Source organism: Numenius arquata, chromosome 5 (genome assembly GCF_964106895.1).
Source record: "Numenius arquata chromosome 5, bNumArq3.hap1.1, whole genome shotgun sequence".
Taxonomy (NCBI): Eukaryota; Metazoa; Chordata; class Aves; order Charadriiformes; family Scolopacidae; genus Numenius; species Numenius arquata.
The window spans coordinates 26192892-26337070 of NC_133580.1; the positions used below are offsets into that span (position 1 = coordinate 26192892).

Consider the following 144179-nt stretch of genomic DNA (forward strand, 5'->3'; position numbering starts at 1 on the left):
GATTCACCAAGGGGAAATCATGTCCGACTAACCTGATCGCCTTCTACGATGGCATGACTGGATGGATAGATGAGGGGAGGGCAGTGGATGTTGTCTACTTTGATTTCAGCAAGGCTTTTGACACAGTCTCCTACAGCATCCTCATAGGTGAGCTTAGGAAGTGTGGGTTAGATGAATGGACAGTGAGGTGGATTGAAAACTGGCTGAAAGACAGAGCTCAGAGGGTTGGGATTAGTGGCACAGAGTCTAGTTGGAGGCCCGTAACTAGTGGTGTTCCCCAGGGGTCAGTAGTGGGTCCAGTACTCTTCAACATATTCATCAATGACTTGGATGAAGGGATGGAATGTACCCTCAGTAAGTTTGCTGATGGAGAGGGGAGGGAACTGGGTGGGGTGGCTGACACACCAGAAGGCTGTGCTGCCATACAGCGAGACCTGGACAGGCTGGAGAGTTGGGCAGAGAGGAACCTGATGAACTTCAACAAGGGCAAGTGTAGGGTGCTGCACCTGGGGAGAAATAACCCCCTGCACCAGGACAGGTTGGGGACTGACCTGCTGGAGAGCACCTCTGAGGAGAAGACCTAGGAGTCTTGGTGGACAACAGGATGACCATGAGCCAGCAATGTGCCCTTGTGGCCAAGAAGGCCAACGGCATCCTGGGGTGCATCAGGAAGAGTGTGACCAGCAGGTCGAGAGAGGTCATCCTGCCCCTCTGCTCTGCCCTGGTGAGGCCCACCTGGAGCACTGGGACCAGTTCTGGGCTCCCCAGTTCAAGAAGGACAGGGAACTGCTGGAGAGGGTGCAGCAGAGGGCTGCAAAGATGATGAGGGGCCTGGAGCATCTCTCTTATGAGGAGAGGCTGAGGGACTTGGGGCTTTTTAGTCTGGAGATGAGAAGGCTGAGGGGGGATCTGATCAATGCTTATAAATACTTAAAGGGAGGGTGTCAAGAGGATGGGGCCGGTCTTTTTTCAGTGGTGCCCAGGGATAGGACAAGAGGAAATGGGCACAAACTTGAACATAAGAAGTTCCACCTAAACTTGAGGAGGAACTTCTTTCCTTTGAGGGTGGCAGAGCCCTGGAACAGGCTGCCCAGGGAGGTGGTGGAGTCTCCTTCTCTGGAGACATTCAAAAGCCACCTGGACATGTTCCTGTGCAACCTGCTCTGGGTGGACCTGCTTTGGCAGGGGGGTTGGACTAGATGATCTCCAGAGGTCCCTTCCAACCCCATATCATTCTGTGATTCTGTAATATTGTTGTTAGGTATGACTAAAGAGTACAGAAAAGAATTTTTCCAAAATAGATCTTTATTAGCAGTCTGGGTTAGAGAACTGGATGTTCACTGTGACTCAGCTTTTCCACTGAGAGGAATAAAAAATTCTAGGTGTTCACAGGTTACAAGTTAAAATTATGAAAAGCGATTTATTTACATTACCACAATGAAACTGAGTTCCAGTGGCTAACAGAATAAGTGTTGTGTTGCAAGTTAGACATTAGAAGAAGGATATGAACCCAATTTACTGGGCAAATTAACTTTATTAGAACACTGGAGCTGGCGCAAAGATAACAGCGACTTTGGGAGAGAAACTCCCTGCCTTGCTTGTGTACTCCGGTGTTTCTCTCATCATTAAAGTTCTCTAGGCAAGCTTTTTCACCAGCCTGAGGGAGCCAAAAGACATTGATAAATGTGCAACAGAAATAGAATGAAAACTGGACGTAATGCTCTAACTCTCCGTATCTTAATACTTGCTGAAGCAGTTCTGGTTCTTTTGCTCTCTGTAACTAAAATTGTGCTCCTGCATGACATGGGTGCCACTGATTTGCAAATGGAGCTAAACAGAGTTTTCAGGATTTGAATAACAAGCCCAGAGAATCCCTTAAAAAAATAATGTCCTGGAAAGCAAAGTAGCAGATAGAGGCTGACCAAATTGAAGGGGAGCTGAAGCCTTTCAGCAGTGCCCATCGGAGGCAGCTCAGGTATGGACTGAAATGCATTTGGTAGCGTCCCTTTGCTTTTCGATAATGAGCTCTACTGTGTGTTACCTCGTGGCCAAGGATTTCACAGCACTTGATAAAAATGAGGTAAATGGTGTCTGGATGCAGTCGAGCACGGAACAAGGGGATCTTAACACACTTGTTCGTTGAGAAAGTCTTCTGCTATTTCCAAAACTGTTCAGTGTGAGAAAGGGAGATGGACTTAAATGATGGACCCAAGGTCATGCTGCAAATTAGTAGCAAGATGGGAAGTACCTCACAAACACTCCTCTTTTGGGATCGTGTGGCTGATCTGCCTACCTGAAAATAAAAGAAAGCCAGACCTCTCTGCAGTGATCAATGTAAGCCAATTTGTATTGAACAATCTGCTATGAGATTCAATTAAAAAAAAAAAAAAAAGAAAAAGAAAAACCTTGTAAAGCTAGACTAAACTGTGTTAACAGGATAGCAGTTGTTCTTTGATGTGATGCTTTAGAGGAGCTGAGGCAGAACGTGCTGTTTCTGTGCAGTTTAATAAAAATAAGGCTGTGAAACATCCTCTGATGCAAAAATCCAAGACTTTTGTCAACATCTAACACTGAACCTTAAAATCACTAGACCTGAATGCATGCAAATGAGCTGTATTTGTTAATTTTAACAGCATCTGTGCCCATTTACACCATCTAAATATCTAGCCTAACATTCAATATAAGCAATTTTCTTGTCCCTTCCCAATTAGCTCCATTACAGAAAATCTAATTAAATCATATCTTTTAGCAGGAACTGAGAATTCAAGAGCTACATTTTTTCACTTAATTAAAAGCTCTTCGTCTTGAACTGTTAATTTTCTGAGAAAGATATCTGGTAGTTCTTCCTCTGATCCGCTTTGGTTACTGAATGAGATGGCTCATTTACTCTGAGTTAGCTCTTGAACTGTAGACTTGGGCTTCAACTCTTGTGAAGAGCTTAGAAGATGATGGGAATCATCGCTGCTTTTCTCCGCACCTCTGGATAAAATCTCTTCAGGTACAGCTTGTGTTTCTTTTGGGCCCAGAGAGACATCTGGATGACCATCAGGAAAGCGAAAATGCCAGCTACCAAGGAAAAAGAGAAGAAAAAAAAAAAAAGAAAAGCCTTGCAGTTGCTGATGTACCATAGCCTGAGGCTCAGCCTCCGCATCAGAATTCACACAAGTGATGGCCACATCTATCAGACACACCCTGCGTCACCTGTGACTTCACCATAAGTCACAAGGTCTCCATGGGCATCGTGCCGTCTCACCCATGGCCTCTCTCGACTGTTTTCCTGGTTTGTTTTTGGCCTGCAACACTTCTTTGTTTTTCACCTCTGGCTCCCAACCACACCAGGGAGCTGTGAGAGAACTCCCTGTCACACGGAGGGAGAGCTCAGCCCTGGAGTGAGGAGGCAGTAGGTGCAGGAACAGCTTTAGCTGCCTGGCAGCGAGGGTTCACAAAGCCTAACAACTAGAGATGCTCAGGCCCCTGCTGTGCTTGTCAGGAGCCACTAAGTGGTCTCATGGGTACCTCTCCCTTCGGGTGGAGCGGCACCGAATGGGGAATGCTTTTACAGGTACTTTTTGCAAATTCATTATCCACTTTTCCTGAAAATGAGCAGAAACATTCATTTGGCATCTGGGCAAGTTATATTTGGGACAGTTACAGCAAGGATGAGTGTGCTGCTGTGGTGTGCAGTGATTTGCTGTTCCCTGCCCTCGTAAACGCAGCCCTACAACATCCCCAAACCTTCAGGTCATTTCCATACCAAGCCTAAAGCACAAAAATGTTGTACCTTTTCAAACAAAATTAAAAGTTTATGTTTTGCAGGAGGAAGTTTAATCCACTTTTGAAAATCCTTTCTTCTTCATTTGTAAACCATGTGGGGCTACTTTTTGCAAGTAGTTTTTATGGGCTTCTATTTTGGAAAGGAAAAATAATTAAAAAGTGAACGTTTTGGAGAGCTCAGTCCCAGGGACCATATTTTTACGGGTATTTAGGTCTCTAAGGATGCAGGAAATTACTGAGCAGGAGGTGCAAATGGTACTGAGCAGGCTGCTGTTACAAGCTGGGTGCCTGATATAAGCAAAAGGGAAGATGCTATCAGGAATGTGTGTGGCTTTCCTCTTTTGAAATACTGAGTACATCTCTTTTCCTCTCCCTATTAGAAATATTATTCCAGGTTTACAGCGCAAAGAAATTCTCCTGCATCAAAAATGGTTTACTGTAAATGAAGAATACTGATTTCTTTTATATAAATTTCAAAGTCTAATTTCACCGTGGCAACAGGAGAAAGAAGAGTATTTCACAAGAAGCAGAGAGCTGGTTTTGATCAAAAGGAGGTTTGGCCGTAGTGCTTGTGCTCGCTGCAGCTTTCTGAGGATATCACTTTGAAGGTTTATACAGTCGTGTCACAAGGGGTATTTGAGGGCAATATTTCATATGCTGTACTTTTTTTGGTAAAATTTTAGATTTCCAGAATTCACTTCTGCAAACAACAATTTCATTCTATCTTCATTCTGTTTCAAACTTACCTGGCAGGGTTTGTGTCATCACCGTGAAACTAATCCAAGACCCAACCTATTGCAAAGACAAAGGCACAGTTAATTGTATACTTTATGTAAAGCAAAAAGGCGAGTTTTCAAAAGTGACCACTTCCCCAAAAGCTTCCCCTGGAAGAAGAGCATGATGCTTGTACTGGAAAAAAGGAGAGGAAAAATGAAAGGAATGCCCTAGTGTGCTGGGTGGGGATGAAGAGATGGATGGTAAATCCTTGGATCACCGGGGAGTCTGTAGTGGAGGGGAATACACACAAAAGTCACAATATTGATGTGAAGGAAGAGAAGGGTCTGGTGGAGGAACATTTGTGGAAGCAAGGAGGCTCTCGACATAGAGAACATAATGATTGATGTGCAGAGAGAGCTGCGGAGGGGTTGCGGATTTTCTGCAGCCAAAGGCTGAAATACAGGAACCACTCACCCAGTGCGTATAAGCGGAAGAAAGTCACGTACCTCGTACGTATAGTTGGGACAGGATACCAGGAAGAAGAGCCACGTGAAGGGGTTGTAGGTTGGACTTGGAAAACAGGCTTTGCTTCCTTTATGAAAATAAAAAAAAAAAAAAACCAAGCAAAAGAAGATAGGAGGAAGAGAAGGAAAAAAAAGAAAACCAAACACACAAAACCAGTTTCAATACAGGGAGGAGAACTGAGCCTTATCACAAGGTGCCAGTGTAACAGCCATCCCCTTGGCCAATGCTCCCAGAGTACGACTTGTTAAACAAGTTTCAGTGAAATCTTTTGAGACAGCAAAAGCTGTGTTTATCCTAGTGAGAATGCTACTTAGCGAGCCGCATATCAGATTTTGCAGGCAAGGTCTGGCGTGTCCAAAGGATGTAACCTTTGTTCAGAGGAAGAGAGAGACAAGTCGTTTAATGCGGACTAGCCAGCAGGCGAGGGCTGAGGGCACTCTTCTGGGATACGAAGGAGGTGGCTGTATCTTATTCAGCCTGACTCCAGAATGAGAACCTGTCCCCTCTCAGATCACAGAATCACAGAATCACATGGGGTTGGAAGGGACCTCTGGAGATCATCTAGTCCAACCCCCCTGCCAAAGCAGGTCCACCCAGAGCAGGTTGCACAGGAACATGTCCAGGTGGCTTTTGAATGTCTCCAGAGAAGGAGACTCCACCACCTCCCTGGGCAGCCTGTTCCAGGGCTCTGCCACCCTCACAGGAAAGAGGTTCCTCCTCATGTTTAGGTGGAACTTCTTATATTCAAGTTTGTGCCCATTTCCTCTTGTCCTATCCCTGGGCACCACTGAAAAAAGACCATCCCCATCCTCTTGACACCCTCCCTTTAAGTATTTATAAGCATTGATCAGATCCCCCCTCAGCCTTCTCATCTCCAGACTAAAAAGCCCCAAGTCCCTCAGCCTCTCCTCATAAGAGAGATGCTCCAGGCCCCTCATCATCTTTGCAGCCCTCTGCTGCACCCTCTCCAGCAGTTCCCTGTCCTTCTTGAACTGGGGAGCCCAGAACTGGTCCCAGTGCTCCAGATGGGGCCTCACCAGGGCAGAGCAGAGGGGGAGGATGACCTCCCTCCACCTGCTGGTCACACTCTTCCTGATGCACCCCAGGATGCCATTGGCCTTCTTGGCCACAAGGGCACATTGCTGGCTCATGGTCATCCTGTTGTCCACCAGGACTCCTAGGTCTTTCTCCTCAGAGGTGCTCTCCAGCAGGTCAGCCCCAACCTGTCCTGGTGCAGGGGGTTATTTCTCCCCAGGTGCAGCACCCTCATCCTTCATCCCAGGGTAGAACAGGAAAGCGACTCCAGAGCTAACAGCATGACTCCCTACAGCCACTGATAATGCTCACACAAAATACCACATATGCAGCACTTCATTTTGAAGTTCTAGCAACAATGCTATCTTTAATACTGGTAGGCACTGATGAATTATTTATCTCTTGCTGCTTTTGAACTGAATTAGGTCCCTTGCAACAAACAACATAAGCACCTGCCTAAGCGCAGCACATCAAAACCTTTCCGAAATACAAACTGACTTCAGTGTGTGAAGTTGATCCCACCGTGGTGAAGTATTTTCTTGAATAGGATGTTATCGTGCAAAATTATACTATTATTATCTGAAAATATATTTTACTTTCTACTATATATAGTATAACTTTTGTTCTCATGGTACAAAAGGCTCTGAAACCCCATGCTCAGAGTAGCCTTTTAAGAGCACACATATACATTGATGCCTGTGTAGGCATTCATGAGTCTGCTGTTGTGTATTTTTATATATGTGTGTGCGTATATCTTTTCATAAGGTGCATCTAAAAACTCTGCAATCTAGTTTAAAAGTTTTTGAAGCTTATTTAAAATGGAATCCCCTGTTGTCGGTCAACTGGATGCTTTAGAGAACTTCCATGCTAAATCCATAGTTAAATTGCAGTTGTGGAAAATTAAGATAAATTTGCTATAAGCTTTATAACAACAACAGTATTGCTAATATTTCCTTGTCATTCACATTTATTTTGAAGATGTTATGCTGATGGCATGGTACCTACCTCATCTTTCTTTATTCTGTGGATGTAGATACATAAATTACTGTATACTCGCAGAAGATGGATAGGTTAAGCACACTTCAGTCTTAAATAGACAAACAGGAAACAAAGACAGACCTGAATGATTTTGGTGAGCTAAAGCTACGTTGATGAAGTGATTTCCAGCTTCACACATCTGCAAGACATTAAAAATATATTGTCAGTTGTACGCCTAAAATGCTGCAGTAAACGCGTTGTGGTGCATAACCAGAATCCTCCCACTACAGCTTGGTCTCCACATCCATAAAATAGGTACTCTGAAGTGAGTCTCCCATGGGAAATGCATTCTGTCATCTTTGTACAAGTGTCTAGTGAGCAGTGCGGGCGCAGCCTGGAGTGAAAGCCCACGTTTCCACTCCCTGGAGCTCAGCGCAGGCAGGTCTTCAGCGTGTTTCCCATGCCCGATGCGCGCGGCACGCTTTGGTGGGGAGATCAGAGAGGCTTCCTGGGTTCTAAGGAATTTAGCAAGATACTTCTCTGAAGGGAACATTATCGTCAGGATTTGGATTTAATCCAGCCTTCAAAGAAGCAGGTGAAAAGTTGACCACTGGATTTATAAAGATGTCGTAAGTTAATTAGCCTACCCTCTTCCTACACCCACCTTCAGAGGTGCTCAGCATAACACCTTTGTTACGCCGGCTACGGAGCACAGAAATCAGTTCTCTAGCTAAGTCACGGAGCAAGGAAAAATTGGGTGACTAAACCAGGCAGCGGTTCTCTGCAGGGAAGACTGGTCGAATGGACACTAGATGGGAACTGATAACTGAAGGGAGCCAGTATTTCTGGTTCTACTACTCTTTGGCCGTGCCATTTCCAGCCCCAACTTGGTCTTCAATATTTAGATGATTTAAATCTTTGGAAGAGTTGTCTCCCCACTTGGTGATACAGCATGTAATACTTGTGGCTTTCAGTACTTCATCAGTTAATGAATCTGATTTTGTGTTTTTCATTTTTCCCCTGTCTTATGAAGAAAACCAAAATGCTTTATACATTTCCATCTTGGACTGAATTGAACTTTTTTATTCATTTCTGGGTTTGAAGACTGATTTCTCCTCTCAAGTTGAAAAAAATGCAGTGTTAAAAAGTTGTGTTTTCTTATATCATTTGTCATTCTAAATTTTGCAAGATTGGAAAAAATAAAAAAATGAAAATAAAAATGAAGAGCGCTAAAACCTAGAGATGTTAAAAGTGTAAAGTCACAAAATTAATACAGAAAAAAAGAAATATGGTTGTAATGTTTTAAGCCAATTCTGAAAGTCACCCATAAAAAACTTCAATTAAAACTAATTGAAAGGAATATGTAACTTCATTTTATATTGAAATGTGCTATTATCTGAAAGAACATTGTAGATATAGCATTGCTGAAGAATTTTCCCCTTTTTGGCAGAGATTTCTGTGGGGCTTGTTACGAAAGTTTAAATCAGTTCTATTAGCAAAGCTATTATTCTGCACGGATATGTAGTCATGGGTCAAATCCTGCAGTCCTTTTATGTTTTTTAATTACAACTAGTTGGCTGTCATCTATCATAAACACCAGATGCAAAACACTAAATAGCCAGAAAAGGAAATTCTGTTACAAAATAAAACATCAGAAGCTATAATTCTAGCAATAGAAGTAATTTTAATTTACAGACTTCCAATTATGAGCTAGGAACATGATCGTTTCTGATTGATTACTATTATTTTAAAGAAAAAATCTTTCCAAATTAAGTGTTTTTGTGAAAGACAATGCATATTGAAACGTGCGATGCCCACACTATTGTGCAACAAGAGGGATTCACACACTGTAGTTAACACCTACTAATTCTACAATCAATTCTAAGTAAAACAAGCAAAGGGCATTTCTGCAGGGATTTTTATTGGCTTTTACCTTTGACTCTGCAGCTGCATTCTGCTCTAATTAGCTTTTGCGTCCCTCTTTAGAAATGTGGCTGCTAATGCTCTATATCGAGAAATACTGCTAAATGTAAGCTAGTCCTTAGTCAGTGTCTCAGATACAAAATACGGGGCAGCGACGAACAGCAGAAAAAAAGGCTTAACATATTTATGATGATAAAATGTGGAAGTCTACATACTGTTTCTCCTTTTTGTATTCCATATGTACCCTAGGAGAAAAACAGCCCTGCAAAGCTTAGAGTAATTTCTCTAAATATGAGAATTTTTCAGAAGGGCCTGCTGGCACTCTTCAAATTACTCAGTACTGTTGTTTACAGCAGCTGCAGAGGTATACACTTTAATCAGGATATGTAAGAAAGACAAGCCTTAAAAGAGGGGAAAAAAGAAATCTTCCAAATATTTTATTCATGTGTTTTAGATACCTGTGAAAACAGCTTAAAATTATTTTGGGTGTTGCTGTTTTAAATTCATTGTCTGGGATACTGCCAGAACAAGGTCTGAAAGGGAAAGCTTTTGAGTTTCCATGGGTAGGAAGTTCTCAGAGAAGGGCTACAAGAATTCAGACCACAGACCAGGTGCTGACGCAGTTCTGAAGGGGATGGCCATATTTTATAGCAAATACCCCCAAAAGGACTCATCTCTTTGCTTGATGGCAGCATTTTCCATAAAAGCTATAGCATGGCTTGTTACATTGAGAAGAGGACAGACGTTTCATTAGAAAAGGAGGCTTTTTCAAGGCAGAGATTTTGACAAGGACTAGTTTTACTGGTAGCGCTGAATATCCAGGCAAGCGGTTTTGCTTGGTTTCAAGTAGCCCCTGAGCCTGGGAAGGGCGCACACAGCAGGGCTGGGGGCGCACTGCTGCCTACCGCTGCCACAGCCTCCTCTCTCTGCAGTACGGGATTACTGCCTTCAGCTGTAGAGCCTCATCCAGTGCATGAACTACTTCATCTGCACATTTTGCTTGGTCTTTGCTGTACCTTATTAGGGCAGAAGAACCTGAGATCTGCACGGCCAGCCTCAGAGATGAACACTGCCCAAAGCGTGGTCCTTAAGGGTCCTGATTTACAAAAGCGTTTAAATATTGCTAAGGAGTTGTTTGAATGCTTTTCTGGATAGCGTTTGCCTGCAGGAGCCTAGACACATTAATGTTCCCTCTTCCAGCAATGTGCCCTTGTCGCCAAGAGGGCCAATGGGATCCTGGGCTGCGTGGGGAAGAGTGTGGCCAGTAGGTCGAGGGAGGTCATTCCCCCCGCCTCTACTCTGCACTGGTGAGGCCACAACTGGAATATTGTGTCCAGTTCTGGGCTCCCCAGTTCAAGAGAGACAGGGAACTGCTGGAGAGAGTCCAGCGTAGGGCAACTAAGATGATTGAGGGATTGGAGCATCTCCCTTATGAGGAAAGGCTGAGAGAGCTGGGGCTCTTTAGCCTGGAGAAGAGAAGGCTGAGGGGAGACTTTATCTATGTTTAAAAGTACCTAAAGGGTGGGTTGAAGGATGATGGAGCCGGACTCTTTTCAGTGGTTTCCAGCAATAGGAAGAGGGGCAACGGGCACAAGCTGGAACATGGGAAGTTCCATTCAAATATGAGGAAGAACTTCTTTCTGGTGAGGGTGCCAGAGCCCTGGAACAGGCTGCCCAGGGAGGTGGTGGAGTCCCCTTCTCTGGAGATCTTCAAGACCCGCCTTGCTGCAGTTCTGAGTGATGTGCTCTGGGCAATCCTGCTTTAGCAGGGGAGTTGGACTAGGGGATCTCTAGAGGTCCCTTCCAACTCTGACAATTCCGTGATTCCTGTTATATTTCTGGAAACTAATCTGTATGTGATTTGTAAAGAGGCTGTCTTGTTTTAGCTACCGATCCGTGCTGGCTTGGGTAAGCCAACACTCAGCATTTCCAAGTGCAATGCCCACAGAGGACAGAAGAGTATACACGTTTCCATGTGAGAATTTCTTACTGAGCCTCTGTCTCACTATATGGTTATGTTCATTTAAGCATCAGCTTATGTACTCTCAGCCTGCCTTCATCACCTGCACTTTCCCTTGGCTTAACCCATTTTGGGCAGGGATTGGTTTTATTGTTTTTAATAGCTGTTGAGATTAAGTTATTCAGGGTACACAGTAGTATTGCAAAGTTTGCTTAGGATGTCATTCTTCAGTGTTTTAAAAATGGCAAGTTCTAATCTGTATAAATATTAGTGGTTTTACACAATTATGAGTAGTAATAATGCTGATGATGTTCTCGTGGCTCTCAGATACATCACTTCCCATTAAGGGCTGTATAGGTAAATAGTACCAGGAGGCTTCCTGGCCTAGAAACCTTAATAGATTATCACTAAATCCACTCAAAGGACACAGGACTTTGAGCATGGTCATATGCAAATACACAAATGCATACCATCATTACTGCGTTTTGTGAAATCATGAGTTACTCCTATTCCACAATCATTTATAAAACTTTATTTTCATACGTACCAGAAAAGCAAGGGCAGCAAAAGAAACTTGTCTGTGGCCAAACGCTAGAAAATAGAATGAAATTATAAATTGCATTTCACGGTATGCACATGGTTTGCTATGGGTGAAATTAATCTAGTGCTGAGGAGCAGAAATACTTCTTTCCTGACAGGCTCTGCAGAAAGAATGGATATTATCACGCAACAGAAAATGAAGACAATGCAAATAGTAACAGCATTCTAGAAATGCCAGTCTCTTCACCACTGATCTCAAGGTAGTTTTCACCTAAGTTTTTTTTAGTGTTTGTCAGCTTCATATATCCAAGTGCTTTGTCAAAGTAGCTGGCAGGGTTAAATTCCTTGGAAAGGCAAGGGGAGGGACAAAGTGAAGGTCAGTGGCCCCAGGCTGGGAATTACAGCCTTATCCATAGGTCCTTCTAACTGCATGAGCAGAGAACACAAGAAACGACCTATCTATTACTCTACAGCCACTACCTGCGTCACAGTCTCACCATGCAAGAAATATAGTCAGCCTTTGCAGTTTTTACCTGCCCTTTGCCTGCCCTCTCCTTTTTGCTGTTGTCCCCAGACTGCTGTAGTGCTCTATCATGTTCCTCTCCAAATGTTCAAAGTTCTCAAGTAAACTTTGGTCGTGGCTGAGGGGCACAGACCTCACTTTCCTGACCATGTCTCATTGAGCCTTTACTTTTGAGAACCCTTTTCCTCTGGCTGGCACTGTGGTGGTGCCAAGGACATGCGCTAAAACACCTCCTTAAGAGCAACCAGCACATGTCAACGTGTGAGCATGTCGCTGCTAAGCAGAAGTTCTTCATGGGCCCTTTGTCCTCCTGGTTTAATTTACCACTCCTGTGTAGCATTCTGCAATGACCTGCTTGCCTTTCTTTACCTGTCCCCAAACTAGCCACCTCTGGATGTGGCTTTGGAGGTCACCTGCTCCTGCATCCAAAATAAACCATCGGTGTTTTACTGATCCAGCTAAATATGCCAGAGTGCTGCTGATCTCTAGCATTAGGTCCATGTACCTATAATTGTCTTTTTAAGGCAGTGGCAAGCAATTAGAAGTACTTCGTCTGAATGCTTTCTCCGTTGGAAAGCTGTGTCTGGAACAAATCGTTTCCTCTATAAAGACGCTGCACTTACTGATCTGATGGCCCAGGCTGCTGAAAGCTGTGTCTAGGGAGCTCTCAGCATAGTTTGCAGCATTACTGCTAAAGGCCCATCAAATTCGCCCATCTTTCAATGCAGCACATAATTTTGAAACATAACTTTTGTGTTATTGTGAAAGGAAAGCAAATGCCATGTAGGATAAAATTTTGATTGAAAAAAATTAGTAATTTAACTGAGTGCAAATAAAAATGTCAAAGCAATTCTTTTGTTCCCAAAGTTCATAGATAAGTATAAGATGCAGAGGAAAAGAAATACTAGAGTGGAGCAAGGAAAGTACAGTAGCAGGAAACAAAATTTATGTCAATTAAGCTCAAAAGAAGCAAAATTTCAAAGAGCAAACAAGAAGAAGAAAAATCATGAAGAAAAGGCAGTGCAACAATAAAATATAGTGAGAGGGAACAAAATGATGAGTGAAATCTGGAAGCGAAAAGCGTAGGTTTTTTTCATTTTTATCAGCAGTATCTGGTTGACTTTTACTGGTCTCTCACCAAAAAAAGAATTCTCAATTTTCATGAAATAGATATCTTTTTAGCAAATAATTATCTCCTCCAAGAAAATGCAGCCAGCTCTAGTTCTCTCCTGCATTCTCAATACAAATATTGTGAAGATAAGCCAAATACATTGATCTTTGTGTTTTCTCCACTTGGCCAATATTTCCAGGTCATCTGGGGGCCACCTATTGATTTTGGAGAACTTAAGGTTGCGTACCAAAAACTTTTTAAAACCAAGGTCAGTTTTGTGTTCTACGTATACATACATGGTGGCGTATAACGTGGATGGTTGATGTAGTATGCAATCCAGGATGTGAATCCCCAGTAAAAGGCACAGCCCTAGAACGGACAAAAAAGACTTTTTTTTGTTAGAAAGGGCGATAAGCAAGTACAAACCATAACTTTATAAATATAAATTCTAGTAAGTGCAAAACCCAAACGTCCATTGAAAGACTTAGTAGATTTTTTGGATTGTGCTGAACATGATTTATGCCCGTTGTAGGAATTGACGTTTGTTTTCTCCTGATTTGATTCTACCGTTGAAGGGCGCATTTCTCTGAGTTGTACTATTGAAAGTCTAGGGCTGGTTAAAACCCCTGAGCTGTTGCTATACCTTAAACTCAGCATTTCCAAGCCAGATAGAGCTAGCCAAACGGAACGCTAAACCAGCTGAGACAATAAAGAGTTAAACTGAATAGGGCTGGTTTAACCCTGGCAAAAAAAAAACAACCAAAAGGCACACAGTTGCTGTAAAGATATTTGAGCTACACACTGCATCTAGTCCCACGGACTCAGTCCTACTTCATCCTCTTGTTAAAAAGCAGCATCCCAGCTGTCTGCTTGGTGACTGAAGCTGTGAGCTTGGGAAAGCCCAAGCAGAGATAATGTGTTCGTGTTCTTGCCCTGCATAGGGGTCACTGCTCCCATCCTTCGTACAAGGGAAAAACAAAAACCACCAGCCAAACAACTGAAGCCACCCTGGAGACTGGATAAAGCCTCTCCACGTGTCTAAGGGTCCCATGCTCTTCCCTTCTTGGGAAGAACAGTGTGCTGGGACTGGCTACAGCTCCATTCCGTAAGTAGGGCTGCAAGTCAGGATTTCTCCTTTTAATCTTTTTATGCAATGCCACTGCGGTACATGTACCACAGACACCAGGGGACAACAGCAACTGTGGGTCTTCAACTCCCAGATGCATGAATCACTTTGGAACTGGCATTCTGGTTCCAAAGTCGTTTAGCTTACATTCCCTTTTTTTTTTATTTTTTATTTAACCACTGTGTATTATAAAACAACATCTCTAGCTGTGCATCTCATTACCTCCTTTCTGACTGGAAATGAGTCAAGCCCCCTGTCATGGCCTTATGTTTTATCTCCTTTGCTAAAATTTAAATGTATAGCAAAACTTCAAAAGGGTCTTTACATCACACTGAATGGGATGGGGGCTGGGGTGATACAAAATGGCCCAGACCGAGTATGTGAAATAAAAGATGGGAGAGCTTATGAGTAATGACACAGAGCTGAAATTCAGGAGACTTTGGGAGACAGAAGATTTAGGCCAGCTCAGTATCTTCCTTCCTCAGGCCTCCACCTATAGAAAAAGAGGGGTTTTTTTTCAACTTGTAATTTGATTTTAGCTTCCTAATGCAAGGCCTGTCTCTTGCTCTGTATTTATATTGTGCTGAGGAAGTGAAGTGTGATTTCTGTCAGCATTGCGAGATGTTGCAGCAGCGTATCTCATAATAAAATAGCATTCAGTCTGAAAAATATCCTGGAAGTGACAATCAGCCCCTTGGGTGGATGAGTCAAAGTGGACATTGACATTCAGGAGCTAAAATGGACATTGATTTCAGTTCACGTCCTTGGGGACATGGCCCTGAAATGGTTCTATATTTGTATTTTGAGTAATAATTCCTGGAGCTTGAAAATAAATTATTTTTTGTTTTCCTGTCTTCTTCCAAGGACTGCTTTGATATGAGGCTATTCTCTCTTACATATAAACATATTGTCACCTTTATCATATTTTTCAGAGGAGTGTGCCCTCCCGAAAACTTGTGAACAAATAATGTCTCCAGAAGATGCCTGATGTAGTGTAAACAGTGGCAGAAGCAGGCCAAGCTGGAAGGAAAAAAAAAGAAAGGAAACGAAGGTAAGCGAAAGATGCTTTTTATTACTTCACATTTTAATGTCGCGAAAGGAATAAGGACTAATATACCAAAACTGCCGAGTCACACTGAAATCATGGGATTTAAGATATCGTCTTAATTGAAGCATCTGGAAGCAAAGATTAATGGAATCATTTTCAGTGTTATACAAAGTTGCTTTCATTTTGCAGGGAAGCAACTTATTTTTACTAGCCCCAAATTAAAAAGAGGTCCTCAAGCTCTGAATGTGATACACAGCCCTGCCAAGCTGTTCAAAAAGGACAGCTGTGTATACAAGCAGGCGTCTGCTGTGCTTTTCCAAAAGACGTCTCCCACGTTTTAAGGCCACCTTAATGCTCCTGTAGGATGTGTCTGACATTTAAAAACATCCTGAATGGTTTCCTTGTCCTTTGCCAACTCAAGTAGCTGCATGGAGGCAGTCTGTATTTCATTTCCTTGTGGACACAAAATGAGATTTCGTTGCAAAGTTAATCCATTCTGATGGCTTTTTTGTTGCCCGTTACAAGAAATGAGGTAATTGTTGTAGAAATTATTATACTGATTCTCTTTTGAGGAATATTATGAAACAATAACAGGCGTTGCTGATTTGCTTCCGAGAATGAGTTGCAGCTCACAGAGATTGAATTTCAGAAACAAATGTCAAGAGTGATTCCTAGTGGCATTTTATCTTGGTTACAGTTACTGTACTACCAGAGCCTGTCTCCCTGCAAACCAATTATAAAACATAAATGAAAAGTGATTTTCAGCATGTGAAACCCCAAATACTTTTATTATGCATCTTGTATAGTAGCCAGAGTCAAAGATTAAACAATTTGGAAAGTAATTAAACCAGAGAGAGTTGAGCTAAGAAAATTTCAACCAATTAATGACTTATCCAAAGTCTGGAGCAAACTTCCAGCTTTTCTGGGAATTTTAAAATTAGTTTGGCTGAGGATGGGGACCTCAGGTGAACCCATTAAGGAGTGGTCACTGGAAGGATCCTGCACACCCCTTGCCCACTTAAAAGAAGGTAAATGTTCTGCTGGTTCTTCTGTGCTAACAGAAACTCTCTCCTTTTAAGTGTATGAGCAAAAGAAAGAAGGCAAGTGTCTTTCAGCTCTGGATTTAAATTCAACTATTCTGTGTTCTCATTCCCAGCTCCACTACCTCCCTTAATGTCTCTCCAAGTCTCTGTTCCTCCATCTGTAAATGGTATTATTACTCACTGTGTTTCCCTGCTGTGTACCAGCTCCCTTGATTCTGCAATTGTAAGGGTGGAAAAAGTGCTCTGGGAAAGTTGTTAACGCTCCTTGAGGCTCCCTGTGTGCCCTCCCGCTTCCAGTATTCCGACTTACACAGCCAACAGGCTTTCCTTCATCACGTTCCACCCCTCTGCCAGGCACTAATCCCCCAGAATGGGATCACACTGAAGAGGAGTTAGTTCCTTAAATGTGAAAGTTTCTGGCCTGTGTGGTGCATTAAAAATCACCCCGTGGAGGGGTACAGTTGGTGGTGGCAACGCCTTGAGCCTCCCTGGCAGTTATCATGTATAGCTGCTTGCCACTTTCTTGCCTGTAACACTTCTTAATCCCTCCCATTGATCAGGTCTGCTTTATTTCTTCCAGAGTCTTTCAAAAGGCTTGGGAATGGCAGGGGCTGTCGAAGATCATAAAAAGCTATCTTGGTTGGCTGTCCTCTCTTCGTTGCTTTTTGGCACACTCTTGAGTTCTGGCAGACTAAGCCAGTTGCGGTTCCTTGTGGTCAGCTCCTACTGTATTATATCGGAGCTGTTTAATTTTCCTTGTTAGCATTGGTGTTCCAGTGATGGAGAGAAGCAAATCTATCTGGTTCATGCTTATATATGAGCTCCTCTGGTTTGTTTCTGTACAGCTAGATAAAACCTGTGCTCTTTGCTGTTCTACAACAGTGGCTGAGGTCTTATTTTTGTCTGTCACTTAAGTGTTTTATTGCTTAAAAGTCTTTCAAAACTCAAATTTCTTGTGTTCCCTAGGCAACAGTTACAGCTTGAAGAGGTTAGTTTAAAAAATCAGATTATCAGTTCTGAACTCCTCTGGTGCTTCTTTTGAGTTTCTCAGTTGTTCTTGACCTGACTCGTGGCATGCAAACCTCTCAAAACTCCTCCTTGCTGTGCCTAGGTGAGAGCTGGCATCAGGGTAATCTCTTATGCTGGATGCTGATGCTACCCATCTTGTGAGTGGGAATATGCTGTAAAAAGACTGAGAGTGGGACATCTGAAATCTTGTCCTCTCCTCTGTCAAGCGTGACTTTGGGTTACCACCCACTGTGTTTATTATTTCACCGTCTGCTCAGGCTGTGTGTCTAGAGTGCAAACTATTTGGGGAAAATACTACGTCTCCCATCGTGACCAGGTGCAGTGACCATTGCAACCAGGATCCCATTTTTGGTCAGGCTTATGAGTGCTGCTGGAATGCCAAACCGCTATTGATAAGATCAGTCTGAAATTCCCACTGACTCTCAGACCAGCCATGCAACCTCACACCTCCTGTAACCTCTCAGCCCTGGAAATGTAGTCTCCATCCCTCTGGCTCCCTGTCCTCCAGGAAGATAGTTCATGCAAGTGCCACTTACTGAACCACTGGGTGGCGGAAGTTCTTTGTACTTTCCACTTGATCATAAATAGTTGAGAGGCGAATGTAAAAGAGCAGATATATTAGAAGAGGACCGGTGTATTCTGTTAGAAAAAACTAGAAATGAAAAAGAAAATAGCTGTATCAGAGTAGGAAATTGTACCAATAAAGGCATGCATGAGAGAAAGAATGCCCTTATCCACAGCACTTATTCGTCCTTCAAATGTCATTTTGGCTTCATTTTGAGGAGCTAAATGACACATACGGGGGTTTCTGCTGTCTCTTTAGCAAAGGAGTAAAATTCATCCAGGAAATGAGAGACAGGTTTCTGTGCAGAACATTAACCCAGTGAGGAAGGCTTCATGGAAGGTGGTCAAAATCACAGTCATCTCCTCATTATACTTTTGGCTGTGCCATCAGATGCCTATTTGGAGTGTAAATAACACTGAAAATCAAGGCCCAAAAGCTGCAGGCAGCTTGTTTTCTGCCAGTGTTTTTTGCAATTAAGTGATACACCAGTTAAAAGTCAACCAAGCACAACAGAAACAAACATAGCTTTGAATCCTGGTTGCTAGCAGAATCATCTGGAAGGGAGGGATCATTGCTTGAAATTTGGTGGTGGGTGGAAGAGCAGGACCTGCCTGTCTGACGTATGGCACTTTGAGCCTTTGTTCAGTGACCGAGTGGGACTCCTCCCTGTGCAGGCATCAGCACAAGTAGACTGTGGTGGGCAAACCCAGTAAGTTTTCCGTCAGTTTGCAGATGACACCAAGTTGGGTGGGAGTGTCGACCTGCTGGAGGGTAGGAAGGTCTTGCAGAGGGATCTGGACAGGCTGGATGGATGGGCCGAGGCCAATGGGATGAGGTTCAACAAGGCCAAGTGCCGGGTCCTGCCCTTGGGTCACACCAACCCCCTGCAGCGCTACAGGCTTGGGGCAGAGTGGCTGGAGCTGCCCGGCAGAAAAGGACCTGGGGGTGTTGGTGGACTGTCGGCTGAGCACGAGCCAGCAGTGTGCCCAGGTGGCCAAGAAGGCCACCAGCATCCTGGCCTGTATCAGGAACAGCGTGGCCAGCAGGACTATGGAAATGATCGTCCCCCTGTCCTGGGCACTGGTGAGGCCCCACCTCAAGGGCTGTGTCCAGTTTTGGGCCCCTCACCACAAAAAAGACATTGAGGGGCTGGAGCGGGTCCAGAGAAGGGCAACGGAGCTGGTGAGGGGTCTGGAGAACACGTCTTATGAGGAAAGACTGAGGGAGCTGGGGTTGTTTAGCCTGGAGAAAAGGAGGCTGAGGGGAGACCTTCTCGCTCTCTACAACTCCCTGAAAGGAGGGTGTAGCCAAGGGGGGGTCGGTCTCTTCTCCCAAGTCACAGGCGATGGGATGAGAGGAAACGGCCTCAAGTTGCACCAGGGGAGGTTCAGATTGGATATTAGGAAAATTTTTTACATTGAAAGGGTTATTAAGCCTTGGAATGGGCTGCCCAGGGAAGTGGTTGAGGCACCATCCCTGGAGGTGTTCAAAAGACGGGTTGACATAGTGCTTAGAGACGTGGTTTAGTGGTGTGGGTTTTTTTTTTTTGTATGGTTTTCTTTTGTTTTTTTATCAGAGTTAGGTTGAGGTTGGACTAGATGATCCTAAAGGTCCCTTTCAACCTAGACGAGTCTATGATTCTAAACTGGCCAAGTAAGTTACCTGTAAACCAGACAGATATCATTTCATCTCCCCTGCTAGCCACAGAGAGCTGAGAAGAGATATGGGGGCAGAGAGAGAAGGTGGAATTACAGCGCTGCCATGAGCCACCCTCACTTTTAGGTTCTGGCTTTGTTTGGTACAGCCTGTATTGCCTTTTGTCAGGGCACACTCTAAAGCTACAAACTTGGGTGGGTTGAAGGAGGAGGGAGCCAGACTCTTTTCAGTGGTTGCCAGTGAGAGGACAAGGGGCAATGGGCACAAGCTGGAACATAGGAGGTTCCACTCAAATATGAGAAGAAACTTCTTTCTGGTGAGGGTGCCAGAGCCCTGGAACAGGCTGCCCAGGGAGGGTGTGGAGTCCCCTTCTCTGGAGATGTCCAAAACCCACCTGGATGCAGTCCTGAGTAACATGCTCTGACATGCTCTGGGCAATCCTGCTTCGGCAGGGGAGTTGGACTAGATGATCTTTATGGTCCCTTCCAACTCTAAAAATTCAGTGAAATTCAGTGAAACAGCTGGAGGAAGTAAAACACGGCTAGATTGATGTAAAGGCTGAATTTGATCACCTTTCCCCACTGGAATGCATCTCAGAATAAAATGGAAATGGTGTAGTCCTGCATGTTTACAAGAGGCAGCAACAGGCAAATCATAATTCAAATGCATAACATTGCTTAAGGGATAAAGATTCATAACTAATGGGCCATTTAGCTTTAAGGTGGCTGTTTGTGCTGCTGTAGAATTGTAATGGATAAATACCTGTGGCTTAAGGAAGCAACACGAATTTAGACTACCGTTCTCTACAGTAGCATTCGGCAGGAAGTCCAACCCCCAGTGGGCTGCTCTTCTAACCGCTCTTCAGAAGAGCTTTGAAACAGAAAAGTCTTCCTGCAGAAATATTCTGCAATTAGGTTTCCCTCATTTGGGACACTCAGTACCATTTCTTTTTCTCTATTACAGGGGGAAGCTTTGACATTTCAGACTTTCATAGCAGGACTGTCTCCAAAAGTAACAGACGTAAGTGTTCTCTAGCAGGAAAATGCCAAATTCTCTTTATTTTGACGTGACACCATGATTTCTGTGCTCTGTTTAGACTCTGCATGATCCCAAAAGCGGGGGGGTGGGTGGGAGGGGTGGGGTGTACCAAAGACTGTCTAAGAGCCCACGTTGTTGTGGAACTCACCACAGCCAAGAGCTTATTACAGTTTTGTCCTAATAGCAGTTGTATGGGTCTGTTCCTAACTGTGAGCCCACAGCGGTAGGCACTCTGCAAACATTAATAGCCTCCGCTATTAAAGCCTAATTCACTAAACATAGACAGTGGTGGTATGGGAGACAGAGGTGCAGATCATGTGGTCCGGACAAGACAGTGTAAGAGCTTGGAATAAGCTGCTTTCTTTGGTGTAGCTTTTCTTGTCAGCCATGAGTTGCACCACAAAATACACCCCTAAATGCCAGCTTTTATCATCTGTTTGGCATGAGCATAGAATCGCAGAATCTTCTTCTTGGTTGGAAGGGACCTTTGAGATCACTGAGTCCAGCCACAAAAAAAAAAACAAACTCTCAAACACCTGAAGTTTTTTCAAACTTTCAAACAACTGTTCATGCCCTGAAGTGCCACGTCTACATGTTTCTTAAATACCTCCAGGGATGGTGACTCCACCACCTCCCTGGGCAGGCTGTTCCAGTGCCTGACCACCCTCTCAGGAAAGTCATTCTTCCTAATATCTAATCTAAACCTCCCCTGCCCCAACTTCAGACCATTTCCTCTGCTCCTGTCATTATTCCCTTGGGAGAAGAGGCCAACACCCACCTCTCTACACCCTCCTTTCAGGGAGTTGTAGAGGGCAATGAGGTCCCCCCTCAGCCTCCTCTTCTCCAAACTAAACATGCCCAGTTCCCTCAGCCTCTCCTCATATGACTTGTGCTCCAGACCCCTCACCAGCTTGGTGGCTCTCCTCTGGACACGCTCCGGCAGCTCCATGTCCTTCCTGTAGTGAGGGGCCCAGAACTGAACACAGCACTGGAGGTGAGGCCTCACCAGTGCCCAGTACAGAGGCACCATCACTGCCCTACTCCTGCTGGCCACGCTGTTCCTGATACAGGCCAGGATGCTGTTGGCCTTCTTGGCCACCTCGGCACACTGCTGGCTCATGTTCAGCCGGCTGCCCACCAACACCCCCAGGTCCTTTTCTGCTGGGCAGCTTTCCAGCCACTCTCCCCGGAGAGTAGAGTTGCCTGGGGTTGTTGTGACCGAAACGCAGGACCCAGCACTTGGCCTTATTAAGCTTCATCTCATTGGCCTTGGCCCATTGATCCAACCTGTCCAGGTCCCTCTGTAGAGCCTTCTGACCCTCAAGCAGATCAACACTCCCACCCAGTTTGGTGTCATCTGCAAACTTACTGAGGGTGCACTCAATCCCCTTATCTAGATCATCAATAAAGATATTAAACAAGACTGGCCCCAAAACTGAGCCCTGAGGGACACCACTGGTGACCGGCTGCCAGCTGGATTTCACCCCATTAATCACAACTCTCTGGGCACGGCCATCCAGCCAGTTTTTTACCCACTGAAGAGTACACTTGTCTATGCCATGATTCGCCAGCTTCTCCAGGAGAATGCTGTGGGGGATGGGATGGTGTCAAAGGCCTTACCAAAGTCCAGCTAGACAACGTCCACAGCCTTCCCCGCATCGAGAAGGTGGGTCACATGGCCATAGAAAGAGATCAAGTTGGTAGAAAGAGATCAAGTTCGCATATCACAAAGCTGCCGGGAAAAGTTTGGCGGGACTTAGAACCAAGTTGTGGTTTCTTGTCAGTGCACCAAGTGTTCCCTCCTTACCCTCTGGCTGAGTTCAGGTGCTGAAAGTTCAGGATTTAGTAAAAAAATCCAGTCTCTAGTCAATAGCCCAAGCTCCCAGCCACATCGGAATTCCTGGGTGAGGGACTGGGTGAGGAGGTGTTTTTGATGCAGGAGCGGGGATGCAGAGCCTCCCATCAGAGCAATTCAGAGAAGCAGCTGAGAGCACCAACAGCAGCTCTTGAGTTGGGATTTGTGGAGGTGAGCAGCATCAGCATGCCCAGGGTGGGGACAGGGTCCTGACTTATCTGTGTGTCAGTCACATCCAACACAAAGCGGTGATCGCCCACGTGGAGGCAGGCGGTCCACGGTCAGCTGTGAGATCTGCAATCAAAGTAGGTACTGTCTGGCAGGTAGGACTGTATTTGACTTTGTCATAACTGCATCACACTGCTGGAAGACAGTTAAGATCAGTAGCATTCTGTTTTGGAGGATGAGCTTCAATTTGCTGTAGTGTTTTGAGGGTTTGCTTTTAACGTTTTGGGTGATTTTCAGTCTCTCTCTCTCTCTCTGTTGCATCTCCCATGCTGCAACCTCAGCGCTCCTTCTCTGGCCCACTGTCTTTAAATTCATCGGAAATTAAAGGTGAGTTCCAGAAAGGCAGGGAGAGAAACCACTAAAAGTCCTGCAAGTTCAAGCAGGTGGAAGGGAAAGTAGTCTCAAATTAACGCAAAATTACAACTGCTTCTAACCATTGGCAATCAAAGGCAAGCACCATTCTTCTACTATTGATTCTTAATGAATATATGCAGTTAAGCCTATCTAGTATCTTCATGCTTCTCCTATAGTTGACTAATTGCTGAGCTTGGGGAGTTATTAGTTATGTTAAGGATCATTTCAGCCTTTTTACAGATGCTCAAAAAACCTACAAAATTACTAAGATACAAGTTCCTCCTGACATATCCTGCAAATATAATAGTCAAATGTTAAAAAAAACCCTGAAAGTAATAACATCATACCTTGTCATTTCTAGACAAAAGAGATACCATTTATTTAAAAAAAAAAGTGATCATTTAAAACACAGAGCATTTTTTTCTGCAGAAACAGAAAATCCAATATTTAGAAGAAAATTACTTTTTTCTTTACCATCTTGTGGGCCTGCCTAGATTATTTTGATGTATTTGGTGCAGCCAAATATGGCGGTCCATAATAAACACGATCTTTTCCTGGAGGAGCATTGCATCTCTATCACAATGTGCATAACTCAACAGAATTTAACTGTTATGGTCATCATTAATTCCCTGAAGAAAGAAAACAGGAAATTGGCCCTTTTTTTCCCACATCGGTACACTCTATTTCATATCTTGCACAGTGTCCCGTTCTCTTACCTTCCTTCTCCCCTCTACGGTGTCTGGCATTATATACTCTATATACCTGTTATTCTGACTAGCATAGGGAAAGTGCTGCTCTTGAATCAAACCTCTCCCAGGCATGAGCAGGGTGCTAAACTCAAGCTTCTTTAACTGTCTCGTTTGTCAGGTCCTCAGAGACCTGATTCAGGAATACCTAAACTGGAAACATCTCCTATATAAACAACAAAACAGAGATCTGTCAAAAGAGAGCTAATGTAGGAGTCTCCATCGTTCAAAGGACGATGAGACAAATGGGAAAAGAATACAGAATAGCTTATTCGCAAACCAGCAAGTTATTTCATCTTGCACGAGCCAGATCGTACCTGCTGCTTTTATCTCTGTGCAGATATGCCAGTAACACCTTGCTGAACTCAGTAACAACCAGGTCAGGAATCACAATCCCGGACTTTGTGAGGCAGAGGTTATATTTAGGGAGATACAAATGCAGCAGAAGTGAAAGGAGCTCTTTAAAGTTATTTGAGGAAACGTGAGGTGAATTTTCTAGCCGGTAGGGGCAGCTGGCGTAGAGCCTGACACCCTCCCGACAGGTCTACTACAGGGAATGGAAAGGTTTTTGATGTGAGTTTATAGTAGCACATGCACTGGTTGGGAAAAGGCAGAAAAGGACAAAAGAAAGCTATAAACAGAGAGCGTGTAGTGAAGGGAGCCTGAAAAAACTCCAACAGAATCTTTATAAACGAGCAGCCCACAGATTAGCAATCTTCATGTGAGGGCATCAGCTAATTCCTCTCTATAATGTTTACGACATGCCCTTTCTGTAATAGCACACAACACACCCTATCTTGTATCGCGTTGCCTTTTGGCATAGTCCCACATTATCTCATTTATGACAAGCCGCAGAGCAGAGCTGGGGAAAGGCCATACAGCCTTTTCCATACTGCCAGCCCCCTTCCCGCAGCTCTTTCCATGCCATGTAGGGACGGTTTCCCAGTCCATCAGTGCTGGTCGTGATGTTTTCTCTTCCACTCCCAACGGGGTTCAAGCAGGGGAAGCAGATGGCATGGTATGAGGATGATACCTGCAGCCAGGACAATGACTTTGGGTCATTGCTTGAAGCTCTGGGAACAGCAAGAGGTACAAAATAGCTCAAGCACGTCCTGGGTAACTTTGATGGAAAAGCAGCTGCAGTATATAAATTATCTAGTGGACAGAGCTTAGTTTCTCTGATAAATGTGAGACAAAGGCATTAGTTGCATGTCTGGGACGGGGTCAGACTGAGGCAGTACATACCGCATAAAGAGGAGGATCTACTGCTATCATTAGACCATTCCTGTGTGCGAGCGTACAGAGAGCAGCTGGGATTTCTGAGAAACCCCAAAAGAAACAAGTAGTTGAACCCCCCCCCCTCCCCGAAGTCCCCAAATCACATTAAGCTCAGCATCTAACTACCTTAGACTCATTTTACAATGCCAGCCCTAAGTACTCTTGAGCTAATGATCATTAAGAAATTTTATTAATTTCTGGACTAATTTCCATTTCATATGCTTTGCTACCTCATTAAAAGCCGTATAGTTACCTGGGGATGGCAGTGGCATAATCTTAGCAGCATCTCTAAATCTTCACTGTTTTAAAATTTTTGTATTTTCATGTTTGCAAAAATGCGCAGCAGCAGCAGCAGTTTTGCATCAGGGAGTACAATTCTTAAGGGCTGCTAGAATATTCAATGCTTTTTGTTCAAATTCTCATGGAACTCGCTAATCCATTCTACAAAACTTGAATAGCCCATGCAGGGGCACCTGAAGCTTCCCTTTTCTTGGCAGATTTTGCAGTGACGCAGTGTCTAAGAGTATTTCAGGCTGTAGCTCAATATTTACTGCAAATATCAGAGATCGGGATGGATTTGCTGTAGGATTTTATAGGCAAATTGCAGCTGACTCAGGCCAGCCTCAGGAGCTGCAGAGTGAGCAGTGATGGATGCTGTTTCTCCCCGAGCCAGGCTTGTGCTCCCTCCATGGGAAAGGGAGGTGAAATCCCAGTTTCTTCCTGTCGCTTCTAAACCAGAGGTGGCTGAAACCACTGGTTTGGCATTGTCCCGGTTTGAGGTAAAATAGAACCAACTTTCTGTTCAGTCATTTTACATCCTAGCCAGGCCTCCTCTCACTCTCTGAAATTAATGGCATATTGTGGAGAAAACTGCTCGTTCTCAGAGCGACGAGACCAATGTTTGTGCTCCATGCCAAGGGATGGTGTGCAGGGAGGCCCTTGCTTATCCTTATTGCTGTAACAACCAAGGGCAGCCAATTTCGTTATTGGCCCCATTGGAGGGTCGGAAACGGAAAAAGCATAGAGGGGTCCCACCTGTGGGGAGGAGCGGACAGGAGAGGTGACCCAAACCTGACCAACTGGGGTATTCCATCCCATCTGCCCCGTGCTCAGTATAAAAGCTGAGGGATCAAAGGGTCAGCTCTCTTTCTTCCATGGCCGACGTCCAGAGAGGACTCTGTCTGTTCATCTGCCTTTGATCCCGATCCGTGTGTTCCTGACTCCAGAGCTGGAACTCAGTTCCCATCCGTCGCTGAGTCCAGTCTGGGCCTTCCCCAGTGCCTGCTGGTGACGTGACTGTCATCCTGGAAGCTTGATAGGGTTTTGTATAGATTGTATCTATTCCATTATTTTCTTCTTTTTTATTTTAATATTAATTCTTCATTAAAGTAGCTTAATTCATTCTAAACTTCTAAATCTCCCTATCTCTTCCTCTCCTCTCTTCTGGGGGATCGAGGGGGAAGGGCCATCTGTCAGTCTGGTTTTGGTAAATTTGGCCAAAACCACGACAGGCATCAGACACTGCTCTGGTCAGGATCCTCTGGTCAGGATTCTTCCCTCAGAATACAAGCCTTTATGTGTTTCTTATTCAAAATGGAAAATTACTGCAAATTAACAAATATTCTTCTCATATATACACATACATGTTATGTTATGTTAACACACACACACGTTAATGTATGTTTGTACCTATACATATTCAGCGAAGCGCTCGAGTTCTGTTTGTAACCAAACACCAGTGTGAGTTCAGATTTGCTGCCAAATCTTTACAGGGCTTTGACAGCATTTTGAAATCTGCCATATGATGTGCATCATTTTAAAATTTGTATCTACTGTCTGCTATGTAGATACCTAAATGAAATAGTGCTTTTTAACACCTGGCTACTACTAATAACCCCAGCTAGCCCTTCTACACTGCTTTTCATCTAGAAGCCCCAAAGCACTTTTCGAAGAGGGAAATACTGTTGCTTTCTTGCTGCAGATCTGGAAAATAAGATACAGAGAAATTCAGTGACTTGTTGAGGTCACCAAACAAGGTGGGCACAGACTGACAAAGGGGTACCTGGTACTCCCAAACACTGGTTCACTCTCCTCTTTTTGCTCTCCTTACCCCCTGGTATGTGGTTGGGCAAAAATTCCTAATACAAAATAATTTTGCCAGGCTTAGGCATTCTAGAGGGACTAAAACTTCTCAAATTTGCATAGACTGGCAAATTGTCAACCTCCCCAATTACTCTGAAGACAAATAGGAAAGAGTCTGCACTTATCAGCAGCATACGTCAAGTATCTCTTTGTTCCTTAAGTAGCAACAATGGTTTAAGCATAAAGTTGTGTATAACTGAAAGAAACAGCTTGTTCTGTTTATGCTTACTGAATTCCCTCTACCTTCTTTTTGTGCTTGAAGCAGTAAAACCTGAAGGGTATTACTATAAACACTTATGCATGGGTTCTTCAGCCTGTGCTGTGCTCAACAGCAACCAAAAGGTTCACCCCGCAGAATTAATTTTTCTACTAGCTCCCCAACTCGCTTTGATGCCTGAAAAATTGACAAGCTGGCGGGGTTCATCTGAGCTTGTGGCATTTGTTGCTGAGACCAAGAGAAATTACTGCAACACCGTTTGCCTTATTAGAAACAGCGTCTGAGGAATCCCAGTCAGCCAGCTGGGCAGTTTCAGAGGTCTCCTCTTTGCTTATCAGTTGACTTCACGCTGCCACCAGGCAGTAAAAAGAACCAAAAGCATACATGGCCCAAGTAAAGGCACAAACAGTATAAAACCATGGCAAGAAATCAGGCGAATGCAAGCTGTTCTCTCCTGATAACCCTGGAGGTTGAAAACTATTAGACTTAATTAAAAGAAAAATAAGACCAATCTTGTGTGTGTAGTTTGCCTTTGTGAAAGGTTACGATGTTTTGAAAGTTCATAGCATTTGACTGGGATCAGCTCAAGCCTTGGCCAGTCGTACCAAGGCAGAGCAGCGCTTCCGATGTGTTCAAGCAGAAACCTCTGCCAAGTACAGACTGCCAGCTGTACCATGGAGGTGCTTTGCATGACAAACAATTCTAGTTGGAAGTTGGCTGTAGAGGAAGTAGTGGCTTCTTTTTTTTTCCTAGAAATCATCTTCTATGATCAAATTATCTATTGATCCAAGAGGTTTAGCGATGAAAAAGCGTTTGGGGATTTCTCTCTCTTTGGCACTTTCTTGAAGTCGTTCTTAAGCCACCTACAGATCTACGCAGAATCACACTGTCATGGTTTGACCTCAGTCGGCAGCTAGGACCACACTTGCTCGCTCCCCATGGTTGGGATTGGGGAGAGAATCAGAAGAGTAAAAGTGAGAGAACTCATGGCTTGGGATAAAGACAGTTTAATTAGTAAAGCAAAATAAGGAATTCATTCACTGCTTCCCATCAGCAGGCAGGTGCTCAGCCACCTCCAGGAAAGCAGGGCTCCATCACACATAACAGTTACTTGGGAAGACAAATGCCATAACTCTGTAGGTCCCCCCTTCCTTCTTCTTCAGCTTCAGCTGAGCATGACATCATATAGCATGGAATATCCCTTTGGCCAGTTGGGGTCAGCTGTCCCGGCTGTGTCTCCTCCCAGCTTTTTGTGCACCTCCAGCCTACTCACTGGCAGGGTGGTGTGAGGAGCAGAAAAGGCCTGGACTGCCTAGCAACAACAAAAACCACCAGCGTGCTATCAACACTACTTCTCATCCCAAATCCTAAGCGTAGCACTATACCAGCTGCTAGCAAGAAAGTTAACTCCATCCCAGCTGAAACCATGACACACACATTCTGGCACTGCTGGTAAGTTTTCCAGGTAGCCACAATTCCGTGAAAGTGTAATTCGATTTGTAGGGTCCTTTCCCACAGCTATGTTTGAATTGGCCACAAAATATGCAAGCTCTGATATATATCGCTGAGAAATATATTCAGTGACATTCTCTACTGATACATCCTACAGATCCTCAGCTCTTTCTCTTATCTTGATCTGAAGTTCCTTCTGAAGCAATGATCACATGACTTTCTTACATTTATCTTCTTTACACTGGCCCACTGGTTTGCTGGGACTCCCAGCCCTCCCACTCCTTCAAATTCCTCAGATTCAGTCTTTTTTCTTCTATTACAGCTGCCTGTACTTCTACATCCCATTGAAAGATTATAAGCCTTTATTGCAGTCTATTCTTTCATTCCCAGTTGAGGGGAAACATCTTAAGTTGTTCCCCATGGGAAGCCCAAAGCTGACCTCAGTATAGAGAAGATGGAGAAAATGAATCTGCAGCAGTTTGACTGCCTCTTCTTTAAACCCATCAATACTCATAAATTGCTTTGTATCACACTCATCCCGCAGACTTCATGCGATTGTTCCAAATTTACAGGACCAACGGAGTGAACTCTGCCAGCCACAGTCAGAGCAAACTGCTCCTCCCTTATTCACCACCCACCCGCACCTACGGGACGGAAAAACTTCAGTACACGTGCACTGTGCGAGTACAAGAAGAGAACTACACTGACCAAAACACTGCCTTCCCCCCCAAAAAGAACAGGCACGCCTCATTCTCATTATTCGGTACATCACGCGCTTCCCCATTGTGTGCACCTGCTCTACATAACCACAAAGTTCCAAAGAGAGATCTCATGGCTTCTTGTTCATTTTCCACAATGTCTAAATCGGCGATAATTTTGCTTGCCTGCCAGAAGGGAACAGACCAATTAATGTGTCGTGGTTTCGGCCGAATCTACCAAAACCAAACTGACAGATGGCCCTCCTCCCCCTCTACCCCCCCTAAAAGAGAGGAGAGAAAGAGATAGGGGGATTTAGAAGTTTAGAATGAACTAAACTACTTTAATGAAGAATTAATATTAAAATAAAAATAAAGAAGAAAATAATGAAATAGATACAATCTATACAAAACCCTATCAAGCTCCCAGGATGACAGTCACGTCACCGGCAGGCACTGGGGAAGGCGCAGACTGGACTCAGCGACGGATGGGAACTGGGTTCCAGCTCTGGAGTCAGGAACACACGGATCGGGATCAAAGGCAGATGGACAGACAGAGTCCTCTCTGGACGTTGGCCATGGAAGAAAGAGAGCTGACCCTTTGATCCCTCAGCTTTTATACTGAGCACGGGGCAGATGGGATGGAATACCCCAGTTGGTCAGGTTTGGGTCACCTCTCCTGTCCGCTCCTCCCCACAGGTGGGACCCCTCTACGCTTTTTCCGTTTCCAACCCTCTAACGGGGCCAATAACGAAATCGGCTGCCCTTGGTTGTTACAGCAATAAGTATAAGCAAGGGCCTCTCTGCACACCATCCCTTGGCATGGAGCACAAACATTGGTCTCATCGCTCTGAGAACGAGCAGTTTTCTCCACAATATGCCGTTAATTTCAGAGAGTTAGAAGAGGCCTGGCTAAGATGTAAAATTCCAGAACAGAAAATTCGTTCTGTTTTATATCAAAGTGAAAGCATAGATTTTTCAGATTTCAAAGATATTCTCGAGTTTAAATAAGTATTAGTCTCTACATTTTTAAATTGAGCTGAATCATTTTTTCATTGGAAAATCTGAAATTATTCCAGAAAAATGATGTATAATATATTCTTAAACCTAATAAATACAGTTCTGTTTTTCAGCCAGCTCTATTTTACACTGGCAGAAATCTATTGAAGTGGTAACTCAAATCAAAGAGAATCAACCATTTTCTCTGTGTGATTATTTGTTTGTATCGCGGCAGTGTGTGGAATCAGAGTCACATAGGGAGGGTATGTGAGTGGGGGGACTGTAGAAATACAAAGCAAAAAAATGCACAAAGGAACTAAAATCAAAGCAAACGGAGCAGTTCTGCTGCCAGCCTCAGTATTTTAAGTCTCTCAGGAGTCAAAGTATTTAAGCAATCCCTAATTTTAAATGGCAAGCTACAAAAAATATTTACTGAAGCACTGTGTTTCAGGGTTGATCTTAACGAAATTCACAGACTTGGAGGTAAAATATATTTTTTCACAGTTCTATGCTGTTTTCTCAGTTCTATTTTGGTCGTTCTGGTAGCCTGCCCAGGTAGCAACTAGACAACAGAAGCTGATAAATCAGGAGTTGTGATCACTGCTCAAATGAGGAAAGCTTTAACAGAAGTCTGAATTTAAGCAGGAAGAATGGTTTTCTTTTTCCTTTTGACTACAGCAGCAGTATGCATTCTTAGCAGTAAAATGCCAGCCATGTTTCAAGAAGTCACATGCCACATTGCAATATGTAAAAAGAGGTCTCTGTCAAACATGCTTAGGCCAAAAATTGGATAGAGATTAAAAATAAACCCCACCACTCCAGTGGTGGGAATTTCAAACACCCATGGTGGTACAGTCTTTGCAGGAGGCATACATAAGAGAGCTGTAAACTCAGCTCCTGTTAGTGTCTCTGCAGCATCAGTCAGCAAACCTCAACTATCCCCTCCAGATAGGGTAAAGGGCTTGGTAAATCTCGCACAGAAGTAAATGATGTGTTTTGGATAGTATTTGTTTTATAAAGGTTTAGGTTGGATTTCTACCCATATTATCCCAGGAAAGGTCCTCATTCTCAAAAGAGATTGACAAGTTAATTGCTCCAGTGGAGGAGAACTGCAAATTCCTCATCCCAGTTTGTCCTCCCTCAGAGCAACCCAACCTCTAGAACTTCCTGAGAGAGAGACTGACCACTGGAATCACATCCTACCTTCCCTGCGACAGGCCCAACAGGAAGACAAGATACATAATACAGAGGATTCCCTAGCCTCTCTCCACCCAACTGAACATAGTAACCTGAAGGATAGGTGGCAATGGTGACAAGTTCCTGCCTGGCACAGCAGGCACGTCTACTCAGCAACAACCTCACCTTCCCAGGTCCCCTTGCTTAACAAGGTATGAGGCTCTACAAGAGGAACCTAACAGTAATGAGGATGATGGTTCATCTAGCTTGGAAGTGTCACTGAGGCTAAGTTGGACTATGCCCTGCATCAAAACCACTCCCAGAAAGAAAAAAAGATGGGTCATTGTCATAAGGGTCTCCCTCCTGAAGGGAACGGAAGGCCTGATAGGCAGACGAGACCCACTTCTTAGGGAAGTCTGCTGCTTCCCTGGGGCCTGGGTTAAAGACGTGGCAAGAAGACTTTCCACCCTGGTATGGTTCTCAGATCTTTATCCATTATTGATTTTTCAGGTAGGCAGCAATGCAGTTGCAACAATAAACCTGAGGGCAATCAAGAGGGACTTCAGGGCCTTGGGATGACTTGGTTAAGGGATCAGGAGCAAGGGCAGTGTTCTCGTCTGTCCCTCCAGTTGCAGGGAATGATTAGGGAAGAAACAGAAAAACCCAACATAGAATCATAGAATCATTGAATCATCTAGGTTGGAAGGGACCTTCAAGATCATCTAGTCCAACCATCAGCCTAGCTCTGACAAAAAAACCATCACTAAACCATGTCCCCCAGCACCATGTCAACCCATCTTTTGAACACCTCCAGGGATCAATACCTGGCTCCGAGCCTTGTGTCACTGGCAGGACTTCAGATGTTTTGATCATGGGTTGGTTTACACGACACCAGGTCTGCGCATGACAGTTGGCAGACACCTGTCTCAAAAGGGGGAAAAGATTTTTGTACAGGAGTTTGCAGGGCTCATCAAAAAGGCTTAAAGTAGATTTGAAGAGGGAAAGGGAGAAAACCAGGCTCGCGAGAGACAAGTCTGGGGGCGCTACATCAATGTTTGTGGGACAGCATGCTAGGTGAGGTCCTTCAGTCTGCCATCCCAGTGAAGGCAGGGGATGGAGTGCCATGCAATAGCAAAGACACAAGGGATATCGTCACAGAAGCACCTTCCCGTCATTTATCAGTAGTCCGGGCTAACCAGGGAGGTCCCAGTTGACTGGAGGCTAACACATGTGACGCCCATCCACAAGAAGGAGGATCTGGAGAACTACAGGGCTGTCAGTCTGACCTCAGTGCCTCAGGGAAGGTTATGGAGCAGATCACCTTGAGTGCCATCATGTGGCACGTGCAGGGCAACCAGGTGATCGGGCCCAGTCAGCATGGGCTTATGAAAGGTAGATCCTGCTTATCTAATCTGATGTCCTTCTACGACAAGGTGACCTGCTTAGTGAATGAGGGAAAGGCTGTGGATTTTGTCTACCTAAACTGTAATAAATCTCTCCACACTGATTCCCACAGCATTCTCCTGGAGAAACTGACTGTTCATGGCTTGGACAGGCATACACTTAGCTGTTTTAGAAACTGGTGGATGGCGAGCACAAAGTTTTGTGGTGAATGGACTTAATCCAATTGGCAGCCAGTCACAAGTGATGTTCTCTGGGGCTCAGTATTGGAGCCAGTTCTGTTTAATATCGTTATCAATGATCTGGATGAGGGGATCAAGTGCACCCTCGGTAAGTTTACACCAAGTTGGGTGGGAGTGTCGACCTGCTGGAGGGTAGGAAGGCTTTGCAGAGGGGTCTGGACAGACTGGATGGATGGGCCGAGGCCAATGGGATGAGGTTCAACAAGGCCAAGTGCCGGGTCCTGCCCTTGGGTCACACCAACCCCCTGCAGCGCTACAGGCTTGGGGCAGAGTGGCTGGAGCTGCCTGGCAGAAAAGGACCTGGGGGTGTTGGTCGACTGTCGGCTGAACATGAGCCAGCAGTGTGCCCAGGTGGCCAAGAAGGCCACTAGCATCCTGGCCTGTATCAGGAATAGTGTGACCAGCAGGTCTAGGGAAATGATCGTCCCCCTGTACTGGGCACTGGTAAAGCCCCACCTCGAGGGCTGTGTCCAGTTTTGGGCCCCTGACTACAAGAAAACATTGAGGTGCTGGAGTGTGTTCAGAGAAGGGCAACGGAGCTGGTGAGGGGTCAGGAGAATAAGTCTCATGAGGAGCAGCTGAGGGAACTGGAGTTGTTTAGCCTGGAGAAAAAGAGGCTCAGGGGAGACCTTATCACCCTCTAACAACTCCCTGAAAGGAGGGTGTAGCCAGGGGGGGTTGGACTCTTCTCCCAAGTAACAGGCAATAGGACAAGAGGAAACAGCCTCAAGTTGCACCAAGGGAGGTTTAGGATGGATATTAGAAAAAATTTCTTGACAGAAAGGGTTGTCAAGCATTAGAACAGGCTGCCCAGGGAAGTGTTGGAGTCGTCTTCCCTGGAGATATTTAAAAGACATGTAGATATAGCGCTGAGGAACATGGTTTAGTGGTAACTTGGCTGTGCTAGGTTAATGGTTGGACTTGATGATCTTAAAGGTCTTTTCCAACCAAAACAATTCTATGATTCTATGACTCTATGAAATCTGGTCAAGCAGTCTCAGAGCTGTGCTGTAACCTGAGCGTAGGGGATGCCTGGCCTTTCACAGCACAAAACACCAAAAATATTTTGATCACCCTGCAACTGTGTTTTAAGAAGGCTGAGGATGAGAAGGAAACATCCTTCCTGCAAAGTGGCAGCCTCTTACAGAGGGAATGAGCAGACAACAGGGAACAACAAACTCTTGAACCACCAAGGTGGAGCGTGACAAGGACTGTAAACCAGAGACCATGCATGCTCCAAAAGGGAACATGAGGTTTCTTGATTCAGAAATATGCTCCTAGATTTAGGGACCCAAACTATTTGTTTGGGAACAGACAACAGCGTCATCTTTTATTTTACAGCATGCCTTGAGAGGGTACTGCTCCCACAAGGTGGAGGTGGATACCGCTTTCCCCTTTTAAAAAACACAAGCTCATTGTCTTGGTGTCAATCCTCAGCATTGGGAGTCTTAGTGTTCTTGATCCTCTCCTGAGGATCACTCTTGATCTCAAGTGTGATCTCCAGTGAAGTGATAATGCCCCAGAAGACCCACTTCTGTGCTTAGTTTTCCCCTAGACAGACCCATGCCCAATTCATCAACCTCTGAGGCACCAACATATCTCCGTGTGCTTCTGTGTCTGTTTTGGAGTCCAGATCTGAATATGGCCCTTAGTACCTCAACTATTGTTTTGCTGATGAGATAAAAATATTTTTTACTCTGTGCCTTATTTATTTAAATGTCAACCCTTTCAATCAGAAGCATCCCTCACTGTGTGCATAAATCTGATAAGAGCATCAAGGCAGATGGGGAAATGGAAGCTCTAAGCACAGTAAAAATGGCAATAAAACTATACATCCTGTGTGCAAATACATTCTTAATTGCTATTGTCAGAATACAATCTTGTATGAACTTTTTCTCGATTGCTATAGACTAGCTATAATATAAAAATCTCTTGACTGTTTAAATGATGTGGCTAGGAAGATTTCTCCCACTAAGAATGGAGACAATTTAGAATATAGAACAGAATGGGATAAGATGAATATTCAGAAACTCATGGAGACAACTTTCTGCACGCACAGATTAAATCATAAAAAAATGCCACTGCCTGCAGTATCAATGCCTAGTCATAACTGCACTATTTATAATGGGATATTAAGCTTTAGTTATGTTACTGTCTTAGGCTACATAAACCACCAGGAAAGGAGAGAATAAATAAGGTTCTTGCAGATTACTTAGTTGGAGCAAACAGGAGACTGCACTACTCTCAATTTTGCTTTGGAAGGAAATTCCACTGTTGAGAGGTGGTGGGATAGGCTGTGGGGGAAGCAGGACCCCAACTAGCATTAGTCAGTATGTTCTAGTAGGTCATTAATCACTATGGGAATCAGTGAGGTAAAGGCTCAGCCTTGGTAAACTCACAAACCTCTACTGAAATGAGTAGGTCACACATTGTGAACTACTCTAACTCCACTGAAGTGAACTGCTTGTCACCACCTGGGGATTTGGGTCCTGTTGTTAGAACTGGGAAGGAGAGACATAGGTCATGTTCTTGTTCATATGGGCTAGAACGTCCCAGAGTTTGTGCTGCTAGGGGCTGTCTGGTTCCCTGGAGAGAGAGAAATGCACATGAGCTTAAGCAGGTGAGATGGATATGTGACCTTACAGTGCTGATCCAGAAGCTGACTCCTCAAAGTCAAGGGCAGTTCTGGCAGTAACATCAACCCTGCATGCGCTGTTTAACGGATAAGGAGCTGTGAAATAGCATGTCCATTCTAAATGTCCTGTAGTAATGCTTCCTTGCCCATAGTAACCTACTGGAGAGAAGGACAGGCAACTACTGGAGAGGGTACAGCAGAGGGCTACAAAGATGATTAGGGGTCTGGAGCATCTCTGTTATAAGGAGAGGCTGAGGGACTTGGGTCTTTTTAGTCTGGAGAAGAGAAGGCTGAGGGGGGATCTGATCAATGCTTATAAATACTTCAAGGGAGGGTGTCAGGAGGATGGGGCCGGGCTTTTCTCAATGGTGCCCAGGGACAGGACAAGAGGGAATGGGCACAAACTTGAATATAAGAAGTTCCACCTAAACATGAGGAGGAACTTCTTTCCTTTGAGGGTGGCAGAGCCCTGGAAGAGGCTGCCCAGGGAGGTGGTGGAGTCTCCTTCTCTGGAGACATTCAAAAGCCACCTGGACACATTCCTGTGCAGCCTGCTCTGGGTGGACCTGCTTTGGCAGGGGGGTTGGACTAGATGATCTCCAGAGGTCCCTTCCAACCCCATATCATTCTGTGATTCTGTGACCTGACGCTCACAAGCTCCATCCATATAGGCACAGCCAAGGAAGGACAGTAGCTTGTCAGTGGGCCTTGTTGTCTCCCCACATGAGCAGGGTGGGATCTGTGGGCTGCCTGAGCTAAGAACCTAATAATTTGGCCTACAGCCATGATGCCAGTTGGCAAAAACTTAGTCGCTTCATTAAAGGAATTGCAAGCAATTGGTTTGTTTTCCATTGCTCTGAACAGTCATGGAATCATGGAATCACGGAATTGTCAGAGTTGGAAGGGACCTCTAGAGATCATCTAGTCCAACTCCCCTGCTGAAGCAGGGCTGCCCAGAGCACATCACTCAGGACTGCAGCCAGGCGGGTCTTGGACATCTCCAGAGAAGGGGACTCCACCACCTCCCTGGGCAGCCTGTTCCAGGGCTCTGGCACCATCACAGGAAAGAAATTTCTCCTCATATTTAAATGAAACTTCCTATGTTCCAGCTTGTGCTCGTTGCCCCTTGTCCTGTCACTGGAAACCACTGAAAAGAGTCTGGCTCCATCATCCTTCAACCCACCCTTTAGGTACTTTTAAACATAGATAAGGTTTCCCCTCAGCCTTCTCTTCTCCAGGCTAAAGAGTCCCAGCTCTCTCAGCCTTTCCTCATAAGGGAGATGCTCCAATCCCTTAATCATCTTAGTTGCCCTACGCTGGACTCTCTCCAGTAGTTCCCTGTCTCTCTTGAACTGGGGAGCCCAGAACTGGACACAGTATTCCAGTTGTGGCCCCACCAGTGCAGAGTACAGAGGGAGAATGACTTCCCTTGACCTACTGGCCACACTCTTCCCTATGCAGCCCAGGATCCCATTGGCCCTCTTGGCAACAAGGGCACATTGCTGGCTCATGGAAAGTTTGCTATCCACCAGGACTCCCAGATCCTTCTCCTCAGTAGTGTTTTCCAGAAGATCCACCCCTAACCTATATTGGTGCCTGGGGTTCTTCCTCCCCAGGTGCAGGACCCTACATTTGCCCTTGTTGAACCTCATTAGGTTCTTCTCTGCCCAGCTCTCCAGCCAGTCGCATCATGGCTTTTATAGCTTTCAGAATGTACATTTCTTGCTCACATTTCTCACTGCACAGATCAGGAATCTTGTTACCCAGCACACAGATGTGGCCCATGTGTTACTCCAGATAACACAGTATGTGCAAACTACAGCAAAAACTGTGTCAGTCTGGTAGTGAGATTACTTTCAGCTCTGCCACCGTTGGAAAGGTCGCTTCATCTCCCGTTCCTTCACTGCCCTTTCAAACCCTTCTGCTGTCTTCTGTCTTTGGGCTGGGAAAGAATTGAATCTTTCACTTCCTCCTCGCACAGATGAGTCCCTAAGGTTAGAGTTCCCCACAACCCCCTTTGGGTGGAATGTGTTGCCTCTCTTCTGCCACCCTGACCTTCCAACAGCTGCTTACAGGAAAGTAACCGAAGTCAAACTGAGACCAGAAGTGAAAACAGACAGTGGTTCTACCCACAGTATGACACAGTTATTGTTGCTCATGGAGAATGCCTTTGTTTTACAAAGAGATTCAAAAATTTTGTGATTCCTGGGCCTGGCTGGGCATCCTGGCCTGGAATCCTTGGCCTCACCACTCTCTCAGAACTGTTCTTCAGGTGCACGAAGATTAAGACATTCCCATCCAGTAATTTTCCTGCATTAGTAACAGGATTACCATAAATCGTTTTCCCCTTTTAGTATCCTTCCACTTTCAAAGCTGAGAAGCCTTGCAGCAAATAAATGTACTTGGCTACAGGTCCTGCACAGGCATATAAACCCTAGATAAGCTAAAACTGCTTTTAAAAATTTATTTTTTTTTTTTATATCTATATATTTTTTCCTCAGGCAGTATTGTTATGTCCACCTTCTAATCTTTAATTGGATGTCAGAGTTATTACGTTGATAACTTGGCTCACTATCCATTTAATTCCGCATTGACTGCTGATAATTACAGCATTTGACAAAGGGAAGGACAGGCTGAGGAAGTTGGAGTAATTTGATGCTAAAAGACATTGTACATTAAGATTTATCACGTTGATTGTTACAAGGACATACTTACTGTGGTCCAACCGACCTGCTGACCCAGGTCTGTAAAATACAGCGTGATGATGGAGGAAACGGCAAGGCTTTGAATGTTAACAGAATCCTTCAAATAAGGCCCATCTGTAATGTCAAAAAGGGAAGAGGAGATGGCATGAGCAACAGACATCCTCTCAGAGGCTCAGCATCACGTGCAGGCTGCCCTGCTGATGGTCAAGGCGTGGGCCCAACCCGTATTCTGATTTATTTTGGTGACGATACTTATTCTCCAGGTTAGCAACTTAGAGCATTTATATGAGAGTTAATCTCCTCTCCTTTTAACAAAAGCATTAGGCTGACGTGCCACTGGGCAGCAGTGCATAGCCATTGTTACAATGCTACCTCTGTTAATCTAGACCATTAGAGACATGCCATGCAATCTCACAGACAATTTCATAGAGCACTTTTTGTTCTGTCTTACAAGACTAATGGGAAAGTCAATGGTATGCGGTGTCTCCCTCGCTGATATCTTTTGCTGAAGTGTTTGCCTTCTCAGGCTATTTTACAAGAGGTGGCACCATCATGATGAATGCAACTTCTTGGGCGAAGGCCCACAGCCCAAGATTTCTTTGTAAACTGTCCGATCTACCCAGTGAGGCACCCAGGGCTAGTCACCCACCCCCATGCCTCAGGACCTCATCAACTAAGAAAAAAAAGAAAGGTGATTGTAATAGGTGACTCCCTTCTGAGTGGAACAGAGGGCCCAATCTGTAGACCAGACCCGTCCCACAGGGAAGTCACCTGCCTCCCTGGGGCCAGGATTAAGGATATACAGAGGGAAATTCACTCCCTGGTTCAGCCCTCAGATTATTACCCACTACTGATATTTCAAGTGGGCAATGATGAGGTAGCCACAAGAAGCCTAAAGGCAATGAAAAGGGACTTCAGAGTGCTGGGACAACTGGTTAAGGGATCAGGAGCACAAGTGGTGGTCTCTTCTATCCCACCAGTCACAGGGATGGATGGGGGGATAAATAGGAAGAATCAAAAGATCAACTCATGGCTGAAAGACTGGTGTAAACGGCAGGACATTGGATTCTTTGATCACGGGCAGATCTACAGGTCACCAGGCATGCTGGCAGCAGGTGGGGGAAGCTTAACCCAAAGGGGAAAAAGGATATTGGGACAAGAATTAGCAGGGCTCATTGAGAGAGCTTTAAACTAGTTTTGAAGGGGGATGGGGTTGGAACCAGGGTTACTAAAGTGATGCCCGGGAGTAGCGTGCCAGTGCTAGTAGGTAAAGGTGCCAGCACGGCCTTGCAGCCTGTTGTGCCAGCTGATGAGGGTGCCAGAGCCCTGGAACAGGCTGCCCAGGGAGGGTGTGGAGTCCCCTTCTCTGGAGATGTCCAAGACCCACCTGGATGCAGTCCTGAGTAACATGCTCTGACATGCTCTGGGCAACCCTGCTTCAGCAGGGGAGTTGGACTAGATGATCTCTATGGTCCCTTCCAACTCTAAAAATTCAGTGAAATTCAGTGAAATTCAGTGACCTAGGCAGACCAAGTCTATCTGAGCATTACAGTACTTTTCACAGTATTCTGAGGCGTCTGCTTCCAGTCCTGATGGACCTAGAGTGTATAGGTAGAGACATAAAATGTCAATATGTGGTTTGGTTTTTTTTTTTTTTATAGAGGCAGTGAGTTGGATATTAGGAAACCCGAACACGCCTGGCACGGGGTGTTGCCATGGCTGCAACACTTCTTTTCTCTTTTCCAGTTTCTTGTATTGTGTCTCCCTTTCAATATATGTTTGTTGGCTGTTTAAGTGAATGAGGGTGCTAAATTCCACCAGGTGCTGAGCCCTCATTTTCTAGGGCTGTGCAACGCTCCGTGTCCACGCACCAAGTGCCACATAGCCTGTGGCAGCTTCGTCTCCCACTGCCACATCCACCAGGAACTGGTGTACTGGCACAAAAAAAAAGGGGCTGCCTTCTGCAGCCAGTTCCATCTTCTGATGAGGCTGCGAGCAAGTATTAAAACGGATAATGCAGTGAGCGAGGGAAGTGAGTCTTCGTTATTTGATTCTGTGTTCTGAAAGATTTTTACTCGGTGGTTATGAAAACGATTAGATTCTTTTAGTAATGCCAAAGCTAATGAATTTATCATTGATATCAATTAATGAAAAAATGCTAACAGTTCACCCAATAGCACATATATGGAGAGAAACACTGTTAGGAGGAGAACTTGCCAGAGGACTAGTAATACATTAGGTGGCTGTGTTCAACCATAGGAATACTTACTGCGTTCTAGTTGCAGGCCAACACGGGATGGGTACCACTGGGGACCTGTTCAAATCACAAAGCATGGCTGTTAATTTCATGGTGGAGGATCTAAATTTCTGTTCTGTTAGTATTCTTTTTAGCTGATAGCGACAAATGTGAGATTAAAAAAAAAAGATTAAAAATCCTCCTTTTCGGTCTCGTCTTTACAAAGAGTATACAAGAGAGCTAGGAGGAGCACACAATGCACACATCACAGCAGAAATTCCTTCTCCTCACTTGGGTGTTGGAAGGGCCAATCTCGATGTTGAATGCTCTATCAGCACGCAAAGAATTAGCATGTGCACACACCACTGGGAAGTATAAAGAGGACCCTGTTTATTATTGTATTAGCCAAAACTTCATACTAAATGTGTCAGTCTTGGCTCTCCCTCCAAAATGATGCTTGTTCTGCAGTCTGGTCCAAAGTGATTGTTTTTTCCCATTTAGGAATATAAAACTTTACTAGGGACATGCAGCTAGCATTAGTTCTTAATCACAGATTAATCAGGCAAATAGAGACACAAAAAGCAGAAGCACCTGGGGAGCTAATGCTGGGTTACGTATGACTTCCACTCCCAGCCATTCCTACCGCATTTGTCTTTATTTCCTGTGACACATCTTAGGACAACTGATAGCCTGAAAGAGCTTTGCTTTGTCTTTTCAATTCAAAGTCTTGGTGAAATTGGTCAAATATAGCCATATTTTTCTTTAGACCTATCTTAGATTTTTTAGTATTCCTGTATGTAAGATACCAGTATTCCTATACCTTAAATAAATGGGAAAAAATTCTCCACAATGACCATGATCAAACATGGGAACATGTGCCCCAAGAAGCTGTGGGATCTGCTTCCCTGGAGATAGAATCATAGAATGGTTAGAGTTGGAAGGGACCTTAAAGATCATCCAGTTCCAACCCCCCTGCCATGGGCAGGGACACCTCCACTAGAGCAGGTTGCTCAAAGCCCCATCCAGCCTGGCCTTGAACCCCTCCAGGGATGGGGCATCCACAACTTCCCTGGGCAACCTGTTCCAGTGCTTCACCACCCTCACGGTAAAGAATTTCCTCCCAATATCTAATCTAAATCTCCCCTCTTCCAATTTAAAACCATTACCCCTTGTCCTGTCACTACATTTCCTGACAAAGAGTCCCTCTCCAGCTCTCCTGTAGGCTCCCTTCAGATATCAGAAGGCTGCTATGAGGTCTCCCCGGAGCCTTCTCTTCTCCAGGCTGAACAACCCCAGCTCTCTCAGCCTGTCTTCATAGGGGAGGTGCTCCATCCCTCTGATCATCTTCGTGGCCTTCTGCTGGACCCGTTCCAACAGGTCCATGTCCTTCCTGTGTTGAGGACTCCAGAGCTGGACACAGTACTCCAGGTGGGGTCTCACAAGCGCAGAGTAGAGGGGTAGAATCACCTCCCGCAACCTGCTGGCCACACTTCTCTTGATGCAGCGCAGGATGCGGTTGGCTTTCTGGGCTGCCAGTGCACGTTGCTGGCTCATGTTGAGCTTCTCATCCACCAACACCCCCAAGTCCTTCTCCTCAGGGCTTCTCTCAATCCATTCTCTGCCCAACCTGTATTTGTGCCTGGGATTGCCATGTCCCAGCTGCAGGACCCTGCACTTGGCCTGGTTGAACTTCATGCGGTCTGCACAAGCCCACCTCTCAAGCCTGTCCAGGTCCCTCTGGATGGCATCCCTTCCCTCCAGCATGTCGACCAAGCCACCGAGCTTGGTGTCGTCAGCAAACTTGCTGAGGGTGCACTCTATCCCACTGTCCATGTCTCTGACAAAGATGTTGAACAGCACTGGTCCCAGTACCGACCCCTGAGGAACACCACTCGTCACTGGCCGCCAGTTGGACATTGAACCATTGACCCAACCCTTTGAGTGCGGCCATCCAGCCAGTTCCTTATCCACCGATAAGCCAGTCAGGCCTCAGCTGGGGAAGACCCTGAGCAATCTCATAGGACTTGAAAGTTGGTCCTGCTCTGAGCAGGAGCCTGGACCAGATGAGGTCTGGAGGTTGCTTCTACCTTAACTGTATTTCAGGATGATCAGGAGAGCTTGTTCACCCCACTGGCTGCCAGCTGGAAGGGAAGGGGAGCTGTACACAGTGTGCACTGCACCCACTGGCGCAGTGACACCCAGCACACTTGTATTTCAAAAGCACTTGGCCTGAGTTTTGCAGGCAAGAACAGGCATTAGATGAACCCATGAACCAGGGCTAATAGCAGGAGGTGAAACATCCATCAAGTAAGTCGCAAACATTTTTTTCAAGGTACCACAACAATCCATGGCTATTAAAGATAACAAAAGGAAGATAGAAAAAGAGCAGCTGTCTGACTTGTCAAGGAAGATGCGATTTGCTCCAGGACAGCAGATATCAATAGTTATTTGGGAGCCTGAAATGCAATGTACTTGTGTTAAATTGGAATCTTCCCCCTAGCCCCCCTCCCCCTTCATATTACAGTATGTTTCAATAAAAGCCAATTTACCTCATCCTGTGGCAGTGCACTTTTAGGTATGGCTCATAATCCTCACAAGGGCAAACAGAGGTTGTGCGTTGAAGCACGTCATCCCACATTTCCAGTCCTTTAGCCTCAGTACACCATTATGTTCAAACATATTCAAAGATTTAGACAGATGGAAGTGTGCCTTTGAGGCTGCTTGTCCACAGTGACCTCGTTGTCACACCCCTGTGTCTCTCTGGTTCCCAGACCATCCTTAGGGTGCTGTGCGTATTTTGTTGGAGCAACCTGGAATCAGATGTTCAGATGTTCCTTCCCCAGCTCTTAGTATTGGGGTGGGAGGGTGGGGGAGCACTAGCTCACGTAAAGTGGAAATGCCATGCAAATTGAGTTGGGGGACAAAGTCCAAACGCATCTCTATTTGTAAGTATGTTGGTTTTAGTCTGAACATGAAAGTTTCCCACTTTCAGTCTTTACTGGCAGCAGAGTTTAGCGAGGCCGTTCTCAAGTCTCTGCTGCCAGGGGTCCTGCAAAAAACAGCCTTGCTTTCTGGAGAGAAGTGTGACCCCACTTTATTCCTTGAGAGGTCTCAGAGGTCTGGCTGGTCTGCTCACCCAGCCTGATGAGACTCATTTCGGAGAGAGGAAACCCCACACATTCATAGGCATCAGCAATTTGCCTGCTCACCACGTGGTAGCAGTCAGCCAAGGGGACCCTGGCCCCACTTGTCACCGTTTACCTGCCTTCTCCCTGTCACTGAGTGTTTTCCACAGGGATCCTCCAGAGCTTTCACCCCTGTTGCATCTAAAATCGGGCATGTATTATTATTTACTTTCTGACATTGTGATGGTGCACCATGCTCAGCCACACAGTACTCAGTAGGTCACAGTCCCTGTGTATTCCTTGTGATCAGCAGAGCTATTCATCAGGGTTACTCATGCAGGGTTATGGTTTTGGCTGTGCAACTTTTGACACTTACAACAAAGTTATAAAAATAACATTTCAGCCCATTTATATCCCAGACCATTTTTGACATTTTGAAAAAGCAGATATAGGCTGACCAGAAAATTAGAATGGCCACCATGGTTCAAATTACAGGTCTATTTAGCCAATATTATGTGCTCTGATATTTAGCCAATATTATGGGTCCTCCATCACATTTCTTAGATTTCTAGCATTTGTGTAGAACACTTCTCGTTCCTTTTTGTTGGGTTTTTTTTTTTTTTGCAGCACGTTTGAACAGCTATTGAAATGTCTTCCTGGTTTTCCATCTCCTATTTGATTATTTCTACCCTCCTGACCTATGCTTCTCTTGAAGGATGTACGTCTCAGGCTTTATTACGGTCACTGCCCACCAGCACGCACATAGGCACCTGAAAGCTTTGCCTGTTCCTCAGCTGAAAAGTTATTCACAAACTCCTTGGTTGTAATGTCATCAACATCACTCTTCTTCGCACAGCAACCTGATCTAGTGAAAGATGTCCCTGCCCATGGCAGGGGGGCTGGGCGAGATGACCTTCGAATGTCCCTTCCAACTCAAACTGGGTTACAATACGATGATTCATTCTGTTGTGATTCAGAAAGCGTTCCTTCTATGTGTACAGGCTACCGTTAGTCTGGAAGTATAATCAATTAATGATAAGCCTTTAGCCTTTTACCTTATTCCATCTTCTTTGTCAGGAATTTGTTCCAACTTTGTGGAAAAAATCTATACATTTATTTAGAAAGAGTTAACGTATTATAATGCTATTACTTTTAAAGCATCATAATTTTTCAACATAGGTAGTATTTTCTTGGAAAGTGACTCAATGTTTACTTTTAATCTGTTTTGAAAAATGGACACGAGGAAAAATACTTAATTTTGGATGGGTTATTTTTTGTACCTGCCAGTATTTAAGAGGAGGCTGAGGGGAGACCTCATTGCCCTCTACAGCTCCCTGAAAGGAGGGTGTAGAGAGGTGGGTGTTGGCCTCTTCTCCCAAGGGAATAATGACAGGAGCAGAGGAAATGGTCTGAAGTTGGGGCAGGGGAGGTTTAGATTAAATATTAGGAAGAATGACTTTACTGAGAGGGTGGTCAGGCACTGGAACAGCCTGCCCAGGGAGGTGGTGGAGTCACCATCCCTGGAGGTATTTAAGAAACGTGTCAACGTGGCACTTCAGGGCATGCTCTAGTGCCCGAGATTGTTGGGGGTTTTTTTTGTGTGTGTATGGCTGGACTTGGTGATCTCAAAGGTCCCTTCCAACCATGAGGATTCTGTGATTCTGTGATTTAAAACAAAAACTAAAACATAAGCAAACTGACAGGATCTATAAAAACTGACAGCCACCTTTAATTTGACTACACCCAACTATAAAAACACTTATTAATACTGGATATAAAAAGCAGATGTAGTGCTATTAAACAACCATCCAAGCGCTTGCTAAAATGATGTCAGTGCCATGCCCAGCTGCAAATACAACTATGCAAAGATGCACAGAAACCCAAGTTCTACTGGTGCCACTGCTCACACGGTTTGTTTTTTCAATTTATGCTAGAATTTCAGTAAATTAATCAGGTGACAATCACAGGAACTGAGGACAGTTTTAAAAGCATCCAAAGGTACTCTCTATCTACATGATTCAAATTGACCTTAATGTGTGCTGCACTACTTAAATATCACAAGAGGTTTTGAAAATTTAACAACTAAGAAATCTAAGTACTAGGTTCTTTCCTATAGTTATGAAATTGAAGGGGTCGGTCTAATTTTTATTAATTGTCATTAAAAAACCCTCCATACAAATTCTTCAGTTTGCTGCCTGTTTTGTAGTAAATTACACAATCAAATGCCTATTTGCCACAAAGTATTTTTGAAGTCACGGGAACATGTATGAGAGCAAAGGTGTAACATGATGGAGACCTCTCTTGCTGGGAAATTCAGTTTGTTCCTTAGAATGCAGCCCTGGAAAAGCTATTCTGCCGGGAAGCAAGGAGTCTAAGAAATGCAAACCAGATCTGATGGACACAGTTTGGAGATAATTAGCAGATTGACTTTCCACGATCAGCTACTTTTATTATCAGTTAAATTGTTTGCTTCATTGTATGTCACTACCCATGCGTCTCTAATAACAAATAGCCTTAATAATTACAAACAATACCTGCTGTGATATGAATAGGATGATATGAACAAAATTACTATAATCAATCGTTAGCTGCCTGTTGTTTAAATTTGCAGAAATACAAGAAACTCTGGGGAGCACTGCAGCACCAATATGCCATGTATGATCACAGGATGTTACACGTTAGCTGAGAAATCTAAGAGCGCTTGCTCATGGGAACTGAGCACAGCTGAAAAGCATTCCACCACCTCAACCAGAGGGTAGCTTTGATATCTATGTAGCAGGAAGAAGAGATTGCTAGGAAGTATTCACATATTAGGATGTGTGGGGATAGTGGGTTTGTGCATAATATATAGAAACAGATAGACACACCAACACACAGATTATACGAAAACTTGCCGAGGTCTTTCCTTGACAAGTAAATGCTGAATTAATACAGTCGTTCAGTGTCTGCAACTGTGCTGGTTTTGACTGGAATAGAGTTAATTTTTTTCCATATTAGCTTGTATGTGACTGTGTTTTGGACTTGTGCTGAAAACATCATTGATAATACAGGGACGTTTTTGTTATTGCTGGGCAGTGCTTACACAGAGTCAAGCTCCTCACACCACCCCGCCAGCGAGTATCTTGGTGAGGCAGAAGAAGTTGGGAGGGGACACAGCTGGGACAGCTGACCCCAAATGACCAAAGGGATATTCCATATCATGTGACATCATGCCAAGCAATAAAAAGCTGGAGGAAGAAGTGGGAAGGCTGAGGGGGATGTTCAATGATTTTTTGTCTTCCCAAGTACCCATTACACATGATGGAGCCCTGTTTTCCTGGAGATGGCTGAACACTTTCTGATGGGAAGCAGTGAATGAATTCCTTGTTTTGCTTTGCTTGCCTGCACAGCTTTTGCTCTACCTACTAATCTGTCTTGATCTCAACCCACAAGTTTTCTCACATTTACTCTTTTGATTATCTCCCCCATCCCACCGGGGGGAGAGCGAGCGAAGGGCTGCGTGGCGCTCACTTGCCGGCCAGGGTTAAAGCACAGCAGTGACCTTCAACAGCAATGGTTGTACATGTCGTTTCTCTTGGTTGCAGCACGTGTGTTTGAGGGTTCTCAGGAACACTTCTGAGAACACAGGAATAGATGGAGATATCACTGCGCTGACAGTTGCAGCCTTCGCTGGGCTGAAGTTTGCATACCCTTGCTTCACCGAGCTGACAGCGGGGAGGTGGGATGCTGAAATGACTCGAAACTGTTGCTTTCTGCTTTTATTCGGAAGAAAAGGCTGTGGATTTATTGTGCTGACGTTGCACTTGGGTAAGCAAAGCACGCCTAAGAAACCACGCTAAAACTAAGCAGGGCCACAAGACCAAGAGAGAAAGTATCTGAAGCTATCACTTACTATGCTTGCCTTGACTGTAATAAATGCCAGCCACTGAGTACTGCAATCTAAATAACCAGCCCCCCAGTCGCAGCTCTCAGCAGCAAGCCTGGGGGGCAAGCAAGGCCCCAGTGCCTCCTCACATGTCCCCACTCGAAAGGACCTCTGACCACAGACCAAAAGACATTTTGCTGCTTCGATCTGCTAAGTGCCAGCACAATCATGTGGGTCTGGTTTGGTTTTTTTTTTCAGGGCTAGTGGGGAGAGACCATCTCTAGCCAGATTCCCCCCCCAGGTTCATCCCAGCGGTGCTGGCCTGGCACCGTGCTGAGCTCCTGAGCACAGCTGGGCTTGCACGGCAGGGGCCAGGCTACCAACCGTACCCTGCTTCCACCCCTAAGGCACAGGCCTGGCCTCGGGAAGGCACTTGCTGGATATGCGGTCATTCAGCCAGGCTGTGTTTCTCTTGTAGAAGGGCCTTTGATATGGTGTGTCAGAATATTTAAAGAGCGGGAGCGAGGTCTTGAACTAGATCCGTGTTTGTATGGGAAGTCAGTGGAAAGAGCAGATCCAGTGTGTCCTGTTCAGTAAAATCTCAGCAGGGTACTGAAATGGATGCTGTTTTTAATGGCTCCGTACCCAGGGATAAATCCCTTTTCTTTCTCAGCTTTTTTCTCTGAGTATTTTCTTTCATTTCTTTAATTTGTAAGCTTTCTAGGGGAGATCTGTGAGCATGTGTTTTACAAAGGCACCTTGACCTCTTGTTGCTGTGGGGATATAAATAACCGCTTTCTTAATGACATGCGGAATTTGGAAAAGGAGCAATTTGATCATAAGCATCCATTTCTTTCTTCTGGTTTTTGTAATACCTGAATGTATCAAGCTACAACCACACTGCTTGCACGGGGAGAGCAAGCAGGGGGCTGGCTGAATTGGCGTCTCCAGACATTGGCACTTCCCACACACTACTAAGCAAGTAAGCCCAAGCCTGCCAAAGTGTCTGCCTACATGCTTCCTTTTTAGCTGTCCGTTTGATTGTCCCCATCGGCCTTCAATGCTTAAAATCTGTAAGCATCCATTTTTCCTACACAGAGTCATGTAACTGTCACCCTGGCACCTCCACTGAAGCCCCAAAGAGCCTGATCCGGAAGGATTTCAGTGCATTCCCAACATCTCTATAGCAAAAAGTATTATATTGCGTACAACGCCTGCACCCATTCCCCTTAAAAAGAGTCAGAATTTTGCTTTTCTTTCCCAGGATCTGGCAAACAGGATAGCCCCGTCCATACGTTGGTTCCTGCAAGCAGCTAATAAGCTCTGACTGTGCCCAGATGTGGAATTCCAGCCAATGGGACTCTGCACTGCACCTTGGCTCACAAATTCACCTGATTGCATTTTCATTAAAAAAAAAGCTTAAATAAATGCCTGAACTCATTGAGGAACACAAAACTCCTCTCCCCCACACCTTTTTTTTTTTCCCTGAAAGAAAAATAAAAAAAAAAAATCTCACACTTTAGATATTCTCTGATCAGGCAATAATGGACGAATTTCTTAAGAGTCAGCATAGTTTTTCTTAATGAAGATCGATTATAATTAGTGGTAAACAGAATATTATTTGTCACTTAGAGGTCAATTTATGTCACTAGCAGATTAAGCTTTCAATTTGCCTTCTGAGACAGCTTAATACTGGAAGCAGCTGTTGAAATTTAGACAAAAAAGCAGTGGAAACTAAAAGCAAGCAAGTATGCAACATTTAGAGGCATGTTTGAATATTTTTGCTACATTGTTTCTCCTTTCCACTTCAAAAAGGGAAAAAAAAAAAGAGAAAATGAAAAAGAAAATCCAGTCCTCTGCATTTCAATTTTCCATGTAGCCAGCTGCAGAAAGCGTAATTAATTTTGATCTTTCTGTGTGGATTTGCATTTAAATTAATGTGCGTGGGCAAGGGAAGGGGAAGGGAATGAGACTCACCTTTTACTTCACTAGTAACAACCATAGAAGAGAACACAGAGAAACGAGGAAAGAGATACACTGACAAGCCTGGAGCTTGAGCAACATTCCCATAGGGAATAATAAAGGGTGCAAGGAGGTGAGGGGTGCTGAAGAGGGTCTAGAGAACAAGTCACACGAGGAGACGCTGAGGGAACTGGGCATGTTTAGTTTGGAGAAGAGGAGGCTGAGGGGAGACCTCATTGCCCTCTACAACTCCCTGAAAGGAGGGTGTAGAGAGGTGGGTGTTGGCCTCTTCTCCCAAGGGAATAATGACAGGAGCAGAGGAAATGGTCTGAAGTTGGGGCAGGGGAGGTTTAGATTAGCTATTAGGAAGAATGACTTTCCTGAGAGGGTGGTCAGGCACTGGAACAGCCTGCCCAGGGAGGTGGTGGAGTCACCATCCCTGGTGGTATTGAAGAAACATGTCAACGTGGCACTTCAGGGCATGCTCTAGTGCCCGAGACTGTTGGGTTGTGTCTGTTTGTGGTTTGTTTGTGTGGGTTTCTTTTTTTTTTGTGGTTGGACTCGGTTATCTCAAAGGTCCCTTCCAACCATGAGGATTCTGTGATTCTGTGAGGGCATGGTGCTGCAGCAGGGCACGGCAGTGGGACAGACACCCTCTGCCCAGCTGGAGCAGCATCCCTGCTGGACTGGCTCCCCTGGCGAGGGCTTCCTCCTGCCTTTACCCCCCTTTACACCCTTAGGTGTACTCCCTACACAGGGCCACCCCGCAGAGGCATGCCCAGAGTGGTGGTGGGCAGGTTGATCGGTGAAGCTGGACTCCGCGTAATTGGTTTGGGAAGTCTTTTGACCAGGGACCCCCAGGCAGGGCTGCGTCCTGTGAGCCAGGCGCCGAAATAGCACCGAGTTTGCTTTGTATTTGCAGACAGTGGTGTTCTGGCCCTGAAATGCCAACCCCAATTAAAAGAGAGATGAGTAATTTATGCCGGCTGAGGATCTGTATTCTGGCAGTTACCTTTGTCTTTGATTCTCCTGTCTCTACGAGTTTGAAAAGGGTAACAGAGATAATTGTTGAGGTGTCAGGGGGATGTGAGAAATCGGGCAGGATTCTCTTCCTAAATACAAACTCAGTCAGTGAAGCCTTCATGCAAAGGGGACACCCAAACCTGAGAAACTGCACATCAAGGAACAGACCTTTGCCAAACTAAATATGTGGTTTGGGGACTAAAGATATCCTTCCTTCTCTATCTGCCTGTCCCTATTCTAACCAGGGATTTTTAAAAATGCAACTTAATGTTTGGTGGTTTCTGAAATCAGTTGCTGTCTATTTGAATTCTTAACTGCTCAAATACTTTTACTGGTGTGGCAGTCGCCAACACAGCCAAGGGTTTCCTAGGCAGCAAAGCAGAGCATTTCAACACAGGTATTTGACCGTGCTCGTGGTCTCAGCAAACCCTTTGTTCCTGTTCAGCCTGTGCCAGTTTCTGAGAGAACACACAGTGCTGTGCCTTGGGGTGTTACAGATACGCTGTCATTCAGGACACCGATAACACAGGTCGTAACTCCTCACTTCAGAAAGCTCCGGTTTGGGTACTGCTGCAATCAGCACGACTGCTAACTACGTTTAGGTAGCTGGTCTCTACGGAGCTGCAGGAGGGGTAGAGAGCAGAGAACTGGTGAGGTCACCGAAACACAGAATCTTCTTCTTGGTTGGAAGGGACCTTTGAGATCATTGAGTCCAACCACAAAAAAAAAAAAAAACCAACCAAAAAACCCCAAAAAACAACCACCACGCCAAAAACAAAACAAAAAACAAAAAGCACACAAAACAAACAACCATACCCCACACCCACCCACAAACAGACACAACCCAACAATCTCGGGCACTAGAGCATGCCCTGAAGTGCCACGTCTACACGTTCCTTAAATACCTCCAGGGATGGTGACTCCACCACCTCCCTGGGCAGGCTGTTCCAGTGCCTGACCACCCTCTCAGGAAAGTCATTCTTCCTAATATCTAATCTAAACCTTCCCTGCCCCAACTTCAGACCATTTCCTCTGCTCCTGTCGTTATTCCCTTGGGAGAAGAGGCCAACACCCACCTCTCTACACCCTCCTTTCAGGGAGCTGTAGAGGGCAATGAGGTCCCCCCTCAGCCTCCTCTTCTCCAAACTAAACATGCCCAGTTCCCTCAGCGTCTCCTCGTGTGACTTGTTCTCCAGACCCCTCACCAGCTTGGTGGCTCTCCTCTGGACACGCTCCAGCAGCTCCATGTCCTTCCTGTAGTGAGGAGCCCAGAACTGAACACAGCACTCGTGGTGAGGCCTCACCAGTGCCCAGTACAGAGGCACCATCACTGCCCTACTCCTGCTGGCCACGCTGTTCCTGACACAGGCCAGGATGCTGTTGGCCTTCTTGGCCACCTGGGCACACTGCTGGCTCATGTTCAGCCGGCTGCCCACCAACACCCCCGGGTCCTTTTCTGCTGGGCAGCTTTCCAGCCACTCTGCCCCAAGCCTGTAGCGCTGCCTGGGGTTGTTGTGACTGAAATGCAGGACCTGGCACTTGGCCTTATTAAGCCTCATCCCATTGGCCTTGGCCCATTGATCCAACCTGTCCAGGTCCCTCTGTAGAGCCTTCCGACCCTCAAGCAGATCAACACTCCCACCCAGTTTAGTGTCATCTGCAAACTTACTGAGGGTGCACTCAATCCCCTTATCTAGATCATCAATAAAGATATTAAACAAGACTGGCCCCAAAACTGAGCCCTGAGGGACACCACTGGTGACTGGCCGCCAACTGGATTTCACCCCATTAATCACAACTCTCTGGGCACGGCCATCCAGACAGTTTTTTACCCACTGAAGAGTACACTTGTCTATGCCATGATTTGCCGGCTTCTCCAGGAGAACACTGTGGGGGACGGTGTCAAAGGCCTTACCAAAGTCCAGGTAGACAACGTCCACAGCCTTCCCCGCATCGAGAAGGTGGGTCACAGAAAGAGATCAAGTTGGTTAAGCAGGACTTCCCTTTCATAAACCCATGAAGACTGACCCTGATCCCTTGGCTGCCCTGCACTTGCCATGAGAGCTCACTCAAGATGATCTTTCCCAGTACCAAGGTCAGGCTGACAGGCCTGTAGTTCCCCAGATCCTCCTTCCGGCCCTTCCTGTAGATGGGTGTCACGTTGGCCACCCTCCAGTCATCTGGTACCTCCCCTGTTGACCAGGATTGTTGATAGATGGTGGAGAGAGGCTTGGTGAGCTCTCCCACCAGTTCCCTGAGTACCCTTGGGGGAATCCCATCTGGCCCCATAGACTTATACACGTCCAGGTGCATAAGCAAACCATTAACTACTTCCTCCTGGATTATGGGGAGGCTGTTCTGCTCTCCATCCTTATCTTCCAGCTCAGGAGGCTGAACACCCTGGGGGCAGCTGGTCCAACTATTGAAGACAGAGGCAAAGAAGGCATTAAGTATCTGCTTTACCCCCTGCTGCTTGCACGCCCTCTGAATGCAGTATGGCACTGGTGCATGTTACAGCAGGCTTGGGGCCCTGCTGATTTACAGTACAGCATCAGAAAGTCCCCAGTGGTCCAACAATCACAGCTGATACAGCAGAGATGGCTCCAAAGCTCGTTTGTGCCTCCACCTCAGATGTACCAAGCAGAGGAGAGTCCTACCCCAGGCTCTAGCTGTGTTTCATAGAATCATAGAATGGTTAGAGTTGGAAGGGACCTTAAAGATCATCCAGTTCCAACCCCCCTGCCATGGGCAGGGACACCTCCACTAGAGCAGGTTGCTCAAAGCCCCATCCAGCCTGGCCTTGAACACCTCCAGGGATGGGGCATCCACAACTTCTCTGGGCAACCTGTTCCAGTGCCTCACCACCCTCACAGCAAAGAATTTCTTCCTAATATCTAATCTAAATCTCCCCTCTTCCAACTTAAAACCATTACCCCTTGTCTGTCGCTTTAAAAACATTCCATAGTCAATTAGCTAATAAAGTATGCTAATGAATTATAATTTTCTTTCAATATTTGACTGTTTCACTATCTGATAGCACTCTCTCCAGCCTCTAATCTAATCTGGATGCGTTCCCTCGCTAGCCCCTAATAGCAATGCTTGTTTTGTATCTAATGGCCACACCAATGCCATTAACAATTAACTGAACACATTTGAACTGACGTGATTTCTTCCTTAGTGCAAATTAACTTCTCATAAATTCATCGGTAAATTCACTACACTGAAAATTAATCCCCACTAATAACAGGACTAAATTGTAGTTTCTCCATGAGTGAGAGGACAAGGCAGCACAGATCTGCCCTGCTTCTGCAGCAGATCAGACACTAGTATGTGAGCCAGAGCCTCGATCCTGTTCCCGTGTCCTTCCTGGGAGAAGTTTATTTTGCCTGGTTTAATACTCCCATCCCACCACGTAATTAGGTTGAGCAGAGGCTTAAGTGCCTCAGAAGCACTGCTATTAGGCTTGGGAAAGTGCTCTTCTCAGCTCTACAACAGAAGACAAATAATTTTCCCTCTGCATACTGCATGCGGTTCCCCTGCTGTGAAACAAGCCTACAGTACCTTTCCAGTGAATACAGACATTGTGAGGAGAAACAGCAAACATGGTTGACTCCAGGTCACCTCCCATGCACTCTATGATTGATGCTCTAGCCCACATGGTGAGCACAGGACTCGCCATCCCAAGCTCTCCCAGCAGGAAAAAATCCCCGGCAGGCTGTCTGCACATCAGCCACGAGACAGGCATGTAGAAAGAAGTGTAACATGCTTAAAACTGATGGGCAAACTGCTTTTCCACAGTTACAGACACGGCCCATGAAGGACTTCATCATGGTGATGTTGCTTGGTGAGTATGTTCATTCTCATACTTGTGGGATAACAGAATCACAGAATCATAGAATAACATGGGGTTGGAAGGGACCTCTAGAGATCATCTAGTCCAACCCCCCTGCCAAAGCAGGTCCACCCAGAGCAGGTTGCACAGGAACTTGTCCGGGCGGGTTTTAAATGTCTCCAGAGAAGGAGACTCCACCACCTCCCTGGGCAGCCTCTTCCAGGGCTCTGCCACCCTCAAAGGAAAGAAGTTCCTCCTCATGTTTAGGTGGAACTTCTTATATTCAAGTTTGTGCCCATTTCCTCTTGTCCTATCCCTGGGCACCACTGAAAAAAGACCGGTCCCGTCCTCCTGACACCCTCCCACCTCCGCACCTAACATTTCATCCCAATCTATAAAGCAAACGCATAGTGGACTTTGAACACCTCTACTGATTTTCCTCTGTAAATGGCCGGTGGCTGTATAGCCAGAACTCAGCTAGACTATTTGTGAACTCTGAACTGCACTCAGATGGCAGAATATTAAAAAAAATTGCCTTCCCGTTAATATGTATTTAAACCAGAGCAACATACATTGTTTAAAGCAAATAAACCATTGGCATAACCCTCTATTTATTCTATTTCTGTAACAACTCGGTAACAACTTTTGGAGCTGGCCTTCTTATTTGCAGGCAGAATGAGTTGAAAGTTTTCCAAAATATCTTTGATGCTGTAGAAACATGGCTTTTGTTTTCAGAATTCAGAGTTGTTTATGGAAAAATTGAGGTTGCATATTCAAACCCAGGAAAAAAACCAAACTAGTCTTGTTTTCAGTGACTGTCTTACTGGTTCTTTTTTTAGCCTCTGGTTTTCCATGTACAGTTCTCTTTTTACTTTTTCTGACCACATTTATGGAATAATTTAGACTATAAACTTTATTTCTTGGTCTGAAGTTTTGATAACTTCTGGTTGGCAGGCTATGAAGTTAAGTTTGCCTGCCTTAAGAAGAAAATCCGATCTCACTAAGTGTTGCTAGGCATGACTTAGCTTTCTGAGCTAGAAATTTTCATTGGAAAACATAGTACCTCCTATATTGATGTTGATGGGAAATCAAAAGTATGAGACTTATTACCCAAAAAACAAGTCAAAATGTAAGTGTGCATCGAAAACAGGCTAGTGGGTAGGTTGCAGCCGTAACCCACATCCAATATATGTCATCACAACAGCGACAATAAAAGAGGTGAAGGAAAAAAGTTAAGACTTTCCAAGGGTGTGTGCTAAAATAATTAAAAAGTTTATCTAAAAGCAAAACGGAGCAAAGTATATACAAAAGCACCCACCTTTCCCCTGGGCTCAAATGCCCGTATTGTGGCTATCCTTTGCCACATTCCAAGCTTGCCTCGTATCAAGGCATCTAGCCAGTAGCGAACCTGGTGCGTTTGGACTCACGCGGCTGCTCAGTTCAAGATGGAAAGTTTATGACGGATCTTCGAAACCTCAAGAACAGCGTTAGTTTTTGTGAGGACCAGAAATGTTCCTTCAACAAAGGTGCTGCCATCTCAGTGTAAATTAAGATGGTTCTTGGCAATGGCCAAACTAAAAGACACGTGGCCAGCTTTCTACATGGGAATGCAGCAACCACTGCTCTTACCTAATGGATACTGAGGTTGTTAAATACTCCAGCAAAAACTGTATTGCTCTCCTACAGGTGAGCGTATTCCAGAGAAGCTCCCATCTGCTCTTAGCTAGGTGCTAAGCTTTCCAAGCTTTCAGAGGCCCTATCTATTTGTGTATGTGTTTGCTGGTTTTCAAACATTCAAAAAAGAGGTGAAAATCATTTGAAAGAGAAAGTAGTAGGTGAAACACCACATAGCCTCAGAGACTGGCTTCTCTTTCCAGTGGCAAATACCAAGTTTTCTTTGAAAGATTTCTTATTTTGATTGTTCTTAGGGTTTCTTTCCCCCCTCCAAACAGGAAAATAAATAAATAAATAAACAAGCTACAAATATGAGAGAGAGAAGGAGAGAGCACACATGTAAACAAAGGCAAAAAAAAGTCACCATCACAGGGTGACAACCTTCACATTCGGGTCTGAAGCCTCCTTTGCTCTTGCCCTGCCCAGCTACTTCTTATGTCCCACCTCCTCTTGGCCCTGGGGGAGCTGGGGGCAGCGGCAGCAGCACAGCCAGGGAAGCCATGAGGCAGAGAAGACCTGAGGGAAAGTCTGAACTTAGCAGCTGAAGCTGCTGCCTCTTCTCTAACCTGTCTAGCAGAGACGGCACCACGGGCCTTGTCATTTTTTTTCTCACGCTCTCCCGGAGTTTTCCAAGAAGGAGGGAGGTTCCTCTCGTTCTGGCGTGGGAGATTGGCTTCCTTTTCTGTTATCCAGTGCCTGTTGGCTCTGTTTCACAAGGAGTCCCTGGGACATTTCATGTGGATCCATTCTGTACAGCTCCTTGTAAGAGAAACTGTTGGATCGTCCTGTAAAGCCATCTGCCCAACTCTGCTGCCCAAATGCACAGGAACTCCTATGAAAAACCTGATGTAGATGCAGAGCGCGTTTAAAGGCCTGAAGTGATCTTGATCCTGCCATAATCAACAGGCGTCTGTCTTATTAATGGACATGAGATTCTTTTCATCATCATAAAGACCAGCTGTGGCTTTTAGTATCCCGAATTCCTTGAATGAACAGTAAGCCCATAGGAATCTGGTGGTGAACACCAGGTTAACGCTGGAAGTCCATCTGTTCTTCGGACAAAAATATAATACCCAAGTTCAAATTGATGTAGGAGCTGTTTAAAAACCAAAACTAGTTTAGCATCTTCTATTAACCGTTCAGTAGGTTCTCATTCTTCATTTTACCTGGTACTAGGCATTCTCTAGGCCCTGGATTATGTCCATAGGGCCTCGCTCTGTTTTTTTCTCAGTTGAGCCACAGGCACTAATATAAGAAATATATATTTCACTGAATTTTTAGAGTTGGAAGGGACCATAGAGATCATCTAGTCCAACTCCCCTGCCGAAGCAGGATTGCCCAGAGCATGTCAGAGCATGTTACTCAGGACTGCATCCAGGCGGGTCTTGAAAATCTCCAGAGAAGGGGACTCCACACCCTCCCTGGGCAGCCTGTTCCAGGGCTCTGGCACCCTCACCGTTGATAGAAGTTTCTTCTCATATTTGAGTGGAACCTCCTATGTTCCAGCTTGTGCCCGTTGCCCCTCGTCCTGTCACTGGCAACCACTGAAAAGAGTCTGGCTCCCTCCTCCTTCAACCCACCCTTCAGATCCTTATAAGCATTGATAAGGTCTCAATGTTTCAATGTAAGAAACATTGTAACTAACAGGCAATCCTGATAAACAAATTTTGTTGTTTCTCGTCTAGATGTGTCAATTAAATCTACTGCAAAGGCAAGAAAAGCAAAGAATCTAGCTATGAAATTTCCTTTTCTTAATGAGGCATTTAAATAGCATCTCACATTTGTTCTCCAGTTGTTTACATAGGGTGCCATTTGTGATGCATTGTTAGAGCCCTGTAAATCTCAGCTGGAAACAATATCCCAGAGAGCAGGGAGGGCCAGTTCTGCTTCAACCTACATCTCAATAGCTTTGCTGCCTTTTCTTTTGTTATATTACTCATCTGAAATGATATATCTAATCCTGCTAATGAAATGCAGTAACGTCAGATGCAGCAGTTGCCAAAAAAAAAAGAAAAGAGAAATAATGTGAATTTCCATTAAGGTTTTTGAGTTGATTTCACTTTTTCTGTTGCTCGTTTAAATATTGCTGATTTTTCTGAAGGTCATCTTATTTCTATGAGCATTACTGGATAGCCTGGCTTTTGTGTTTTAGACACCTTAGTCCCTCCAGTTCAATAGGTCATTAGGCATATATTTGTCATTCTTTGTCCCGAATGTTCCTTACGGGATCACAGCCAAAACAGACAAAAGATCCCAAGGTAGATGAAAGGCAGGTTAATTATTCTTATTTTATAGATGAGAAAATGAAGCTCGAAAGGGAGAAAGTGTCTAGCACACAACTCACCCCAGTCAATAGCATGACTCCCACTGGGTTTGAATCAAGTCTTAAAGACCTAGGTTTTAAACATCACATTCATTTCAGTGTGAATCATGAGACTTCAAAAATCCCAGTTGGCCCTCTGGCTTTTATTGTTGTCTGTAGAAGACCAAATGCTTTGAAAATCTGACCTTAACAGTCTTGCTTAAGGTCCTGTGTTACTAAGTGCACTGCTTCTAAACCAAACCTCAACCATAGTTTCCAAATTCAGTACATAATGAAAATATTCTTTGTAACCACATGTACCTTTCAAAAAAGCAAAACTCCAGGGATACATGATCAGATGCTTTTCAGATTTAATAGTTCTTTCTCCACAGCTTACAATGTAATTCAAGTGCCCAGCAAAAGTGAGCTGCAGGTGCCTAGTGTGGCGTTTGCTCTCATTATTAAGTCTGATAGTTAGGAGCAAGAAGTCAGATGTCAGCACCCCAACTGGAAATGTCCAAATGCAAGTTCTGGGCCTTAGCAGTGTCAACAAGAGACATATGAGTCAAGGCTCGAATGGGAGGGTTACGACCACAGCTCAGGATGTGTCTGTGAAGTGCACGGTGTCTTCTGGAGGGCTACCTGATGGCTACACCACTGTGATTGCAGCTGGAGCACTCCACGCATTGTCTGACCCTTTTGAAAATTGGCCAGAATTGGTCTGTAATTCCAACACAGAATGTGGGAGGAAAAAAAAAAAAAGAGAGCGCTCGCTCTTAGGGTCTAAGTATAATGTAATTTTTTAGTCACTTTGAAGATGAAAATCATAAGGCTAAGTCAGTTTGTCTTCTTCTTTCTTTTAACTGTGTTAGGTCAATGACACGATTCTCATTTCCTGAGTGGTTATTACAAAAGAAGTGAAAGTATTTCCAGCTTTCACAGATGTGCTTCAATTATTTTGACAGCTAAGGCATAAATTCAAGTTATGCGAATCGGTACCAGCAGATGGACTCTTGTATTTGGCATCGAGAGATTTGCATAGGTATGCCACAAATAAGCTGAGTGGAGGTTGACCTCCTGATACTTCTTCTTGCACGGATCAGAGATGAAGCCTGCTGGCCAGGCTGTCCTCACGGCTGAAGCAGCATGCCAAGGCAAGAATTTAGGTCTCTGTTCTGACATGCACGCACTGCAGAGGCAGGAAGCAATTCCCCCACAGATGAGATCTCTGATTGTGAGCTGGGGAGGAAGGTGGTAGTGACTGGTTTGATTTTTGTGGCAGGAGCTGTTGCTTACTTTGTGCTTAGCCTTGCAAAACAAAAAGTAAAGAGTTTAAATATATACAAGCCTCGCTGTGGCAGTAACAAGAAATTCCAGGAGTTTCTAGTTAACTGAGCTGTGTTGACTGGCATAGAGAAGTAAAAAGAGCTTAGGATTGTGTCATTTGAGGGATATCGAAATTCATCGTAAACTTGTCTTCTATTGCTATCTGCTGTGTGACTAAGACAAAAGAAAAACAGATTATAAATACAATATGAAATAAATATCATCATGTTTCCTCCTAATCTAGTCATTTTCCTTGACAAAGTCCACGCAGATGAATGAGCAATTTACCCAGATGAAATCACTGTGCTTCTTAGTGCCCGTTTGCAATAACTGCCCGTCCCCAGTGACTCGCCTTCAATTGTCAAATTCCAATTGAGTCGTTATGAATGCAGAGAGGGGAGAAATTGTTGAAAACAATAGTTGTATGTAACTGCCAACCCAACATGCTCCGCAAATCCGCGCTGGGGACGTAACACTGGGCCTACGAGCCCTGCAGTCGGACAGCCTGCACAGCAGGGGATCGCCTGTCCCTCTGAAAACTCATTCCTATATGGATTCAAGCGGTGGCTCTGGGCTAGCGTGAACTACTTAGGATAAAAACGGGGAGGAAGGAGCTTGAGCTTTTTTAAAAGCCATAGACTTTGCAGCTGCCTTTCTGGACGGAGAGTGAATCTGGCTCAAGGCTATTCATGGCAGGATCAAGTTGTCACCTTCTTCCCTAAATTTTGGCTTTTTCAAAGCCTAATATCTCCTATTATAGGGCAGAAGAAAGATCCCTCTGGAAGACTCTATGCCCTAGATATAACTTATTTGGGTCTCCTCGGTTTGTGAGACACGTGAAGGGCTCCTGGTTGATTGACAGGCCAAGACTATGAAGTCAGCTTGGGAGAGCCATAAATAGAATAATTCAGCTTCTCTGAGTCCCCAGCAGGTGTATTCTTGGGACACATGAGCCTCTGCAGGCATCAAAATTGACAGATTTCATTAACTTTCTTCAACCTGAGAATCCAGCTGTAATAGACAGTGTGGAGAAATCAGAGGAACTGAAGGTTCTCAGCAAGACTGTGTGATCAGACAGTCCTGATTATACAGAGCCAGTAGGCAAGGCACTGGCTTAGCAGTCACCATCCTCCCTGGTACTGCTCTTAATGACTAATCCCCACAGCATCCTTTCTCACCTCTCTGAGCCCTGCAGTTTAACATCGCAGCCAGGCTCTAGAAGGGAATTACATGATGCAGTACGAACAGTCATGCTTTCCAGCAACAGCTCTGCATCCGTTTTAACACTGGCCAAGCTAAATATGGAGCTGTTGCTCTTGCTCTTGGAATCACGCTACTAGCTCTCAGACGTCATTAAAAACAGGAAAGTTGCCGATTTCAGAGTGTGAAAACCCTTAGCAGACTTTTGGGAAAGGAGAGAAGAAAGAGGACCTCCTCCACTAAAGGATTAGCTTTAGTACCTCACGTGCCTTAAGCTCGTCTCACAAGGTTTGCCTTGTGATTTCTAAGCAATGAGGGATTCTCCTCCTTGCTCTTCGCCAGGCCAGCTTGGGTTCCACTGCTCTGTGTTTTAAAGATCTGCTCCAGGAGTTTGGGTGAAGAATAACCTGTTGGTTTTAAAATGCTGCTCTCCTTCCAGCTGCTCAGCACTGGCTGAGCTGAGCGCTACTGACAGCAGCTGGGGGGAGAAGTGAGCTGGAGGTAGTCACAGGTAATTTTGAGAAGGGAAGGAGGGAGAATATGCAGAGGCCTCCCATGCAGCTAGAGAAGAATTGTGTGATATGATGCTTTTACTTAGGTTTGTCCTCTGAGATGGTAAGGTATCTCCTTGCATTAGGCAAAAAAGATCTTATTCCCGACATTTGGAAGTCAGCGGGAGTGTTTGATAGACTGGGTGAAACGGTGCGTTGGAAGGGCCTGCAGAGGAGTCAGACGGGGTGGGCTCTGACCAGGTGGAGGGTGATGACATCTAAGAGGCTGCCTGTTCTCCGCTGGCTTCTGGGGAAGGTGCAGGATGAGAGCAGTAGGTAAAGCCTGGCAGATGAATGCATCCTAACACGTTGCCCAACAGCCTGTAAGGAGGAGGCTAAAGGATTGATCGGTCCCCACCATGAGGAAGGAGTTGCACTGTCTTTCTCCTGTCCTCTCTCTAGAGGAAAGCAACAGAAAATATTTCAGTGGTTTTCCAGGGAACCTACCTCTTAGGAGCGCTACAGAAATACCTGCAAAAAGCGGTTGGAAGATTGTATAGCAGACTTCTAAAGTTTCATAGTGTCCAGAAATTATGCTATTTATTCTTGAGTGCCATCTACTGACAATTTCTTTCTTAATTATTTACTCTCATTGGCATTGCTTATTTTAAATACTGATGTAACATCAGTTAGGTTAGATGTGGGGGGAGGGGAGGCTGTAATTTTGGAGCTGAAGAATTAGGAGTTGATATTTTATTGGGACAGCTGGCAGCTTGTGATGTTCCTTATTCCTGGAGCACCTCATTCCCCTCTGCAGATTGGGATATTCTGCACGTGACGTTTTTCAGTTCTCTCTTCAACTGCCCTTCTTCCTTCCACCCATTGCCAGGCTTCCTCCCATCTGCCCTTCCTTCTCTGCCTGCTCCTTCTGCCTAGAGGGCAATTTCTGGCCTCCCTAAGCTCACTCTTCTGACTTCAAAGAGTAGCTCTAGTTGTGCTGCCTCCTTGTGCGGGAGGTTGCATCCATGAGTTTGTTACAGCATCGCTATTACAGTATTTCCCCCTCTCCTTTCTGTTCCTCCTCTTTCAAGAGCTTTTTCAGCAAATTTTCTGCAGTAACCTTGAAAATATTTAATGATCACTGATTCCACTATAGTACCTGTTCTAGAGGTATTTTATTTTAGTTACGTGATACTTGAATTAGCATGATTATTACAGTTTTCCATTTTCTATCTGTAAGATTTCCTCCCCCACCAGTCCAATACCTTTTGCAAAGATAAAAATAAATTAAAGGTGAAGAGTTATGGCCAAGGACAAGAGCTTGCAAAGTTTAGCCTACGAGGTATTTCTTTCCCCGATGAAAACATAATCTTTATAGATAAAGAAAACGCCACGTACCTAACTGAACAACCGAGAAAATGGGACAAAAGGCTTCCTTCTTACACACTTAGTTTTTGGCTTCATTTCACCTCTGCCACCTAGCCGAAAGAATGAGGAAAATTGAGGTAAAGTCACCTAGTGCACAGCACCTATTTGATTGAGGCTTCTTTGACTATACCTTAGATAGTGCAGTGTGATGGCCAGTAACACCCAGGCACTCAGCTGCTGCTCAGTTTCAGGTGGAAAACATCAAGCTGTAGACGCGTAGACATTTGTACGATGCCGCTATAGAAGATGTATTTTTGTCCTCACCATACTTATATTGTGGAACTCCTTCCCAGAGGATTTTGCTAAGGTCAAAACTGTAAGTAGGTTTAAAAAGGATTAGACAGATTCGTGGCGGGCAGGTGTGATGCTCGTCATGAAGCGTGACAGCCTGGATCTAACATCTGTTAGAGAAAGCCCCTGTAGAGCCCATGGCTGGAAGGCTGCAAGAGGGAAGCTGCTGTTGTGTGCTGACCCTGCGTGGTGCTGCCAGTCCCTGCCAGGGGCAGCGGCTACAGCAACTGGGGGCTGATACAAAACAGCAGTCTGCAGTCTGGAGAAAGCCTTTGAATTCCCATGCAAATGGCAGTTTGCCTTAATTGGTTATTCACCACTAAGAGCTCCTAGATTCCCAAATCTCCTGTGATAAAACTGGGATTGCCCCCTTCAGCTCAGTGCCGCTGAAAGCACAGGGTTAGCTTTGCCCGAGATTCTTTCAGTAGAGACAGTTTTGCTGAAGTGAGGGCTGAGGAGCATTTGTTCCTGGACTTCTAAGTCCATATTCTGCCTTTTGTATAAACACATATCCAAACTAATGTTTGGCTGACTTAGAAACTACTGAGCAGTAAGATGTTATGTGTCACTTGCATCTTTAATTTTAAGTGGGAGTGTTGGTCTGCATGAGGACAGGGAGGCTCTACAGAGAGACTTACATAGATTGGATCAATGGGCCAACGATAAAGGTATGAGCTTCAACAAGGCCAAGTGCCAGGTCCTGCACTTGAGTCACACCAACCCCAAGCAGCGCTACAGGCTTGGGGAAGAGTGGCTGGAGCTGCCTGGCAGAAAAGGACCTGGGGGTTCTAATTGACAAGCGGCTGAATATGAGCCGGCAGTGTGCCCAGGTGGCCAAGAAAGCCAACGGCACCCTGGCTTGTATTAGAAATAGTGTGACCAGCAGAAGTAGGGAGGTGATTGTCCCCCTGTACTCAGCACTGGTGAGGCCACACCTGGAGTATTGTGTCCAGTTTTGGGCACCTCAATCCAAGAGAGATATCGAGGTGCTGGAGCGAGTGCAGAGGAGGGCAACGAAGCTGGGGAAGGGCCTGGAAAACAAATCATACGAAGAGCGGTTGAAGGAGCTGGGACTGTTTAGTATGAGGAAGAGGAGGCTGAGGGGAGACCTCATCACTCTCTACAACTACTTGAAAGGACACTGTAGAGAGGTTGGTGCTGGTCTCTTCGCACAGGTAATTAATGACAGAACAAGAGGGAATGGCTTCAAGCTCAACAGGGTAGGTTTAGACTGGACATTAGGAAAAAATTCTTCACAGAGAGAGTGGTCAGACACTGGAACAGGCTGCCCAGGGAGGGGGTTGAGTCACCATCCCTGGATGTGTTTAAGAGTCGTTTAGATGTGGTGTTGGGGGATATGGTGTAGGGGAGAACTTTGTAGAGTAGGGTTGATTGTTGGACTCGATGATCCCAAGGGTCTTTTCCAACTTGAATGATTCTATGATTCTATGATTAACAGCCTCCCATCCTGCAATTCATAATTCAGTCTTTTTCCTCCTTTCTTGAACAAGGCAGTGAAAACCGCTCAGTGACAGGGATGATGCTTGTGAAATTGCTGCACAGGAGCTCCTCTCACTGAAGGGCTGACAAGATACCAGCTGAGGAGAAAGCTTAATTGCATGGGCGATCAAAGGAGAATTTATGAAGACAGGGAGACTGTAAGGGGGTGTGCATAGGAGTGTGTTTTAGCAAGAGATTATAGGGGAACACGTGAGTCTGGCACACAGAAATGACAGAAATCAATGCATGAGCTAGTACAAAACAGCACGCTAACCAAAGGCATCCACAGATCAGCCTCAGCCCCTTCTTAGCTTTTACCTAAAAGAACTGTAGTCTATAAGCTGCCTTTCTCCAAACTATATGAAAAGTAGAAAAGGGAAGGTTTGTTCTTTGCAAGTGGGGAAGGAGGAGGAGGGGGGAATCTCATGAGACAACAAACACCCAGGCTGAACTACAAAAGAGATCAAAGCGATGAGCTGGAATGGGAGGAAAGGACATGGGACACTGAGACGGTGTACTCCTGGGCATGAAAACTGAAACTGAAATTGAAAAACTGAAAAATTGAAATTGAAAACTGAAAAATTATTGAGGGCCCATGCCAGCCCTTCCATGCTTTGTTGTATTGCTTACTGTCTTCCTTTTTACTCAGCTCCACCTACATCACTGGGAGTATTTGAGGAGTAAGATACCTCTAAATATGAAAAGAGGTGCCATTAAAATGGCTTATACACAGACTTGTACCATTTTAGCCCAAATCCATTGAAAACCTCATTACGTTTAAATTGACATAAACCTCTGTGCCAGTGATCCTCAGCTGATTTAATCTGCATCAATGTAAATCCAGTTTCAGTTGATTTAAGAGAGTCTAGGCAGAAATACACTGCCTTTCACAAACTGATGAGAAGACATTTTATTAAATTTGTTAAAAATTGTGCACTCAGTCTTTTCATATTCAGCTGTGGGGTTTTTGAACTTTTACCATTTTTCATTTTACAAGGCCTTACAGAGAGTGAAAACAAGTAGTTTTAGAACAGTTAGGTCAACAGCCTTTTGCTTCACCAACTGAACCTTTGTGCAACCACAGAAACCTTCACCTTTAGTGTTTTATAAAATTCTAAGGACAGAGGAGAAGCATAGTATTTCTTCTACTTACCCTACTTTGAACTCAGTATTAGTGTCCGACTAAAGCTTTTTTTTTTTTGCAAAAGGCATCTAGCTTTTAGTTGAATATACTCTTTTTTCGTAAAAATAATGAAAGCCCATCATCTAAGATGCTTACTTCAACAGTAAACCATCCTGCTTCTTGGAATCAAATTACCTCATTACAAATTTTGAGTTTCTCTGGCCTTCACTTTACAACCCTCAATTCTTGTTACATCTTTTTCTACTCAACTAAATACCTTTGCAGCTCTAAAAAGTCCAGTTCAAGTTCACAGGCCTTGCATAGACCTGCACATCCAAATGTGGGTAACACTCAAAGTTACTGATCCTCATCATAAGTACACTTTACTTCCCACAGGCAGGAGTGAGAGAAACATTTCTCAGTCTAGGAGCAAGGGTGGCACAGCTAGGATCTCTACAAACGCAGATACAGCAGCATTTTAGCATTTCAGAACTCAAGGCACACCATACACACATATACATCCTGTAGGTTTCAGGTATATTTGGCCCCAGTCCCCAAAATCCTGACCAGCAATTCAGTGGATAATGGTAAATTCCATCAAACTTTGGTGCTGGGCTACTTTCATTTCTCTTTATTCTACTTTTCCAACCACCTTCCTCTAGTAAGGGCTAGAGGCAGGCTAGGAGCTAGGAGGAGGCAGAAAGGAAGCATCCAGCAACACTGCTCTGTTCTCTGGCAGGAAGAAAAGAGGGGATTTTCAGGTATAATTGCTCTCATCTCTTCTCATGTACATGGTCCATATCTGCAGTCTGTATGTGCAAAAATTACCCTCTCTCCCACTATTTTCTCCCCTCCTCATGGATATGAAAACAAACAAAAAAAAATGGTACTAGAAGAAAGGGAGGTTGTCCTGACCATTAAGGAACTGGGCATGGCTGAGTCCTCTTGTCCTGTCACATGGTGCCCAGTGACAGGACAAGAGGTAACGGGCACAAACTTGAACATAAGAAGTTCCACCTAAACTTGAGGAGGAACTTCTTTCCTTTGAGGGTGGCAGAGCCCTGGAAGAGGCTGCCCAGGGCGGTGGTGGAGTCTCCTTCTCTGGAGACACTCAAAAGCCACCTGGACATGTTCCTGTGCAACCTGCTCTGGGTGGACCTGCTTTGGCAGGGGGGTTGGACTAGATGATCTCCAGAGGTTCCTTCCCACCCCATGTGATTCTGTGAGTCAGTTGAGAAGCCTGTCAGACTGCCTGCACAATCCCAGACAGGTCATTTAATCACTCTGTGCTTGAGTTCCCCGCTACAGTGATTATCTGGTTTACGTGGTCTGTTTATGGCCAGCTTGAAGAAGTCTAATGTTATCGAAGCTTATCTAATGTAACACTGTGAGGGCAAATGCAGTCGTGGTCTTGAATTGACACTGTGTAATGTTAAAAAGAAGATAGAAAGGTATTGCCCCTCACGGGCTGGCAGTGATAAATTATGCAGTCCTCTCCTTCCAGCCTCTCACATCTGCTATAGTTACAGTAGAACTTTAGCCCAAACACTGCTCTTATTCAGCACTGAACCTGTCAAGCCAGCCTCAGCTTTAATGCGAGATTTCATGAAAAATAAATCTGAAAATTTCTCCAAGTTGAAAGGCCTCTAACCATGCCTCCAGCCTGCTAGCTGTAATACTTACACGCTTTGTGAAATTTGTGTTTCACATCCAGAAGGGTAGATGATGGAGGTATCTGGAAAAGAAAACAAAATGCATGCAGGTTAATTTTTCTGTCTTCATCGCTCTGGGATCTCTTTTCCCCTCCTCTAATGAAGAGATGATTCAATTTGTCTGCAAGTTCCTTAGGCAACAATGAAGCAAATCAGCAAATTTGCTCTGACATGTTGATAAGTTATTAAGGATCATCCACATTTGATTTACATACTGCCTGGGCCACCTCTGCTTGGCCAATGGAAGAGTAAAATCCCAAGGGTCAGGAGGGGAAGCTGCTGGCCCCGCTTGAGGCACTAACTGCCCTCAAGATCAAACCAGTGGGAAAACTTGAAGGGTGAGCTTTAAAAGTTAGCTTCAAGCATGCTGGGCATTTCACGTCTCTTGGAGACATCAAAGGGTTTTGCTGAGGGGCCAGTAGTAAAGGTGGCAGTTTGTGGCCTTTCTGCCTAAAATGAGTTTGCTTCTGCATGCTGTTGTTCATGTGCACTGAAGAAATTCAGGTGTCACAGTGTTAGATGGCAGTCTGGAGGCCTTTTAGGCTCTATTTTATTATGTATATTGATTTCTTAATACACTTTGTACAAAGTATCTGAGAAACACAGAACTTACTGGAGCGAAAGGCTTAGAAGTGCCTGGCATTTACAAGGAGAGGCAATGGAACACTTCAGGAAGCAGTATGTTGAGCTCAAGCTCAGGGTGATCGAGGTGGCAAGAGGCAAGGGTCTAGTCGTCTTAACAAGACCATCCCTTTTAGTTGCCTGATTTAATATTCTGTATCGTTCATTTAAGCACAGGGACCGAGAAGTAAATTGAACTGTGTCTTAACCACGGGGATCTGCTTTGGCTGTAGTGAGAGACCTCATCGCCACAGTCAGACAGCAGAATGCAGAAAACCACCTTCCCCGGAAACTTAGGGCAGGTGCACAGCATAGGCTAATAGCAGTATGAAGTGGTGGGGACGTACAGCAAAATCTGAAGGAGCAGCAGAATTTCTTTGGGCCGAGGTAGAGAAACAGCCATGGCCTGGCTGGGCACTCATCACCTGGGTCACTACATCTCCAGCTTCCCTCAGCTGGAAAACTCGACGGTTTCCTGGTGTAGCCTCCTTGGCAGCTACACAGGAAACCAACAGTTCTGCTCTGCAGAAGCTTGCCTGTCTCTTCCCACCTGAAGACTTCTGTGGGGTTTTCTGGGCAATCCAATTCCAATTTCATTGCATTAGTTAGAACTTACTGAGCCTTGCTTGGATCTTGACACCATCTTTAGACTGTAGTCCCACTTCTTCCAAATGTGATTAGTGCTATTTATCTATGTATTACAGAATCACAGAATCTTCATGGTTGGAAGGGACCTTTGAGATCACCAAGTCCAGCCATACACACACACAAAAAACCCCAACAACATCAGGCACTAGAGCATGCCCTGAAGTGCCACGTCTACACATTTCTGAAATACCTCCAGGGATGGTGACTCCACCACCTCCCTGGGCAGGCTGTTCCAGTGCCTGACCACCCTCTCAGGAAAGTCATTTTTCCTAATATCTAATCTAAACCTCCCCTGCCCCAACTTCAGACCATTTCCGCTGCTCCTGTCATTATTCCCTTGGGAGAAGAGGCCAACACCCACCTCTTTACACCCTCCTTTCAGGGAGCTGTAGAGGGCAATGAGGTCCCCCCTCAGCCTCCTCCAAACTAAACATGCCCAGTTCCCTCAGCCTCTCCTCGTATGACTTGTTCTCTAAACAAGTATTGTACTTATTAGTGATATTAGTGAATTGTGACAATAGCCATGCATAAAAAAATAGAGAATGTAAGAAATTCTGCTAGTAGAGGTCCTTAACACCTTAACATGTGTTGTTTTGCTGAAAAGACTGAGTCTGGAGAAATACTCATGTAAGAAAACAAAATTGCTGACTCAAAAGCAACAAATTAGTACACAAAGAAAAGTTTTTCTCTGATATAATTTGACACGCCATGCAAATATACAATATCTGTGTCATTAGTGCTTAGGAGTAAGCCAACTAGTTTCCAGTAATAATATGAACAGGCAGAGAGCTTAATACAGGTTTCAATGATCTAAAGCTGTAAAACGATACCTGTGCTAAGCGGTACATGAAGTTCAGATTTTTCCTAGCTTTTTCTGTGGGTTTAGATGAGAACACTTTCTTTTCTACAGTTACAGAGGGTTTTACTGAGCACTGGAAAAGTCCTTATTTGTAGAAACTGAACCTCTACGTAATCCTGACTTGTTTCTCTGATGCACCTGCTCAGCGATGCCAACTTCACCCAAATCAGGGGCTGGACTCCTTGAATCCAAGGACATACTCTTTCCCCTTCCAAGGTCTGTGTAGCACCCAATCCATGTTAAACAGTACTGAGCCAGGAGAGGGACATTGCCCTTGGAATTCCTGAAGCCAGATGGGGTCCCTTTTCTTCCCAGCTACAGGGAACAATAGAAGAAGCCATCTTAACTTTCTAAATTCAAAAAGGAAAGGAAACCTTTTATCTATAGTTGTTGCACTTAAGTCATTCCACAGCATATCCAGTAGAACAGCACATCTCCCACGGTCTACAGGTGCCTTTTCTTGTAACGTGTACAAGCACTTGTGGACTTGAATATGGGAGATACAGGGGGGTGCACGTTTTCAAAACCTCTAAAAATATGTGAAATTGCTTTCTTACACGTTGTAATCTCACACCTGTGAGGTCTGGAGCCCAGAATCTGTCAGATATGGCTGCAGGTGCTGTTAGCTGGCAACAACCACACGGCACACGAGTCTGCCGACCAAAATCTGTCACGTGTCGAGGTACAGGGCAGGTGGGCAGGTTTTCAGAGATAGCATTGCCAGCTCAATCATGGATCACAGAATTGTCAGAGTTGGAAGGGACCTCTAGAGATCATCTAGTCCAACTCCCCTGCCAAAGCAGGGTTGCCCAGAGCACATCACTCAGGACTGCATCAAGGTGGGTCTTGAAGATCTCCAGAGAAGGGGACTCCACCACCTCCCTGGGCAGCCTGTTCCAGGGCTCTGGCACCCTCACCCTAAAGAAGTTTCTCCTCATATTTAAATGGAACTTCCCATGTTCCAGCTTGTGCCCTCAAGGACAGAGATGGTCTTTTCCAATGTGATGGAGGATCATCTGGTTTTCTAAACATAGTATAAGCCTCATTCCTACAGTGTCTGCATCCTAACAGGAGATCAGCATGCCAGGTTCTGGGAAAGAGGAGCCAGAGCCAACCCATGCTCCAAAGAGCTGATCATCTGATTAAGTCAAGGGAAGCTGAAAGACTGTTAAGCTGAGCACAGTCACAGAGCAGTGCTAGCTCAAAACATAGCCCGTGGCCTCCATCTCCTGCACTCCTGAGTATGTGTTGGCTTCAGGGCAGCACTGCTTTCAACCAGTGCAAAATTTCTAGTCCATCCCTTCTTAGCAATTCTGCCTCTCCATCCCTCTCCCATTTTTCAACCTGAGGCTTTCAGTGCTTTCTAACCTCCAAATCCTGCTGTGACAGCCATAGGATTCATGCCACCTAACTTTAGCTATCAACAAATTAGTCTAAGCTTGAGTTTCAGGTTTGCCAAATGAACCATTCATGTGCTTTAGGTGTTTAAAAGTTACAAAGTGCCTGCCTGGTTCTATGCTTACAATAGCCTGCTGCAGCAGGGCAACGAGATGTGAAACATCACACACCACCTCCCTGACAAAACTGGGAGGGGTGGCTGACACACCAGAAGGCTGTGCTGCCATACAGTGAGACCTGGACAGGCTGGAGAGTTGGGCAGAGAGGAACCTGATGAAATTCAACAAGGGAAAGTGTAGGGTGCTGCACCTGGGGAGGAATAACCCCCTGCACCAGGACAGGTTGGGGGCTGACCTGCTGGAGAGCAGCTCTGAGGAGAAGGACCTAGGAGTGCTGGTGGACAATAGGGTGACCATGAGCCAACAATGTGCCTTTGTGGCCAAGAAGGCCAATGGCATCCTGGGGTGCATCAGGAAGAGTGTGACCAGCAGGTCGAGGGAGGTCATCCTGCCCCTCTGCTCTGCCCTGGTGAGGCCCCATCTGGAGCACTGTGTCCAGTTCTGGGCTCCCCAGTTCAAGAAGGACAGAGAACTGCTGGAAAGGGTACAGCAGAGGGCTACAAAGATGATGAGGGGCCTGGAGCATCTCCTTTACGAGGAGAGGCTGAGGGACTTGGGTCTTTTTAGTCTGGAGAAGAGAAGACTGAGGGGGGATCTGATCAATGCTTATAAATACTTAAAGGGAGGGTGTCAAGAGGATGGGGCCGGTCTTTTCTCAGTGGTGCCCAGGGATCAGACAAGAGGAAATGGGCACAAACTTGAATATAAGAAGTTCCACCTAAACATGAGGAGGAACTTCTTTCCTTTGAGGGTGGCAGAGCCCTGGAACAGGCTGCCCAGGGAGGTGGTGGAGTCTCCTTCTCTGGAGACATTCCAAACCCACCTGGACACGTTCCTGTGCAGCCTGCTCTGGGTGGACCTGCTTTGGCAGGGGGGTTGGGCTAGATGATCTCCAGAGGTCCCTTCCAACCCCATGTGATTCTGTGATTCAGTGACATCCGAAGCTGGTGCTTGAACCGTAGAGCTGCAGCCCGAAGGGGGACTGTGCTCCATATGACACCTATGAGAGAGGCAGAGCTCATTAGCAAGAACACTGCTGTGCCTGAGTACATCCAAGCTGCTTTAGGCTGGAGCTGGTTAAATTCCTGCCAGCTGAGGCCCAGGCAGAGCATGTACTTGGTTGGTTAGTGGCAGCCTGGCATCTCTGCGTGGCACCACGCTGTATGGGTTGTGTGTGCCCCGGGGAAGGAAGGCACACATCCAGCCAGGAGGGCAGGAAGACTTTTGTTTTATGGGCCAGCTGGCTTAGAGGAGGACCCTTCCACTTGAGACAAACTACACAGATTGCGAGTTGAAAAATACTGCAAATACCTTCAGAATGGGCTATGACATAGAGGAATCGCAGTGTCCTTTCCCAGTCAGAATAATGAGGCGATAGCCACAAAGGAATGAAATACATTTTTTTATGATCTTGATAATTCTGTGTCCTTTTTGTTAAAGACCTCATAAAACAACCGGTGAAGTTATAGATTCTAATATTGATCAGTGTGAAGATGGATGCTGAGACATCAGCTTACTACTCAGAGTGTCCTCTTTGTAGACCATTAATTATCTTTTGTTCTTTTCATTGTACATCAATATAAGCTAAAGAATTGTAAGGACTGGAACAGCATCTGCTCTTACTACCCTTTGTTCTAACTGAATAAAACACCCTGGAACATTTCACTGTAATTATTAGTCTTACTCTTTTAAATTATTTCTGAAAGTGTTATAACCTTCCATTTCCTCTATTTCAGCACTTTTCAAATAGGCAAAGGGAAACCAGATGAAAGACCACCCTTGGTGTACTTAAAACAAGATGTATTTCATTGTAGAAACAACTCTTACTTGGCACACATCTATGTCTGATGGTCAAGCCAGTTTTCCCTCCAAATTCTGAACTCTCACACCAGGTTTTAAATATAGTTAACTTCCTAGTAAGTTGCTATCATGTCTAAGGTTCGAGACTACATTTTCTTCACAAAAAAAACGTTATGAAGAAATGCAGATTTTACAGGTGTTAAAACCTGTACTTTATAAGACACTTTTCATTCAGAAAAGGATGATTTAAAACCCTCAAAATGCTGTTTTTCCTATACCTTCCTAGCAAAAAGACTTTTACTTTTCCATTCAAGGCAACTTTTCATTTTTCAGGAATTCAAGAATGAAAGGACCTTCTGGCTCATCTATTCCAGTTCTGTCTTTCCTTTATGCAGCAATGCACAAAGCATCACTTTTCTTTTTAAGATTTAAAATACCATATTAGTAACTTAAGCTATGACTCAAGGAAGAGCACTAAATGGAAGATATTATGGGAACTTAATACTGCCTTTTGTGAGTGCAAGCTAATCAGATAGTTATCCGCTTTCATACCTCTTTCACATTTGTAAGTCAAGGAATTATAACAATTCTAGTGATCTGTATGTAATTGCATCACGCAGTTCTTGCAACTAAAGGATTATTTTAGGGGTTAGAGGTTAGCAGAATATCAATAAGAATTTGAATAGTAGAATTTTAGCAAATAACTGATCTTTCATTCAACATTTCCCTTTGAATGCTTTTTTCTCTTTGTGACATGTCACTACCCCTGCACTGCTGAGTCACCTGCTTTCCCACAGACAGACATTTTCCAGAATTGCAGAAATTCAGAAATTCGGCCACTCCAGGTGCTCGTTGGCCCCACATGGCCCCATCTTCCGACAGGCTACATTTGTTCAAAAGGGTGACTTCAGCTTATTTCAGCTTAGGATCTGACCCCAAAACAGATAACCAGCTAATGGGAAAGCCAGGTAATTTCCAAATTCATCACTCGACAAATAATTCATCATCACTGCTTTTGCGCCCTGTCCTTGCTTTGGGACCATGCTGTATTATTAGAAATCAGCAGCATTTCACAGAAAGTTAATCAGGAAAACTCCTGTTCTGATTGATCTCTGTGTTTTGTGAATTGGCTTCTAGATCGGATGACTTTTTCTTGTTGTTAATTTTCAAAGACGGTATTAAAAATTGGGTGCTGTTTTAATCTACTCTCCCTCAGCGTGTCCCCACGCTGCTCTCGTGTTAGCCTGGTGAAACCAGTGTGCTGGTCACGAACAAAGAGATATAAATAGATAACCCCACCAAGGAAATAACGTAGAAGCAACTACATATAGACAAGTGTTGTCAGCAACTGCACAAAGGCTTTATATGGAATTTAATATTTTACTCGGTAGACTGCAGTGAACTGCCTATCAAGCAGCTAGCTCTGATCTCAAACCAGTCTTTCCAGAAACTGGAGATATTCAGAATTATGGTTTTAGCTCAAGGCCAGTATACGTGAGTAGAGGGCTCTATCGCCTAGTAATCTCCTAGATTATTATGATGTGGTCACATGAACTTTAGCATATGGGATAATAAGAGAGGTGATTCTGCCACTTTACTCTGCTCTGGTGAGACCTCCCCTGGAGCACTGTGTGCAGGTCTGGAGCCCTCAATATAGAAAGGACATGGACCTGATAGAGCGGGTCCAGAGGAGGGCCACCAAAATGATCAGGGGGTTGGAGCACCTCTCCTATGAGGACAGACTGAGGGAGATGTGGTTGTTCAGCCTGGAGAAGAGGAGGCTCCGGGGAGACCTCATAGCGGCCTCCCAGTACCTGAGGGGGGCCTACAGGAAGGCTGGGGAGGGTCTGTTTACAAAGGCCTGCAGTGACAGGACGAGGGGCAATGGTTTTAAGTTGGAGAAGGGGAGATTTAGATTGGATATTAGGAACAAGTTCTTTACTCTGAGGGTGGTGGAACACTGGAACAGGTTGCCCAGGGAGGTGGTTGAGGCCCCTTCCCTTGAGATATTCAAGGTGAAGCTCGACGAGGCCCTGGGCAACCTGGTCTAGTTGGGGGTGTCCCTGCTGACTGCGGGGAGGTCGGACTAGATGACCTTTGGAGGTCCCTTCCAGCCTGGACCAACCTATGAATCTATGAATCTATGAATCTAATCCAACTGACTGATATTTCCAGTGACTATGGGCGAAACTATCAGAGAATACGCACACCCACCATGACTTGCCAGGTGCAGTCATGTCAATTTACACTAGCCAAGTTTGTCTCTAAAGATGTTATATTGGTTTTGTACTACTAGCTGAGTACTTATATATAAAAAAACCCAAATCTCTCCCTTTGCAAGAAATTTTCTGAAAAAGCATCAGACACCAGAAGGAGCTTTTCCTCCCTCTGCTAAAGATGAGAGTGAAAGTAAAGAGGATGCGATCCATTAGTAGATCCATTAGTAGATCCATCCCTCAATTTACAGAATTCGCCACGTTCACCTGTTTCTGAGCAAATCTGACTACAACTGGGATGCCTCCGTGCCTCCTGCCCTTTTGTTAAAGGGAACAGAGGAAGGTTGCTGTGTTCACCTTGAGAGCTTAACAGCAGAACCAGTCAGGAAGCCTCTGTCGCAACACTTTTCTGCCAGGGAAATGGAACTGTTCTGGCAAAACTCTGGATGTGTAAATTTGTATTCACTTCACATTTTAAAAATTGAATAGAAAATATGGTGTTTTTTTTTTTAACTCCTGCTTCAGGAACATGCTGAAAATTCATTTCATTGTGTTATTTTCATTTCTTTTTATTTCTCCTCGGTATGGAACTTTCATTACTTTTGCATTATTTTATGACGCATCAATCATGATAGTGTAAAATAATGTAACACATGGCTCTTATGCCACGGAAAATAACCCAATAGGATACAATATTCAAATAAACGCGCTATTAAATTGTAAAATAAATTGCACTCAAAATACAATATTTATTGTGTCATAATGGATTGAAATATTCCAAAATTAATTTGTAACGCAATCATTCACAAATTCTACCTCGTCAAAAATTCAAGACTCCTTTTTTTCAGTGTCATTTGAAACAACATTTGGGGTATGCACTTAAAAAAAAAAAAAAACAACTAATTTTGACCAATTCCTCTCAGGAAGAAAGTGAGGTTTAGGATTTTGTTTGGATTTTGATTGCCAGTCCTAGAACGGATTAAGCGTGTAGCTTAGCCATGAAATCTCTCTGAATCTGTCTTCCCTTTTCCATGAAGTGGCTGTAGAGGTTTATGTTTACTTTTTTATACCTGTGCAGACTGCTAACATATAAAATCAAGCAGCGCACCCAAGAAACTCAACCAATTCTTAGCACAGGATGGTCAAAAGCTATTTGGGGGACTGTACAAAAACAAAAAGCAAGAGTGAGATCAACCAGCTCAAAAGAAAATTCACAGGACAACCTGTATTGGCAAAACAAGTGGTTCTATGGGGTTCAGGGCTCATAAAGCTTTACTTTCTACTAATATAGAACCTCAAAGCCTTTTCTAGCTGCCCCATATTCCTTCCCTGTCTCCTGTGATGTTTCCACTGGGCAAGAAACCAGTTATGTTGGGGAGAGCAAGCAGGGAAAGATGGAGAGACAGCACGCCCCCAAGCCCCCTGTGGTCTATGAGGGGAATTATGAAGCTGAGAAGCAGAAAGGAATGGGAAATGAAGGTGACAGATGAGAACAATTAGACATCATCAGGTCAGTTAGAAATCTAAGTACTTTTCACAATAGCAGGTGCAATGAAGAGGTGCTTGCTGTGCTTCTGGTACAGGTTCTCTGACTGCCACAATTTGTTCTCTTGTAGCACAAGAGCTGTATATATATTAAAAAAGGAAAGCTTGCATTTTAAGGACTTTTTTTAAATCCAAAATTGTTTAAATGTAGGCAGATATGTTATAATAATACCATTAATGTATACTGCTAGGTATTTATAGATCTATTACTACATGGCTCAAGTATTTTGTGAAGAATCACAGGTCTGATTTCAGAAAGAACTTGAAGCGTGTTCTGATGGACCAATAAATCATGGGCAGGCGCATTTTAATCCTACAATAATGCCTGTATGAGATGCCATTATATACCTAAATTTCCATCATGGGTTGTGCTGATTAACTATTAGACTAATAAAACACCTACAGCTCCCTATGGTCTTGTATTGCTCCGGTACATTCATAAATTGCAATAATCTGTGAATTATCTTTGATGCAATACGGCAAATGTGCAGCTGGGGTAAAATGTCATATATTTGTTGGGAACGAGGACATTTTCACACTGGCTGGGAATCTGTCTCTACAGATACACTTTTGGCAATATTCACTGCTCTGATAGCAGAGCTGGCTTTTACTGTTGGCCAGAGTGGCTTCTGTTCATGAAGCACCACTGGTGTCTGAAGAATTCATTCTCTTATTTACACTGAACTTTGAATCATGCTTGAATTTTTTGGATCATTTATTATTTCACTCTTTCTTCCCTCTCAGGCTTAGACTTTTCTATCGAGTGCAAGAGATGTATAAAACCTGCCATTTACGGGCGCTCCTAGGCTTTGAAAACTAGTATCACCTGAAGCATTAGTCTTCTGTAGTAGCTTCTGTAATTCTTTAAATTATCCCTTTACAAAGGCTAAATTCCCTAAAGTTACCAGCTTCTCCCCTCTCCAGTCTCTCTCTTCTAGGTAAATCAGTCCATTTCTCCAGGTATTCCACATAAAAAGCCATATTGAAACAGGAATGGTGACAGCAAAGAGCAAGCAGAAATTAGTCTGTCTAGTTGCCTCTTTTCATCTGAAACTATCTGTAGCTACATTGACATTAAAATGATGTGAATTTCTAGTACAGCAAGAAGAAATTAGTGTAATGCATTGCTTCAACAGGATTTGAATATGTTTACCTACTTTACCACGTGTGACTAACAACCGAGGAAGAAAATACTACTGTCATCACGTCCAGCACTGGGGGGTAGGCCTAAGATTCAATTCTTATGGGCAAGAAAATGCATAGACTTTGTGTTTGTAAATACATTTGTACAATACATTACAATACAATACAATATTTTCTTGCTGTGCCTCACAGCGGGGACTAGATCCCCCTTATGCTGGACGCTGTGAAAACATACAGTAAAAGACTCAAGATGCCATGAAAACCTCCATCCTAAAGGAAGTAGAACAGAGGACTTTGACAGCAATAAGCCTACGTCCAGATGGTTTTGTGTCCGTGTTTCTTCATCCATATGGCTGTGGGGATCCCTAGTTTGTGGGACTCAGCATCAACGAACGTGTGGTCTTACCACAGAACCCCCTCCTTCAACATAGCCAGTTATTCAGTCCCTTTGGGCATATTTGGCATCAAGGCAGGACACCTCTAATGATAGATTGCTTGAACGAGAAGGATGATGATCTTAAAAATCCTATGCACGAAATGAGGCTGCTGTGGAAGTGCACAGATTCTTCTCATTCTCCGCAAGGAAGAACATAGAGTCCTATGAAGTGAAATATTGTAATTGAAAGACTTAGGGGAAAAAAAAAGACTATACAAGGTAATGAAAATATTCATCTCTTTCCTGGGAAAGGACTTCTTTGCTATACTTCCCTAGAGAGAAGCAAATGAGGTCAGTCTGATGTAAAAGGCAATGTCCTGGTGCTGCAAAGAGTTTCTTTGCAGAATTTCATTGCCTACTTTAATGGTTGCATTTGCTCACCTAAAATGAATGTCTAACCTCCAAGTGATGATGTGAGAAGTTATTTTTATTTGCTAGAGATGACTATGCAAAAGAGAGCTGATGAGGACTGTTCTTCTTGGCTGCTCACTTTCTGTGACAGAGCTGCAACCCACAGGCGAAAGGAATAGATTTCTGATGCTGGAGATACCATTTCTGCATGTATCTGATTTTGCTGTCACGCCAGTGTGAATCATGCCAGTTAAGCCATAACATGCAGATACAAGGACACTATTGTTTTAAGTGCTTTACAAACAAAAATGCTTGTGAACTGCTTCAGAGACAGGTAAGCCTTCCAGAGTAATCAGAATAAGCCTTAATTCATCTTTGGCAAAAGATGTATTAGTACATATGCTGTGTAATATTTAACAGCAAGAAGAGTTGTATATATAAGTCACTGCATTGGTGCATGGACTTGTGTTATGTTGGGACGACTGAAATGTGTAACAAAAGAACAGGCCCTACAGAGGGGTCCTGTGATTTAAGAAAAATAACAATCACGGAATCACAGAATTGTCAGAGTTGGAAGGGACCTCTAGAGATCATTTAGTCCAACTCCCCTGCCAAAGCAGGGTTGCCCAGAGCACATTACTCAGGACTGCATCAAGGTGGGTCTTGAAGATCTCCAGAGGAGGGGACTCCACCATCTCCCTGGGCAGCCTGTTCCAGGGCTCTGGCACCCTCACCGGAAAGAAGTTCTTCCTCATATTTGAGTGGAACCTCCTATGTTCCAGCTTGTGCCCGTTGCCCCTCATCCTGTCACTGGCAACCACTGAAAAGAGTCTGGCTCCATCATCCTTCAACCCACCCTTTAGGTACTTTTAAACATAGATAAGGTGTCCCCTCAGCCTTCTCTTCTCCAGGCTAAAGAGTCCCAGCTCTCTCAGCCTTTCCTCATAAGGGAGATGCTCCAATCCCTCAATCATCTTAGGTGCCCTACGTTGGACTCTCTCCAGTAGTTCCCTGTCTCTCTTGAACTGGGGAGCCCAGAACTGGACACAGTATTCCAGTTGTGGCCTCACCAGTGCAGAGTAGAGGGGGAGAATGACCTCCCTCGACCTACTGGCCACACTCTTCCCCATGCAGCCCAGGATTCCATTGGCCCTCTTGGCAACAAGGGCACATTGCTGGCTCATGGAAAGTTTGCTATCCACCAGGACTCCCAGATCCTTCTCCTCAGTAGTGCTTTCCAGAAGATCCACCCCTAACCTATATGTTCACATGACTTTCATTGCAGGCATTGCATGGCATGTCTACGCTCACAAACATATAGTTTAATGTCCCTACAATATATATCGTTAACCACAAACATTTAACTATCACTAACTGGGTTTTGACTATCACTAACTTGGGTTTTCCAAAGAGGTTTCAGTGGGAGAGGGCACTGAATGCTTGCAGGGCTGGTTTAAGGAACAGTAGGAAAGTAGCTTCCATCATCTTTGCAGGACACCAAGAGAGGAGACTCTTTCCCACATGCTTTAGGAAGCAAACCCTCTTCTGTCAGCCCTAAGAGGTTTTCTGGAAAGAGGAGGACCGCTGTATAGCAGACAAAACCTGATTTTGCACCTCTGCGTATAGCTTAACTTGCAAAATCACATAGCGTGAAACTCCTGAGCTCCGAGGCTTTTGATGGGAAAAAGCTTTCTTTGCTGGTTTCCCCAAAGGTGATTTATTCTGTAAAAACTATATTGTGTAACGCTTTCTGCCTTAAAAGCAACTCATGCAAAATTAATTGTGTTGCCTTATGTTTGGGGGAAAATACAGTTTACTACAGGTTAATTTGAAGAAAAAAAAAATTATACAATGAATGCTATAGCAGAAACAGTTGTAAGTTCTCTTAACAGCATTTATAAATCAAATCACTGTACATTGATAACTTTAACCTACATCAGGCTTTTGAAATAATGTACAAGTAAAACAGGTTTTGAGTAGCTATGTATTTTTCATAAGATGTGGCTGATGATGAAAAATGTGGATTATTTGTTAAAAAATACAAAAAGGAATTATTTTCTTTCATTTTTAAGACTTGATGAATTTTGCATGTTCTGTTGTTTTCTATCTTTTTGGAAGTAATATGGGAGCCAAAATCCTTAGACATTTTGGGACTCTTTTTCTTGAAATATTTTCTTGAAAATATTTCTAACACAAAATCACTAATTACGTGGCCTCTCCTCTTTACAGACAGACAGGAATTTCATCCATAGAAATTAATAAATTGTGAGGAAAAAAAGGGATGTGATCATCTAGGCTCACCAGTGTTGGTTTACACTGGCCAAAGAAGAGATTAATTCCTTGCTGAATACTTCTTTCACTCCTTGAGCAAGAAACCTGGACAACTCATGTTTCAACTGCAGAACATCTTGAAAAACTGCAGCACTGATTTGCATGTTGTAGAGACCGAAGGTTTACCCGCAAGATGCCCAACTGTTACTTATCACCGCTCGATTGACTGTCAAAATATGGGCAGAACTTCTTGGCTAAATTTGCCCAGTTGTGTCTTTCAGCCACCACCTCTTGTAAGGCCTTTGCCTGCTTGGGTAAACACCTCTCACCTTTCTGAGGTAAACACCTCAGCAGCCCTGAGGAGAAGGACTTGGGGGTGTTGATGGATGAGAAGCTCAACATGAGCCGGCAATGTGCACTGGCAGCTCAGGAAGCCAACCGCATCCTGGGCTGCATCAAGAGAAGTGTGGCCAGCAGGTCGAGGGAGGTGATTTTGCCCCTCTACTCTGCGCTCGTGAGACCCCACCTGGAATCCTGTGTCCAGCTCTGGAGTCCTCAACACAGGAAGGACATGGACCTGTTGGAGCGGGTCCAGCAGAGGGCCACAAAGATGATCAGAGGGATGGAGCACCTCCCCTATGAAGACAGGCTGAGAGAGCTGGGGTTGTTCAGCCTGGAGAAGAGAAGGCTCCGGGGAGACCTCATAGCAGCCTTCCAATATCTGAAGGGAGCCTACAGGAGAGCCGGAGAGGGACTCTTTGTCAGGAAATGTAGTGACAGGACAAGGGGTAATGGTTTTAAATTGGAAGAGGGGAGATTTAGATTAGATATTGGGAGGAAATTCTTTGCTGTGAGGGTGGTGAGACACTGGCACAGGTTGCCCAGGGAAGTTGTGGATGCCCCATCCCTGGAAGTGTTTAAGGCCAGGCTGGATGGGGCTTTGAGCAACCTACTCTAGTGGAGGTGTCCCTGCCCATGGCAGGGGGGTTGGAACTGGATGATCTTTAAGGTCCCTTCCAACTCTAACCATTCTATGATTCTGTGATTCTGTTCTGAGAAATCCTCTCCCGGGCCATGGAGGGATCTCAGGTCAGGCAAGATGTTCTGTGTACCTCATAGAATCAGAATTGTCTAGGTTGGTAGGGACTTTTGAAGATCATCTAGTCCAAGATGATCTTAAGGGTCCTCCAAGCCATGTTGCGTGGGGGGACACCAGCCTGCCTCCCTGGGGAGTGGGGAAGGAGGGAAGGAAGACCCGGGGCTCTGTCATTCACACTGACCCACATGCCTGGGCTCTTGCCCTCTCGTGGGCAGTGCACAGAGCAGGAGGCCACTCGGATATCTCCTTGAAACTTCAGTGCCTTTTGTCCCTCTACTGCCATCACGTCAGGGTGCAGATACCTCTGCTCGCATGAGTACAATCCCAGGGTACCTCCTCTGAGTATTTATATACTGCTTTAAGGACAGATGGATGGGGTTGTAGCCTAGGTTTAAATTAGCTTACCCTACTAACTCCTTTTTGAAGCCTTTTTCCAACTGTCAAAAGTAGCCCCCTTTTGACTATAAATCACTGGTGTGTGCTGTCCTGCCAGAAGTAGTCTGGGGATATTTTGTAGAACCATTGGCAAAAAAATTTTGAGACAGGTTTGTGTTTTCTCCCTTCTCTCCCCATCCCCAAAATCTGAAGCCTCTTCTCCGTGACATTTCACCTCAGTATTAATTTCCGTACCAAGAGCAAATCTGAGGAAAAAGATCTCACACCTTTAAATGCTTGAAGTAACTAACTCACGGGAAAAGCTCCTGTGCACCAAACTACTTGCATAATGTCATATCCACAGCAGAGAAAGTCCCCAAAGCAGGTTGACAGTGTTAAATAAAGGAAATTATACTCCTATAAAAAATGTTATGTTCAAAGTATGCACGTGCAAGATGAACTGCCAGCGTTGCTGACTCTTGTGAATTCAATTCAAGTTTTGCAAGATTAGGTATTTTTCTTCAAGACCCAGTTCCTGGAGGGGATGACTATGAGACAAAATGTCTGGGCTTTTCCTATTCTACAGATTTCTTTCAATATTTTTTTTTTCTGCCTTTCCTGACTGTGGAAAAGCCTGCAGTATGATGTGAATGTATCTCACAGGCTTAAAAACCAGGCAAATATGTATTTATTCTGTTCGTTTAAGCCAATCTTAAAGACGACCAAGACCTTATAGCAACCACTCAGTTCACTTAATGTAAGTGACTGATCCTTCCCCAAAGTATAAGATGGGTTAGAAAGCCAAAGAAAATAATGTTATTTTCATTTTACAGATGGAGAATTAATTCGCAGTTATTTATGCTGGATCCAAAGCCTATTGATGTCAATTGATTGCTCAAGATCACACAGCCGAACACACCTCTTCTAAATCCCTGACGCCACACTGAGCACAAGACACCTTTTCTTTCTAAATACTGAAACTAGGTAGATATATCACCATTTTTCAGGCTTTACAGAGCTCCCACTAATCTGAATAGTATTTGTATGCATATGCAAGAGTCTCATAGAAACTAACCCTCTGGAAGCAGTGAGTGGTATTTAACCACACAGCATGAATCCCTCTGCCTGAGTTTGTATTAGGTGGAGAAAGAAAGGGGTCTTCTCTCTGCCATTACAATATTTTTTGTCCCTTTATAGATTTATTAATCTGATAATATTACAAATGTATTTGCTGAATCATAATAGTCTGAAATACTAACAATATGCAATATGAGTGTAAATGCATCTGCGCATCTGTGTAAATGTAAATCTATGGTTCCTAGTCTCTCCTATTGTAAATCCTGACAAGTAATAGTTACATGCAACCCCAAGAAATGAAGCAAATCTTAATTACCTTACAAACAGAAAACAGGCATTAGAAGTGTCATGTTGCGTCTCCGTATCAATGTTATATTTAATTAAGCAGAAGATTACGCAAAATCCAGTAAAATGGTCTCATGTTTGCTCTAATAACCAACTGAAGTGACATTCAACAATACTAACAAGTGTTCATGGCAGCAAGGAACTCAACCTCTGTGCTTTCAGGGTTGCCTTAGGAAGGGATTATCACTGCAAATTAAGGGATTTAGACAGCCAGGTGAATGTACATTCAAAATCCAAATTCTTTAGGCAGTCTTAGAAAGCTCAGCCTTGCACTATGCTTGCACCAATCCCTTGGTACTGTGCCCACCCCCCCCCCAAAATAAATAATTAAAAAAGGTCTATGCCGGTGGCCATGGCCATGCAAATAGAACACAGATTCCTGAGCAGATGCTTTCAGTTTACAGTTGTTATTGCTCCTCTGTGTGTATTTTACCTCTATAGAGGGAGTACTTCGGAATCACGACTCGTAACTCTCTTTCCACTGCTACAGGGGCAGAGTCCATGGTTTAGAGAAGGTGTAGAAAGTGTTCAGACTCATCAAAATTCAGAATAAAGATTAAAACGCAGGACTGCTATTGTCCCAGCAGACTACAGTTCTTCCATGGAAGGATTGCTGAAATGTGGCTCTACACCTAATTCTGTTTCTGTTAATATATTTCTTTTAATGACACTATAGGAAAGCTTAAAATAAGAAACAGACTCAGTCTTTTTTTGGATTGAAACCTTATTTAGTGTAGTGTTTATATAACCCTTTTTAATAAATAAATATCACTAAGTAAATCAAATAATGCAAATACTATCATCAGAACTAGTATTAATAGTCATCACATTTGTTTGACCATTTTGTACATGTTTCTCCTTTGGCTAGATTTAAAAAATCTCAAAAAATACTTTGCCCCATTAAGAATGAACAAATGAGATATTTACCTTTAACTAGCCATACAAATACCCTTTAAACAATCAAGAACACTAGAAATCCTGTAGTGTTCCACCCTGCATATTTCCAAGACATTAAATTAAACGTTTGAAGCAAACTTATCCACCAGTTCCAGCTCTTGCCAGTGAGGATAAGGGAATTTTTTATTTTTATTTTTTTTCTTCTAGCAAAACAGTAAGTCTCATAGCTCTGCTATGTCACTGAAAAATGCTGTGCTCTAAATAAATTAGGATTCCCATTTTAATGGCCTGCCAGACACCAGCTCTTCTGCTGAGGGACAATGAATCACAAAAACTGTGATGGAAATATTTATGAAGCACTTTTTCAGGTGTTGTTTACTGCGTTGTAAAGTTCCTTCCTACCCAGTCCTCTCATCCTACTTATACAATTTGACTGTAGTTTACTTTTTTTTGATGCACATTAGTAAAACAAAACAAGACACCTCTTTTAGCTTAGACCCTTTGTTTAAAAATGAACATTTTTAAAAATTGCCAGGTTCCTGCCCAATCTGATAGGTAGCGTGCAGCTGAGTACATTTAGCGTTGCAGAGATGTAAATGTATTGAAAGCGAATATCCATTCCGAAGTAGATGTTTAAGTATCATGCTCTGAAATAAACACTGTAAGTGTCAAGAGACAGTCTAAGGATATATCTTGAGTCCAGGTATAAAAGAAACCAGCTCTGGATTATTTGTAAAAAATGTTGGAGAAAAGCAGCCAAGGACTGTGACTAAGGAGAAGTTCTGAGTATCTCTCAGAGAAAAGAGAGCAAGTATTTCTGTTACAGAATAAGACCACAACAGAGTGAAAACTGAGTCCCTGAACTGGCACCGTGTGAACTAGGCGCATCCCCAGTGTGCTGAAATAATACACTTACCTTGTCCACAATGCAGATCTGCTTCTTGCTTTGCACATCAAGAATTTCCACTTCGAAGTAAGTGATTTTTGAATGTTTGAGCACTGGTGGTGATTTGAGAGGGCCAGCAGAGAGCACAAGCTGAGAGAAGTTGAAAAAAGTGCGTGTGTCATTGTGGGACATGGATAGGGCTCCTCCATGAGCCGCAAGATCCCTCCTGTGTTCTGGAGCACTGGGTTTCTGCCTCCTGTGCATGATGTGACCCAGCAGAAGCTATCGGCATATCAACAGGAGACAGTTCCCGGGGGGAAATGTTTCCTCCCTCTATCAGCTAAATACAATCACAGACTGATGAAACACGAAAGGTCAAGTGGCGTTCCATTTTAAGAGTACTGTCTTATTTAGCAGGAGTGAAAACAATGGCTCTGTAATCCATGTCTATATTTAACCTGCTTTTGTGATGTGCTGTATTGCTGCTGCTTTTTTTTTTTTCTTCTTTTTATTTAAACCAGCATTTGAAACAGCACATCTATTAGAACACTCCCTATTAGAAGAAGTCAGATCCTGAAATTCCAGAACCCCCAAAGAACCAGGAATGAATGCAGCAACTTCCACTCTTACCTACTGAGACAAATGCTTAAAAGTGTCCACATATATGCGTATGTTTAGGTATGTGTGTGTGTATATATATGTTATATATGTGTGTGTATACACTCTTAGTATGTGTCTATAAAATTATGTCAGATGTCATCTATTCTACCAATAAAATGCCAGGAGTTCATCAGCAAAATTTACGGATTGCTTGCAAATACAAAGTGGATCTCGTACCTGCTTGCATTTAGTACTATGGACTCTTGTTATTTAACGTGGTAGAGCTTTCCTCGCAGCTCCAGCAGGGAAACTCAACTGATGTAAAGGAAATTATAACCCTAAAGGCACTAATTCAGGGCTTGAATCATTTTACTATTTTCTGATTCTTTCCTGACAATTAATTTTTCACAACGCAGGTCTGCAGCAAAACGAAAGTAGTCTGAATAGTAAAAATAAGGATTACTTAACAAATTTTCTCTAACGGGGCTCCCCAAGCCTTGTTTAAACTTCATTTCTCCTTGTTATGACTTTTTTATAGGGTTTAATAGAACTAGCAGCACTTTTCCATCCTGAGATTCTCCCTAAATTTCCCAAGCTGCCTAAGATTACAGCATTAGAAGGGCACTATGGATTTCCACGGACAGGTCCTTCCAGTGGAGACACAGAGTCAGTTCTGAATACATTTCTACATGGTAAAACCTCAGCGAAGCTACGAGCACTGTTACAAAAAGCATATAGATTTGTTACACCAAGGAAATTTAATTAAGTGGAAAAAAAAACAAAACCCCTTTCACAGGACAAAAGTGACCACACAACTAATGCCTCTGGGAGGTAAGGTGGGAACGTGTCTCTTTTCTTTGATTCTGCTGTAACTTACAGAAAATGCAGTGGTCACCCCACCTTGTCTAGTGACACGTGACAAGAAACTCCATGAAGTATTGGAGAAGCTAAGTGATAAGTTGTTGGAGGAATTAAAAATGAGAATGAGGGGGACCCCCAAAGGAAGGCAATTTCCAAACTAAAGCTCCTTCCCTGACAACGTCCATGGATACGTTCATCCTCACCTGTATGAGTTACGTAGTTGCTGCTGATGGAATAATCCATGCTACATCAGGTTGTGCATGTGCTTAAGTTCTGGAGAATCGAGCCTGCGTACATAAAATATGTCCCGCTTATAGACATATGGAAAAGACAGGAGAAGGAAACAGGGAATTAGCAGGGGCTGAGCTCGTGAACAGGTCTGGGCTCAGTGGTAACAGGACCAGGTATTTGAAATGACAAAATACTTGCAATAGCAAGAGCTAGGCAAATTTATTTATGATTCTTTAGCTGGTTGTTCTGACTAATGAGGCTAACCCCAGCTCATAACCAAGATGCTTTATGTTCATGTGACATGACAAACTCCTGTGTGGCTAAGGGCTGAGAAAAATGTCCCTGCTACTTGATGCAGTCGTGCAGCTTTCATGCCTTCGCTGGCTTCGTTAGTGGAAAGCCCTGACTGTGGGAATGCTGGTGTATAACAATATTGGTTACCTAATACAAAGAAGGATTCAATTTTGGCTACACTGAAATCAGTTAGTGCCTTGCCATTGATGCAGAACAAGCCAGCATCTGAAGAAAAAAAATTGTTTGACTTGACCAAGAACTCTATCGCGATCCGGGAAGTACACCTCTCTCCGAGTTCAGGTGTGCAAGGGATTCCTTGGTGGAGTCAATATAGCAAGCAGAAATTTTGCTATAAACTACTCAGAACACGGAGAGTGACAAATTATTGGCTAACTTATTGTAAGGGGGTTGCTAAAACCAGCCAGATTAAGACCACAGAGCACACAAGTCCTAAATTCCAAGTGTGAGATACGCTTATTTGAACAGACTACTATGAGGAAACTGGTATAAACTGCTCTACAAGAGACGAGACAAACTGATATAATACCTCCTTTTAGCCATAAAATCCATGAATCAGTGAGCTGTAATTGCATATATGAATACATTTCTAAATTTATTTTAATTCAAAAGCAGTAAAGAATAATATTGATTATCATGGCTAATTTCTGTGTAAATAAGGAACTTGTGTTGCAATCATTACTGTGGGTATATTTATAACGTTATTTAAAATTATAACATCTGAGCTGCTGCTTCTGAAAAAAAGCTTTTCATTTACTGCAGACATTTAAATGATCAAAATTTTATTACTGACCAATGAATACTTGAATATCTGAACCAATTCCAGGAAAACGCTTACGAAAACGCTTACAAGAACGTATTTTTATTTTTTCAATCTAAGCTAATCGCATGCAATCTCAATACTTTGATAAACAACAATCTTTACTGGGCCAAATACTTTGCTGACATAAACTCGTAGGGCTTCCCTGAAGGTGACTGGCCCTTCCCCCACTGTATTAAATTCTGGGTCTAGGATTAGGCTGCAGTACCACGTCTACAGCAAAAATATTACTTGCATATAAGGCGGGTGAGAGTTACTCTGCCAAAAATAATCATCAGGGATAGAGTTACCACTGATAGCCTGAGCTCTAAAAGGGAGATGCATAAAATGAGCATACGATCCGCTGGGTCAAGCAATGGCTGACTGGAAGGTCCCAAAGAGTGGTGCTCAATGGATTTAAATCCAGCTGGTGGCCGGTCACAAGTGGTGTGCCTCAGTGTTAGGACCATTTCTGTTTAATGTCTTTCTTGATGATCTCGACAAGGACATAGGGTGTATCATCAGCAAGTTCGCAGATGACACCAAGTTAAGCAGGAGTGTTGATTCCCAGGAGGATAGGGAAGCTCTACAGAGAGACCTAGATAGATTGGATCATTGGGCCAAAATCAATGGTATGAGTTTCAACAAGGGCAAGTGCCGGGTTCTGCACTTGGGCCACAATAACCCCAAGCAGCGCTACAGGCTTGGGGAAGTGTGGCTGGAAAGCTGCCTGGAAGAAAGAGACCTGGGGGTTCTAATTGACAAGCGGCTGAATATGAGCCGGCAGTGTGCCCAGGTGGCCAAGAAAGCCAACGGCATCCTGGCTTGTATTAGAAATAGCGTGACCAGCAGAAGTAGGGAGGTGATTGTGCCCCTGTACTCAGCACTGGTGAGGCCACACCTGGAGTATTGTGTCCAGTTTTGGGCACCTCAATCCAAGAGAGATATCGAGGTGCTGGAGCGAGTGCAGAGGAGGGCAACGAAGCTGGTGAAGGGCCTGGAAGACAAATCATACGAAGAGCGGTTGAAGGAGCTGGGACTGTTTAGTTTGAGGAAGAGGAGGCTGAGGGGAGACCTCATCACTCTCTACAACTACTTGAAAGGACACTGTAGAGAGGTTGGTGCTGGTCTCTTCGCACAGGTAATTAATGACAGAACAAGAGGGAATGGCTTCAAGCTCCAACAGGGTAGGTTTAGACTGGACATTAGGAAAGAATTTTTCACAGAAAGAGTGGTCGGGCATTGGAACAGGCTGCCCAGGGAGGGGGTTGAGTCACCATCCCTGGATGTGTTGAAGAGCCGTTTAGATGTGGTGTTGGGGGATATGATATAGGGAAGAACTTTGTAGTGTAGGGTAGATGGTTGGACTCGATGATCCCAAGGGTCTCTTCCAACCTGGATGATTCTATGATTCTATGATTCTATGAAAAGTGGTGGGGATTTTGCCATTAATGTGACAAGTGCTGCACTTGCTTGGAACATCATCAGTGGGTTTGGATGTTCTGGCTCAACGTGAAGTGATTCAGCCCATTCTATGTAGAAGTGCATATAGAAGGGAAACATCAATTACTGGACAAAAGGCACATCTTCCCTTTCAGGGCAGTCATATGTACCTCATCTTAGTCCCCAACACTGGAGATGGGGTGTCCCAGCACATGGGGACAAGTGATCAGTCCTATGGCAAGATTTGTTGATCCACATTACATGGGTACAAGCTGCTGTTCCCAGAGCTGTGGCAGGGCTAGTAGCCAGCAGTCGCTGAGTCCCTGACCTCAGCTTAATTCTGGGACTCCGAGAAGAGTCAAAGAGCACTCAGCAAGAATTAAATCATCTCTGACAGCTTCAACTCACACTGAATTTCCTGCCTTATAAGGGGCCAGTATTTTTGAGGGGCCACGAGGATGGGCATAACTCCTCTCAAACTGTGGCTCTACCTCCTCGCCTCACTTGGCACTTGGCTGACATAAGCTGTTTTGCAGCGGGGCGGGCATTTTGTTAAGCCATCCTTCTGAAAGGCACTTTTTCCAGGAGGGAGGGAATGCCTGCCCCAAAAGCACGCAGCAGGGGCCATGATTTTTTTTGGTTAACCAAACTGCCGGTATTTTCACAACAAAAGCGGCAGCTGTAGTGGATTTTATGCACTCTTCTAATGCAGTATCTTGAAACAAGCATCAACCTGTGCCAGGTCACGACAGAACAGGTAACAAAGCCCTGGGCAGGGACTAAGAGTTAGCATTCAGTTTCTGCTTATGACACTGATTTCCTGCAAGGGGTTAGGGAACTGCTGCTTTTCCTGCTTTTCCCTTCACATTCCACATGCCTTCTCTGCGTGAGGCTCTCTTGTACTGCACATTTCGCAGGCAGCCTGGGACGAAGGGATTTCACAAGATGTCAGCTGGGGCCTTAAGGTGCTTCTGAAGTTCCTTTTCATCTTTGGTCGTGTTTTGTACTCCTCCTTCCCCAGAGAACTGGTCATCTCCTTTCAGCCTGCAGAATGTCGACTGTTAAGTCAGCAGCAGAGGGTCATCTCTGTCAGTCCAAATGCTTGTCAGCAGCACCTCACGCATCGCTTTTTTATCACACGCGCTTCGAATGCTTGGTGGAAGCAGGGTTATTCTTTTCCCACCAGCTTTATGATGCCAAAGAACTGAACAACGCCCCCAGGACACAAGACTCCACAGCCCAAAGTTCAGTACTGCAAGTCATGCAGCCTAAAGCAAAGCGGGTTCCCAAGGTCACACATACTCGCATCAGTGTCCCGTTTTGGGAGATTCCGCCGCTCATTTCGCTGGGGAAGGAGTTGCTGGGGCCAAGTGTTCAACTGTGAGCTCCCCTTGCGACAGGAGGTCCGAACCAAGAGGTTCCCGTGCTACGCACCCTTCCTCATGGCCTCACCGCCCTTATTCCGGAGCGGTGCTGCCCAGGCGGCAGCACCCCATCTGATTAGACCCCATCTAATCAGCGCCGCACCACGTTTCCCCATTCCAGTCTTGGATTTAATGTTTTCAGACCCAGGCAGGAGCGTAGCTACGCTTCCAGTCTCTTTTTACTGAACTGTCCAAGGAAGGATTTAAGAACCTGATACGATGTACTCAGTTGGAAAAGCACTAACGATCATTTGTTTGTCCGGCTCCTGGCTTCATCTGGCTGAGAGTTCAGGAGTAGATTTACCAGATTATTTGGCGGGCTAACGCTGTTAAATATTTGGTTTGATTCTGTTATCCACATCGTATTAGTAACAACTAGAATGCATTTCTGAAGCATAGTAGAAAATTAAGCGTGTGAGCCCAGCTGTCAGAAATGAAGAATGTAGATCTAAGATTGCAGCGTATAGTATGGGAAATTTGATACCTTTATTCCCAAATACTATTTATAAAGGCTGCATGGTTAAAAAAAACAACCAAACAAACAAATCAAATAAGCAAACTGCATGAACATCTAGGATTTCTTTGCCTGCACATGCCTACCTCAGCAACCTCAAAATCAATTTAAAGCATTTTACCTACATGTCTACATATCTACATTTATCTACATACACACAAAAAGCCACTTAGAAGCAGCTCCATGGTGTTACTACTAAAACTAGTTGATACTAGCTAAATCTCTTAACAAATAAATAATGGACAGGACAGAAAGGCACAGAAGGAGAGTGCACTCACTCTGTAATACAAAACAATCCTAAAGCTATTTTAAATAATGCTGAAGTCAGAACTAAACCTCATCAGCGCGAAGGGACAGAACAAAAGCGATACACAGCCATGGTCTTCCCCTTCAGCTATACTGGCAGGGCTCCTCGGCAAAGGATGACAGCCTTTCTGACCCTGTGAGCTGTGCAATGAAAACATTACACGGCCAAAAGCCTCAGGCCACATCCTTCGGAGGCTGTGAGAAGGGACAGTCCAGGGAACAGCTTGCAAGAGGGCCCAGAGATCTCCAATTACCACCTTGTCCCTGCAGGAGAATTTTTTACCACTGACTATCACAGCAATGGAGTTTTGACAGCTGCTTAAAATCTCACCCTAGTAGCCTGGCTTTATCCTTCTGGCTTTGAAAACTGAAAAGGCTGACTTTAAACTTTGATGTGGGTGGTGCGAATTAGAAGCAAATTCACAGTGCAAATCAAATCCAAAGCCGGAGTTTATTTTATCCCCCCACAGATATCCACGAGAGATGTAAGAGAAATAAGCAAAGCCAACAGACAGGCACAGTAATTCTATCTGCAAGAAGTACCAAGCGAAACCTCCACCCTTCCCACAGACAAACACACACCTACTTCTCTACCAAAATAAGTGCAGCGTGATCCAGAGCTCAGGTCCCATGACAGTCAGGATATATTGTAAGAAAACAGCTGTTGGACTGCAGCATAGAAGCAGCCTGAGGAGATGCTCCTGGTGATGAAGAGGCCCAAAGAAATCATTGCAGGTGACCTGCTAGATCAATCTTTTAATATTATTGACAATAAATATTATAGTTACACATGTGCATCTAAGAATTTTCCGCTGTTGTTTAAATTAAATCAGTGCAAATTGTGCTATTGCTGATGTTATTAACTCTCATTATTTGAGGCATGTGATGGTCTTGTCTCCTAAATACATGGCATTTGGAAGTACGTGACTACGAGAAATGCTGTGTGAAATGTCTTTTTTTTTTTTTTTTACTTTTATATTTTGTTATTCTTTTCCACTTAGGTAAGTGTGTAGCCCTTAGAAACTTACAGGAATGTCTGAAAACTTGACCTCAAAAGGTCTAGAAACAAAGACTTTTTTTTTTTTTTTCCCCCAAAACAAAGTCCATGATTTTTAAGACAGTCTTGGCATTTTGCAGACAGTCAGACAGGGAGATCAACACTGTTCATGTTTAAGTCCTTACGTAGACAATATGCTTTGTAGCCCACTGTTTCTTTGAGGAAAAGATTAGAAAGCAGTATTAGAAAGCAGACAAAGAAATGTCGCCCAAGCTTGTCAAAGAACTACTTTTAAGGAAAATTCCACTTACCTTTACCTGCAGAATTTTCCCTACAACATTACACTCACCCTTTAGCATCTCCTTAACCAGCCTTTGCCTTTCAATGGAAAAAAGTGTTCCCATATATTGGCTTAATGTAGTCTGAGGTCTCCTTGCTGCATCATCAATTCTGCCTAATAAAATAGCACCTCAGTTTACAAAGGTTAGAAACTTGCTTCCAAATGTGTGCCTTCATTTCGGGGTTTCACAACAGGCTTCGTGCACTCTGAGGTGCCGTTGCTTACTTGAGGAAAGCTCGCTGTGATGAGCTCCCTGTCAATCTCAGCACCCACACTCATGCCCAGCAGCAACGCAAGCAACAAGGCAGCATCTTGGTGGATGAGAGCCCTCAAAGCAGGGACAGACAAAAAGTTGCCCCGTATTTCGTTGTGGCTTTCTCTTATAATGCCACTTCACAGTGTAAAGAGAGTGGACTGAGCAGATTAATGAAGGACAGGTGCTGATACCCTGTACTTTGCAGCGACATAAGCTTACTTCATGTCCTCACTTAATTTCAACTGAGTATATGTATTACTGACAGCATTTTTTTAATCCCCCTCCTAGAACATATCCTGACAAGCTAATGGATTGCAATTTCACAGGGTAAGATCGAGTAACTACATTATCGGGAGCTGATCAGCCACTAAATAAGGATGACGAAAAGAAATACAGTAAGGCACAGCCATTTTTCACTAACAGCAGCAGTACAGAACTGGTAAATGCTCTCACATCTGAGATTAAATGCATCTTTCTTGTGTGCAAAACTATTACGTGCAAGATGAAGTTGGAGTCACTTGAAATAGTTTCAGGAAAAACAAAATGTTGGTCAAATACGCAGTTTCCATTGACACTGAAGCACTTCTAAAGATTTACTCATTTGGATGAAAAGATTTTGAGGTTCAGAACAATCTGGTCTCTCTAATAATTTCTGACCAGTAGGAGGGAAGAACAACCTTGACTAGAACACCTACAGATTCCTAAAGGAGCTATTTCACCATAAAAAATATTCAAAAGGTTTTGTTTGCTAATGTAGAATGTACAAAAATGCTGAAACCTCAATAATTGTCACAAAATATAATCGTGGTCTTTCAGAGAGTTCTATCCAGAGATACATTTTAAAAGTTTACAATGACAAAAAGAAGCCTAACTCCTGTTTTACAGTACTTCTTTTTTGTCTGACGTTCTTGGGGTGATTGGTCTTTTATTACTTTTGAAATGTTATGTGTTATTTCTTCTCATACAAGTAGTCAGATTGTTCTCAGTCTTTTTCATTGCAGGGCTTCCTTAATTAGGTTTCTGAAACATCTGTCAGCATAACCTCCTTCTTTCACAAACTTTCAAGCTTTCAGAAAAGTTGCCATTTAGTATGACATTTTTAATATTCAAGCTCAGCCCAAAAATTATTCTTGAGCTAAAAGAAAAATGATCCATCTTTTTTTACATTCATTTTGTGACTAAAAAATATTCTTGTGACATTTTTCTCTCAAAGCAGAATAATTTTGAGAAACAGCAGAATTCCTGAAAACTGGGAATTAGACAAGCGAACAAAAGAGGATTTTATTTATTTCATTAGAGCTGTTGTTCAGTGCCAGGTTTTTTCAAGCTTGAAATGTGTGGGAAAATGTTTCCATGTAGCAAAATTAAAAAACAAAGGCAAGCATGCTTATCAGATTGAAATACTTTTTTTTTTTTCTCATTCTTTCTCCTGTTTAGATGATTCTGCTTATACAGCTAAATCTTCTGCCCCTAGACTGCTACCATTCTCAGTAATGACCACAATGAAGAAGTGACCCTACCCAGTTTGGGTCTTGTCCTGGGGTAGTGCCTTCTCTTTCATGTTTTGGCCATTATTTCTGCCAAGGCTGCATCAGAGACCAGGGTCTCCTCACTGGTGTTGTTTAAAACAGTACAGGAAATCTATCATATTTAAAGGCACTACAGGAAACGCACTCTTTATTTACACATCAGAAAGAGGTTTCACTCGGGATCAGGCCGTTTTTCTGCTAGGGCTGGGGCCTGGACCGGCAGGGAGAGCAGTGCTCAGCCAAGCAGTTCTGCTTTCAGCAGGTTTAGGTGAAAATGGCACTGATGTACTACCTCCAATTTAGCAGGATCCTGCGGTCAAGGTGACCACCTTGTCAAACCTGCCATCCTCACCTGTAGCCACTACATACGCTGAGATAAAACCTACCTTTCATCAGGAAATCCAGCCAGACTGGAGGATACAGATAGAATCACAGTATGTTGTAGCTCCATGGGGAGCCTGGTGGCACGTCCACATTTGCTATACTGAATCACGAGAGATGGCTCTCTTGTAAGCTAGTTGAGCAGCCTGGCCCTTTCCCATGATAAGGCTCCAGAAACCAGGCACAGAAAGACCTGCGTCCTGACTGCCTCTCTCTTCTTGGAGAAAGTCCACCAGATCAGGCTCTTGAGTCCCTGTATGACTTCAAAGGACAAGATCCAGATAAGATGGGGCCCTGGAGAGGCCCCATCTGGAGCACTGGGTCCAGTTCTGGGCTCCCCAGTTCAAGAAGGACAGGGAACTGCTGGAGAGGGTACAACAGAGGGCTACAAAGATGATGAGGGGCCTGGAGCATCTCTTTTACGAGGAGAGGCTGAGGGACTTGGGTCTTTTTAGTCTGGAGAAGAGAAGACTGAGGGGGGGATCTGATCAATGCTTATAAATACTTCAAGGGAGGGTGTCAAGAGGACGGGGCTGGTCTTTTTTCAGTGGTGCCCAGTGACAGGACAAGAGGAAATGGGCACAAACATGAATACAAGAAGTTCCACCTAAACATGAGGAGGAAATTCTTTCCTTTGAGGGTGGCAGAGCCCTGGAAGAGGCTGCCCAGGGAGGTGGTGGAGTCTCCTTCTCTGGAGACATTCAAAAGCCACCTGGACAAGTTCCCGTGCAACCTGGTCTGTGTGGACCTGATCTGGCAGGGAGGTTGGACTAGATGGTCCCTTCCAGCCCCATATCATTCTGTGATTCAGTGATAAGGTATAGGATAAGATCCCCATGTTTCCCCTACATAGGTACAGGGTGCCCTGACAGCTCAACACTGGACCCTGAATACTTCTCCAGGACCCGCTTGCCTCAGAGCAGAGTGCTGGAGCACTTGGGTCCCTTTTACGATCTGGCCTGTGCTCTTACGCTCCGTGCCACAAGTTTGTACTCTGAGGAGATAGGAGAACTGACCCGAGGGGAAGCGAGCTGCCCACAGACATAAAGTTGATGAATCTCAGTACAGCATCAGGGCATCCTGCCACACACAAGAGGATGGAGCCCATGTGAGCTCCAGCCCTCCTGTCACTTCCACTGTTAACCACCAGAAAGAAGCACAGCCACAAACAAGTGTGCGTGTCATCTATGTAATGGTATTATACCACACAGCAACCTGGAATGAGTTGAGAAGAACAGGGTTTTAAACTTGAGCTCCCGAAATGCTTTTGTGGTTTCTTGCGAAACTCTTGTGTTCCTAGTGAAGAAAGCATTTTCCACCTGGTGCTCTGTTGCTGGCACATCCCAATTTATTCATGTTTTGTTTTATCCCATCAACATTGTCACAGAAGCGTTTTAAAGCAAAAAATGTTGCTTCTGTAAGCACTGTTTGCAGGAAAAAAGTGTACTAATTCGTGTGAAGGTTGCAATGCACAGGATTCCCTTGTCCTGCAGCAAAGCAGAAAGGGGAGAGGCTTGCTGCCTATATTAGTCAATGTGTGACAACCCAGCCGTAAGTAGTTTGGCTCTGAGGACAAGCAAAGCCAAAGCAGACGGTTGCCACAGTAGACTCTTAAAACCTTGGCAGGAGCCAATACGTAAGCTCAGGCTGCCAAGAGACAGCACTTGTTGCTTGACGCATTAGGACAACCGCGTGTCACTCAACACTTCTGGAGCCTCCTGAGTTCCAGTTTAACAGCTCCTAGTCAGGAATGACTGTGACCAGCTTGCAAACAATGTCGGGACAACCACCATGCGGTTACATCCAGCTGTCAGAATTATCTTCGCTTAAAAAAAAAAAAAAGCTGATGCTGTTTGTAGGCTGACAGCTGTCTCTGTAAAGCATTCCTGCAATTTCCATAGCCATCCTGGGGCCAAGGTCATTCAGATAGTTGTGACAAGGAGAGCCGTGGCATTTAACAGTCTGGGAAGCAGCACTGCAGGATTACAGGTAAGATGAGATAGCAGCGTGCTTCACCAGGACTTCCTGTAGCAGAAAGCAACTCAGATCCACAGACAGCTTTAAAAATTCTGTAAAACAAATCCCCTGGGTAGGAGCAATGTCCTCCCTCTATACTTAACTGTAGGAAGTACTTTAAAAGGCTGAAGGTGCTGCTCATTTACAAGGGTGAAATGAAAGAAGATTCAGCATCACATCTACAATATTCCAGGGCTAGAAATTCATCAGTGGGAAGGAAAAATCCATAGTTGCCTACAGGGACTTGATGCAGTTATCACTAGTTCCACAAGCTGATGAGCTACATAAATTCATTCTTTTTTTAGAATTAGGGAAACTCCCCAAGAACCCTGCTTTACCCATGCGACCTTACAGAAGGAGACTGGAGTATCAGTCTGCATCTGAAAGGACCGAACTCATCAGCCAGGTTGCTAGACCTCCTATACAGCCTTAACGAATAATTGGTCCTGTGTCCTGTCCGAAGAGCAACGAGGTACAGCTTTGCTTTTTCTTTTCTGACCATCAGCTATTTTTCCGTATGCCCAGCACCTCAAGCTGTCAGACATTTGGCAAACCACGTAATGCTGCAGATGTACTTAGACATAATCCTCGTCTGCTGCTGACTGGGAGGTGTGAATTGCCCAGGGTTACTCGCCGTGCATGAGTGACAGCCATTGCCGTACCTTCACAGTCTCTGTCTCTTTCTCGCTCTCTCCAGAGCCATGCTCATCACTGCCATAAAAGACCTTGCTCCAACTTGCTTTCTGCTGTGACTTTCCACCAAGAGCAAACCCCGTACAAGCACCACAGATGTGCTATCTCCGAGTCCATCCAGTTTAGTGGTCTTTGTGCCGGACCTCTTGGCGTTATGTCAGCCCCAAGAAGAACTGGCCTTGCCTGCAAGTTTCTTTACAGATAAAGAACCTGCTTTGCCACTGCTGCTGTTAATACAGAGGTAGTTGGGGGTTTCATTCCATTCTCAAAAAAGCTGATTTTACATGCAAAAGCACAACAGATGTGGAAAATAACTAGCAAAGAAACTTAATCACAGAATCACAGAATCGCCTAGGTTGGAAGGGACCTTTAAGGTCATCTAGTCCAACATTAAAACAAAAGCAAAACCAAAACCAAACCAAAACAAAACAAAAAACCACCAACACTAAACCATATTCCCGAGCACCATGTCAACTTGTCTTCTGAATATCTCCAGAGATGGTGCCTCAACCACTTCCCTGGGCAGCCCATTCCAAGGCTTGATAACCCTTTCAGTGAAGAAATTTTTCCTAATATCCAGCCTGAACCTCCCCTGGCACAACTTGTGGCCGTTTCCTCTTGTCCCATTACCTGTTCCTTAGGAGAAGAGACTGACACCCCCCCCCCCGGCTACACCCTCCTTTCAGGGAGTTGTAGAGAGTGAGAAGGTCTCCCCTCAGCCTCCTTTTCTCCAGGCTGAACACCCCCAGCTCCCTCAGCCTCTTCTCATAAGACTTGTTCTCCAGACCCCTCACCAGCTCCGTTGCCCTTCTCTGGACCCGCTCCAGCCCCTCAATGTCTTTTTTGTGGTGAGGGGCCCAAAACTGGACACAGCACTGGAGGTGGGGCCTCACCAGTGCCCAGGACAGGGGAACGATCACCTCCCGAGTCCTACTCACCACGCTGTTCCTGATACAGGCCAGGATGCTGTTGGCCTTCTTGGCCACCTGGGCACACTGCTGGCTCATGTTCAGCCGGCTGGCCACCAACACCCCCAGGTCCTTTTCTGCTGGGCAGCTCCAGCCACTCTGCCCCGAGCCTGTAGCGCTGCAGGGGGTTGTTGTGACCCAAGGGCAGGACCCAGCACTTGGCCTTGTTGAACCTCATCCCAATCCATCCAGCCGGTCCATATCCCTCTGCAAGACCTTCCTACCATCCAGCAGGTCGACACTCCCACCCAACTTGGTGTCATCTGCAAACTGACTGAGGGTGCACTCGATCCCCTCATCCAGATCATTGATAAAGAAATTAAAGAGAACTGTCTGTTGCAGTTTTTCTTTGTAGGTTTAGCTATTAGAGCACCCAGCTGCAATGCGAACTGTTGGTGTATAAAGTTTTAGTAATAAAAAAAATGGACATATTGCAGAGCCTCAGGTTTCTAATGAATATTTGAATTCACAGCTTTTCCCTGAATTCACAGCACATAGAGCAAAGCAGACTGACCGCTGGCGGTAGTGTTGACCACTGGTGTCATAGAGGGAACCACAAACTCCACCTTGGAATATTTCTTTCAGAGCACATCCTTAGCACATTAACTCCCGTTTAAACTTCAATACATGGTTGTTCAGCCAGAAAAAAACCCCACAGTTTTAATGAATAGGGCCAAAGAATAAGTTTCTCTCGAAGTTTGTCCCAGAAAACATTTCTGTTTTCAGCTAGCTGTAACACTCGAGGGCAAAAAAGAATGTCTCAGAACAGGAACGTAGGAACCTTCTATCTTGCTTCTTCGCAGCTTACCAGAAGGTAAGGATGAAATAATTTCTGCTCGTTCTGCTCGTATGTATTTTGTTATTATATGCTAACTACTGCAGCACATCTTTTTTAAAACACTCCCAAACAAAGTGAGAGGTTCTTTCAAGAACAGTAAAGGCCCCAGGAATTCTACACACACAGCCCAGCAGGTCCCCTGTTGTAGCCGAGGCTGGACTCATTGCCGGTGGGGCACCGGGCAGCCCTGTGAATCTGTCGGATCAGGAGACAGGCTGAGCTCCTCAGGCCCAGGCCATAAGTTAACACTGCTGACACGCTGATAAAGAAATAGTCAGACATCATAGTCAGACATCTTCAGCAGTAAAATCCTTAAAGGTTGTTTTAATAATGTTCTGTGTATTGCTAAAGGGCAAGTTCTGAGCCAAAAGTTAATGGTTTCCTACCTGATGCACTTTAGACTTTGAGAGACAAGCATTTCAGTATCAGTAGTTTCTCACGTGGATATACTTTTCCAGCTCTCTTGCAAAACGCAACCCAAAAAGGCAAAATCTTCAGCAGTAGCATGTGCTTCATTTTCAATACCTCTGTCAGCTTTGTCTCAAAGAAGCTGCGCTCGTGAGACCCCACCTGGAATCCTGTGTCCAGCTCTGGAGTCCTCAACACAGGAAGGACATGGACCTGTTGGAACGGGTCCAGTGGAGGGCCACAAAGATGATCAGAGGGATGGAGCACCTCCCCTATGAAGACAGGCTGAGAGGGCTGGGGTTGTTCAGCCTGGAGAAGAGAAGGCTCCAGGGAGACCTCATAGCGGCCTTCCAATATCTGAAGGGAGCCTACAGGAGAGATGGGGAGGGACTCTTTGTCAGGAGATGTAGTGACAGGACAAGGGGTAATGGTTTTAAATAGGAAGAGGGGAGATTTAGATTAGATATTAGGAAGAAATTCTTTACTGTGAGGGTGGTGAGACACTGGAACAGATTGCCCAGGGAAGCTGTGGATGCCCCGTCCCTGGAAGTGTTCAAGGCCAGGCTGGATGGGGCTTTGAGCAACCTGCTCTAGTGGAGGTGTCCCTGCCCATGGCAGGGGGGTTGGAACTGGATGATCTTTAAGGTCCCTTCCAACTCTAACCATTCTATGATTCTGTGATTCGATGATCTCTCCCTCCTGAAATCCAACAACTGATGGAAACAATATAGGACAATACAAAAGTGCCAGTGAAGCATCTGTAACTACTTAAAAACAACAGAACAAGCAGAAAGTCATTAGTAAGGCTACGGAAACCCACAAATTAAATTATATATTTCTCCCCTGAGGAAAATGGGAGATTGAGCATCACAAACTATTCCAGAGGAAACGACCATCTGGGCAGAATTTTGAAAATCACAGCGAGTGCATTAACATGGACTGGGCGTTTGGCCAGAGGGAGCTGACAAAAAGCTGCAGGTCTCGGGGGGGGCTCAGTGGACAGTGACCTGGAGGTTGAGCTCAGAAACAACACAAACTGTAGTGAAACTCTTTGCAGCAGCCAGAAGAAACTTGGTTTTGGTTGAATAACACCAGCACGTTTGTGTCCTTGATTAAAAGTATCCAAATGAAGCACTTAAAAACTGAAATATTTTGAAAAGTAAGAAAGAAAGAAAGAAGATTTTATGGGCTAAAAGGTTTATAGAGATTTCAGTTTAATCACTGTCTCGTTCAGATGACTTTAGCCTAGAAATGAATAAAATACTGCTATTCACATCATCCAGCACAGGACACTGCTTTCTGTACCTTTCCTACATGCATAGTCAGTGGACAGAAGGTAAATTAAGGCACCTAAATCAGGCCTGGGGAAAAAAAAAAACATTCCCTTTTCCATGGAGTTGCGTGTCAAAGATTGGGCTCTCTGAGCATCCTGAGATGTCCATCATAAACTCTCAAGGAATGAAAGCTCTCCTTTCTGATCCGCTTTAGTCACTGCGTGGCCTAAATTTTGGGATTAGCAGATTTCTCAGAAAAGGTAGGCAGGGTTCCCGTCATGCTGTAGGTAATCGGAAACGGCGCTTTAGATTTCAGCTACAAAAAGCCTTCCAGTAGCACAGGACTCCCACTAGACTTACGACAAGTTACTGCCCCATTCTCAGAGCAGAGCACGTGCACGCCTGCCACCAGAGCGTGAAGGACAAGGCCACCAACCCAACGTTAACACTTGCAGACCAGATTTGTATTATGCAAACATCTGCATAAATCTGTTAGCCCCAGCACAGTTATTGTCATTCCTTTGTGGGGATCAAGATCTGGCACAGCGCAATTAACATGAAATAAAAGCCTATTTTCAGGGCTGATTTTTGAAGATGGACATTTATCATTTTGTTTGCAGAGTAAATGGCTTGGTTAGGTTTAATTCATGTTTATTAAAGTCCATGAAACTTGCTGTATGAGAGACAAATACAATTATCTTTACTATGGGAGTAAATGTATAATGAAATCCTAGCTTTCCCTCTTTAAAATAACATACTTCAAGAGCAAGTATAGATTTTGGCAAAGCAGTGTTCCCCTGCCACACAGCACATGTTTAATGAAGTTACTCCTCAGCTGTTCGTTGCTGAACTGAACTGAGCCAAAATGAGACAAGCTAAGTGAGTTTGTAAGCAGCCCGAGCCCATTAAAGTGGATGCCTCCACCGAAGGAAAACACTTTACAGTTTCAATCTAAAAAGTACGTCATCTTATCAAAAAGACAATCATTCTGTCTTTTCGCAAAGCAATTAGAGCAGAAAGCAATTACAGAAAGGAATTAAGAGGGATTTGTTGTCAGATCTCCCATCAGGATCACTCAGACCAGATGGATTCATACAATCTCAGATCTCTCCCTTTGTCGCATCCTGGCCAGCAACAGCTTTGGCATGGGGATCCTGAAAGAATGCCAGTGGCACTTGCATGCTCTGCAATTAATAAGCAAGGTTTTAATTTACCTATTAGAAAAAATTACATACCAGGAAGCTAATGAAAAGCCATTTTACTAAGAACACAAAGTATTTCCTCTGGCCTGAAAAACCGACCCCAATACTACACAGCCCACCCGAACTCAGAAGGGAAGATTTTTGGTTTCAGAAAAACAAATCAAGACTTTTTCCATGGAAAACCATGTCACTGGAACAGTATGCACTGTAAAATGGATCTTTAATAGTCAATAAAGACAGAGGAAGGCAACGCTTGCTACCTCGTAGCTAGCAGGTTTTCAAATTATGGAATTCATCTGTCACACTCCATTTAGCATATCTGTATCATTTCAGCAAGTAATGCCGCCATCAGATAGTTATTTTGATAGTGAACAGGTAAATGAATAGTGTCAAGAGTAACAGAATGGAGAGGAAAAAGAAAAAAAGACAATTAGGACTTTTTTTTCTTTTTCTTGGATACTGAAGAGCAAAGATTCCTCTTTAACTTGCTTTAAATCAGGAGGAATGTAAAAAAAAAAAAGGGAATATGTATTTAACAAGGCAATTTACTTAATACGAGAGAAATCTGCAAGCTTATTTCAGGGGCAGATCTCAAGTGGTGCTTGCACTCCTCAAGGGTAAATGGACACAAAGAACTTCACTGCATGGATAAATGCTTTACATAAAGAAAACTGCTCCAAACTTAAGAGTGACTTGAGACTTGTCCCTAAAAACTCAAAGCCTCCATCTTTACGGTCTTTGTTCTCCACAGCACCTGATCAGCAGTGGTGTTTAGTCTAGTAGTTCTCAAGGTCTAGGCTGCGATGTCCGCAGCTCTCTCAAGCAGGCTGGTTCTGCCCGTACTGCTCCCTAAGAAGGTGGTAGGGGGCAGTGATGACTCCACCACAGCGCTTTGAGCCTCTACAGCAGAGGCAGCAGTTGACCATGCAAACTGCCAAGAGCCTCAGGCAGTTCTCCAAATGTGCTTCCATGCATTCTCTGCTTCTCCAAATGCTTTTATCACGACACTGAAAGGGAAAATCACCTTCCTTGAGGGGGAAGTGCAGAAGCAAGGATTCAGCGTGCAGGAAGATTCCCAGATAAAACGTCTTGGTTTGTCTGTTTGCCCGGTGGTTGGCTTGGGTGGGTGGTGAGATGTCCATCCTGCTTTGCATTATGAAGAGGCTCCTCACCTTCCCCATGCTCCAAGCAGGCAGCACAATACACAGGCCCTCCCCACTCTGGGAACTGGGGACCTGTGGAAAGGTGGGCTGCTCTTCACCCCATCACTCACCTTTGTTAGCACAGCTGAAGACATCAGGAGGTTTTAGTAGACACCGGGTTTTGCTCTCAAAAGCTGTTTCCCTCAGTTCCTTCGGCTGTAGCACTAGCTTGGGCCAGAGAGGCAGCACAAAACACCACCGCAGCCTGAAAGCTCCGAGCTCTAACATTTCATCTTTTATTTTTAACCAGCCTTCAGTTGCTACTATGGGTCACCATGCCGTGCTTGGAGACCGGGGGAGTGAGGGGAACAAAGAAAGAAGAGCTTTTGCATGCAGGGCATGTTTTGTAACCTAAAGCCCTAGCACCCTCTGATATGTGTAGCCCAGACATAAAATCTGCCCCCTTATATATTGCTGCTGCATACATACTGCCACATTGATCAACCAGCCCACTAGAAAAGAGTCCTGTATCTTCTTCAAGTCTTCCCGTTCCTTTGCATAAATTAAAGTGCACCTATTACACAAAAGATTATCTGAATTTTGCAAAGATCTTTTGTTCATTATTTAATAGAAGAAGATAGCATACATTCAGGGAATATAAAAATGTTTTATTCACTACCTTCAGCTGACTCTTATTTTTCCTCTACCCCAGTAATAGAGTTAATACGTTTGTATGCATTCTCAATGTAGTATTTCACATTCCACCTGCAGGTATATCTTTTTGTCTTTGATATATCTATGAAATGCATTAAATAATCACCGTAAGCCATCTTTTGTTGATAGCTTTATCATTTTACTGCTCTGAATTATTCATACAAAGCCAACACCGTATCACTATATTATTACAGGAAAGCAATTAAGGTAGACTGTATGATTTGGAGAAAATGGAAATACCTCTATTCTGTTGCACAGAGTAGGTTGTCTCCACCCTCTATTTAGGTCAGTGTCAGAAAACATCAGAATTTTGCAGAGCTATTTGGGTGTATGGGGGGGGGTGGGGGGGGGTGGGGGGGTGTTTAGTAGTGTTACCCATTGCATAGGGGAATAAAGACAGTTTCTTAGCCCTAGTGCCCGGCTCTAACAGAGCACTTGTCATCAAAGCACGTATGAAGAAGTGAGTGCAATTTTTCCCCTGTCCGCAACTGGTGAAACAGAGGCATGGCACACTCTGCCCCCAGTCACGCTCACAGCTGCTGCGGGCTGTGAGGTGCTTGTGGTTCTCAAACGCCAGCTCAGTGACCACGCGAGCAGACAAAACCTCAGCCTCCCCCCAACAGATGGAAGTGGCTGGTTTTAAAAACGCGGCCGCTGGGTTCATGTGCCTTAACACCTGTGTGTTGCTTTCACGTTCCTGTGAATGCTGCCGATCCCTTAACACCAGCCTGTAAATTAAAGTCTACATTGTGGCTTACTTTATGGAAGAACGTGAGCCCATCTGAACACCAGTCTTACATCACCACCTATATCTGTTTGAAACCCGATTTGGTAAAAAAACACTTATTTCTTTCACAGGGCACTCCTTGTATGAGATAAGAGCATCCAATACTTGCACGGATGTTTTTTTCCCTTTTAACAACTCACAGAACACTAAATAAAGCACACTTCAATTTAAAATATATATCAACGGATGTTACTGATTTAATGAAATCAACTGGGAAATCTGCATAGACAGTCAGTACAGTTTTTGTGTTTAGACCAGATTTAATGCAAACATGCCAGAGAAAAGGAAATAGGAATTGTCCCCACACAGTCTCGTACAGCCAGCATTATGGCCTGGAACAGCCGGTCTGGGAAAAAAAAATCAATCCCATCGATGAATGGTGCTGACAGAAAATGGAAACACTCCACAGCGAAACATCTCATAAAAGCTCCCTGTTCATCATCAAAAGCTTTTGCTATGACAAAGTATAAATACTGTTATACATTCGTACATATATATATTTTACCAGTTCCAGTAATGAATTATTCCTTCCTAGGAAGCATCACAGAAATTAATGAAACATTTTCTCACTCTGTAGAGACCTATTTTAGGTAATAACTGTAACACAAAAAAAGGAAAAAAAGATTAAATAAAAAAATCTTGCCGAAAGGGTTCAAATTCTGAAAAAAAAAAAAAAAAAAAATAAAAAGCCCCTCTTCTTTGAAAAGCTGAATTGTTTAAAAAAAAAAAATACACACAGGAATTCTTCCTGCTTTGCCGCTCTCCCCCACATCAGTAGCTGTGCCTTCTCACAACTCTAGGGATGGGAAGGTGGGACCACAAAGCAAACTGGGACTGTGTAGTCAAGTACCAAAAAAACCACAGAGCTGGAAACTGAAGTGAAGCCTTTCCCCTATGCTCAACGCTGTGCAGCAGCCAGATGAAATCACAGCCCACGGTGAATAACAAAACAGCAAGACCGAGCCTGTGTCCAGCATGTCCTTGAGGTCTACAAGACATGTAAAGCCTGTCTGGAAATCCTGCCCACCGGGCAATGGAAATTACTGTCAGAGAGGAACCATCTTTGTGGGTGCCAATTAGGAGAGAAAAATAGATCCTCCTGCCCTTAGGTAGCTCTGTCCTTCTGCTAATGGGTCCTTTCTTATCAACTGGAAACAGCCCTCGTGGTTATAGAGCCCAGGAAATCACCTCTAGGTTTGTGAGAAACCGTTTTGGGTTCGACAGAAGGAAAAAAAAAGCTCTGTCAAGTCACTGTCTCTGTCATTTGCACAATGAAACACTGCTCGAATAGGCACTATTCACTTATTCACATTCAGGAACCCAGAGCATAAAACATACCAGGGAACTGGCAAGTTAGATGAACATAACATGCTGGATAATTTATTATACACAGCTCTCTAATGAGCTGTGAAATAAATTCAGATGTGGCCATTTTAGAATAATTCAGAATAATCTCCATCTCTCAAAGATCTGAGCTAATGATTCACAGTTCGTTCAGAAATGGAAATGTCACTCCCCTAGTCTGCTGCTACTGGTTTTAATGTCAAGGGAGCAGTAACAATTCTCTGTCCCTTCTCTGCATCATAGAGGTACCTAAATGCTTCAGCTGAGCTCAAGTTTCTCTCCAGCCCGGGACTGCACAGGCAGCCCCTTTGCAGTGCCTTCACTGCAGGGTGGACATTTTCCAAGAATTTTGAGACAGCTCAGAAAACATCTTTTGATCAAGGTGCTGGAGCGAGTGCAGAGGAGGGCAACGAAGCTGGTGAAGGGCCTGGAAAACAAATCATATGAAGAGCGGTTGAAGGAGCTGGGACTGTTTAGTATGAGGAAGAGGAGGCTGAGGGGAGACCTCATCACTCTCTACAACTACTTGAAAGGACACTGTAGAGAGGTTGGTGCTGGTCTCTTCGCACAGGTAATTAAGGACAGAACAAGAGGGAATGGCTTCAAGCTCCAACAGGGTAGGTTTAGACTGAACATTAGGAAAGAATTTTTCACAGAAAGAGTGGTCGGGCATTGGAAGAGGCTGCCCAGGGAGGTGGTTGAGTCACCATCCCTGGATGTGTTTAAGAGCCGTTTAGATGTGGTGTTGGGGGATATGGTGTAGGGGAGAACTTTGTAGTGTAGGGTTGATGGTTGGACTCGATGATCCCAAGGGTCTCTTCCAACCTGGATGATTCTATGATTCTATGATTCTATGATCCAAGAACTCTGGCAAGTGCTATCCTGGCTACACTTCCACATAGTTAGCACCACTTTTCTCCATTTAACCATGAACCCAGTTCTCTACTAAGCATGCTAAGGTTTGGTTTGGTTGGTTTTTTTTCAGAAGCGAGAGGAGCAGATATACATTAAAGGGAGCAAAAAAGTATAGTGGGTATATGCTTATGACTCTCAAACATACATGATGGCATGCAACAGGTAAGATGTACATATTATTTGGTGTGTCTGTTGAGAAGTATTAAATATGACGAGCCCAAGATGGCGAAGCCTCAGCTAGCTTAGCCCCATGGTAACCATAAATTCTTATGCGATAAACACACAATCTTCCTCGACCCGCAAGACATTTGTAATCTGTCACATCCAGTTTTAAAAGTCTCAGGCAAAGGTGATTTTGCAGGCTATTATATTTCATTAGCAAGAAGCCTTCTGGATACTCATTTACAGTTTTCCCTTCCTTAATTAAGTCCAACTACTTCTAGTTACACCTTTGTGTGCTTCATTAAATCATCTCATTTCCTCCTTGGTATTTAACAGCCTTCAGTTATTTGCAGACTGCTGAGCTCCATTCTCACCCTTTAGGTTGGCTAGTTGCCAAAACTAAACTAGCCAGCTCAGATCCTCAGCTGGTGTAAATCACTTGAGTACTTTTAATCTTTCTCATACTGTAGAAGTCGTTCATTCCAAGTCAACGATCTGCTCATCAATTTTTTCTCTTTCAGCTCTGACCTCTCCCTGCTACTGATAACACAATGCCCAGACTCAGCGCGACATTCAAGAAATGTGAGTGCCCTAGAGTACTTCTGTAAAGGCTGCCCAGATTGCCACTGGCTTTTTCTAAATGGGTTGCAAACCAATTTCTAATTCTGGTCTACTATCAGAATAGTAGCCTCTCTGTGTCCTTCAACATTTTCTTCCCTTGCTGCATATATGTGGATGTTTTCAATAAAATCATTGGGAAAAAAATACTACTTAATACAACTTAACTGATTTCCATGTATAGTTTTGAAGTTTCTTCCTGCTCCAATGCATTTGTCTCTCTTATAAATACTTAAAGGGAGGGTGTCAAGAGGATGGGGCCGGTCTTTTTTCAGTGGTGCCCAGGGACAGGACAAGAGGAAATGGGCACAAACTTGAATATAAGAAGTTCCACCTAAACATGAGGAGGAACTTCTTTGACGGTGGCAGAGCCCTGGAAGAGGCTGCCCAGAGAGGTGGTGGAGTCTCCTTCTCTGGAGACATTCAAAAGCCACCTGGACACATTCCTGTGCAACCTGCTCTGGGTGGACCTGCTTTGGCAGGGGGGTTGGACTAGATGATCTCCAGAGGTCCCTTCCAACCCCATGTGATTCTGTGATTCTGTTGAACCATAGAGTCTCTGGTCTGTTTATCTCATTGAGTAAAACATAAGCCCCAAACGAATCTTGTCAGAGTGCGCTCTAGTTAAGTATATGGGATTAGCTGCCTCTCAAATGTGATGGCATTAATACCTATTCAAACCTGCTCCCTAGGAGAGATGTGAGGAACATCTACGGAGCTTCCAGATGTCTACAGTACAGAACTGGAGGAAGGAAGTAGAAGTACTGTGCTCCAATCTGAGTTATTATCTAGCAGTGCAAGAGCTACTATGCAATCAGAAAGCTAGTCCTTGTCTATGCTGTTTGCAGTGTGAGTACGTTCAAAGAATTACAGGCATCCCTGGGAGTGTCTTCCATCTCTTGCTACTGAAGGAACTATGCATACTGCGCAGCGCTGTCATGATGTGCAGAACTGATCTCTCTAATTAGATGTGTTGTCCGCAGTAATTTCCCAATGATTTCAGTTGAATAACTGGCAGAAGGAAATAGCTTCAGGCTTTTGTTCCTCTGAGGACTCAGCTTCCCTCCCAGCCCCAGGCAGATGTTGCTGTTTCTGCTGCGCAAGGGACAGTGCTTCTGAGTTTTGCTTCCAAGCATAAAAGCAGTCGCACAGTCCAGAGTGTTCGGAGGTCATTTTATGCCATGCAGCTTCTCAGAAACAGCCCCACTAACAGTCTGCAGACACGAAGCATGACAAACGGACATGTTATGAACAGCAATGATTTCTCACAATAGAGAAGGCGGGCACACAGTGCTGCTAAAAGCCACGAAAGGCATTTAATACCCAGGTTTTCAATGGCCTAAGCAGAGAGGTCATTTTCCTCATGAAAGGAAACAATCATGGCTGAGGTACTGCAAAATACGGTGAGCTGAACACAAATGCCAGAAAATAGTTTTCGACAGAACTGACACAGTTGAACTAGTGTTTAGCAAACAGGTCAGCAGCTGGGGCTATCCCAGAGGGCTGCAAATGTCAACATGGCCAAGTAGTTTCTGTGTGAGACGAAGGGAATTACATCCTACCCATTCTCTCGGAACAGCAACATAAGGGACAGTGGTGTGACTGCCAGCTTCCAGAAAGACGACTGTAGTTTGAAGGGTGTTTGTCATTTTGAAGGGTGAGAAATCCTCCCACACTAAAATTGAACACCTTTTGCATCACGTAAGCTATATGCATCTACCCCACAGAGGAACAACAGGCGGGCTAGCTGAGAATTACCTATGTGCAGCTTAATGAAGTAAAAACTGCCTTGTCAGACACACTGGAAATAGCACTAGTAATAAAGAGCCCTTCATGTTCACCAAAGATCAGACAGGGGATCAGATGTTTAGTATTGGACAATTTGTATCAGACAATATTTGCTAATTAGACAATTCCTTGCTATGTTTTATTAAATAACCAAAATTAAGCACAACTGCTTTGAAAATCCTGTTCTTTACCTTCAAATACAGCAGACTGAGCACTGTCAGCTTCTTGAGGCAGACTGATTAACGCATTAGAAACTGCAGACTATGAGAAAGCTGTTTCCAGTGCAATGATTCTTAAGAGCAGAACTGGACATGTTATCATTTAAAGCTGCACTGGAGTTGCACCATATATATAGGCTCTTAATATATAGCAGTGCAGAAAACCAGCAGGTCCCAGACTGATATGATCTGTACCTTCCTTCTATATGGGCTGCATATTTTTTCTGCATCATTACTAGATGCAAGTAATATTACAATGGGTGCTAATATTTGTTCCATCAATGGTCTCAAAGGTCAGTTCTGCTCTCAGCCGCTAAACGGCTGGCCCTGATCTATGTCAAACATGGGTACAGCCACTGCGATCCAGAAATTCACGCCGTTATTTACTCTTGACATAAATACCTCCCAGCACCACATTAAACCTCATTTTTCTCCAGCTGAGAGACGTGCAAAATCTTTGGATGTCTTTCTAATCCAAGGCTAATCCACATGGAAGTTGTGATATGAATTCAAGCCCCTTGAGTAGCATAAAGGAGGCTGTATGTAGCAGAGTCCAGCCAACTTCCCACTATATGTGAAAAATTAATGATATAAGAGGATAAGATCTAAGTCAATACAGGAAAAAGTTGAAATTTGAGTAGTTTGCCCAGCAATTTACAGGAAGAGAAAGCTGCAAGTAAGGCTGAAAATACAAACCTAGACCTGAGCCGAGCTCTCATCAGAAGTTCTGTCAAGCTGGTGCACTGCAGGCCATTATTCTGGACTTCAAAGGCTGCAGTTTGAAACTAGCCAGTCTTTAATGAAATACAGGGAAAATGAAGTGTATTTTCTGTTACAGAAGTCTTCCTTCCTAAGGGGGATCTTTCCTTTGTTTTTCTTCACTTAACCTGTTTTAATTCTGTTGCTCCCAATAACAAGCACCATTATGGCTACAGGATTGATTTTTTTTTCTCCCAAATCAGATCTGCAGAGATTTAAGCATGAACCTTACAAGTTTTGAGGTTTTTGAGGCTTCCTGGAAAAAATCCACCCTTTTGAGTGAAGTGGTTCTGCTACAGTATCAGCTTTTATTAACAAAAAGTTAGGCTTCTCATCTTTGATGCCCCATGCACGATGTGTGTATGGGTAGGGCAGCGTCTGTCTGAGCGGAGAATGACTGGAGCCCTGATTCTAGAAAGGTGCTTCATTTTACATGTTATGATCAACTCCAACAGGAATATGAAGATGAGGACTTCGAACCATGCACAAAATTCTTGCCATCACTGGCAATCAAATGTGCTGCAGAGGCTTGGCCTCACCCCAACTTGTTTCCCCTGCCGGTCTGAATTTTAATATTTTTATGCTTTTCTCTTTCCCTCCACAATGTCCATGCTCATACACATGCATACACTCCTTTCTCAGCATCTTTACCTCTGCAATACTATACCTAATCCAAGAGTCAATAATGGAACTCTGACGTGAGCTTTTGAGGGCAGGATTGTGGTTTCTATACTGTGTGTCAGCCTTTGCCACTAACCAACTTCTCACTCCCGTTAAGCCCTCTGAAAGCCTCAAGCAGCTACATGTGTGACAAAGCCACAGTGATCCCAATACTAATTTGACATATGTAGCCTGCCTCAAATACTAGTGCTGCCTTCTGCCCCAACTTATCCAAGTGTTAGGGTAGGACAAACAGTTACATGCTATTTGCCTTCTGTTTTAGAGCAGTTTTACCTCCAGACCCTATCTAATTGGGATACAGCCACTTCAAAAAGAAGAGATTTGAGAGGGCATTATCAAGTCTCCTGCAACGCCTGTTTTAATTAAGCTGTGTTGAGCCAACTGCACTTTGAGCTTCTTATGCCTTTGTTTGCTGGGCATGAATCATCTTCATCGTTTGTGCTTTCATTCCTTCACTGATGGAAAAGATAGCAGGAAAGGATTCCTCAGGATTGATTAACTAAGCTCTCACCCCATTGCCCTTGGTAAATTTAAAGAGAACTGGAGGTTATAATCATCTTTATCACTGCACGATGCACAGCCACGCAGATTTCCATCTTTCATTTTATCACATCATGACTTTGCACTTAAAGGAGCACATAGCTCTGCTAAAGCACGCATCCCCTCTCTCTCCAACTAACAGTTGCCAAGAAAATTCTGGATAGCTGCAGTATGCTGTGAGGTCCCCTTCAGTGAGCATGGCTTTATAAAAGTGCTTATTATGGTCTATAGAATATGACATTAAACATATGGGGGGGGGGGGGGTGGTGTGAAATCTGTGCTTCATCCTCTACTCCCTGTGTGACCTTGGGGCGTTCAGGTTGGGTTATAGGCACAGCAGGACCATGCCTGTTCCAAATGCCTATAAAGTTCATGGGCCTGGCTTTGTTCTTCAAGGATAGTGCTCATGGCAAGTGTATGAGTCTGGAAAAGGACTACGGAGCCAGAAGGGTGTATGAGGGAAAAGCATAGTGTTTCAGGGCAAACTGGAAAAGAGAGGTCGCAGGGGTCTCAGAAATCACCCTGCTCTTGGGCTTAGAGGCGCAAACCCAAGAGCAAGAGCCAATTTAGTTCAATGATTACAAACCTCATCCTGGATGAGGAATAAGTGCAGGAATCTGCTTAAAACATTTATAACAAGTAAAACTCTTTTAACTGAGGAAATGCAGTCTGAATTTCGGAAACCAAAGTATCTACTGTGGCTCGCAGACCAGTGGTACAATACTTGATGCAAACCAGCCTGAGAAAAGCCAGCTGGCAGGGCATGGGGGTGCTAATAGACTCTAATTACCCTCATCAACCTCTCCTGGCACTTCAGCCTCCACCATAGCCCAAAAGCTCTATATAAGCTCAGGTCTAACCATTCCTATTCTTCTTGTGTGCTGTGCTTTAGAGAGGGTTTTGGTCTAGCCTTGTTCTCTGCTGAGCCTGACCTGAATCTGGTAAGCAAATCAGATTTCCTAGCTTGCCCTGGGACTTGCTTTATTCCTACATGCTTGTCTGATGGTCGCTGGTCTGTTGCTGGGACTTGTTATTGCCACCAACCCTGCTCTGCTTGTGCTGCTTGACGGTGTGCCCTTCCCTGGTGAAGTTGCTGTGGCCAGGTAACCTGTGCATCCTGGTTTGTCCTCCTCAAGGGAGGATAAATCCTGTTCTTCCTGCCCCCGGGGTAAGTGCCCTGTGTGCTAGTGACTGGCTGACCACCCCTTGGGGCAGGGGCTCTGCCCGTGCCACCAGTACCAAGACTTGTTCTGCTGTTGGTAACCTAATGCTCCTTATGGGTCTTTGTGTGGTGTGAGAGCCCAGAAAACGCATCTGGGGAATGCATGGGCAGGGCAGCAAGAAGGCACAGGACCCTTAGTTTGCAGTAGAGAGGCTTGGGTTGCTTTGTGAGAGCTCCCAGCCCAAACCTGGGGACCACTGGATTGCAAGGTGGCAGAGCAAGGGTTTTAAGAGAAGCCACTGATGCTGAAAAATTTTTGGACAGATACATTTTGGGGGGGAACAGACAACTGTTTGAATGAGGACCTTGTGCAGTTTATGTGCTGCTACTTCTCTAGGGAAGGCAACTGATGAGCAAAGGGGTTTTTTGAAAGGTTTAAGGATCTCTGGGTTTGTGTTCTTCCTTTTGTTGAGCGTGCTTTATTGATACTAATGAGATGGCCTGATGGAGTATTGATTCCATCTCCTGGTCACCAAAAGAAAGTCTGAATTGGAGTAAGATTTTAGTGCCACTGAAGCTTTTTAAGCCTCCTTCTTCCAAGCAGTAAAGCAGAACAGAAAGGAATTATAAAGAACAAACACATGAACTGTGCTTTTTCCAGAGTTTAAAGGTGAAGTTGTACAAATATCAGAAACTAATTAAGCTGACTGTGTGATATTTAGTTATCTTAGATCCTAGGAGAAAAATTGATTTCTGTTGCACTGAATTAAATTACATTTTCATACTGATTGACACAAGCAGACTTTGCTTCTACTTGTCTTGCAAAAGTAACCATTATCTGACTTTAGTTCTTGAAAGCAGGCTGCTGAACTTCTGCAGTGATGCTATTTTAGCACTGTATTGATGAAGAAACACTTTGTCTGGGGGTAACATTGGTCTGAAAGAGCTTATATGCATATTACATCGCTTTTTCAACTAATAACAGTTTTCAAAAGGGCATTATATTTCCTAAGTGAAACAGTATTTTTAACTTGTACAAATATGCTGGGCTGTTACCAGCTTCCAGGTGTGCAGAAGCTTTTTATGTGAGGGGGTGAATGCAAGTAACAAAAGCTTGGTTTTCCTGAACTGCAATCAGCTTTTTAAGCAAAGTTGGAGGCTGGAAACCAAGCACAAAGCCATGTTTGAGTTGCATGGCTCCTTGCATCTCCCCCAGCTGACACCAAGCAGCCAGCTTCAGGAAAATGAGCCTTAATCTCCTAGTTGGGCTCAAGTCAGCTGCAAGAAGGCTGCTGAGCTGCAAGGATACTAAAGGCCAGCAGTGGGGCACATATAGTGTATGTGGGGGACAACACCTGATTTAGCCCACTGACTGACGCGATTTCCTTTGGGGTCTTTCCTTCCATGACTTGTTTCACTGTTGGCTGGTGGAAGCATGAATTAGACTGCTGTACAGAGGCATGCCTCAAATCATGACTTCTCATCTGATAGAAACCCCAAACTCAAGGATGTGACATCTGCTGCTGCTTGGCAATGGTGACACAGTATTTCTGTAGATCACTACTCATTGCTGTGCTTTGGAGGGAGGAGGAAAAGGAGTGGTAGGTGTCCAGCTGATGGCCAGTCCTCTTCATTGCCAAGCTGTAGTCAGCTCCCGGATGGATCTTCCCGCAGAGCCATGTGCCAATTCCTTTGCTGTGAGTTGCTCATGCAGCTACAGGATTTGAAGTGCTGCTAAAGAATAGGATCCTTGTTTCTGATCTCTCATTGTAAGGACAGCTGGAATTTTTGGCCTTTGGAAGCCCAATCCACCAACAGCCCTCTTCCAACACAAAGGGAGAGGATGCTCGTACCTGTGGATGAAGTTGCTGGTGTCAGGGAAAGACAAGGAGGATGTAGTACACTGCTCTTAAGTGAACCAGGAAGATGATACTAAGTAAGTGGAAAAGCACTAAAACATTTTGGATGATACTAAAATTGCTTTCCTACAGTGAGAAAACTTCTCACTTTTTTGCCTGAGGAGAAAAATATAGGAAGGTTAATCTGAAAATGTTATCTCGCTATCTTGATGTACTTTGCAATGGGTTATCTCCTCTTGATCTCGTAAAACAATTTTGAGAAACTTCTTGATTCCTATGAAAAGCAGGAACACCCAGAACTGCTCAAGGCTTCTGATTTGAATAATTTTCTGCATGCCTGCCTCCTTCCACCCATTCACACTTCTCATGGATTCCTGGTGATCTCTGCAATGGAAATTTCATGTGGCATGTCTTTCACACTCATGGGCTTATCGAGGTAAAGCTGACAAGTTCTCTCTTCTCAGCCTCTGACTCTGCATGACAACTGGTAGTGAGTCTTGGCTGCTTCCAGACAGATGATGACTTGTTTCCCACAAGCCCAGAGATGCTTTGTTACACTGATAAAGTGCCTGTCACAAAGGGCTGGGGTTAAGCGCTGCTCAAAATACACCAAAAGCAATTGGGGACTGGCACAAGAAATAATGATGAAAAAGGGAGAAAGGAAACTTCAGGTTAGACCCAAGCACTGTGAAGAGCTTGGTCGCCTTATGGGGAGAACCACACAAATTCTTTTCAGTGGACAAGCTTTGGATGGTAGACAAGGTGAATGCACCCAGTTTTCTTAGGTCACAGCCAGGTGCTGTGTCTACCTGCTTTCCAAAGCTTTAGATAGCTTTTCTAAGCACTGTGAACAAACTGGATACAGAAATCTGTGCCCTGATACTTCACATAAGAACTGCACTGTAGTGAATAAGAATTGCCTGACCTAAGGGAGACAGTGTAAGGCCATGTCTTCATAACCCATTTTGCACTGAGCAGCCGGGATCCATGCATCCAACCAGTTCTGTGCTTCACAGAATGCCTGATACATGTGAGAAGGGAAGCAATACTATCCCCTGACAAAAACATTATTAGGATAAAACCTCCTGACTTGCCACTGGGGACAGCCTCTGTGCCAGTGGTAGGGACCTTAGTTAACTAAGGTATGCCACAAGGAAGTGGAGGGGAGAAATCAGCCAGTTTTCCCCAGCACCAGTTAGAGCCCATGTCCCCTGGAGACTGACCTGACCAGCATGCTGAGCAGACTCTCCAGAAGTCACTATTATTCTGCTGTGCCACTGCTGCCTATCCTACCAATTCACATGCTGCTGTTTTCCCTCAAGCTATTTGCGTCAATACAAGTCACCTCAAACTCTGAATGCAAACCCCCACACTATCTTGCATACTGTACAGAGAGCTGAATACTCTGAGCTGCAGAAAAACCTAATTTCAGTTGCAATGGGAAACATTAAATTCATCTCACCTTCTTAATTTTTTTTGCATGGTCTTCATTTAATAGGTACTCAAGTGACAGCATTGCTTTGAGACAGCACTCCTTAAAAGAGTTACATTATGTAAAGGTTGGCTAAAAACCTTTCTACTTATTTGGGTTATTGTTTCTAAGCACTGCAGAAAGAAGTTAAAGAGGTAAGAGTTTGAAGGGCTATATAAATTTGCAGGCTGTTCTCTTCCATATAAACCTGTCCTTTCTATCCCACCTTTATCCCAAATAATCTTCATTAAGGCAGAGTTTTGCTTCCTTTACGAAGGCTGAAGTAAATGCTCTCTCAAATATCATTTGAAAAAAAATCTCCTAGATTCACTGAGTGTTATGACAAAGACTTCTTGTTTGCTTCATTCTTTCATTTTGGGTAGCTTACATCAAATCATTATAAAGATGTTTCCTTTGTTACCAAAAATTATTCCAGTTCCCCTTCACACAGGAGTGTACAGAGACAAGAAGATCTACTTTGTAGGTATGACTAAAGTAAGGTGTGTTAACGAATGTAAGATGTTTGCAGATGGTGTTGATAAAAAAAAATAAACTGCAAGTACCAGGATAAGCAGAAAGGGTAGAAATAAATGAGGTAGAAGGACATACTAACCATACCAAAATAGCCTTCAGAGATCAAGAGGCAGAGACAGATGAATAATGGTGGAAGTACAACCTGCGGATGCAAAACAAGAGAAATGGCTGAAGAGATGACAATGGCGCTCTCCTAAATTCATGAGCTTACATGGCCTCTGTTAGAGTAGATTCAATTTGCAATCCGTTGCTTTTATTCCTGTGCCAACATTACAGAATCAGAATCTTCTTGGTTGGAAGGGACCTTTGAGATCATCGAGTTAAACCAACAAAAAAAAAAAAAAAATCAACAACCACAACACCAAACACCAAAAACAAAACAAACAAACAACCACACCCCACACTCACCCACAAACAGACACAACCCAACAATCTTGGGCACTAGTGCCATGTTGACATGTTTCTTAAATACCTCCAGGGATGGTGACTCCACCACCTCCCTGGGCAGGCTGTTCCAGTGCCTGACCACCCTCTCAGGAAAGTCATTCTTCCTAATATCTAATCTAAACCTCCCCTGCCCCAACTTCACACCATTTCCTCTGCTCCTGTCATTATTCCCTTGGGAGAAGAGGCCAACACCCACCTCTCTACACCCTCCTTTCAGGGAGTTGTAGAGGGCAATGAGGTCCCCCATCAGCCTCCTCTTCTCCAAACTAAACATGCCCAGTTCCCTCAGCCTCTCCTCATATGACTTGTGCTCCAGACCCCTCACCAGCTTGGTGGCTCTCCTCTGGACACGCTCCAGCAGCTCCATGTCCTTCCTGTAGTGAGGGGCCCAGAACTGAACACAGCACTCGAGGTGAGGCCTCACCAGTGCCCAGTACAGAGGCACCATCACTGCCCTACTCCTGCTGGCCACGCTGTTCCCGATCCAGGCCAGGATGCTGTTGGCCTTCTTGGCCACCTGGGCACACTGCTGGCTCATGTTCAGCCGGCTGCCCACCAACACCCCCAGGTCCTTTTCTGCTGGGCTGCTTTCCAGCCACTCTTCCCCAAGCCTGTAGCGTTGCCTGGGGTTGTTGTGACTGAAATGCAGGACCTGGCACTTGGCCTTATTAAGCCTCATCCCATTGGCCTTGGCCCATTGATCCAACCTGTCCAGGTCCCTCTGTAGAGCCTTCCGACCCTCAAGCAGATCAACACTCCCACCTAGTTTGGTGTCATCTGCAAACTTACTGAGGGTGCACTCAATCCCCTTATCTAGATCATCAATAAAGATATTAAACAAGACTGGCCCCAAAACTGAGCCCTGAGGGACACCACTGGTGACCGGCCACCAACTGGATTTCACCCCAAAATAGATAAAGGGCAGAGGTGGCTACTGACTCTTCAGATGGGGGTGATAAGAAGGATGGTCACAGAGCAAAGCGAGCAGTCTTTCTCCTGCCCTGAACTATCCTCCAACCCACCCGGGCGCTTGGTCTTACTCAGCTCAGCCAGTTTCAGGAGCAGTACTCAATGACTAAATTTCCACTTAATGTAATTGAGAATGGCTGTAGGGCTTTACTGCTATCATTGTTTAGCAGTTACTTTTCCTGAAGCTGCAATTATTGCTGCCAATGCAATTCAGTGGGTAATGGAGGAAGTCAGGACAGTGTGTGCTTCAAAACCTCTCATGTGCTACCTACCCATGACACTTACTTGCGAGGCTCCCACTCTGCTCCTCCATTGTTCCAGGCAGAATAAAAAGCATGAGCTCTCCCTGGTTTAAACCTCTAGCCCATGTTTTACCCATGCATTTGAAGTAGGGAAGCAGTATTGGGGAAGGAGGGAACAAATTCAGAAAGTTAAACCAAGGGTAATTACAGAATAAAGGGAAGAAGTCTGCACTTGTTAATTTAGTCTTCAGGGGAGTTGATGAAGTGTCAAAGTAAGGGATCAGACAGTTAAAATCATGGCCAGGAAAGATTGTTAGCAACTGCATTGTGGACCAGGTAAAGTTTTGGGGTTGTGTTTGGTTTTTGGTTTGTTTTTTTTTTAAAAAAAAAAGCTTGTGAGCTTTAGGCCTTGGTAAATCCAAGGGTCACCTGGCACTCAGTGATTTGTACTGAATCACTTCCAATTTTCCCCTCAAGGTTCTTATTCAGAACCTGGATCCCAGCCATTGAACAGAAGATGCTCCTATGAGAGTCAGCCACCCTCTGAAGATTCCACCCTAGTCTCTGAAACATTTTAACTTCAGATCCTGGTCACTTACATTTGCCATTAAGATTCTGCATATGAAGAGCTAATAAGTGTTTTAATCCATTCTTCATGAACTCATAAAATCCAACAGACCAGCAAGCTGTTTCTACCTGTGGCCTGTAACCATCTGCAGCATTTGCTGAGGTATTCATAACCATCTAGAGATGTGGCGTATGTGATAACAGTTCATACTCATTTATCAACCTCATATAGTCCACTGGAGAATGTTCCTTTGATATAAAGTTGGATCATAATTTCATTACTCAGAGGACATAAATTAATTTCCATTTACCATCTAGCCAAACAGAAGGTACTGTTGTTTAGTTTCAGTAGCAATTCATTGCTGCCTTTTACCCGAAAGGACAAAAGAAAACCCTGAATCGTGCATGAACACATGCAATGAACAAACCTGCTACAAACCTTCTGATAGAGAAAAGGAAATACGGAGCTAGGAATATTTGCCACCCTTGGAAGAAAAGGCTCAGTAAGGCAATGGCAAGTTTCTTGCCAAACTTACTGAAAGAATGAAAAAGCAATGAATTACCCAAGCAATATGTGGGATTAAAATTGCAAAACACAAGGCTTTCTTGGCGTAATTATTGTGTATGCCCTGCTTATTCCTACTCAATACTACAGTATTAGATTCCTTTAATCAATTAAACAGGTGCATTCATGATGCAAAACAAATTAAGTGGAACAACTTTGGACAGGATTTGCTTGTTGATTTGTCCTGCCTTCAGCCAGCAGTGTGCTAATGCAAGTGTGCCATCAAGTGGTACAGCAAGAAAGAACTTGGCACAGAACTGGTCCTCTAGCTAAAGCCTATTAAATGCAGGAGACCTAGTGTCCCCTAAAATGCCACCACCTTATCCGTAAATAACAAGTGACAACTATCAACGTGCCACTATAACACTAGGTGGGAAAGAGCTCTATGGCTGGGGTTACTGGGCACAGAGCTACAGGGGCGAATGTCTATAAATTCAACCGGCTTTGAGGCTCTTGTAACAGGCTTATATAAAAACCTTACCTTTTAAGAGTCTGCCAAAGGCCCTAATTACCATGCAGCGTGGGGCATGTCCCCCAAAGCAGCTCTTGAATGACCCTTCTGAGGAACTGATGAGCAGCATGGCTTCTTCAGACAGATGATGCTGATTTCAGTGCAGCCCAGAAGGGAAACTGGCACTGTCATCTGGGACCTACTGGTAGTGCCTGGTTGCTGAAAGACCTGCACACCTACGTGGGGACACCAGGACATCCTCCATTCTCCTCCTTGCATTACTTCCAGCCATGCTGGAGCTGATGAGTTTCACTCAGAAATGTCTGATTGGGATCAGGAATAGGAAGGGATTCATTTAGGTACACGAAGAATCCTTGTTGGGGGCTTCTGAGGGACCTACATCCCTTCTGTCACCAAACTACTTCAGTATCTCAAACCTGAATACATCAATCCCTATATTACTATGAGGAAATGTTTTACTGTTGGTTTTGGGTTTGTTTTTACATTAGGTAACTTGAGCATATACAAGGGAAAGGTCATACTTCAAGATCTGCCAAGGTGCCTATACTTAGTAAAATCACTAGATTTTAACTGCCCCTAAATACCTTTACGAATACGGTACTGGGCAATTAGCCTCAGAGCGTACAAGCACATACATTGTACAAACCCACTGTTTCTCCAGCCCTAGGTGTAGTGGATGGTAAGACCAAGAGCATCATAAAGTGGATCTGCTAGTTTTCAGACTAGCCTGGCATATATTTGGTTTTATCTCAAAGATATATGTATAGCACTTATGAGTTATCACTGCATTTTCCATTCCGGTGGAGCTGAGCAGAAAATATTACCCTATGCAGAACTACTTCTGGCAAATACACTTCTTCCAGATTTTCAGCATTTTCTTGATGCTACATTCATATCAGCTGCACAATTTCCAGTGATTTCTTCTTTCTCCACCCTAATTAGAACTTTCCAATATTTGCTGAATGAAAGAGGAAAAACCGAGAAAGAGCGGGCGTTCAGCATTTTGATACAGCTCTACACCATGAATAACGGTAACAGTCTGCTCGACTAATGTTCTGGTAAAGATTCTTTAAAATTGAGACAAAGTTACCGTCTAGAACCAGGCTGAGTTTCTGTTATGGTGACCTCAAACTTCGCTCTCAAACAAATTTTTCCCTGGATGTTTCCTGATGCCAAACACATCTCAACGCTCCCTGCTTCCTTTGATGAAAAAAGGTAATGCAGTTGTGTTGAGAGTGCAACTCCGTAAGTCAGACAGTGTGTGGTTAGCAGGTAATCACAGCCGTGTTGAAGCGGACATTTGAAATAACAGAATAGGAAAATGTCAAGGAAAAACAACACTATGGTTGTTTGGAGAGCATCAGTAATTTGTGGTTAGCAACAGAGATGTTTGAATCGGGACCACAATCGTTTATTTCCTAAAAGCAAACAAAACAAACCTCCTTTCTGAAGCAGCTTGTTCTCACTGTCAAAAGCCTTAGGAAATATCCAGCTTTCCTCATTTTCATTACACTCAGTACAGTTACCTGTTGTCAGCTAAGCTGGGACATCTGTCTGTTTGTGTTTCCACCCACAGCCAGCCCGGAAAAAAAATCACAGGAGCATAAAGGGGGCACTCATTTACTTCTTGGGGATTATCTGTGAAACTGGCATGCTGAAATAGCTGGGTGTTATATTCTATTTATTATCAGTATTTACATGGAGCTGGAGACAGAGGAGATAGGAAAGCAGAGGAAGAGAGGAAATGCCAATATGCTATATGTCAAATAGGGGAGCGTTGCTTTTGATAGTTAAGTGGCTAGAGAAAAAAAAAGAGACTTTGCAAAGATTTTAAGTGACTGTATTTGCATTGTATGTAATGCCATGTCCGGAAGGAGGATCTGGGAAACTACAGGCCTGTCAGTCTGACCACGGTACTGGGAAAGATCATGGAGAGGATCATCTTGAGTGATCTCTCATGGCAAGTGCAGGGCAGCCAAGGGATCAGGGCCAGCCAGCATGGGCTTATGAAAGGGAGGTCCTGCTTAACTGACTTGATCTCTTTCTATGACCATGTGACCCGCTTTCTCGATGCGGGGAAGGCTGTGGACGTTGTCTACCTGGACTTTGGTGAGGCCTTTGACACCATCCCCCACAGCATTCTCCTGGAGAAGCTGGCGGATCATGGCATAGACAAGTGTACTCTTCACTGGGTAAAAAACTGTCTGGATGGCCGTGCCCAGAGAGTTGTGATTAATGGGGTGAAATCCAGTTGGTGGCAGGTCACCAGTGGTGTCCCTCAGGGCTCAGTTTTGGGGCCAGTCTTGTTTAATATCTTTACTGACGATCCAGATAAGGGGGTTGAGTGCACCCTCAGTAAGTCTAGGTGGGACTGTTGATCTGCTTGAGGGTAGGAAAGCTCTACAGAGGGACCTGGACAGGTTGGATCAATGGGCCAAGGCCAATGGGATGAGGCTTAATAAGGCCAAGTGCCAGGTCCTGCATTTCAGTCACAACAACCCCAGGCAACGCTACAGGCTTGGGGAAGAGTGGCTGGAAAGCTGCCCAGCAGAAAAGGACCCGGGGGTGTTGGTGGGCAGCCGGCTGAACATGAGCCAGCAGTGTGCCCAGGTGGCCAAGAAGGCCAACAGCATCCTGGCCTGTATCAGGAACAGCGTGGCCAGCAGGAGCAGGGCAGTGATGGTGCCTCTGTACTGGGCACTGGTGAGGCCTCACCTCGAGTGCTGTGTTCAGTTCTGGGCCCCTCACTACAGGAAGGACATGGAGCTGCTGGAGCGTGTCCAGAGGAGAGCCACCAAGCTGGTGAGGGGTCTAGAGAAGAAGTCACACAAGGAGACGCTGAGGGAACTGGGCATGTTTAGTTTGGAGAAGAGGAGGCTGATGGGGGACCTCATTGCCCTCTACAACTCCCTGAAAGGAGGGTGTAGAGAGGTGGGTGTTGGCCTCTTCTCCCAAGGGAATAACGACAGGAGCAGAGGAAATGGTGTAAAGTTGCAGCAGGAGAGGTTTAGATTAGATATGAGGAAGAATGACTTTCCTGAGAGGGTGGTCAGGCACTGGAACAGCCTGCCCAGGGAGGTGGTGGAGTCACCATCCCTGGAGGTATTTAAGAAACGTGTCAACGTGGCACTTCAGGGCATGCTCTAGTGCCCGAGACTGTTGGATTGTGTCTGTTTGTGGGTGGGTGTGGGGTGTGGTTGTTTGTTTTGTGTGGTTTTTGTTTTGGTTTTGGTGTTTGGTTTTTTTTTTTTTGGTTTGCTGGTTTTTTTGTTGTTGTTGGTTTTGGGTTTTTTTTGTGGTTGGACTCGATCTCAAAGGTCCCTTCCAACCAAGAAGATTCTGTGATTCTGTAATTTTGTAGCCCAGGAAAAATGGGGAAAAACGAAGGGAGGTTCAGTATTAGTATCGTAAAACATACTACATACCAGCAGACTTTCTAAACTACCAAGAAGGTGTGAGTGACAGGGAAAAGTCCATCAGAAGACAATGGCAAAGAATGAAAGGTAATTTAGTAGGACCTGCATACCCAATTACCTGGGAAAACAAGGAAAGGAGAGAGGAACAGAGAGTGTTCGCTAAAAATAAATACCCATCTGAAAGCATTCATTATTAAAACTGCAGTTATTGTCTCCTCACTTCAAACGCTGTTGGAAAAGTAAACCTGCTGATGGGTGAAAGCAAGGCCAAGACACGCTTGGGAAGTAACATGTGAAAAGTAGAGGCTGTGCTGTAAAGTGGTCAAAGAAAGAACATCAGAACTTCCCAGCCTCGTCCAAGTTGCTGCCTCCCCCCTACCGTGGCGAGCAGTCCTGTCCTGTCATGCTCAAGCAACTGCAATGCTCATGGAAAGGGCGCTTTACCCTCTGCTCTTCAGCTCTTCTACTGCAACACCCTGTTTTCTTTCCTCTTTAAAAAACAAACCTTAAATGAGCTTTTCTGTTCCCCCCGATGTGGATAATGCGATGCACAGTCCTGTACACCCAGAGTGGCCCAGACTGGTGCGTTCTGTAGAAGTTGGTCTGAAGTTTGCTGCTAACGGCTCTATCAAAGAAAGGGCATCAAAGCTGAAGGCAGCGTTAGAGGCAGCATCCCGTATGTACTCATGCTCTGAGTATATTTGCTATAAGCCTTACGCTGAGCCTGCAAAAATCAATGAAAAGACTCCAATTCATAGAAAGCTATTTCCCAATAATGTATTATTAAACTGAGAAGCTTTCAAGCCTCTCTGTTTATGTATGTAAACCTTCCTCAGGGAAAGTGGGCCCCGAGTTCAGTGAGACTAATGGTCTCCATGCAATAGTTTGAGCTACCATGGAAAGGTTCAGAGGGTCAGAGCTAATGGTGCTAGCAATCTCAGTGGCAGAGAAGTGGTATCGCACAGCAGTAGGATGTAAATTGCCCACCTCTCCTCACTGTCTTAAAAATCATGGAGTTGACTTAGATGAGGTTTTAATTGAATTTACCTTTTCCTTTCATCTGCTCTTCAGTCTTCTTATTGCGACTTGCAAGGCTTCTCCAATTTTCAAATTGATTTTCTCATAATTAATTGGACAATTAACTGTAACTTAGCAATTTTTATCAAGTATGCTAATTATGCAAATATCTACAGATCTAAAATATATTCACACTCAATGAATTTAACAACAAGGCATTGCTGTGGATATTATGGAACTGTTCTTGACTTGCACCAAGTATTTGAAAGGCAACTGTCAGGATCCTATTTCCTTCACAGATCTCATAGGCTTTTGAAATGTGTTGTAGAATAAAATTACTGCATTAATTGGAGACTCAAAAGCTCTTGAAGCCTCTTTTAGAAAAAAAAATTAAAATGGTTCTGAAATTTGTCTGATTCCAGGCTGATACAATGGTCCCTTGATGTCAGTATTGGTATTCAGTTTAAGGAAGCCATAGGGAACATCACAGCCAGCAATGCGTACTCCCTCTGCCAGGGTTCTTCAGTGTACTAAGTTTTCTACTCTGCTTTATAGATGTAACCCTAATCCTTAATCTCTCCATTCTCCAACCCTTTTTCCCCCCTTTATAGTTACCAGTGTGTGCTTAGAGGCCTAACACAGTACAGGAAAGGGAACTGTGCGTGTGGATCACCTGCCAGCAAAAAAAGGACCAGCAAGGGGCCACATTGGCCGCTGACACCAGTTCTCTGCCATCACAGGCCAGCATGCGATAGCCTATTAATGCTGAAAGGTCTGTAGAACATCACTTTCATGTATCTCAGACACTACCCGTGAGCCATAAAACGTCCCATAACCTAAGATGGTGGCTCCTGTTTTTTTTGTAAGTCAAGATTACAGCACACTGCAGAAAAGAGTGAACAGGCACTTAAAAGTCTTGCAGACGTGTAGCAGACTAGCTACTTTTTCTGTTAATTAGCCCCTCCCCAGCAGCTTTCTAGCTTTAAAAACTGGGTAAGTATTTTGCTGCATGTTAATGCACCATCCTAAAACACTCCTGAAATAGAATCACGTTAAAATAAAAGCCGTATCTTCTCATTACACAGGCTTACCATCTCAGATATACCAAATCAGCAGACAGTTCTACATACTATGCTGCTCATCAGCTACACCATTAAATCATTCTTTCTGCTCTTCCTTTTGTAGACAAACTCCTCTTATAATGCATTGTTTCTGGGCCTGTTCTGTCGTTTGCATTCCTAGAGCACCTCTGAGACCCAGTCCTGTTTTGGGCTTCTTGCACCATGTCATTTTGGATTCAAGTAATGGTAATAGCTAATGTTCTGAAAGAGCAAGTACAAAAGGAGGAGCAATTTTACTTCTAATGACCTTGGCCTGGAGAATTCTTGTTTCTCCATGCTTCATTCTTTTGTATTCCCTCTTCATTCGCAATATCTCTACCGATCCAGAGCACACTAACGTTTCATCTATAGAACCAAGGAACCATAAATGGCAGTTCTTGCCACTTTGTGTCATTTGAGAGTCTGTCCTATGTCTATGATCAGTGACATCTTTTGACTTATGGTCAGTTCTGCACTTCTACCTTTTTTGCTGCTGTTTTCAACTCTACTTTATCATGAGCCACTCAGAGAAGGTGAAGACACTGAACTGGAAAAACTGTTCAGAGTTATATGGCAGTTTCTGTGATTGGCTATTTTTATTTTTATGGCTGAGAGGCAAAGCATTGGAAATACTTGGCCTGCCATTATTTGTGAGTAATGTTAAAATATCCATCATCCTGACTAGTTGGAAAGCTTGGAAGGCTATTTTCTGTTTGGAAAATGAAGTTGCACCAACTTTTTCTTTAAGAACAGGGATTCTTCCTGATGTCAAACTTGCTTCCCTTACATCCACCCTGCCAAAAGTACAGTTGTTCTTCCCATGGCTTCTTTTGAGCACTGCTCAATGCTTTGACTTACTAGTGAGAAGGAAAAAAGATAAGTATAATGCATTCCCTACGGTTAGTGGATTTGCTGATAAATCCTTCACAGCTTTTGATGGGGAACTGTAATTAAACTACGTACCCAAATTCTGTTGTCCCTTCCACCTGTGAAGTCCCGAGTTCTCCAATGAAGTCAACTCTGGATCTATTCTGGTATTTAGAAGATCAAAATCTGACCTCTTACTGCTACACCAGCAAGACGCTTTGCTAGTTTAGTCCCTTTCACGCTAAGCATACAATATCTTACCTTAGTTACATCAGTGGTCAGTACTCAGAATTCCCTTGTGAATGAGAAGAAATGATAAAGAATGAGGGTGTCTCTCACATTTTTTTCCCAGATCTAGTTCCCAACCTTCCTTTCACTTTACAGTTCGCTGCAAAACGAATGGCCTTCAGATACGCAGCAGGCATCGAGGTGCTACGCACGACTCGGCGCTGGCTCTCCCCGGCAGCGGTGGGCCAAGCTCTGCATGTAGCAGGGGCACAAATTCACAGAATCACAGAATGATGCGGGGTTGGAAGGGACCTCTGGAGATCATCTAGTCCAACCCCCCTGCCAAAGCAGGTCCACCCAGAGCAGGTTGCACAGGAACGTGTCCAGGCGGGTTTTGAACGTCTCCAGAGAAGGAGACTCCACCACCTCCCTGGGCAGCCTATGAACTGCCTCAGGCCAGCGACAGCCCTTGCACAAAAGGAGCAGTGGAGGAGCAAAGGCCCTTTCCGAAGGAGCCCCAGCCCCCTCTGGTCGGGCCGTGCCAGCCCGCCATCCTCACCCTCTCCTCCCCGGCGCTGCGCCCGGGCCCCCCAGCCCTCCGAGCCCCCTCCGTGGCCTCCCCAGCGGCCTTCAGGGCCAGGAGAGGGATCGGCCGCCGCTCCACCCCGGCCTGCCCGGCCCCCGCCGCCGCGCACCGCTCTCCTCTGGTGGTGCGGCAGCGACCTCTAGCGTCCGCGGGCGGCGGCCGGGTGACACGGCTCCGCTACGGCCCGGGCGGCCATTACCTCCTGGGGATAACACCGCGGGGCGGAAGGGGGAGAAGCCCTCCGAGGTCCACCAGCCCAGGCTGCGTGCGGAGAGCCGCCCCGCCGTGCCCGGGGGCGCCGCCGGAGCGGGTCTTCGAGATGGCCCGAGCCCTGAGGGGCCGTCGGGGCGAGCGGCGGGGGCGTGTGGCGCAGCTACAATGGCGGCGGGGCCCCGCCGGCCTTCCCGCCGCCCCGGGGGCTTTGGGAGGTGGCGAGGCTGGCAGGATGCGGGGCTGCCGTCGTCCCCAGAAGGGGTCTGGGACAGGCTTTGATCCAGAGCGCCTGCTTCTGAGGAAATGATTTCGAAACAATTCCATTTTCCTTGTGCTATTTATCACCTGTTTGGGTTTGGGGTTTTTTTTTATGAAAGGCAGAAAACAGCCAGCGTGGGTGGAGACTTTGTTTCCTTAAGGAAACCTGGCAGAAGAAAACAGCAATGCCTTCCTAGGAGGAGCGCCGAATCTCCATTCCGATTTCGGTTACAGATCTCCTATTTGAGCGTAGACAAGTAACTTAAATGCTTTTATGGTCTTCATGACCGGGGCTGTTTCATCTGGAGAAAAGGAGGCCCAGGGGAGACCTTACCGCTCTCCGCAGCTACCTGAAAGGAGGGTGCAGAGAGGTGGAGGTCGGTCTCCCGAGTAGCAAGTGATAGGACAAGCAAACAGGGGAGGTTTAGGATGGATATTACAAAAATATTTCTCCACTGAAAGTGTGGTCAACCATTAGAACAGGCTGCCCGGGGAAGTGGTTGAGTCACCATCCCTGGAGGTATTTAAATCTAAATATGTATTTTTATGTAGATGTGCTGCTTAGGGAACATGGTTTCATGGTGTGCTTGGCAGTGTTAGGGTAATGGTTGGGCTCGATGACATTATAGGTCTCTTCCAACCATGAAGATTCTAAGGAAAAGGTGTATCAGGCTGTGATACAGTCTAACTGACGACTGTAAAAATGCTGCAGGCATTCATGTGAATGCTTCCTAGGCTGGAAATTATGTTCCATATACTGTACTCTTAAAAGGGAATGGATGCTATCAACATTTACGTAACGAGGTACCCAAAATCCCTTCCCTAGAGCTACTTGACTGCCTTCATCTCAACTGACTCTGCAGCCTGTGCTTATTCTGAGTTACAGCAGGGGGTTGCCTGATGTGACAACAAGAAAGCAAAAGGAGAAAATCCCAGCTGCTTTGAAGAAAGATCAAATGCTGCTTCCCTGTTAGGCTTGCAGGCGTTGACTGTAAGGAATATATTTCAGGAGGGGAAATGACATTTAGTCATAGGATCTAAAAAGCTGTAATGTGCATATAGTCACCTGTCTTTAAGCATGGGGAAGAAGCATTGAAAAAGTCAGATAAAAGGGATTATAATACCCTATGGAATAAAGCAGTATATAGACAGGTCTTGCTGCACAGGGCGTCATGTGTGCCAAATAGCAGCTTAGCGCATAAGAATATCACCTCCAAAACACTTTTTTTTGTGCATATCAGTTGCTGATCAGCAATAAATACGTGCCTGCTGTTTTGGTCTACTCAGCCATCCAAGTACCTCAGAAGGGAAGAGGCTGTAGCTGGTGTGATCACTGCTCTAGCGTTTGCACAGCCATTTCAGGTCATCCTTATCAGTATGGCCAGTGATCTTTGAGAAGGGCAGGGGTGTGGGGAGGAAAACGGGGTGGAAGCAGGAAGCATGTCTAACCAATGCTTTAAAGCATAGTTTCTCTGAAGAGTTGGGGTGCTCCTGTTTTCCCTGTTCTGTGGGCAGTATTGCTGCGCTACCAGCCTTCAGAAGTCATGCAGCCTTGCAGATTGAAAATCATCAGGTAAGGCACCAGGTAATGAGGGGCTTTGTCTAGCAAAGGAAACTCCAGTGTTTTTTTATATTGACTATTAAGTGTAAGCATATGCCACTTGGAAGCATCTTTCTGCAGCTAAGTGCTCAGAAGGGGTGGTGGTTTTAAAGAAAGCTGAAACTTCATGAAACCTGCACAGGGTTGAATGACTTTTCATCCTGGTTGTGATGATAATTAGCCACCTAACTGCTTTTCAGAAAATCAAATGTTGTCTTCTGAAGGGAGGAGGGGGAGAATCCATAATATTTGTAATAAAATTGTGAGATTTGGCAATATTGTCAGCTGCTGTGTTGATGAATGGTAGGTCTTGCTCTGCTGGTGGGATCCAGGCTGCGATCCAGGCAGATGTGGCCAGCACACACAGGCACGCTTTGCGGGGTGAGTGGTGTAACTGGCTGTTCTGTTGATGCTGGTGTCATAAAATGCACCTGCTTGGGCTGCTGACTTGCTGTGCTGAGATGCGAAACTGTGCTGTGAAGTCTGAGGCTTAAATCTCTTTTTGTATGCTTTGTGATGCAGCTCTTGCGGGATCAACTCACCCAAGTAAGAGAGCAACCTCAGATTGGCGCAGGGTACTGGATGGCGCAGGTATCCAGGATGAAAAGGTTGAGGTCTGAGTCTGAATTGTGGAGTGTAGGAATGTAACCCAAAGGGGAGCCTCACAGGGGCCTGGAGAAACTGTACTAGTAATGATTCAGAGTCAACAGACGTCATCTACCTGGACTTACGCAAAGCTTTTGACACTGTCCCACGTGTCATCCTGGTGTCTAAATTGGAAAGGTGTGGATTTGATGGATGGACCGCTCGGTGGATAAGGAACTGGCTAGATGGCCGCACTCAAAGAGTCTCAAAGGTCAACGGCTCAATGTCCAAGTGGAAACCAGTGACGAGTGGTGTTTCTCAGAGGTCAGTACCGGCTGTTTAACATCTTTGTCAGAGACATGGACAATGGAATTGAGTGCACCCTTAGCAAGTTTGCTGATGACACCAAGCTGTGTGGCATGGTTGACACACGGGAGGGAAGGGATGCCATCCAGAAGGACCTCAACAGGCTTGAGAGGTGGGCCTGTGCAAACCTTATGAAGTTCAACCAGGTCAAGTGAAAGGTCCTGCACCTGGGTCAGGGCAACCCCAAGCACAAATACAGGTTGGGTGGAGAATGGCTGGAGAGCAGCCCTGAGGAGAAGGACTTGGGGGTGTTGGTGGACGAGAAGCTCAACATGAGCCAGCAATGTGTGCTTACAGCCCAAAAAGCCAACTGTATCCTGGGCTGCATCAAAAGAAGTGTGGCCAGCGGGTTGAGGGAGGTGATTCCACCCCTCTACTGTGCTCAGGTCAGACCCCACCTGGAGTACTGCATCCAGTTCTGGAGGCCGCAATAGAAGAAGGACATGGACCTGTTGGAACAGGTCCAGAGGAGGGCCACAAAGATTATCAGAGGGCTGGAGCTTCTCTCCTATGAGGACAGGCTGAGAGAGTTGGGGGTGTTCAGCCTGGAGAAGAGAAGGCTCTGGGGAGACCTTAGAGCCCCTTCAAGTACCTGAAGGGGGCCTACAGGAGAGATGGGGAGGGACTTTTTATCAGGGAGTGGAGCGATAGTATGAAGGGTAGTAGTTTTAAACTGGAAGAGGGTAGAATTAGATTAGATCTTAGGAAGAAATTCGTTAGTGTGAGGGTGGTGAGGCACTGGAACAGGTTGTTCAGAGAAGTTGTGGATGCCCTGTCCCTGGAAGTGTTAAAGACCAGGCTGGATGGGGCTTTGAGCAACCTGCTCTAGTGGAGGTGTCCTTGCCCATGGCATGGGGGCTGGGACTTGATGATCTTTAAGGTCCCATCCAACCCAAACCATTCTATGATTCTATTCTATGATTCTCCAAGAAATCTCTCTGGATGGGTGTTTTGTCAGAGCACGTGGGTTTTCCCCAGCACTGTTTCACCCGATCAGTTGTGTGATATGGTACCTTGTGCTGCTGGACTGAGCTGGAAAATAGCAGCTCTGGTGGCCTGATTCATCCTTTGAACCTTTTGTGTGACCTCATTTTTCAGCACCTCCGATGAGAGCGTAGCAGTTGCAGTGACTGAATGACTTTATTTAATGCTGCTTGGGGACACAAGAGAGAAACTGCTATGACAACGGTGGTAACGTGCCTGTGGAAAGCCGGTCCAGAGCCAGACCTGGGTGAGCCTTGCCTGCTTCTGATAAGGATGGATCTGGCCCTGGTTAGCTCAGCAGTGCATCAGTCGTGTAATGGACAGCCCACAGGTCACAACTACCAGTTGCACCGGTAAGACTCCATTGCCCTGGCAATATGATGGCTCTTGAAGGACAACCGAGTTGATGTGGTGAGGCATCTGCTGCCGTCTCAAAGTTGCAGAAAGTGTTGCAGAAAGACTGCTTGCTTTGGGCTGCAGGGTTTTGGTCACTGTGAAGGGATCTTATTTTTTTAGGGGGTCTTCTAAAAATTTAGGCCTTTCTGAGTTTATTGGGCAGGAATTTTTTGTTCTGTACCACAGGGTACCTGATATCTTCCACCTGTGGAAGCAGTGTAAGTAACAGTAGAAATTAAGGCTGCACAGAAAAATACTGAATGCCTTGAGTAGATGTGAAGTCTTGGCTTAAATGCTGCCAGGAATCTTTAGCTTCAGAGCAAAAAAATCTCCAACCTTACTCTAATGTTGTCCTTCCACAGCTTATTAAGTTGTTTATACCTATGCAGAGTCAATTTTAAACCGCTAGCAAAACAGATTGATGGCATTCCAGCATGGCTTTTCCAAGGGATAAGGGGAGATGAAGTTATCATTCTCTTAAAGGTATAAATCATCTCTGTGGGTAGCACAATGATATTGTGTTTTCTGTCGCTGTTAAGCTCTTCAATTCAACAAGAGTGTCTATGCTGAAGCAGTGGAGGAGCCAACTCATGCCTGTTGGCTTAGGTGCAGTAGTTCCCAAATTACAGTCTGCTTTCCATGCCAGACTACAAGACACTGGTCATAAGTGATCCCCAGAACCATTTTAAAAATACGAGAACCTGACAGCTAGCAGCTGTTTGGCCTGGGAAATTTTTAGGACTGTTACTGTTCTAGTAATTTTAAATATTTGAGAGGCGTGGATTTGGAAACTTCCAAAGCTCTTGAGGGTGCCGAAATTGTTCACATCCATTTTCAAACCAACTTTAAGGAACAGGGCCTGCTGCACGCTCAGGTCCATGCCAGTACAATTCATAAAGGCAAAAAGAGACCATCAGTGCTTCTTCAAAGATGCCAACTGGGAATTGCTGCCGGACTGCTCGCGTAGCTTTTGGTTTGAGGACCTCTTCTTCCACAAGTTAAAGCAAACCAATTGGCAGACAAACAAGAGACGCAGACATAAAGTTTCTGTACAGACTGAGCAGTTGCTACTGGGTCGTGGCTTGGACTTCTTGGTAAAAAACACCACTAACCCTACACTCTGAGCACTGCTCCTGTAGTTTTAGAGTACTACAACTTGTCCAAATCCTGGCAGCTCTGAAAACACTTGCTGCCTATGTATAGGAAATGCAGATTGTATTTAGAATCAATTTTGTTTGGGTTGGAAGGGACCTTTAGAGGTCATCCAGTCCAACCCCCCTGCATTGAGCAGGAACATCTTTAACAGCTGTTGAACTGTGACAGTAAGTGAAGGAGTTGGGACCACTCAGCTTCTGAGACAACGTGTGTAGATACAACCTGAAGTGTTTGTGGAAGTTCTCACCCAGGGACTGAACAGAAGCCAAGCCCATCATGTCTCTCTCTAGGTGCCGTGTCTGTATTCACACAGAGCTTGATCCTGAGGATGGCTAAAGCCACTCAGCTACCTAAAGAAACCTGCAAGCTTGTAATGTCTGTGGAAACCAAGTTATTTCTGGCAATGTCTAATAAAAATCCACAGGTCTGAAAGTGTTTGGTGACATTCTGATGCTATTCAGATGTCGCTACTGATATAAAAGTCCTGCATATGACAGAAATACTGTGACAAATATTTTTCAAGGAGTGTAACTCCTGGAAGATGTGTCTATAATGCAGACAGAGGTGATAAATCTTTCATTCAGTTTGATTTATCCATGAATCTGGCCTTTGTAAAAAATTTGAATTCATCAGGCTTTGCTTTCAATGGTGACAAGGCATTTATTCATATTTCTCTTGACTGACGTGGAATTTCTCATATCTGCCACAGGTTGCGAAGCACACTAGTAAAGGATTTGGTGTTTGAATGCCGGCGGTCGCATTAGAAGGTGTGTGGGGCAAGGAGTGACAGACAGCAGAGCTTGTCTGGGAATTTTTCATCTTCAAGACAAATCCCACTGATGTCGGGAGGAAACTGTACCTGACTTCATCTTCAAGTATAGCAGTCTCAGGGCAAGTTTCAGATCCTTGATGTAAAATTACAGTAGTTGTCAAGCACAACCATGTATTATTGACACAGAAATGTTAACAATGAATACTATTTTTGCATGTTATATCCATAGGACATTGAAGTGGGAGGCTGAAGGAATGCAATTTATTCTGCTAAACATGAAGCTGATTAAGATGTGATTTGGCAATAATGTAGAAATAACTGGGGGGGTAAGGAGGGAAGAACTTTGATTTAGGTTAGGAAGACAGTACTTTTACATAAAAAAAAACCACCTTAAAAATAAGGATCGGCTATTAATAGTGAAGCCAATTAACAACTGTATGAGAATCTTTGCTGGGTTTCTCCATTACTTGATGGCCTCAGATCAGATGTGTATTTGAGCCATTGCGTTCTTAAATAATAGGAATATTTGGGCTCTTTTATGTCCTTGAGATTGTAAAGGAGGTCAAATGAAAGGACCTAATTGTCCCTGATATTTAACATTGCTGGAATTTTCTTCTGGCACAGACCCACTATCTTCACAAGAGCTATGCTAGCAGAAGATGGGTCTTGAGGTCTCCAACTTGTGCCAATGAATCAGAGGGGTAAGCAATAAGAGCCAGAGGCTTTGGTAGTCAGAATCTGGAGCTCAAGAAGAGTGGGGTCAAGGATTCCCTTTTGTGACTGCAGACCCCACTCAGCCAGTTAGGACACATACCCATGAGGAGTACGTGCTTCATGGGAACACCCATGTGGTTGTAGGAGTACGGGGGGAAGAAAAGAAGGGCAAGTATAATGACAGCAAGGGAAGGTCAACATCAAAGTGGCAAAGTCAAGAGAAAAAGGAAGATGATTCTCAAAGGACATGCTAAAATCAAGATGTCCAAACTCCATTAACTCTTGCTATCATTACAAAAAGGCTGATTCACTAACTACCATTTGTTTGGATGTCAGTTTTACTTGGGCCTTCATAATGAGGTGGGGGAGGAGGTTGCCTTTAAAATATCTTTGGCCAATCAATGTGGCTGGGAGATAATAACTTTTTGAAGAGCTGAAGATGTTCCTGGAAACCTCAGAGATTTAATTGAGGCCTTCTGTCATTAAATTCATATTACTGTGCAATGGAGCCCTGCAACAATGTAAATTAAAATGAGTCATCTCAGTAGAAGCTGGCTTCGAGATGGATCCTATCAATATTAGCATAATGAAGGCTTTCAGATAAACATTCAATTATTTTGAAAGACAGCAATGGAATGGCTTTGTATTAAGAGTAGCAGAGTAGTGTTAATATTGTCTGGTTTTGTGTTTGCTGGAGGATCCTTAAAAGTCTGCTCTTTTTAGGTTTAATTCTTAATAATGCCCTCACTGAAAAGCAAATAACACAGGAAATTCTTAATGGATTTGCAAGCTAATAATAAAAAAGGATTAATTTAAAGCTCAACTGGCTTGCCCTTTTAAATGCCAGAACCAAAGAAATTAAGAGCAGAAAAGACCATCAAGTAAAACAAAGATCAGAACGTCCACCCACCGACCCCCACGCATACACACACCCTCCCCCCACTGCTATTCAGGCCCAATTACCTATGGCTTGCCTGAAGTAATAGCATTTTCATTTTTGCAGCCACACATGGGAGAGTGCCTAATATTAATTGCTAATGGAATTAAGTGACTAGTCATCAGAGAAATGCTCAGGAAAAGACAATGTGTATCTTCATAGCTCAAAGTGCAGTGAAAAAGCTCCCATGGCTCTTTACTAGACCAATGCAGACTCCAAAAGTGCATATATAAGCTCATATATAGATGTCACTCAGCAACTTAAGTCTTCAGGTGAAACCTCTTTGGATAATTGTAATACAAGATTGGATTGTGAGTAGCTACTTGAGTTCATCTCTGGGAACACAAACTCAACCTGGGTTTTAACATAGTACCAGGAAAAATGGAGTGCGCCTCACTTCTGCTCACATCCTTTCTCATCTTCCCTGACCTCAAACTTGACAGAAAGAGTGAGAAGCACCTTGAAATCAACGGTAGCTCATTTTTAAGTGAATAGCTCATTTTTAAGCGAATAGCTTTCCTGCTCCCCATGGCAGAACTAGAGAAATGGGGGGGGGGGGTTGCACAAATCTGCTCTTTCTCTTGTTCTAATTCTGATCCCCTGAATTTCTGTTACAGAATTTTCATTCAAAGATTTCTGTGCCCTTTTCAAGCATCAGCCAGTACAGCCTGGAAATACTCTGACAATACAGGTAAGAATTAGCCCTATTTTACATAAAGGACAACTGGCACAAGGCAGTACAATTCAAGTTAAAATAAGTGCTTAGTAACTTACAGCACAGATCCTGAGACTTAGGACTCCTGTGTCCCACTTCTAATTAAAAAACCAACCAAACACAACCCTGCCTTTTGTAACATACTGCTGTTCCCACCAAAACGTCTAGCAACGTAAGTGTGAATTCCTGGGCCAAATTAAGTCCATGATCTTTTGGATTTTGCTTCAACGAGGTCAGCCTTCTGTCCTCTAGATACCAGTGCACTTTAGCTCTTTGCAAAGTCTCGTGTCCCTGTAGATGTTGCTCCCTCCTTGCAATGACTGGATCCTGGAAAATCTCTGGAGAAAGGTCACTTCACAGACAAGCATGAAGAAAGTGGTGAAAATGTTTTCGCACAGAAAAGTTTATTTAATATAGAAGGTGGTGTTTCTGGGGAATATAAATGACCCTCTAGATTTTTTTGTCTGAAAACTGTGGATTTACAGAAAAAATGCACGTGGAAATTTTGTTGACCCTCCCTGTTGTGTCCTGCTTTCTCCTGTTAAGTCCAGTGCCACTCTCTTGTGCCCTGTAAACCCTATGTAGTTCATCTGATACCCATACAAATGTGATGCAAATGTACTTAAGTTAATGTTACATGGTGTGTCAGAGGAAAAGCCAGTTAAAATGGTGATGCTGAGGGGAGAATACTAGCCCTTGCCCCAATATTTGTGTTTTTAAGTGTTGTTTTCCCCTTTTTACCTCCAGAGATGACAAGCGTCTTCAGCCAGGATTCACTTGTGCTTCAGGCAGGAAGGAGGAGCTGTGCGAGCCCGCAGGCATCACTAGGTGGTGCAAGCAGTCCACCAGCTCCAGCACTGCTCTTCTTCCAGCCTGGAGGAATAGCAACTTCTAGCTCCTGGACTGGGCTGCAAACCTCGGGGTTGAGGACGGCAAGACTGGTTCAGTTTGCAGAAGCCCAGGTACGCAAACCCAAACTGGATTGAGTTAGAATGAGAAAGAATCAGAGCTGCATTGCTGAGTGCCCTTGAACCAGTCGTGCTTTACGCTACAGGTACATTTTTAAATGGGTTAGAAGGTTTCTGCAGTGTGATTTTTTTCTCATGATGAAACAGTGATTAAAGAAATATTTTTAGTTTGCTTAAAGAGATTGGTGCCAGGTAACAGAAGGGTGAGCGCTGGAGTTGCATAACAAGTTCATTGGCCTGCAGAACTGTCTTGTGCTTGGTTAATTAACCATCTGGTAGAACATCAATGCGGCATCATAGAGCTAGGTTTCCAACAGAGTTTGATTCTTAGATACATAAATGAAGTGTCTGATAATTCTAAATGTTACTGTTTCTAATGCTTTAATATAATCATGGTGGAAGGTGCGCAATCCTGAACTTTGACACAAAACTGGAAGCCATGACATTTTTCACAAAGTTCCAAGTTAGTTGTGTGAGTGGATCTCTTAGTAGGCAAAAATAGTGTCAGAAACATAAGCACGTTTTCAAGCAGTTGTGAGATTTTGCACATGAAAAAAATGACCAGCCCTTAAGAAAGGAATAACAGTTATACGTCTATGTGATACTGAACTGGCCCAGCAAATAACCCACCCTGTTACCCCATCGTGAGAAGTCAGAACATGGTGCAGAACAGGGGTAGGTCATTTATTGATAGTGTCGGTTTCTGTTTGTGTCCCCAGCTAATCTGAAAAGGGAGCGCATCTGAAAGGAATTGCAACCTGAAGCAAACTTACTCTGAATAACATTGCTCCAAGAACGACCAGGAAAGCAGAAGCTGTCAAAGCTGTGAGCTGAATGACATCTTAGTTGGTTCTGAACCATTGGTTTGTTTCCATCTGATGGGAATTTGGTTGTCAAAGAAAAGCTTACCCAGGAAGGTCAAAGTGAACAAGCAAATCTGGACTTCTTTTTTTTTTTTTTCTCCTAAGGGATATTCCAATCTTTGAGCATTTGTCTTTGACCTAAAGTAGGATTTGAAAGTGTTGAAAGCTGTTCAAATCACATAGCTTCATTGCAATTTCCCTTGCTGTGGAGTTGAAATATTTACTGTAAAAAATGCAATTTGAATTTTTGTGGAAGTTGTTTTCCATCAGGGAGTCCTCCTGATGGAGAAATCCCAGCTGGTTCTTGAGGTGAGATTTTTACGCCCTGCTTTCTTTCATCTCTTCCCTTTTTGTTTTCCTTTGTTCTCTTCATTGTGCCTTGGCATTAATGCGTTGTAATGCTGCAGACCGTGGGCTTGCGTTCTTGTAGGTTTTGTAGTCATCAAATATACAATGTGTGCTTGATTCAGAAAGCAGACAGGTGCGAGCCCTTGCTGATAAGTAATTTCCTTACCCCATTATGTACTTAGCAACAGTAAGCAACAGTAAGACAAAGGAAAAAGTTCTCTAAGAGTTTGTTGGGGCTGGCCAAATTTTTTTCAGTGAAACTTTCACACACACAATATTCTTCAGTTATTCTAAAAACCCCACAACTTTAGCAGGAACAGATTTGGGTGTTTGAGTGAAAATCCAGTAATACTTTTTTCGTATTTTAAAAAAGCTTTTAGTTGAGTATTTTTAGAAAAAAGTAGTGTTTAAAATTCTCTTACAGACTAGTTGATTTCATTTTCTTTTCCATACCAGCTGTCTTCAAAACACTGGTTAGATAAGCTCACAAATCTCTTGACTAAGTGCCTTTTTTAAACCACGATCAGTTCAAAGTGGGAAAGAGGCAAACAGCCACCATGTTGAGGATTCTGGGGTAGCTGTCTGAGCCAACTAGACTCCAAATTTCGAAGGTTCTCAGGTACCCCAACTCTTCCTCTCCTGGGATGTGAAAGTATTCTTCTGAGAGTAAAGAGGGAGATGAGGTACTTGACAAACCATTTGTGGGTCAGAACGAGGATGTGATGCTCAGACTCATTTTGCTTTAAGAAACAAAGCAAAGAGTGGTAACTTATTTCAAATTTCAGACCTTTAGAATGCAGATAGAATCTGCTCACATATAAAAAAATTGCTCCTTGATTGAGTTGTTTCATTAGTTGTATGAAATGAGACAAGGAAATGCTTGGGGAACCAGTGAGATTTGGAGGCAAAGAATGAATTCAAAGAGATGATTTGAAGGTTATGTGGTAAAATGCTTCAGTTTCTTCAGCTAATTAGGGCTGCTGGGACCGTTGGAGAATGTGCAGTTTCTAGGTCATATTAAGTTAAAGAAGCTTCTTTAGCCAATTGAAAAATAAAGCTTGGCTGAACTGTTTTTGCAATGCAGTTATTCTCCCCCTAGGTTATGTATCTTCATTTATTCTTGCCATTTACTTAGCAACCAAATAAGATAGAGGCAGAAACCAAAACCACACCAGTTTATTAAAATCTACAGGTCATCTTCCCTTCCCCTCTTGAAGACCCTCTAAGCAATTTTGAACTGTAGAACTTCATGTATACATAAGTGGTGCTTAAAATGTAGTTGTTTGGCTGCACCTGCTGACGGCTGTTGCTGCTAAATTTCCCATGCTCTGAAAACATGAACAAAATGTCCAGATGGCCTGATCCTGGGCTCTCTTAAGAAGCTGACCATCTCAGTAGAGGATGTGACTCAGGGTTTCTAAATGGGAAGTTGTTGCTTAAGAATTTTTTTTTTTTCTTCTGCTGCAGTTGTGTAGCTTCAGATTGTTCCAGACTCAGGACAGATTCAAATCTGAAATCATAGCTGATCCTGCCATCCCCGTCTTACACGACTACGTAGTGCCTTTCTGAGTAACAAGTCGTCACCTTCTTTTGAGCTCCTGTCAAGGCTGGTTCAACCATTCACACCTCTGTGCTCCAGTCAGTTCTTCTCTAGTTATGTAGCAGTGGCATTATCTGGTTTTTGCAGGCATGGCCTGCAGGCAGAGACAATTCTGAGATGAAAATAGTGAGAAAATCCATCCCATTGAATAAAATGCAGTCAGAAAACAGTATTTCAGGCTTTTTTTTTTTATTATTTTTTAAAAAGGCTATGAAAAATATCACTGTTCCTACTTTTGTTCCGTAATCAGGAGATGAGCAGGTTTTTTTCTGACAGCGGAGTCTTTATCGTCAACTGCTACTGCAGTTTGGCTTTTGGTTTGTGGGGTTTTTTCTTGAAGAAATCCAAAATAAAGCTGCCATTTTCACCTTCCATTTGTGTTTCATTCTAGATTTTAGTAAGGAAATGAAAAGAAATTGCTATTTCATAATGGAATGGGAATATAAATTCGACTTGTAAGCAGGCTTTTTTGGTTTATCTAGAAACTTTACCGAAGGGTGTCAAAATCATTACTTTATATTTTGTGAAACAAAATTCTTTGGGCTTTCAACCAACTTCCAGTCTACTTAAGTGGAAACATAGCTCTGAGACACCGATTTCAGTCCCATTCATTAAGTTCTTGACACTCTTTTTAAATGAAAGCCTTTTTAAAATGGAGGCCGCCTACTTCCTCGGATACCCACCTGAGCTATAGCTATGGTACATGTTGCTCATTTTTCATGACGTGATTTTTGCAGGAGCAAATGTGTCAACAATGAAGGATGTATTTACTGTCCATTTCTATAACTTCTGCAGTGATGGCTCCTGTGGGCTGGTGGCAGGTAGGACGTGGAGAGGATGTCTCTGTAGGTACAGCCTGGAACATGATACAGGTCTTCACGCTGTCTTTGCGTGCTCTTCCAGAACCTGATCCCTCTTTTCCCTGTGCTGCTTCTCGGTATTTTCAGTGTGAGACAAGGCCTGTAATTACTAAGCCAACTAACTGGGCAGTGACACAGAGATTGGCTAGGATTTAGCTCTGGGTTTCTCTCCAGGAAAAAAGTACACAAGGGAACAAAGGGACGGTCCCCACTATTTCTCCCTCTTTTTTTTTTTGTGTACCGCAATGCATGAAAGACAGTTATTCCTTTCAGACCTTTTCCTTTTTCTAATAAAAAGCCTCATTTCCAAGAAGACTGGAGTGCAAATTACCTTCTCTATTCAATTACAAAATCTGATCACTGCCTTTTCTTTTTTCACCACTAATAAAAGCTATTGAAGTAAAGCAGTCATCTCTTATTATGGAAAAACAGGCAGTAAGTCACCTTGAGATTAAAATATATATTGCTATACCCTTTCTTGAGAATGTGGTGTAGTAATTGCTTAACAATGCCAACAGGGACTGGAGGGAACGTTGTATTTTGTGGAACATTTCCAGGGATAATGGGCGAAATCCTCCACGGGTTTAAATCAGCAAAGCTCCACCAAGGTGCTTTTCTGGCTGATGTAAATTATCATGTCTTCATTGAGGTCAATGGCCCAGCTCCTCCAGCTCTTGTAACTTGGGATATTTCCCTGAAACGTAAACTATAATCTTGTCATTTTAGATTGATGTAACAACCCGGGTGCAGTAGATCGGTAACTAATGTTATAGGCTATGTGTTGAGACACATCTTAGGACAGGATAGGAATTTGGTGTGGCCTTTGCTACCCCTGTAACAGGTGGAGGAATAGCCAAACAAAGCTGTGCCATATCTTTGAGCTGTCTTACTGCCTGTCATGGCTGAAGTGGCAAATATTGTCAAATTAAACCTACTCTTACTCCAGAAAAAGAGAAAAAAGGGGCATGGGAGTTGTTTCAGAGCAGTAGGGACTTGAATTTACGAAGCTTTTCTAGTGCTTATGGTTTTGCTGTGGTTCTGTTGTGAGAACTCATGTGATTGATGAAGCAAAGGCTGGCTCCAGTGCTGGGCTACTAAAGTTTCAAATAAAAACCAAAAACCTTTCCCCTGCAGAGTGACTATTCCTATACTAATAGGAAACAGAAGCCACGAACAGGTTAGGGATAAAGCATTACAATCAGATAATATTTGAAAACTCAATAGAGCACCTTTCAAAGGTCAGGTTGTCATATATTAAGTATCTATGGAAACACTTCAGAGGTGAGAAAGCTCAAAGTAAAGGTTGAATGTTTAACCCCTAGCTTTAAAAGGTTCTACGTGCATCTTACAAAAGCAGGCAGAAAATACATACTGGTACTTCTCATGTGATATATGAAGGAATTTTTTTGTTCTTTTTAATCCATATTCATGCATATTTTTACCGGTTTCTTTGAGATACTGTTCTGTTTCAGCAACATATGTTCTTCATTGCATTTTTGTGTGGCAGAGAACTGTTAGCTTTCAGACTTTACAGATAAGCAGGAGTGACTTAACTAATTCTAGCAGTGTTAACACAGACAAACCTTTAAGCAATTCAGCTTGAATTCTGAGATCAAGCACTATAGATTCATATCCAGCCCTCATATCTTACTGTGCATTAACCTTGTCTGCATAATGAGTACTAACGGTTTTGCTTTTCTTTCTTCACAATAAATGCATGAAGAGCCTTCCATAGCAGTCTTTTAAAAATTGAAGAGATCAAGCATGAGATTTAAAACAGCAATCCCTATTGAATTTCTGTGCAGACACACATGTAGTCAGAGTGTAATCATGATATTTACAAATATTTAGGCTTATGTTTGTGTGGCCTTGAACTCTGGGGCTAATGGTGGGAGGTGTAGGGAAACAGAAGAGAATTTTATTCCATGGTTTAGGAGACAGCATTAAAGGAGATCATTCTGATTAGGACTCTTCCTCAGCTTCTTTTAATGTCTGCCCGGTATGATATTAGAAATCCAGGGTTCTGGTTTATGGTTCTCCCATGTTGTGGGTAGTCATTCTGAGACTGCCAGCTTCTCATGGTGAACATCTTCTGAAAGTCACGTTCATACTCTATTGGCCCTAGCCCTTAAAGCAAGGTTGATGACACCACCTGGTCTATCTTGTGTGTATGCTCTTTGGAAATAGCTGTGTGATAAAACAGGTCTTCTCTTTGGAGTTTTAGTTGCCAGGATAGGTAGTGAATAGCACAGCTAGAAACATTAATCCAGGTTACCCTGGCTCTACAAAGTTTTAAAGTGAGCTCATGGCCAAGATTTTGCCGAACTTGGAAAGGAAAGCATCAGCTTCTCCTTGGCCTTTGTCTTCTCTTTGCCAGTGCAGCTTTCCTTT

General features: G+C 44.3%; 1 protein-coding gene across 1 annotated transcript; it reads right to left on the bottom strand.

The window, feature by feature from the left end:
- Window positions 1-1292: 1292 nt before the first annotated feature.
- On the bottom strand, window positions 1293-86209 carry TECRL (trans-2,3-enoyl-CoA reductase like). The gene is made up of 13 exons (XM_074148234.1): window positions 85923-86209; window positions 67778-67829; window positions 40986-41030; window positions 38727-38830; window positions 17869-17984; window positions 15127-15232; window positions 13383-13455; window positions 11460-11503; window positions 7171-7228; window positions 4998-5083; window positions 4521-4566; window positions 2978-3066; window positions 1293-2293 (listed from the first exon to the last, which is right to left on the bottom strand). Exons 1-13 carry the CDS (start codon window positions 86154-86156, stop codon window positions 2156-2158), a joined length of 1191 nt encoding a protein of 396 aa, XP_074004335.1. The 5' UTR covers window positions 86157-86209; the 3' UTR covers window positions 1293-2155.
- Window positions 86210-144179: the final 57970 nt, after the last annotated feature.

Coding starts and splice junctions, on each gene's coding strand:
- TECRL (XM_074148234.1), bottom strand. CDS start 86,156: ATGCACAGGAGGCAGAAACCCAGTGCTCCAGAACACAGGAGGGATCTT. Junction 67,830..85,922: donor AGATCTGCATTGTGGACAAG/GTAAGTGTATTA, acceptor TTTCTTTTCCAG/ATACCTCCATCATCTACCCT. Junction 3,067..4,520: donor GATGACACAAACCCTGCCAG/GTAAGTTTGAAA, acceptor TTTCCTTGGTAG/CTGGCATTTTCGCTTTCCTG.